The 128,597-nt window shown below is 41.6% G+C and overlaps 1 protein-coding gene across 5 annotated transcripts; it reads right to left on the bottom strand.

The window, feature by feature from the left end:
* Positions 1-21,228: 21,228 nt before the first annotated feature.
* TNC (tenascin C) lies at positions 21,229-90,480 on the bottom strand. Of its 5 annotated transcripts, XM_088527965.1 has the most exons (27): positions 89,932-90,480; positions 64,626-65,217; positions 61,903-63,309; positions 59,862-60,125; positions 58,901-59,016; positions 58,651-58,807; positions 57,818-58,087; positions 56,796-56,981; positions 55,981-56,070; positions 55,004-55,267; positions 45,609-45,881; positions 43,371-43,643; positions 41,848-42,120; positions 39,157-39,432; positions 37,018-37,290; positions 35,274-35,546; positions 31,025-31,147; positions 29,647-29,790; positions 28,500-28,619; positions 27,900-28,043; positions 26,942-27,072; positions 26,270-26,402; positions 24,763-24,914; positions 24,260-24,356; positions 23,401-23,562; positions 21,995-22,158; positions 21,229-21,376 (listed from the first exon to the last, which is right to left on the bottom strand). In XM_088527965.1, exons 2-27 carry the CDS (start codon positions 65,086-65,088, stop codon positions 21,266-21,268), a joined length of 6,339 nt encoding a protein of 2,112 aa, XP_088384091.1. In that variant the 5' UTR covers positions 65,089-65,217; positions 89,932-90,480; the 3' UTR covers positions 21,229-21,265. The 5 variants fall into 5 exon arrangements, with proteins under 5 accessions (XP_088384091.1, XP_010221737.2, XP_010221741.2 ...); XM_010223435.2 differs by lacking the exons at positions 37,018-37,290; positions 39,157-39,432; positions 41,848-42,120 and having other exon boundaries at positions 89,932-90,479; XM_010223439.2 differs by lacking the exons at positions 37,018-37,290; positions 39,157-39,432; positions 41,848-42,120 and having other exon boundaries at positions 63,082-63,309; positions 89,932-90,476.
* Between the last annotated feature and the right edge of the window lie 38,117 nt (positions 90,481-128,597).

Below are 128,597 nucleotides of genomic sequence, written 5' to 3'. Positions count from 1 at the left end.
ATGCTGTTGCTTGTTTTCCCTAACCAACAGAAAGTGTATTAAAAGCTTTTGGTTAAGGAGAGCTGAGTGATATGGAGGTCAGTTGCAAAATAATTACACCTTCATAGGGGCTGAATAATCTCTGGTTAAAATTCACTGGAAGAGCAGAATTATATCACAGTAGAATTTAGCTGACAGTGTAGTCTATCCAGATTAGAAAAAAAGACCACATGAAACATGAAAAATGGCATTCTATATTTGACTGTTAATAAATCACCCTATCTTATAAAAAAAGGGAAATATGCAAAATACGCTGAGCGTGGCATTTGGATATTAAATCCTATTGGGAAAAGTCAAAGTCACATTCACAGGAAGAAAAAGAATGCAGGATAAAAGTACACTTCTAATTCTGACAAGCTGAAAGTCTTCAATAACTTGCTATTCTCAAAATAATAAAGATCTATCATTCTTCTTAGGGAAGGCTGTGAAGTTGTTTGTTTTTCCCATCCTTGCCACCCAAGGAAGAAAAGAGCTTGCAAAATTTTCACGGTAGTGTTATGCTGGCTGCCTTAGGTACCAGAGCTAAAGGTCACCACAAAGTCATCTGAGATGACTTGTGGATCAGCACTGCTGTTTCCCCCATCTGCCTGTTCAGGACAAGAAATGAAGGGTGAAGAAGCCAGAAGAGCCTCCATGCAGCCTTCAGGGCTTCATCCCTGCTGTGCACTCCAGTCTCTGGACTGTTTTTGTGTGCAGGTGGATGCAAGGTTCTGCTTTGGCCCTTACCAGCTGGAAAGGGACTTGTTGGGGACATGTATGGTACCAGCTCATGTTCGTCCCTACATAGAGCAGCTCCGCAACTGATGCTCCCCAAAAAGGTCCCTAACGCCTCTACACAGTAGATGTGAGTTGAATCAGTAGTTCGAGCACATAGAGATGTTTCGACCAGTCTTGAATTGTGAAAGTCACCTGGCACTTTTTATTCACAGTAGTTAGCACAGGTCAGATCCAAGCCACTGGCAGCTATGAGCCTGGGCCACCTGACAAGTATGGCTCCGCTCCGGTCTTCCGTGGATATAGCTAAAAGTAAAAACAACAACAAAAAAATCACCATAAAAAAGTAACAAGTCACCTCCTTGGAGCAATACAGTGTTTAGTTGCAGTCAGCACCTCTAAATAGAGCTGAGCAGTCTCCAGCCCTATGTAAAACTGCAATTATTCAAATTTGCGACTGCTATTTCAGAGCTCTGGATGAGCATTTTTCTGCAGTGAATTTCCATTTGCTTTTTTTGGCAGCAGGTAAGCTTGGCTTTCTACAGTGCTGCTGTTGACAAGGGGTAGATTTTCCAGGATTGCTGGGGGTAAAGTGCATTAAAATGCATCTCAGCTCTGGGTACCGATTTTGAGGGCAGGTGTCAGTGTGAGGAGCACCATGCTCTCTCCCTAGATAGTGGGGAGAAATGGGACTGCTGGTAAGTGACTCATCCTAGCCTAACATAGTTATCTTTGGTGGAATGACTCACTCCGGTAGTGCTTAAGTGTTTCAGACACTATCATGGAGAATTTATAGAACTAGCCTAGAGAAGTTTTTTGGTCCGGATGCATCTCAGATAGTTAAAGTAAGGGGAAATGACTGAGCTCCTTTTGAATTAAGTCTTGTTAGTGCAGTTTGTGGAAAAATCATACCCACGGTGTGGGAGAGATGCCACCTTCCTGATTGGGCACCAATAAAGGTGCAAGGCTAAAGCTCTTGAGAATGCCAAGTTTGGGGATTAAAAGATGTCACCCACTGTCAGCCTGCATCAGTGACCCAGGGAATGAGTGCCACCTCGATCAGGTGCATCCGGAGAAGGGAATGGGGAAATCAAGGCATCATCATGTTGCATTACAGCCATGCCTGCCCAGGGCTGTCAGGGCATGACTGCTTCTGAAAAACTGGCCATTCAGTGACATAAGTAGGAGAAAATTTATGGGAGAGATTGAAAAAGCAAAACACTTAGCCTTGAGATACAGTCTTTTTTTGGCCCTGCAAAGGGAAATATCAGGCAAAATACTGCATCTGCTGAGAGCAGTTACCCTAGAAATATCCAAAGCTGTATTTCTTGTCCATGAGAAGGACATACCCAACACGCATCCTGTTCTGTATGCCCTCTATGAGATTAAATTTAGTGTTTCTGTCCTTGATTGAAGTCACAGTGCACAAAAGTTCTATGCACTTCCATTGATATTCCTATCATTTCTCTTTCAGTTTCTCTTGAATTAATGTAATCCAGGAAACTTAAAAATGTCAGGCTCAATTTTTGTAAGCTTAGGTTGAAAGATTTAATCCTCAGCATTCTTGGGTTGCTTTTTCCCCCAAAATTCCCCTCCCCACCTTTTGGGGGGGGGGGGTTTTGATGCTTTTATACAAATGTCTTCTAGTATTTCCTTCAGCATTCAGCACACCACAGGAGCACTTCTGATGGAAAAATCAAGTTTTTTTTACCCTTCTTAGAATGGCTGAACAAGGGCTGAGAGGTCCAAAAGGTGGTCAAAAGAACCATCACCATGAATTGCTGCATGACATAACCAGTGTTTTTCTAGCAGAGCTCCTTATCCTTTTTTCTTCTCCACTTTGGGAAAACTAGATATCCAGGTGAATATCTAGTTGACTAGAGAAAAGCAGAAGGAATTCTCCAGCGCTCACCTGTGCCTTCCAAGATGCCACTTTGACAACAGCAACGTCTCTGTATATGCGTATTCCCACAATAACATGGCAATCACAAGTAGCCAAGAGCCATGGGGTCCACTGAACAGCAACCATGGTTCAGTGAGTCAGCAGCAAACAACGCAGGGCAACTCAACCTGGTGCTAAGCTCAATTAGCAAACCTGAGCTGCGGTTTCATGCAAACCTTTTTTTCCTTCTTTTAGACTATATGGGTTCATGTCCCCTACATTTCTCTCTCAGTTTCAGGTATGAATGAATTTAAAATCTCTAAGTAAAATTCAGCCAGAAAAAAAGCTACCTAGTTTTGACTAGTTTCAGTGCAAACCCAAGCAAAACCACAGAATTGCTCATGGTTTCCAGACCAAGCCATATATATCACCTAGTTTTGGGAGGTTTCAATATGAAAACTTCATGGAGTCTGAGAGAACAAACACAAAGCTTAAGGTTCTTTAAAACAAAGCTTGAGGCATTTTAAATTGTTATCTATATAAACACTTATGCCATCTTAGAATAAAATGTTTGAAAACACATCTCTTTAGAATAGACCAATGTTGAGTCACCTGCCTGCAAAGAGATGGCTCTTTGCAATCTGTAAACACTCACCTTTTAAGTAAGAGTGGTCCATCTTGGCTCCTGAACACTGAACTCAATCTAAGTCCTCAGATTTGTCATGTTAGTGTAATTTCAACCTTGAACATGTGCCTGGAAGAGACAAATCAGTTATTCTCTTTGCCATTGTGGGAAAACAGTAGACGGTGCAGTCATGGCATAGGTAGCAATTCTATTGTAAAGAGCATCTTGGGGACTAGAGACTCAGAAAACATTAAAGCTTTAGTGGTGTTCTCTTTTATTGATTAACAGCTGCTTCTTTCTGCAGAAACAATAACTCAGACCATCTCTGTCAAGCCAGGAAACTCCTCAAGCACTCGGTAGCTCAAGATGGAGGAATAGAAATCTGTCATCATGCACAGATGTAAGTGTTGTCCTCCAAGTGTAGAGCATCCTTAAGATGCCTCCAGCCAAGAATTCATACTAGTCAAATATTTTTTGTGCGATGTGTAAACAAATGTCTGTTTTTCTTTTGCTGCATACAATTCCAAAGGCTTGTCTTCTGTATTGAGCTAAATCTGTCTTCCAGGATACATTAGTATGAATTCTCCTTCCGGCTTCCCTGGAAATCTTACTGAGCACAACTGAACCAGTAAACTCAACCTGACTAGAAGATATTCAACAAGACATCTAGCTCTAAGTGATGACTGACCTGCCACTTCTTTCAAAGAGCGGTGCCAGTGATTAATTAACCTCAGTTTCATGGATTTGTTTCTCTTTCCTACTGCATTGACAGAGAAGCAAACAGACAGATAGAAAGAAAAGATGTAAGCCATGGTTATTTTTCTCCTCCTCTGTCAATACTTCTTATTTTCACTGACTACCAGGTCAAACCTTTCCCTTTCCCTACTTAAATTTGCGTGAACAAGGATTGTCTCTTTGTTGCTCAGTTTGATTAAATAGTTGCTTGACTTTGTCTTGGTAAGGGCACTCTCAAGGCCCTGCATTATTTGCTCATTCATGCTACTCTAACTATTTAGCAGGGAAAATCTGTAACAGTATTTTTGTCTGAACATGCAGAGAGGAAACTGCAAACTGCAACTTCAAACAATGCTTCAAATGAACAAAAAACGGCATACCAAATAATTGAAAGTTTGAGGCACCCACTCAACTGCAGAAATATCTCATATCTCAGTGGCTATTGTTAATGTAATTAGGCAGTTTCGGGACATGTCTTGACATGGTATTTTGTTTTGTTTTGTTTTAGTTATTTTCTAGAGGTGATTGGCCCATGGGTGCAACTCAGACTGAAAAGAAATCCGGTTTCACATCTGAGTTCTGCCACAGCCTTCCTGTGTGGCCAGAGTCCTGTCACTCAAGTACTGCAGCCCACTTTCCCCAGCTGCACAGTAAGGAAAACAGCGTGTTTATTTACGCAGGTAACAGCTACGCAAACGAATGGCCTCACCAGCTGGCCGAATCCCTTGAAACAGAAGAGTAATTTTAGCAGAGATGTTATTGATGGATTTGCCTTACATTTCTTAGGACAAAAGCCTAAGTCTTCCCTTAGGATAGGAAGGGAGCGAATGAGCACTCCACAAGGGAAGACAGTGATGCCCACTCTAAATTTCTCTGTTTATTCTCTTTGGGAAAAGAGTTATTTGAAGCCAGTATTCAGCGCAAAGAGATGCCAATGCCTTTGGATTGCAGTAGATTTAACTCCAGCCTCTTCCACCCTGATCGTCAAATCCTTTTACAAGAAAGATCTGCTTGATTTGTCGTGTTTTACAACCAGGAAAACTGAGGCAGAAGACGGAGAAATGATTACTAGTGCAAAGGCAGCTTATGTTTTTCTGATGCCTTTGCAAAAGCCACTGGGCAGGTGACCTACATGGAGCTACAGGAAGTTTCCCCTAAGCCACGTGCACGGCCAGGTAACAGAGGAGGCACCATGGGCCAAGGCTGTGGAAGTCACACAGTCCCTGGGGACAGCAGGTAGCCCCTGACCTCTCTAGGTGAGCCCGGATCACTTCTTCACATGTATCCAGGCACCATAAGGAATGAGGGAAGGAACTTGGTGAAGATAATGAGAAGAGGAGGTGGTGGTGTAGGTTGTGAGAGCCGATGAAGCAGCTTTGAATGAGCAAGGGAAACTTCATGTTTGGAATTTCAAAAAATTGACTCAACATTTCTGTCACAACAGATAAACATCTATCTATTTTATTACTGGGAATCATCTTTTTTTCCTCATTATAAATAGAAACAGCATATTACTTCACGTTATTTCCTCTGGGGTTTTTTGGGGGTAGATATGTGTGGGTGGTAAACAACTTGCAAAAATCTCGTTGTTGTTATTATTATTAGTCAATATGAATAACAGGAGGGGAGCATGTGGGATTGTGAAGTACCAGGTACTATGTAGCCAGAAACCAAATATAGGTCATCCCTTCAAGCACATCTGGTGTGAGGAAAGATCGGCACAGCAGAACCGCTAATCTGTAGCTGCGAATATTGCTGCTTCGTGAAAATACCTGTATTGCCATAAGCATTTTTTGTTGTGTAAAAGACAATTCCGACACAGACCCAAAGAATCCAGAACTTATAAGCTAGAAAGATCTACCACCATCAATAAGCAGAGCTGTCGGTACACTTATTTCAGAAACCACCTTTGCAAAGTCTTCCCATGTCATGGTAAGAGTCGGCAATGGAAACACTCTGCATCAGCCGTGGTACGCATATATTGTAAGGCACAGTCCCTCATCAAAGCATTTGTAGTCTGAGCAGGTCATCAAGAGATGAAGTCTGATAGGAAATAAAAGAATTTAGCTCAGGTTTTCTGGCATTCAGTGCTCTGTCTTCCTGCCTGAAGGAGCTGAACTGCCGTTGCGTGACTGGGCAGCACACAGCAAAGCTGGGGACTCTGGTATCCAAATCATCCTGCAAGGAACCGTCCTGGCCTTGGGGACGAAGGGTAAGGAAGGGCCAGCTGCAGCAGGGACTCTGGAGATGGAACTGCTGAGCACCCACCTTCATTGCTGTACACCTGGGAGGGATCCAAGCGTGGCTGAGACTGCCAGCAAGGCCAGCAGGGAGGTGAGTGCCAGTAGAGTCACCAAGCTCAAGAAAGTCAGTGGTCCCATGTGTGAGTAAGACAGCTACTAACAGCTGTAATCGGGAACTCACTGCGAATGTATCTGTGCAATATGGGCTTTCCAGTGACCTACAAGACAAGCCTAAATATCAGCGTAGCTGCAGTCTGAAGGATGTGACCTGGTGGCAATCATGCTGCAGGTCTGTGTCACCTCTTAAACCTGGACTCTAGTGCTCTCACTCCCAGTCTGATAGGGAGTACAACTGGCTAGAAACTTTGCAATGGAAAATATATATATATATATACATATAAAAATAAAAATAAATATAAATATATTTACACATGTAAATATATTAATATATATATAAAAAATATATATAAAAATATATTTATACATGTATATACATATATAAATATATATAAATATATTTATATATAAATATATAAACATATATATATAAAAATATATTTATACATGTATATACATTTATTTATTTATTTTCCCACTGGGTGTTTTGTTTTGTAGCATTTTACATAATGCTGTTTTATTTATTCGGTGTATTTATTCAGTCTGAAATTAGAATTAGAGGAAATGGCCACAAATGGAAACACCAGAAGTTCCACAGGAATTTAAGGAAAAATTTCTTAACAGTGAGGGCGACAGAGCACTGGAACAGGCTGCCCAGAGAGGTTGTGGAGTCTCCTTCTCTGGAGATCTTCAAAACCCTCTTGGATGCAGTCCCGTCCCACGTGCTCTAGGTGACCCTGCGTGTGCAGGGGGGTTGGACTAGATGATCTCTAGAGGTCCCTTCCAACCTTAATGATTCTTGCATGATTCTATGATTTTGGGACAAAAATAACCCCTTTGAACTCTCCTTGCTACACTAATGGTGAAAGGGATTTTTACATTGTGACAGCTTTATAAATCTCTTTTCTTCCTTTTTTTCTATCTTTCTTCCCTTCCTTTTTTTTTTCTTCTCAGAATATGCTACTATTAAATTGCAGAATTATAACCTAAACGCAAAAGCAACCTCCCATTGAAGTATCTGAGCGACCAGCAGGTCTCCAGTGATAGCAAATGTTATCAGCATTTTTATTTAGTAACTCAGGAAGAATTCCCTTTTTGTCTTGCTGAATTTTTTTACAGTTCGAATATCGAACACTTTGCTTCCCAAAGAGACAACTCAGTTTAAGAACACCTGGATGACAGAACACACCTAGACACTGGAGGAGGGGTCAAGGACTACCAGACAGACAAGTGGAATGCAAGAGCTGCAAGAAACATTAGTAGCTGCAGAAATAAGTGAGGGACTGGGTGACTGAAGGATCAAGCCCATGGGCTCACTAGCCCACTAGCCCATGTGGTCTAGAGCACAAAATGACACCAGCAAAAGCACAGGTACAGGTTGGCCTTCCCTAGGTCTCTAGGTCAAGGGGTTCAGGCCAAGTTCTCATAGACTCCTGCCACAGGCCTTGGAGAGATGGAGGAAGGGAAAGCAAACAGCTCTTCCCACCAGCCAGCAGCAAAACAGCAGGCCATTCTGTAGTGATGGCCCAAGGTCTTGCCAGGGTAATACTGGTTTGGGAACGATTTTCTGAATACACTTAGGGCATCTTCTCCACGCAAGGGAGAAATATCTGTAAGTAAAGCAAGAGACTAATGATGTCAAACTGTAAATCTTTGGCATGACCCACAGCTCCAGGACGTGAAACCAACCAAGCTGAAAGCAGAGGGACAAACAGGGCACACACGGCCACAAGAATCGAAGTGCAAGCCGATCAGAGAGAGAACACAAAGTCTGACAAGTTTATCCCTGGTAAAGATTATACTGCAAATTTGATAGCTCCAATGAAAGACGGCAGGGGGGGAAATGCCAGAAGTATTCAACTTACCACAGAAGATAGTTCTAGATGGCTGTGCAGCCCACGAACCAGGCTTTCAAACACTCCTACTGTGGAATCGCCTCTGATAGTCATCATTGAGCAAACAGCTGGCTTCCATGAGATGCTGCAGCTCTAGAGCTGGGAGAAATTGGTTTAATGAGTCATTGAATCATTGCAAAATGCACTTCTAGTCTGGCTAAGCCTGTTCATGAATTTAGGTTGTATTTTGCTGAATGGTGGAGACAAAAACCACAAATGCTGAAAACCTTTGGAAATGCTGAGACACTGAAGTTAGGATTAAGCATTTTTAGGTAGTTCTGAAGTGAACTGCTTTGATACATCAAAAAGGTTTTGGTTTTCGAAGACAATGCAGAAAAATAAGTTAGGTTCACAGAGGTATTGTTGATAGAGACACTATTCTTCATTCAGTAGCTAGGTGAGTAGGATGCTAACACAGACTGTATTAAATACAACTTCCTTCTGTGACTGATTTAGAGCACATATTGTGCGATGTTTTCCCAATAAATTATTCTCATGATTTTTCTTTCAATAAATTAGTGTTTAAAGAGCAGGCACAAATCAGAATAGAATACCATAATTAGAACCAAAGAGTGAGACAATATCTGATAATTATTTCCTGAAAACTGCATGTTCAAATGCATTCTCTGGGACTCACTTTTGCTAAATAAGTATCTATTAGGTAACTTCAGACACTTCTTATGGCCTGGACCCTGCAGTAGATCAACAATCAATTCAATACTAATTGGCTAAGGAGAGAGCTGTAATTTTCATTTCATCCCCACAGCAGCAACAGGCAATAGAGGGATGTGACCCCTACGTATAATGAAACCATTCTGGAGGTAGGAGACACAGGCTTCCAGGAGGCATCTAACAGAACACAGACAAGTTCAGCAGCCTCTGTTTTTGGCCAATGCAGCGGGTCAGACCAGATGACTATGAAGGCCATTACGCCATCTTCAGCCATAATTATTAAGAAGAAGATACCTCAGAAAAAAAGTGTAAGAAACAGGCAGAATACAGTGACAATCCACCTGAGACATTTTTAGGAAAGATTTGTCTAACTTTTTTATGTATCTATCTGCTTCAGGATGAGATGATTTGTTCCCTGGAAGTGTCTGTTTCTCTCCACTGACTCAGATGCTGCCTACATTTCGTTAGAGGATGCCTCCCAGACACTAAAATGCCCAAGGGGGAAAAGGGGGTGGCAGCTGTGAATTCCATGTGGACCAAAAGGCGTAAAAGTGAGAGGCGTGAAAAAGACGTTGTCTCCGTGGGTGTCTGGAAGGAGGAGGCATCGCATCAGGAAGGGCTCCCTGCCTGTGCCGAGCGCGGCGTTGCTGCCTACCTGTGCGTGTCCTCTGCCCCACGAGAAGGTCTGATGGGAAACGTGGCTTTTTCCTACTACTGCCCAGCACAGGGAGCTAAGCTGGTCTCTCTTTCGTCTCAGATCTTCACTTTCAGGTTTATTCATGAGCAGGAATTCCCAAGGTATCTAAACTTATAGAGAAAAAACAAAATGCAATGATATTTACCTTTTTATATAAAAAAAAGCTGAACCAGGTTTTAACCTTTCTTTTCATTGAAGCTTCAGGCACAGCATCAGGTCAGTTTTTCTTTTGGTCTCTCTTAGTCTCCTCATCCCTACCGAAGCAGGCAGAGTGAGAAGCGTTTCAGAATAGCTGACAAATTTCTAGTGTGGTTTTGTATAGTTTCCTGAGAATCAGGGGACATTTGTTGTTTTGCAATTTTACAGAAAGCCACAAGTAAGCTTAAGTGCTATAAGGACTTAATAAACAGGTAGGTGTTATAAAAGATTAGAGAGGAGCAAAAAATCATAGCACTGCCACCGTCAACCAGTCTCCTGGTCTTAGCAAAGCTGCTTTGAGGTTATGTGTAGCTGTTCAGTACACACTGTAGCGAGCAAGTTCAACAAATCGACGAGGCAGGTGGTTAAGAAGCTGCAAGAAAAATGCGGTTAGCTTTTACAAGCACCTGTGGCAGATTCCTCTCAAAGGTCCTCCCACAAGGCAGCGTATGTATGTTGTATAAGACGTCTGAAAGAAAAGGAGGAGGGAGATTGCATCATATGTTCCCTGGGGCTGACTATTTTAGTTTTAAAAAGGCTTTACATTTCTTTTTCTTTTTCTTTTTCTTTTTCTTTTTCTTTTTCTTTTTCTTTTTCTTTTTCTTTTTCTTTTTCTTTTTCTTTTTCTTTTTCTTTTTTTCTATTCACAGAGGGGAGAATATGCAGTGGGAACTACTATCATGGCATCCTACGGCAGTGCCAGGCAGCCTCCACCCCAGTGCTGCGCTCATCCTCATCCCCGGCCCTTGAGCAGGCGGAGCAGAGATCAACGGGAGACGTTTGCGCGGCCAAATCGGTGGTGATAGCGGTCGAGAGAGAAAGGTGATGCTTGCAGCTCTGCTCTATGCCCTTGAACCAGATGTTTACTGTCTCTGTGCTTGCGTTTTGACCCAGATAAAGTGGAAATCCCCAGGGAGTTGGGAGGTTTGATATAGGGCTACTTGATGTGTTTTAGAGGTTCCTATAGCAAGTGTTTTCCATGCAAATACTGTATCAGAAGAAAAATCTAATATAAGAAGAAAGGAATGGTAGTAAGTAGCCTTTACCTCATAGTGACCCCCATGCCACATAAAATACAAGCTACCAGGCTGCCCCTCAACAATGCCAATATCTGCCTTTTTTTTTTTTTTAGGTATTCAAGCAAAAATACATGAAGTCTTCTTCCATAAATGATCCTCTAAGGAGAAAGCAAGAAGTTTGTGAATCAATAATGTTAGATTATTTATGAACCAAGCCATCTCTCTCCTCCCAATTTTCACTTTCTCCAATGGCCTTGAAAACATCATCACTTGAGGAGCAGACTTTTAATCTGAGATTTGTATACAGCAGTCTACAAAGGTAAGATGGGCTTCTTATAGAGGAAGGCACTTCCATGTAATTTTGGATATATATCTTTTTTTGATTCATGCCTAAGAAGCATTAAAAGACTATGACATCTTTTCTTAGAACATATGAAGCAGCTCTTGAAAGGAGAAAGACATGAAAAATAATTCTGTGGCTCTTACTGGGACTCTTTATCCTTCAACTCGATAAATTAGAAAGAGTACCAATGGCGTTTATTGCTGTATGCCCAGGTAGAACCAATATGAGCAGTAAAACAAGATCTGTCAGACATGAAAACTGGCCAGAATGATGAGATCTGGACAATATCTCTAGGTTTCTTGTTTTTCAAAGTCTGTCTTGATCAACTTTGCTCTTAGGTGCTGAATACCTCCAATGCTACTGGGACTACAAGGGCTTAAGCTGCAGCTATATGTCTCTAAAGGAAGGAAATCGCTGAACCTATCCCATTGGCCACCCAGGAATGGAGGCCCTAAGGGTGCAGGGAACTTCACACTGTGGTCACATTGTCAAACATACAAGGTTTTTCTTTTTTTTTTCTCTCTGTAGGCTAAAGTATGTCAACACTTTCACATCTAGCTGCAAACTCCAACAGGGAAATTAAAGAGGGCAATGCCAAGACTCTGCAGTCATGGATGTCTGCAAAAACACATAGTTCAAGGGATGTCTGTAGTGACTCCAGAAAAATATGTTGGAGAGTTTTGGTACCTTTCGGCCAGGAATTCTTCCCAGGATAGTCCACCTGGCATCTCACCCATGGGGAAGAAGAGAGAGTAATGACTCTGGGGCCACGATGCCAGAGACGTGGCACTTGTGTTAGAGCTGGGGGGAATTTACTTTGAAGAGTGTTTGCTTTCTGTGCTTTTTTTTTTTTCCAGGAAGAGATAGCTGAATCTCAGAACTGATGCGCTCCAAAATCTTAAATGCTGGCACTGCTTATTAGCTGCTTGCTCAGTGGAGAATATTCTTCCTTATATAGGCCTTTTCAAAAACTAGGTCAGAAGATTTATGTGAGTATGGGTTGCTAAAATCCTCTTTGACAGCCTGCCTGCCTTTATTATTTTCTCGCCTTGTCCATTACATAAGGCAAGGTACCAGCTCCTGTGCTGATTTGTCCTGGGCTGAGCTGGAGGACAAGAGCGGATACCTCCCTCTCCTCCTCCTGTGAACACCCTCAAGCCAGAGCTCATCCCTGTGGCCTGTTCAGCAGGTCTGACCCAAAAGAGCTGTTGCCTCCCCAGAAAGGAGACGCAGTTTTTCAAAGACACGTGGTAGTGCCACAACAACCTGGATGTTCAGCTGATTTATCATCGGACAAGCATCTAAATGCTAAAGGCTGGTGTACTCCGGATAAGGCCCTTGCAGCAAGTTCTGTGCTGAGAAGAGGGCTAATGCCCAGCCAGGACGTTACGTGCTTGTTCAGCGCATCCCCTTGAGTCCATCATCTGAGGGAACTCCTAGGACATAGTGCATGGCTAATAACAGCATTAATAACAGCAGAAGCCTGCTATGAAGTGTTTGCGCTGAAATATAAAACCAAACGAGAGTCTTGCTTTTAGACACTCCTGTGAACTCAGAATGCACTGAAGATCGTTAGTGCTGATGGGATATTTCTTGCTGTGTTGTTTGCGGGAGATGGTATCTTTCTGTGATAGATATGTCTATATATCTATAGCCAAATGCAGATCACCAATAAAAGTTAAGATTTAAGAACAATCATTATATGACCAGTTGTCTGAAATAAAAGTTTCCAAGCAGTAATCACACAGACTATTATAGAACATACCCTTTATAAACATGCTTAATCTCATTCCTCATCTGTTTGAACATACATATTACCCTCAGGACTAAAACTGACATTAAATGAAACTCTCAATGAAAATTTTTAAATCTCTAGATGGTCACTTAACAAAGTGCTTTTGTTTCCAGAAATTTTAAGTGTTCAGCAGATGCCCAGATTGTGTTGTGCCTCCAGCACTTGGGAAATCTCATGGTTGAGGTGGGTGTGGAAGTCCTCACTACAGGTTCGGACTTCCTTGGTGAGCATATGGCTGCCATGGACAGTTTCTTCGGACAACAGGGCATGGTTGAGGAAAGCCTAAATCCCACCAGTTTGGTCCTCAGTAAGAATCAAAGTTGCTTGCCAGCTGTGCTTAACCTTTCTGTTTTTCTCTAACTCCACAGTGTAATAAAGTGTACAGGGAAGTAAAATCAAATTATTCATTTTGAATTTGGGCACTAACTGGTCAGCAGAGAACAGCAGGGAGTTGAACATACCCACATTTTGATTTCTTGCTACATGCTCATGCTGGACAGGCCATTTACTGGATCAGCCTTTGACTTTGTTGCCTTTGAGCTGCAGCTGCTGGGAGGTCCTTGCTTTTAAATCCTCTCACCAAAACGAAAACGTCTCTTTCCTCAGATACACCAAGCGTCTCAATGCTTCCAATACTATAAAAATCCCTGGGTGTCCATCTATGGAACATTAGCAGGTCATGTTTATTCAGCGGTTCACCAGCATGGAAAAGAAAAAGAGTCTTCTCTAGAACTGAATGTGTTGCAAAGCTCCCAAATAAGTGCTTCATGGAAAGGCTCATAAGAATTGCCAAATAATAGCAAGGAGACATCTCTAAAGGCATGGGCTGTGATATCCTTTCCTGGGAGAAGCAAAACTTTCCAGCTAGGAATATTAAAGTACAGTAAGTACATGATTGGTTCTTTTCTTTGATTCATGTTTCTCATGTGCTCAGATATGAGGCATTGAAAGCAAGCTCTGGTTTCAGACAAATCCATCAGAGACAGAGATACCTGTTTAGTTTCCACCTTCTTTTCCTCTTATGTACTTTAAACCATATACATTAGTATGAGTGAACTAATTGCTAGAGAAGCCATGCTCATAAATGCAATATAGCAAGAGTAAAAGCTATGACATGATAACCATGTGCTCTTACCTAGCTCTAACAGAGGAGCACAAGGGAGGATCTGTCAAAAAACAACTGTTTGAAAACCCTGGGAATTTCTTCTTGCAGTTGTGAGGGCTGAGACTCGACCGGCACAAGCAGCCGCCAGCAGCTCGCTAGGACTGGTGCTGAGCTGCAGTATCAGGGCATCGGAGCTCAGTGGTTTCTGCAAGACAAATATTCTGAGATTTTTTGCTAAGATGGCAACACTCTGTGGTCTTTCTACCAGTGATGCTCAGCTAAATGCCTCCCAGCACTGCAATGCTGCCAAACACACAGAGTCATGTGCACACCTGCTTGTAGAACAAGTAGTTCCTGGTATAGATCCTGGTATAGATTTTGGACAAATGCAAACACAGTCATGGATAATTTCTGCATACACTCAGTCTGGCAGGACATTCCCCGGCCTGGGAAGTGAGCAAGGGGCAACTGTCCCCAGGCAAGGCACTGCCCATGGACCTGATAACAGTCCACACGAGTGAGTGAGTATCAGACAGGAAAGAAAACGAGGTTAAGGTGCCCACACCACCAGCACGGGGACTCTGCAGTGACCAGAGATATGTCACCTAAGGTGACTGTTGCAATCTCCAGCACTGGGGGTTTTACCACGGGAGTTTCCCATCCTCCTTGCTGCAGCAGTGTGACGGTGTGATGGTAGTTATAAGACTAACAGGAGTGAGTGTGCACACACACCCAAGGTTCACTCATACACGTGCGTGTTGCAGTCTCTGCATGCAGCAACCCCAACACCTCTCTCCGTCAGACTCTCCTTAGTCTGGATGCAGGGCCACATTAAAAAGTCACTGCTCAGCTGCACAGCCATAGGGATCTTTTTGGAAAGATGTAGAGCTTAGAAATAAGATTTTGTTCGGAGGCACCCGCAATCTGGGACCCGTTTCAGTGAGATGAGGCCGCAGCACTGGTTGGTGCTGTGACCTCTTGGAAAGCCTTTGGAAAGCAAAAGGTTCAAGTTGCCCAGGTGCAACCATAAATGTGAAATCAGGGTACTCCTTCAGTAAAACCTTACTTTATATGTATACTTATACATATGTATATATTTTTATATATATATACACACATTGCATACATATATATATATACACATACACACATATACATGCATAAATACAAATATATTTAAAACTTTTTATATGCATGTGTGTATATATGTGCATATATATATATATCTTTATACACAAACCCCGTCACACACATATATATCTAGCATGTCCAATGCAATATTCACACACAAGGGCCAGACTACTGGCTTCTGGGCTGCCTGGAGCCTCCCCTCGCCCAGACCTTTCTCTTTTGTCATTTGTTCTGATCAACTTTCTGTTAAAAAAAGAAAAGGAAAAGCCTCAGCAACTCAGTCTGATGTTGCTGTGCCAACACTGCAGGTGGGTGCCTGGTTCTTAGCTAGTCTGGTTTTTGTGAGGCAGAACAGGTCATGCTTGAAGCATATCTTAAAACTGAGTGCTCGAGAATCTGAGTTCATATTTTAAAATTATTTCCTTGGGAAAACTCAAGTGGATTATTTCTCCCCCACCCGGGTTTATTTTAGTCAGTTACTCTTCTTGGCTCTATTGGACTAGAAATAGCTCAGATCAGGGGAAATAACTTTTTTTTTAGCTAAGTACCTTTCTTAATTATTTTTTTGGAGGTAGCAAAAATAATTAATATATTTTTTTAAAAAAGAAATCTCAGCTCCACCCTGCAAGACACGGCCAGGCTGATCTCTTCACCTTGGGCAAGAACCAGCCCTTTTCACCTCATTCCCCTCTCCTTGCTGGGTGCAGAAGCAGAGGGCAAAGCAGTAGGTAAAGATAAAGGAAAGTGGCAGGGGAAGGGTGGGGAGGAAACCAGCACTTTCAGTCTTGAAAGTAGTTTCATTTTAAGCAGCAGCCAGAGCTGCCGCTTGGCTGCTGTTTTTTTAACCCCTTCTTAACAGCTGGAAAGGAAGGTGATGCCTTGGGCAAGCAGAGTCACACAGGTGCCGTGGAAGGGAAGCATCGGCTGCACCAAAACCATCCTCGTGCATTTGCTTTCCCTGATCTATCTGTCAGTTTTGCTCGCTTTCTTATTTTCCTCTTTGCAGCATATAATTTACAGTAAAAACACAGGAAGCTGAACGATTTAATTCAAGGAAAGTACCTCATGGAGAGGTGAGCCAGTGGTATTGGTAAGTTCAGCAGTCTGGCTGACTTCATTCCTCCTCCTATATCTGCCCAATGTCAGGCCAAGACACGATGTCATGGAGCCCTTGGTGGTGACAAAACAGCAAGCGGCAGGGACACGAGGTGACACTTTTCCCTGCACTGCTCCAAGCTGCAGCTGTAGCTTCTGTTTTGACCCAGACCCCTCAACTGCCCTCCTAGAAGCTGAATGAGGGGACCCAAACCTCGTCCGTAAACAACGTGGCCTGAGCGGCCTAAGTTACAAGGCCACTTTGAAACCCTCCGCCCCAAGCACTGCAATTTTGGAAGTGCTGAAGAGGGACTTTTACCCTAAAGAAAAACAACTTTATCCAAAGTGCCACCTAATAGGGCACAAGTGACTAACTCTTCAGATAGCATCTCAGCTATCATGAGTTTCCCACAATTTGATAGTGACTAAAACTGAGGTGGGTTTTTGAGTGCACATGTATCTAAATGTAGGAGTGGAAGGGATAAAAGATAAAGAAAAACAGAGATTGCAGACTTCGGTAGAATATCAGCTTCTTTGCTTAACTAAGTGTGATAACCTCTCCTTTCTGGCTTTCTTCTCCAACTCCCACTGCCTCCACAAAGCCATACTTTTGCTAGACCTGTTACAATGCTTTCAAGTGATTAGGTCTTCCTACTCCAGCCTCCACCACGGATGACATTTTCATTGCAAAGTAGAATAGGTCTGATTCCTGTTGCCAAAGGAACATGAGCTGATACAACTCCAGCTGGAGAACCCCCCCTCAACTGCAGGGACGTTCCCTCTAGGGCTAAGCAAGGGAAAAACCTCTGCACCTTGCAACTATCAGGGCTGCTGCTCTTGGCTTGCTCAAGGAGCAGGGCAGGCTGCAAGCACTGACAACAAGCCAGAATGCCAAAGCTCTCCTAATGTTAAATCTTGTTTTGTTTTTCTGAAAACTTGCCTTACCTCTCACCTAAATCAGCTGCTGCTGCTTTACCGCAGAGAGGTCATGTTGTTCTCTAGATGGATGTTCTGATTGTGATTTTGTTTTACAGTGAGGCTAACAACCTTCCAAGAACAACACTTACATGCACACTTCTAGCTGATACTTCCTTGCAGCCACCCACCTTATCAGGCCAAACATATGTTGTGCCCACACAAAACTGCTGCTACGGTGCCTGAGCCTGAGACGCCTTTACCTGATGAGGCTGATAGGGAAATACCCAAGAACAAGGCACACAAAGTCAAGAGTTAGGAGGTTTTCTGAGCAGACTTTTTTCAAAGAAAATACTAAGGAAGTCCTGAACAGGGGATATCCCTACCTGAAGATGTAAAGCTGCTGAAGGGTACTTTTTTCCCCCCCACTTCCCATAAAATACCTTTTATGATTTTTCTTCACTTAATTCAGTGGTATTGTGATAGTGCATGGGTAGTGCATTATATGATTGTTTTCCAAATCTGCTCTTGGCTTCCAGTCCATCTGTAGCTGCTGACCAACTGAAGGGAATCAGGAACAAACAGCCACCATCTGTCTGGGCCTTCCTGCCTCTGCTCTGGGGCTCATGTCACCTTGTCCTGGCCCCTTGGAAGCAGAGTTTTGTATAGATCAGTATAGAAGACAGCTGCATCCAGAGGCGGGGTAGCCTAAGAGGGTGTTCATCTGGAGTCAGGCAGATGGAGGAATTAAAAGCATCTTTCACATCCACGGGAGCATTCTAGCCACTAGGTTATTACAGCTGCACACTCATGCTTAGATACACAAAAAGCAGAATTTAGAAGCCCAAGTCCCACTAAAACCCTAAAAGTTTAATATATTAACAGTTGCCATGAATGGGAGTGTCAGTCCCAACACTGACCTTTCCAGATGTCTTTTGCATGGTTTGAGGGCCCCATGCGAATGAAAAAAACCTCGTTTGAGATCTTACTAGGGCTGAAGTGCAATGAAGGGCACAGGTGTCTGGCAGGCACATTGGCTCTATCAAGAAGGATAGGTGCAGCTGCGCTGGAATAGATTGGCGATTTACATGTCTCAGAAATACTCCATTCCCATACGGATGCAGTCCCACCACACAGATCCCAATCACTTCCCATGATATTCCTTTCAATGCGTTCGAGAGCCTGGGCTTTTCTGCCTATGTGTTTTTCAAACCCTTCCACTTCTGGAGGCTCCTAAACTGCTTAATGTCATGATTTGAAAGTATTAACTGCAACACTAAGGTGGTTTATGCTTTCTGAGTTTGCAAACCAGCCAGACAGCAACTCAGCACAACCTGGGCAGCTTTGGGATGAATTTCAAGCCTGAGTGTGTGTTTAAGCTATTTTCACACGTTACAATCAGGGAAAAGAGGTGAGAGAAAAAATACCACTTAAAATAGTCTATGGTGTTGATGCTTGGTACCAAGTCAAGCTCGTATCAGGTCTGACGGGTACTTCTGGCATGTATTACTATAACAATTTGCCACTTTTGTTCTCAGTAGTAAGAGAGGCAGGGCAGCTGCCTGTGGGTCATTGCAGGAAGCAATCTCTTTCTTCTGTGCTGCCTGATAGCATCATTTCGAGGGTAGGTCTGAGCTCATCTCCAGCACCTGTGTTTGGATCTGTCAGATATCACAGCCAGACGCAGGCACCTTTGTGATGTTACTAGCAATGAGGAAATTGTTTTATAAATGTCACTGCTTTCTCTGAATACTTGCAAACAAACAGCAAGGGCGTTCAGGCCTCCTGTTATACAGAACTATTTAGTCTTATTTCCTAATACCTTGAAAAATATCTTAAGAAGGTGTCATGATTCTTCACTGCTGCATTTGCTCTGATGACCACCAAAGGAGGACTGTTAATTACAGAGCATGAGTTTAATTGTAGTGCTGCAGCTCAGACCTCTGCCAGGGTCTGAGGGGTAAAAGACACTTGTGTTCACTTGTGTTCTCTGGGCAAAACAAACAATATTCACTAATCTAACTTCCATTTGGATTAAAAGAATGAAGAAATTAAAAGTCTGTGAAATAGCATTCACAGAGAAAGTAAACAGGACTTCCTCTTTGTCGAGCATTTTTTGCTGTGACGTAGCTTCCGCTTCTGCAAGCCAGGAGTCTTTTATCACGATGAGAAAAAGCCTTTTACCACATTGGGCAAAACTGCTATCTGTGACCACAGGGCTTTACTTTACGCAATGAGCTCTCCTAAGGAAGGCCACGCTGCAGAGACAGCAGGGACAGCCACAAAGCTCTGAGCGCCACCGAACGGGGAGACGTCAGGGAATGACAGCAGTGACTGGACTGATGCCCCGTACTTGTATGGTACCCAGGAGCTGCCAAGCAGAGCCTGGCTGCTGTCCTGGGCAGACTCCATGTGCCATCTGCTGGCCATGGAGCCACAGACGTGTCTTTGAATCGCAGAAGACAAAATTCAGAGAGACACGTTACAGGCACCTGCACTAGAATCCCACTTCAGGTAATCATAGAATCATTATGGTTGGAAAAGACCTTTAAGATCATCCAGTCCATCTGTAAACCCATGACCACCATGCTGAGCGTTTCTGAACGGACTTACCAAGACTGACTTTATTGCCAGTCTGTTGCTGAGACTGACTTTTTTTGGTGCCTTACAGCCACTCACTGTAAATCAACAATATCCAACCTTACCTAACAGCTACCACTTACGTCTTATTCACAGAGCTGGTCGCATCCTCCCTAAAGCCTCTCCTTGTCAAACCAGAATGCAGTGATGGTCAAGGAGGGAGCAGAAACATTTGCTCTGTTTGCAAAGTGCAACCTTGAAGTAGGGTAGAGAGACTCAGATTAAAACAAAAAAAAACTTTTATTTATCTTCAGTTGAAATATAATACAGAGGAACTACACATAGATTTCATTTATATAAAAAAAAGAGAGCCCTTTATTTACACACATATTCAGAGCCAATATGTTGGTTGATACCCAATGTCGGATTGCATATTCCTTGTTTGCTGTGTTAGTTATTTCCACCTAGATGGAGCAAGTGTTGATCAGTAACACTTAAAAATTACATGTAAGAAGCTTTTGGGCAGAAAGTAAAAGAAATATGTTCTAAAGGAAATCAAATCCTATGGGCCTTTCATTGTTAAACCCTCCAGAATACTCACAACTGACCTCTGATAAAAGGAACTGTTTTCTGTATGTGTTTAGCAGCCTGATCATTCTCAACCTTTCATTAACTTCCCTTGTACGTGAATATACCCTGGACATGCACAAACTCAACATGAATAAAAAGGTAGAAATTTATTTAAAAGTAATTGTGCTTTTATTTAAAAAAACCTTACAATCAGACACTGTCCTGCTGTGTTTTGGAAAGCATGGTTCTCTTAAAAATGACAAAAACTTAGCTTATTATTATTATCATTATTATTATTACTTTGTCATTATATTAATAATATTAATTTTATGCTTAAGTTTAAAAACATACTGCTTTCCCCTTCCCTCCCCATCCTTCTCTGTGGTACTTGATATATATATATAAAAGGCTTTCCAATGACCAAAGGATTTCAATTATAACTAATAATAATAATAATGATAATTAATCATACACATTTCTGTGTATAAAGTATGGCTGGTTCTAAAACAAACTACCAATGTACAAGCTGTTCTCCCTCCCCTACCCCGGGCCACCCAAGAGATAGTCAGACTGTGCAAGAACTTCATCCCAGAGGCATTCTGAGAAAATAAAAATTAATAAAACAACATACAACCCTTGAGATCATTGTCTTTGGTGTAAAGGATGTTAGCCGTGGGCAGGCGGAGCTGCTCTGCCGAAAACGCGGTGGCTGCTTAAGGCTCGTTGATGGGACTGCAGAAGCCTCTGTCGGGCCAAGTCAAGGGTCGTCGATGCTTTGGTAAGGTCACCAGCTCCTCACACCCCACCACCCTGTGATACCAGAGGATTCCCCCTCACCCCTGCTCTCTCCCTCCCCCCCATGCCCTGCCTGTAGCCCTTCTGTCACTCCGCGCCTTTACGCTCGCTTTCGTCTTCCTTCCAGATTTCGGAAGCTGGAGGGTCTCAGCTTCATCTCTGCAAACTGGATGGAGTACTCATGGCCCTTCCAGTGGAACCAGTTAACGCCCTGCAAAGGCAAAGATGAAGCATGAGAGGTTGTCTATTCCCCTGCCCAGACTCCCAGAATGGTTAAGGTTGGAAGGGACCTCTAGAGATCATCTAGTCCAACCCCCCGCCCTCAGTTTTCAGCCTTTACTGCTCTCATTTCAGGTTGCAGGTTCAGTTTTCTACCACAGGGAACAGAAGCACAGCAAAGTAAAGGGCCTTTGGGAAGCACAGCTCACACAGCACAGGTCTAGGTCACACAGCCTATATGGGACAGATCAATGCTGTCCCCCAGAGCTGCAACACTTTGTCTGGCCTACATGGCAGAAAGAGCGTTTTGTTTCACATGTGGGAACATATGGCTGGATGGTTGATAGTTCTTCCCTGCGCACTTGGGGTATTGCCATGCTAAAACATATGGAAAAAGTCATCAATATTTGCTCAGCTGACATGAAATTATCATTTAGTGAGAAACTGCCCATGATTTTCCATATTATCCTTTGGCCTAATACAGTGAGTTTTATTGGTGCTCTGATGTCTGATTACCTGAACCACCTGAATGAATGAATGAACAATAGATTCATTATTGCAGTTCACACTCTTCTATTGTATTATGGAAGACTTTAAACACCAAGCTCACCTGACTATGGCTGTTGTCACCATATCTGCCCATTAGATTGACTCGGTGACAATTCTTGTACCAGAATGCACCCTTGTATGACAAAGCACAGTTGGTGATGGCGGAATCATTGTCTTTGTCGAAGGTGGAGAAGGACCTTCCATTATGGTAGGTCATGGAGTCACCTGTTTGGGGGGACAAAAGAAAGGGCAAGGTCATGGTTTGCATGGTTTAGATTATATGGAGGGAACCATTCTGCACAAAATATTTGGACTGTGGCATGCACCAACAGTGAAGTCTGGTTGTGCACCTAAGATTTTAAAAAAATTGACTTGTTTTACTTTAGAAGGAAGTGCACAGTCTTTGTCATTGGAAGACACTCAAAACATTCTTCCAGGTCGTCTGTAATCCCAAAGTTATTAAAAGGTCACTCATGCAGCTCTATTTCTGCAGTTTTTATTGAAAACTGGACTTTGGCCTTCCATACAGAAGGTAGTGTATACATGGCAGCATCAAAGGGACCTCCACGAAGAGCGAGTTGAGGCCACAGGAATCTCCACACTTAGTTGGTCCATGCAGTTAAGCTACTTGTCTTCATTAGCCACTAACACAGAGTACAGATGTCTTCCTACTGTTGACTTCCCAAGCCCAATGACTGGGTGCCCATTTATAGTTTGAGTAATGGGGAAGCTTGTGCTGAGCTCATATTTGATAGCTTAGCATCTCCTTTTACTTAGCCCTGAGCACCTACGAAGTAGTCAGGTGAGATCTTACTAGCAGTAGCAGTCCCCAGGTTAAATCCTATAACAGATATACATCCTAGAACTTTCTAGAAAAAAACTGTCTGCACCCCTATTAGCTGTACAGAAAGTTTGTGTGATGGTGAGAGGGGACACTCCAGAAATGCCTCTTTCTGGGCTCTCTTTCATACACCTTGCAGTATGAAAGTATTTCCCTTTAAGATGTCCTCTGGAGCTGGATTTATGTCCTACTCCTCGGAAGCACCAAAGAGGACTCAATAAGAGCTGCAGGGTCTGCCCCAGGATAATTACAATAGGCAGATGATTTATTCAGCAAAATCACAAATCTTGTTATAGTAGGGATATAGCATATCCCACGGACAGAGATGAGGGTGCACTAGGCTATTATTAGCTGCATAAATGACAGTCAAGCCTTGCCCAAATGTGATATGTCTCTGTTTAATACACTGCTTTATATTCTGTCATAAGCATGCCATAAAAAGTGGCACCTAAACGAATGGAGGATTTAGAATGGGATCATAAAAGATACTGATATGTTCATATTTTCAAATGCCTGACACAAAAGAGGTACCTGCTGTGGGTAGCTCTGCCCCATTTACACATTGTGACTCTGAGACAAATGGGAGGAAACTGTAAATCAGAAGAAAAAAAAGAATATCAGCTCACCTGCTGTGCCGCTGTATCCATCTACTCTTAGGCGGTAGCGGCTCTTAGCATCTCCAACGCTGAACCTGTCATAGACAGCGTAGGCTGTCTCACCTCTGTCCCGCAGATCCACACGCAGCTCATACTGGCCCTGAGCGGTGATTCTGTGGAGGTTCTCCAGACCTGTAGAAATATATGAATGATCCATTTATCTCCCCAGGTTTATCTTCTATTATGTTATGCCATGAAAGGGCTATAACCAGCCTGCATAGATACAACACGGCATAAGCCTTGCTGAGGTAAATGAGCTTTTTGAGCTGTAGGGTAATGTAAATACAAAAATGGGCTGGCAGAGACTTTAAAAGATTCACATAGACATTCTCAACCTTTCTAATCACAGCATCATCTAAGCTTTTGGGAAAAATAATCAAAGGTGCAATGCATGATCATGAAAGAAATGTTGAGCAAGGTTTGAAAATTTGCTTTTTGCAGGTTTTCCTCACTTCATTTTCTGGGGCCATTTGCTTATGTTTTTGGGGGTGTCCTAGGAGTACACTAGTAAGGTTTGCATTTGATTCTTAAGTAATCCTGTGTTTTCTTACTGAATACCAGCGAACACTGACTTGGTACATTCACTGACCCAAGAAGAGATAATATTTATGAGCTACAACTAGAGGGGACTGGATTGGATCCAATAATCAATATATTCCTCATAGCATGCTTTTCCTAGTCTTCTTAGTCCAATCTTCTTGCCACAAGAAGTTTTAAAAATTACTTTTGCCAACTAAGTCTAAATAAAGGCTGCTAAATGGCTCCTAGTATTTTGGGGGTTTTATTTTTGGTTGTTCTTAAAAAAAAAAAAAAAAATCTTGCCGCTCACCTATCCAGAATTCATCCTTAAGATCTCCAAAACCAGCCACATAATTCCTCCAGTTCTTGTAGAAATCTTCCTTTCCATTTTGGCGCCTCAGGAACACCTACAAGCAGAGTATGTTCAGATCACCTCCATTTCACTTTACTTGCTAGTTTAGAAGCTGTGTATCTAATCTAAGATGATTTCAGGTCCCTCTATAGCCAATAGAGAGAGATCCATGCTATTTGGTAGCAAATTGTGTTTTCCTAAGTGCTGAGAGCATTGACATGATCCATGCTCTGGAGATACCTTCCCTTCCTCTGACTACCAAAAGAGCTGGCAACCTAGCTTCTAGGCACAGAAGCGTCCTACAAAAGACAAAATTTCCCAAATTTATAGACAAAGCAGCCCTACGCTGGTGGAGTATTATGAAAGATGCTGTAGGAGACCAAGACCTGTTCTGTGACCACTTTTCACAGTACAGCCGGTTGACAGCAAGGCTTGATTCAGGCGCTCTACCCATTACTCACAATCCATCCGCCCCCATCCTCGCCCATGTCGCAGAAGACTTGCAGAGGCTGTGCCTTGTCCCCGTTCAGGTAGATTGTGTAGAGCCCAGAGGCAGTTTCTCCATTCAGAAGAGCCTGGGAGCAATCTTTAGGATAAGGATAGAGAAGACCACCTGCAACAAAAGAAAACAAGGAGCAGTTCTTAAGAAATCAGCAATTGCAAAGAACATGTGGAAATTAGGTGAGTCACATAAAAATCTATATTGGGTCAATGACACAGCCAGGTACAGAGCCTAGAAGCTCAAGTCACAGTTGTGACCTTTCATACAAAGTACTTGGACGTATAATACTAAATATGTTATAAAACTAGTTTTTTTTTAAAAAAAATTGTAAATGACAGTTGAAACTACATGGAAATGTTGCTTTGTATTTCTTTCTGATAAGCAGGTAATAGCATCATCATAGTTAGTACAATTTCTAACCATAAAAAAGGCTTAAGCATTTGTCTGAATCAGAGATTGAAACTGTGTTTGCATGGGCAAAGTTATCAAGTTCAGTTCCTGCTTATGTCCAATTTAGTGAATGTTTCTTTAATATACCCAGATTCAACTTTTATTGCTGGTTGACGCTCATCTCCTGTTGCTGAAGTTCACTCTGTATTATACAACAAAAACTAACTGTGAGCAGACCTAGGGTTTTCTGACTTTGATTAGCATTTCTGAGAATCCTAGAGCTGAAGTTAGTGCAAGTGCTTGGAGGAAGTATGCATGAATTTGAAGGCCTTGCTGGGTCTGAAAGACTGGAAACAGTCAAAAGGGAGACAAACGACAGGCAACATTTCACAGTTAATATTAAGCAACATTTTATTTTCCTTTCCTTCATTTCAAAAATGTGTCAGTGAGATCAGTGACTGCCAGCTATGTCAACTGTAAGGTGACCTTCAGTGAACCCAAATTATTATTGCATTCAGCTTGCTGGAAAGTCTTTCCTGCTAGAGCTGGAATGAACATGCCAGCGTGGCAGTGTGAAAACTGATCTCAAAGAGGAGAAAAAAAAAGTAGAAATTCTTCAATTCTGCTCTGAGGACTGTTGAACTGATTTTTTTTTTTTTTTTTGTACACGTGGTTTGCTTCCTTTCAAGTTAAAATATTGATTTGTTTTAACAGCTTGCTATGCATCAACACATAAACAAATTGAAATGTCTGTCTGAATTTTAAAAAGTAGTGTTCCTTCAACATTTTGCATGGGAAAGGCATAATGTTTCAGCAGGAGGATGACTATGGTGGTGAACACAGATGGATAGGAAGAAACAAATTTCATTCTGTCAGTCTGGGAGAAGCAGATGGAACTACAGCTCAGAGAGCTCGAAGACTTCTGCACTGACACTACCAGTGAATGAAGTGCTTACTGACAATTATTTTAAAAAATTTCTGTGAAATCTCCATCTGCTTATTGCAGAGCTCAGAGACATCCTGAGGGAAGTAACTTAAACATTATTTCAGCTGCTCACACACTTTAAGGTCCTTACTTGTAGTGAAAATAGTGTGGATCACTTTGCTCTTCAAGGATCTGTTCAGCGCCTGAAGTTTCACCGTGTATTGAGTAGATGGGCTCAGCTCTGTCAGACTGTAGGAAGTTGTCTCAGGGCCTAGGATGACTTCCTATAGGGGGAATAAATAACACAGAGAAATCTCAGCGGTGAAATCATAAAAACTGGAACTGCTACATATTTTTACATTTGCAGATTAATTTTCTGTATATCATTTATGGTATTTTACCATTTAAATTATTAACAAAACACTTTTATTCCCTGAAGATTTTTATAATGTTCAGTTTCATAAGAACTATGAGAAAAGCTATCTGGGAATGAATATTTAATGTAATAACACTTACGATATGTCGCTTAAAGACAACTTAGCATAAGTGTTCACATGCCTTGAACATACAGGTTTTCTGTATCGAGGGAGAGGACTCTCAAAGTTCAGGCTGCAACTAGGCTTCTATTTCAGAATATGATTTGGGAAAGCATAAAGCAGGTTTGAAATTCATTCATGTTCAAGGCAGCACCTAGACAGGTGCTTTGTATTTTACCACGTTCAGTTTCAGGAGTGTGTTTATGTCCCATGGCCAGAGGGTACTAAGCAACCCTACTGCTCGGTTTTGAGGCACAGCCTCTCCGGTTTGGATACAAGCTCCATACCTTAACTTTGCCATCAACGGACTCATAGATGAGGAGATAGTCAGTGACAGGAGCACGCGGAGGCCTCCAGGTTATCACAGCTGTTTCTGACTGAACCTCAGTGGCACTTAAATCTCTTGGAGCATCCAGTCCTGAAGGAGAAAAAAAAAAAAACAGTTACAATCACTTCAACATGAAGTACAGAGACTATTAAAATAACAAAACAAGCCAGGAAAGCAAACTTTTGCTCTACAGAGATTTGAGACTAAAACCAAAATCACTAATTTATTCATTATATTCATTTTGTGTTTTAAAAATAATCTTATTACTGGAGATTTTAAACTGCATGTATTTATGTAACTTAAAATATCAGCCTGTTTTAGGCACTTCAATTTATAAGCAGTTGCTTTGAAATGTCTTTTGAAACAAAGCTGTGCCTTTTACTATTTCACACAAGAAGACATATCATATTTTTAGGAAACTGATATTTTTTGTTTCCAAAGAATCCTCTTATGAACAGGAAAAAATTTCATATAATATACTTTTTCTGGCTACAGTGTCTATTCACTATCACAACTATAGCAATGAATTTGCCTGGTTCTGTTCTTAACTCTTTGGTAAATGTTCCTGAATGAGGCAAGGACAGTCCATAAATGAGCAGTGTATGCTCAGAAAAATGAGAATAGTGCATCATTTCACTGATATTTAGAAGAAGCTGTCAGGATGGAACAGCTACCAAACAAATGCTCCTGCTCTTGCTTCATGTGAGAAATGCTGTAGAACTGTTGACAAAATACTGCTTTCTGGGCCAGACAGATGGCCTTCTATCAGGGGAAAATATGGTGCAAAGATTAGCAAAACTCAAATTTGGGCTAAAAATGTGCAATGTGCTGGATAGCTTGATGGTATTGGAAAAACGTAAACCCGGTGGGACTACAAAAGATGACACCTTGCCACCGAGTGAGGTGTGAAACAGCACCTGTAGTGAACTTGGTAGAAAGGGTTTCACTCCTCTGTGTGTCCTTCAGTGCATGGACCTTCAGTGTATACTCAGTTGCAGGTCGAAGCCCGTTCAGATCATACTCCACAGTGTTTCCTGACACCATCTGATTAACTTCTGGCTCTAAGAAGCAAACACACAAGAAAAGGACAAATCCCGGCTGCTGTTCAGGAGGACAGACATGTCACTGTGCTCAGCTCCATTCTCAGTGATCATTTCTATACCAGGTGGGAGCAAGCATGAAATAGCAGTGAAAGCACAGACCTAATTTCTTTGTTTACACCTACACTGAATGTGAATTAACAGCAGTCTTCTATCTAAAAGTATTAGCACTCTCTAGTGTTCATATGAATTATAACACTGTCCTTTCTTTTCCCGAATATCAGGTATGAATTATGAACTTGTAAAGAAAACAATGATATTTCAAAATACTTCCAACAAAAAATCTCCTTCAAATAACAGCTGTCCCCTCACTCCCACCTCATCCTCCTGGAATCACCCTGCTAAACTCATTCCTGAGGATCCCTCTTAAAAGCTGCAATGTTGACAGCTCCCTGACCCATCACTAACTCTCCTTACCATCCTCAGAAACATAGGAGACAACGTAATTATCCACGGCGGCAATTGCTGGCTGCCAGGTCGCCAATGCCTCAGAGTCTGTGATGTTCATCACTACAAGGCCTGATGGACTGTCCAGAGCTGGAAAAAAAAAAAAAAGAGAGAATACCAGATTGAAGGAGTTAGACAAACAGTTTCTGCTGCTTTACTTTAATGATATGATACAAAATGTGCAAACATTTTTGCTTAATGCAGCTTTTATGATCCCCCTTTGGAACAGTGGAGTTCTCCAGAAAAGACGTCAGAGCCCATAAAACATCAGCTGTCTCAGCTGAAAAGGGGGGTCAGTGCGTGAAAAGATTAAATGCTGAGAACAGATATAGCTAGTTCTGTCCTCAGATCTGCTCTTGATATCTTCACTCTTAAGGGCTCTGCCAGAGCTGACATATTTCCCTCAACTCTCTCAAGTCAGGACTGCTCTTTGAAGTGAACTCAGGAGACAGAGCTTGAGAAAAAGAACTTATTTGATGGCAACCAATAGCCACTCTGACCTACAGCTTGCCTAGAAAGTTTTAAAATAAACCAACTGAGCATCCAGGTAACCATCCAAAATCCCCACATGCTCTGCCTTTCTTTCTTGTGGCAGTCTATGTTGCACTTCGTTTTATGCTTTCCCTAAATTGGGATATATGTCTGCCTCCAGTACAGCTAGAATGGGCTATAAAATTCACCTTATTATCCAATACTCGTCTTCTTCCTTGCATCTCCAAACACTTGCTGGTCCCCAAGAAAGAACAGTTAAATTAGAGGGTAAGATTAACAGCTGTAGAGTGGAACCCATTTCCTTTTGGGATATTGAAAGCTATATTGAAGAAAGTATGAGAGAGAGGATGTTTTTGTGCTTGAGGATACTGGTCTGGGACCTGAGAGATCTGGGGTTTGAGTCCACTCCAGAAAGTGGAACGAACTAAACTGAGCCGGTCCTCAAAATGGGACAGAAAGGGATAGGAGGGACAAACACAGAAAGGGAAAGTGGGCAAAAAAGAATCTTACAGTTTGTAGTGATAGCCAAAGTGATATCTCACTGGGTCTTCATCTCCAGTTCCTGAGTCATTTATATGGCACAAACAGTGCATTTGAAAATCACTGTTTCTACTGTATGTATTACCTGTTTTCAGTGTTCCAGAGATGGGTTCGCTTTCTTCAAAGCCTTTCACAGAGATGATACTAACAGTGTAGTCTACACCCGGGATTAATTTCACCAGCTTGGTCCTTGTCTTGCTTCCATCAACTGTAACAATGCTGGGAGTACCTAAGATGAAGCCGAATGCCAAGGGATTAATAACATAATGTTCCAGTAAATGCTTTAAGGATGTGTTTCATCTGAAACCTATTGTGACCACCATGGATGAACTTGTGCAAAAGTGGCTGGATTTTTCCTAATTACAATCACTAATGTTGAGGGACAACCTCAGGAAAACATACTGCTGCCATGAAGCCTAAATCCAAGATATCGATTTGCATTTTTTTCCTGGTGGTATCAATGTCCAAAGTAAGAAATAAATGAACATTTGTGTTCACAAAAATACTGGAAGTTCACAAATGAGACAGTTGAAAACACAGGTCTCTCCATAAGAAAATTCACACACCTAAAAGGACAAGCTACTTTAAATCTGCCTTGTTTCTTACAGAGGCTGGAGAAAGATAAGCTAAGTATGAGGAGTTTCTCTCTTATCCATCTCATCTTAAGTGTAGATAAGAGTATTCCAAGAGGTCCTTAATGTGTGGATGAGGACATATATTTATTTTGAATTCTGAGTTTATTCTGGAATGCATTTAAGCAAATTCCTTTCTTTAGAATTTTGTGACTACTAATGTGCTTAAAGTTGCTTGTGTGCTTACATTCTGTGTTGTGTAGAGGCCCTTATCTTGACCAGTCTTATTAAAAAACACTTCTGTGCTCCTGATGTTTTCAGTACTTGTTGTTTATGTGATTTTAGGTGTTTGCATTCAGATATGTCCATAAATTATGTCAAAAACTTGCTATAGGAAGATTTTTTAAGTTGAACACTAAAGCAGAGATACAATGCATGGAATGAAACACTGGGGAGCACAAAGGAAAACCACTGCCTTGGAAAACTTTCATAACCATAGATCATGATTACTATTTCCACGGGCCATCTTCTCAAATACGCTTAGCTCATAAAGTTCCTATAAAAGAATGAGGCATTTTGGAAATGTACCCTTACTGAGGAGACTCAGTGGGAACTGAGTTTTTTGTAAACGTGGCCACGATTAAGCATACAGCGATAGAAGCATTTAGCTCTAAGCAATCTTGCAAATGTTTTCCGTGGGATATGGGACATTACATTTACACAGAGGTTGGCCATGGGGACCATGTATGCTCACCAGTATTCCTGGCTAACAGTTGGAACACATGAGAGATGATCTACAGAAGACTGCTATGCACTGACATGAGCAGGGCTTATCTTTTCTGCTGGTCCCCTCCACCCATCTTCATCCTCTCCTTTGCTGTGCTTACTCACCTCCTGACACAGGGACGTAGGAAATCCGGAAATTATCCACACGGGAACGTGGTGGTGTCCAACTGATTGTAGCTGAGTTTTCTGTGATGTCCGTGAAAGAAATTCCCTTGGGAGATCCAACAACTGCCAGTGAAGAAAAGAGGACAAAGACAACACATAGAAAGAAAAAGGTAAATAATTTATCAATTCTTCTTGCTGAAAGAGTGATTTGTCTTAGTCTTCTGTGCCAAGAGCTGGTGCTGTCAATATTCTGTCCAATGCAATGATGCAGGGAAAAATGCACAGTTATGATCCTGTTGTTTTGCCTTGCTGTCTAAGTCCAGTTTAGCTGGATTTCCTGCTGATTTCAGAGCAACATGATGCTGCTAGAACGGGCAGAGAATGCAGTCCTTTCTACACTACTGGTGTGATTTATGATGACTTACAAAGGAGCTTAGGATACTGGATTTAAAAAAAAACACATAGGCACACATACTGCCCCAAACACCTCAACTCTTCCAACACAGGTAGGGTGCTGCAGCTGCACTGATTAGAACCAGATATATCTCCCCTTCAACAACTGCCTTGGACACCTGCATAGAAAAGAGAGGCCTGCTTGTCAAAACAACCTAAACTGAAGACACAAACCAACATCTACTACAGTCTGAATAACTTTTCAGTCAAAGACCTAATTAAGCAACATAAAAATGAGCATGGAAAGGGCTTCTGGAAGGACATGGTAAGGAGACCTGCTACTTGGAAGTTTATATTTAGCATCTCACTTCCAATCTGCCTTTTTGACTGTAAGCAAAACAACCCTGACATGTTAAAAACAAAATAAACAGCCCACAGAGAGAAGGCCATTAGCACAATGGTGACAGATATTAAACATTAGCCACATTAAAAGAGGTGGAACAGGCAGTGGGCAGGAGAAGGGGGGCAAGAGGAGAAAATAAATGACTGTGCTTGAAATAGCTTGGAAAGAACGTGTCTGTGAGGAAGGAGCTTAAGAGGGCTGTTTGTTCCATGTGCCCCCCAAAGCTCCAGCAGCAATGCACTAAAATGGCTGGAAGGCAAGGAAAGAAAAATAACCAAGCTCTCAAGAGAAACATAAATTACTTCTCTGGAGCTTGCTAGATATGCTGGCTCTGTGGGATTTGCTTATAGGGAAAAGCCAAAGAAAGAAAGAAAAAAAAAATTAAAGAGAAGGAAGAAAACAAGGTGAGATTAGTAAAACTACACAGCCCTCAAGAGCTGCTACTGAGTCAGCAAAGGTCTGGGGGAAACAGGAGAGAATACAGAATACCAGGCAAGAAAGAGGAATGAAAAGTGCACTGATTTCCTATTACAACATAGGTGTCCTTAGCAAAAAAGGCTGTGGGTAGCTCACTCAGGGCTTTCCTGGACACGACCCTTTCTGCCTTGCACAGAAACCAAAGTTCCCAGTCCCCCTGCTTGGATTCTGTGATGGCCAGGTCTGCGGGCACACGCTTTGGGCTTGTGTTCTGCTGCAGGAGCACTGCTGAGAAGCAGACTATGGTCACGGGAGCCTCGAGGTGAGCTGGCAAACAGAGCCAGGTAAGAGCAAGTCCCACAGCCCCAGCTATCCCAACCGTGGCTGCATTTCAGAGAGCAAACAGCACAAGGACACACAAGGAAAAGTGATGGAGATGTAACAGAGCTGTTCCCTTGAGCACAGGAAAACAAAAAAGGAGCAACTGCAACAATCTTCTTCAGCTACCTGAAAGCCAAGATTCAGCAGGCATAAAAAACAGGCAAAGTTTTTCCATCTTGTCATTCATTAAAAATAAAAAAAAATAAAAAAAGGAAAAGAAATTACATGCAGCTGGTGGGCAGATAAAGATGATTTGCATTATTCTCCAGCATTATGCCCAATAAGCTGTTTGAGCAATGGAAGATCTCCCTAAGCTGTGAGTTTGTTAAAACATCCATGGTACCTGGGGAGCTGCTATTACTCTTTTGGGCTCAAACATTGTTTTTCATCACTAACAAACTGCAAGACTTGCACTGGCTCTTTTCCCCTGAGCAAAGAGAAACAACAGGCTCCATTTATCGTATACGAATAGCATGTGAAGTGTTTTGGGATTCTCTCAGACGAAAAATACCAGCAGAGCACAGCAAAACACATTTAGAAGAAAACAGTAGCAGCATCTTTCTTCCCTAGGATATAAAGCAGCACACAGCCAAGCTGTGGTCTTCTGCTCAGGGCTGAACTGCATCTTGGCAAACATTACAGAAACAAATTTCCAGGAGGTGTCAAATGTTCCCCCGAGAGCAGCAGGTTCCTTGCTGGAGCACTGCAGCTCTGCACAGGGCTACCTCTAACCACCGTGATTTTATGGATCATGTTTTCTCTCGCAGCAGATTTTTTGGGGCCAAAAGGACAAACTGCAGAGAGCAGGGAGTCACCCACTTCAGTTGATGTTTCTTTGCAATCAAACTGGAGGTGCCAGACATATATGTATATAAATGCATATATTTGTCTAATATCTACTGAATCAGGGTCTAGTTAGATGTCTTGGTGGCCCCAGCTATATGTAGCAATCTGTGGTCTTAGTGAAATAGCTGTGTTTTGTGAATCCAGCTCTCCTATTCATAGCTTGCTTACAGCTGACAAACATCCTTTAGGCTACAGCCTTCAGCATCTGACATGCTCCTGAATCTCTCTGAAAGAGCTAAACAAAAATGTAGTCATGAGGAAAACGTTTACGATAAATAATCTGGGAGTAGATAAACTGGGTACACACTGCTAACAAGTGCAGCTGACTTCAAACATCCCTTTCCATCATGAGTCGACCCTCACGAGCGTGGAGAAAGGTGGCTTGTGACAGATACATGTTCTGGTTCATGTAAAAGTCTTGGTGAGAGTATATATTTCCTCCCTGTTTATTCAGGGGAGGTAATGGCAGTCAGAGATGTGTCTCTTCATGCTTACAACTGGCACCATAAACCCTGAGGAGACCCGAGGCCCTCATACACTGAACTTGGGCTTCTTCTGCTCTTCTCCCTCCTCCCTAACTTAGGTTGACTTCAAATTGTTAGGCTTTATATCAACAGCAAGCTCAAAATTTAGAGACAGTGGGTCAAAGCACATAGGTTCATTTGCTTTATATGTTTTTTTTTTTCCACAGATGCTTTAAAAATAATCGCTTTAAAGGATTTAAATAAGTTTCAAAATGCAACTATGAAAAAAATGGAAAAGATTCATTCAAAAATGCCAAACTGAAATGCTTCAAATTGTGAATCATTTTCTTTTTTTCTTTTGATTAATCTGAGGAATTCAACTTGGGACTCAAGAATTTTTTTACTTGATAAGTTCATAGGAAAATAATATAAGAAAGAACATACATCCAGCTACAACCAGCAAACCAATTTCTCCTTCTCACTGAGACTATGAAAATGAGGCTTTGTCGTGGTGGAGACTTTTCAGAAACACATGAAATTTTAGGCTAAGTTCAAACCCCAGACCTTTGCATTTCCATTTAGAAGTTTTCTTTGTCAGTGTGAGACAAAAGGCAAGAGCTCCAGCTTGTGGAATCAGTATACTGTAACTGAGGATCAAGGCTTCGGTATCTTTAAAAAAACAGCAGTAACTGCTACTTGTATCTGCTTCTTCTCTTCTAGAGATTTTATCTGGATAATTCACTAAGCTAATTCACTTCAGGATACTTGACATAAATGAACAGATAAATATAGTGACTTCTGGAGGTTTTCAAAGCACTTTGGCACCAAATATTTAATTTTGCAAGAGATTCAAGTTCACTTGAATTATTGAGCAGCTGTTACTCCTAGTAAAATCAATCTGAGTTAATGATGCTCAGTCCTACGGCTCATCAAACCTGCCAATACCTCTTGTAAATTCATTTCATTATCCCTCTTTTCCAGGGAAGTAAATTGATGTGAAGTGGGGATATGTAATTAGCCCCAGGAAACCACTGATAAAATCTAATACAGACACAAGATATTTCTTGGCTCCTAAATTCAATGCTTTAGTTTCTAGATTGTGCTGCCTACTTGCAGATCATGGGAGTAAATAAATAAGCCATATTAAATAGGTAATGATGAAGGTAAGAAATCAGAGATGGTTGATTATAAATCTGGACACTGCACAGAACAGAAACTTGGATGAAGGCCATGGAGAAAACAGTCTGAACACGACAGTAACAGCTCAAACCATCTAGAAAAAAACAAAAATGTTAAAAGAAACAGGGATGAACATGTTCTGCTTTTGTTACTGTGAAGACAATACCTGTGGTTGCAATTGCATTTATGGGTTGGGAACGTCGTCCACTGCTAACTCCATGGAGCTCTATTTCATACTCAGTACCCTCTTTCAGCCCCGATATATCATGGGTGCGCTCATGGCCTGGTACTATTACTTCCAGTGGATCAGATCTCCTTTTGGTATCCCTGATTTTTAGAACAAAACTGTCGAAAACCCCATCATCAGCAGTCCACGACAGACGGAAGCTCTCTGGGGTAGCATCTGAAACCAGAAGGTTGTCGACTTCCGGTTCTGCTTCTAAAAAAGAAGATAGCAGGAGGAAAAAAAAAAAAAAGATGACTTTTTTAACCAGTTCATTATTGACTGTCCTGAGGTCTGGATAGATCACACTGCAAGAATCCAACCACAGTTCAAATAAAGGGAAAGAATCTGCCTGCTATTAAAAAAAAAAAAAAGTATATTAGCATTACACTCATTATGAAGAAGAAATATGAGAGTGTGTGTGGGCCCGCTCAAAATTCATTATTTCATAGCAAATCCAGTATATAGACATACACCATTTGCCTCTGCCATGCAAAATTAAACATGCTCATAGTAAGTTTGATGTGCATTTGTCCCTTGCTTTCACTGAGCTACCCAGCATGTGTGAAACCTTCACATATAATAAGAACGAGCTCTTGTTACAGATCTGCAGCCATGCCTATAATTTTGTCAGATTTCCCTCTGTTAGGAGTATAACACAGAAGCCACTGGAAAGAGTCCTTTCCTTCATGCAAAACCCCTTTTCCATGCAGTTCTTGCCTCTGTAATGTTTCTGATCAGACAAATCCTTCACTTCTATAATAAATAAATACTGAAGCAACAACAAGGTGTAATGAAAATCCATATCCCTTAAACTGCACACTTAAATACAAAGTGAAAGAAGCCACTTGAGGATCCCAGGAGTTCTAACATACTAAGGAACTCTGAAATATCTTTAACTCAGTATGGTCAAGCATCATACCTACAGATGTGTTACTGGAGTGTTTTTTTTTTTTTTTTGTATCTTCAGTGCACTTTTTTCTTCTACGGGAAGACATTCCCATTTACTTTCTCACCAATCTCCAACCAGGTAAGCCTTAGCTTTACCAGTGCATAGACAGCAACATGCAGATGAGCCTGGATGTGTATGGGCTATGGAATCCGTCTGCAATGATTTTCCAAGAAAGCTCAAATGCAGCTGGAAAACAACAGCTATGATGAGTTTGAGAACGTGAGCTGAGGTTTTACGGAGAGAGATGCCAACCTTATGGGCGACAATGATCACAACTGATAGTCTGGAGGTGGAATCCACACAGAGAATGAAAGAGAGGAGGAAAGCCAGTGTGACTTTCCTCTTGAATGATTCAGATGCTTGGCAAGTTGGAGATTACTGAGGTGCTCAACAACTTCTAACAAGATAAGCTCCTGCTTGCAGCCATTTTTTGGTTAAAGACTCCAGTTAGAATTATCTGCATGACCAGAGCAAAAACTTTCACCACTCAGTCCACCTGACATGCTTCCCTACCAGCTCCTTCTTAGAGCCAAAAGTGAAATGCCAAGTAAAAAGGAATGGAATTTCATTGGTGAATCTATCAGTCACTAGGAGTTATGTGTAGCCACGATGCAAAAAAGGATGCAAAAGCCAACGTTTGTTTTGCAAATGGGTTGCATGAAACATCTTCCAAGAAGTGAGAGGAAAAGCAAGAGAAAAAGGGTGGAGGAGAACAATTTGTTTGCATTAAAATACCTGTAAGAGCGATAGTGCTTAGGGGCTTTGTTTGGTGCCCCTTGGCAAAACCATAAAGCATAACCTCATAGCCAATGCCAGTAATAAGGCCTTTAAGCTTCAGTTGCCGCTGGGCTCCTGTGAGGAGGAACTCCTGTGGGTCCAGCAGCTTGCCAGAATCCACCACGACTACTAGAAAGTTGTCAAAGGCATTCTCCGATGCCATCCACGACACTGTGAACCCGTAAGGGTTAATATCAGAGACAGTTAGGTTTTCCAGTGGGGGCATGGCCTCTAAAGGAAGGGAAGGTGCAAAAATACACAAAAAAAGATGTGAAAAACATTGCAAATTAGAAAGTATCACAGATTCCAACAAACATCAATCACATTTTTTCCCCAAAAATACAGATTTTATGCAAATGCTTAGCCAGGTCTAGAAGACAAGGGTTTTCAATGGAGCCTCCAGAAGTTAGCTGCTTAATTCTTCGTATTCATCAAGGCTGTCTCAGCACCTCATCTCACAGGCTCCTTTGAAACTCCTTGAAACCTCACCATATAAGCACATTTCTTCTGTTACACATGCACTATAAATAAGCTATATATATATATATGCATATATATGTATATGCACATAAGTTGTAATAGAAGTTGTAATAGAAGCCCTTTTAGAGATGTAATGCATGAAGCAGTAATTTCCTTCCACTTGTCTCCGCCATTGGTGCTTAAGGGACAAGCCTCAACTTTGGCATTCACAATTCTTGTATTTTGCATTCTTTATCTCTCTACTTCACATGAGTATCTCCAGCATTTCCTTCCAGTGGTGGAGGGTCATTGATGCCAGTAGGAGAGCCAGAAGCAGGGTATTAATCATGCAGGGTCATAACCAGTGCAAGTGCTAAATATTTTCAACATTGATTTAAGGAGATTGGAGAGAAGCAAGAGTTTGCACCAGCTAACGACAGGGGCTAATGATTGAAGGAGAGCGGAATCATCTGCCCCAAAAGCTTCATAGACAGCTGCTGATGTGACATGTTGACAACTTAAAGAAATTCCAGGGAAGTATTTTTTTTCACATAAATCTGATATGTGTCAAAGTTTAGAGGCTGAGGAGTAGCCTCACAAAACTTTCTCACCATAGCCCTGAAAACGAGGCCCAATTTCAGAAGATATTTTTCTCAGCGTTTATGTTCTTTCAAAATCTGATAGGACAAATATGGAAATCAACAGGCTCTCCTAAGCCTTGGGCCCCAGCCACTGCCAGTATTTCTCTAATCTTTTGACAAGTCTGGCCTTCTAGTCCCACATCTGGCAATTACTCAAATTCCACTCACTTAAGAAAGTACCAGTTGGTTAAATCGAGTACTTCAGCTGGGAAAAGGTTTTGAGTTTGGTTTTGATGTTTCATAGTTGCTCAAATTAATGTTTTGCTACAATTTGGTGTAAAAATATCTGTCCTGAAGTTTTACAAGTCTTTACATTTTGTGGTATACACATTGAGGATGTTTTTAGAATTTTATTAATTTGGATCTATTTATGCAACTTGCTTACTTGCTTCTAATGAAGCATTTCCAAACATCCATGTTTCAGTCTGGTATCTGTGTGGATGGCTAAACAAATAATGAGTCCCAAATACTGAAACTACTTTATAAGATAGGTGTTGAGTGACACCAACACTCTAAACCCAGAGAGTTTATAGGAACTACTGCAGATCTTATTGCTGTGCCACATGTTTCCCTAACAGTGAGAAGCTTTCTTTTAAAACACCAATTTCCATGTTGCAGTTTTCAAAAGGAAGCACCAACGCTCTGATGGAGCAAAAGAACGGGAGTTCAAAGAAAACACTATGTCACTTCTAACTACAAGTCATCAGAGAAGCAAGTGCAAAATGCAATCATTTCTTTAAGGTAAATAGGAGTTAAAAAAAGATTATTACATGTGGGAAAAAGACTCAGGAGGTCTCTTAAGTTATTTGAAATTAGTGCTCATCCTGGACAGTTCTTTAAGGGTCAACATGACTATCTGATCCATCCTCAGAGGAAGGTGGTAAATGAAAACACTATTGCTGGAAAAGATATTCAGTGTTATAGAAAGACTCTCATCCATGCTGGAATATATATTTTTGTAAACCAATAAACAGAATGCAAACCTGTAAGCAGGTACCTGTCATGACAAAAGCAGTGAGGGGCTCTGTGTGAACACCTGCATCGGTGGTGCCCTTAATGTTAATGTCATAGCCAGTGTAATCTAGCAGGCCTGAGATGTGAGCGCTGCGAGCACCTCCCGACACTGTAAGCTCCTGGGGTTCGTGTGCTGCATAGGAATCTCTAACATGTATAACAAACTTGGCAAAAGGCCCATCTCTTGTGGTCCACGAGAGGTTGAAGCTGTCGGGAGTAACGTTTGTGAGTGTGAGCGTGCCCAGCTGTGGCTCAGCCTCTGAAGGAGAGAGGAACACAGGTGAAAAGACAGCATTACTCAGGGGCTGCAGGGTGAATGAGCAGTGAGGAATTAGAGCTGCTTAAGCTATGTTTGTATACGCATTTTAGCCTTGCTTTGCAGGGAAAGAATGGAACATTGCAACCGCTATTTGCAAGGTTTTAGAAAGAAGCTAGCGAAATCAGTGCTGACTTTTGATTTATTTTTCTCATTCAATTTTCCTAGGTAAACTCACTTTTCCTAACAAAATGTAGACCTGATTTACAGAAGCACTAACAGCATACAGCCCCAGGGTAAAATAATGGAAACTGTAGTTACTCAGCATTGAAAAGCTGACAGGGATACTCACATCCACAGCAAGTAAGATAAAGCATGATTCAGGCAAGATATCAAAAATGTACACCCTTAAAATCTGTTGCTTATAGCTGTGGATACTCATATTTTTGGATCCTGCAGTTTATTCGAGGTTTCAGCCCTAGCACTGATTACATCAGCACCAATGTTGGGCCAAAACCTCCCTGGGCTCTGTGAATAAGCTATTCCTCATAGAATCATGGAATTGTTAAGGTTGGAAGGGACCTCTAGAGATCATCTAGTCCAACCCCCCTGCGCACGCAGGTCCTCTGATTAGGCACCAATAGACAATATCTAGAGGACAGAGCAAAAAACTCAACACAGTAGTTTTCCTTTCTGAGCAAAAGGAGATGGCTGCTGGTCTCCTTCTCTCTGGCAATTCAATGGTCAGGACTCTCCTTCAGGAAGCAAAGGCTTTCCTATTCTTCTAGAGGAAATATAAAACCACATCTCTCCACTGTCAGGAGGAAAGCCTGACTTTCCAGCTGTAGCAGGTGGAGAGCTCTTCATCCTTCCTGGTTGAAAGTCATTTCATTTAGTATAAAATTGTTAGAGATTCACTAGAGCAGAGAGACAGCAGGAGCGTGACCCTGTCATCAGGTGGTCACAGAGCCCTGTGTCTGCCCCCAGGGTTGATTCTCTATTTTTTCTCTTGCCAACTGGATATAAACCAGAACATCTGTGGAAATGCAGCCAGCAAAATACAGGAAAGTAATTACATATGTGATTCATGCTGGAAGAAAAGTAAGCAAGATATATCTCATTGATGAAGAGAGCAATGAAAGAATGAAAACCTCTTCATAACTGCTGCAAAATGTTCCAACTTTTGCTCCCCATCCCTCATCGCAAGACTTTTAAGAAATATTTCACCTTTTTCTCCATAAAAATCGAGGAACAAGCGCTTCCAAGTGGCCCCAGTTAAGGACACATGCAAGATCTGCTGTCCTGCTGTCAACTGGTGACCAGCAAAGCCACCATGGCAGACAGGGAAGATAACATCATTTAGGAACGATACTTCTGAAGACAGGGTAGGAGGTCAGAAAATACTCACAATGCAAACAAGCATGGGGGAAGAACCCAGTGAAACTGAGCATGGATCCATCAGCCCGGCATGCAGGTCAAAGAGAACAAATGGATATTTTCCAATCTAACCCAGATGGCCACATCAGCAATGGCCACATTCCTTTACATGCCGCTTGCATCCAGTCAAGCAGGTTCACATCATGATATCTGCATTCCAGAGAATCCCACATGCAACAGAAGTTGAAATCATCTCTTCAGGCAAGTCACAGTGAGCTCCTATTATCCCAGAACACTATCAACATGGGAAAAGCTCTGGCATCCAGTAAAACCACCATTATCCTTTAGTACTCAAAAGTCTCAATGCAAGTGACAGAGCAGTGGGCTAGACATGAAGAAAGGGTGGACTTCTTTTTTGAGCCCAGCTCTTTGATGGAAATGCAAAAAAAAAAAAAAAAAAGCCAGGCAGAGAAGGATGTTGGAACAACACAAGGTGGCTGGACCACTCCATGCAGTTTTGGTTGGACATGTAACATGCTGCCTGAAACTCCAATAAGGGAGTCAAATGTTTTGGAAGACATTTTACCTTTCCAAACAAAGAAACAAAATGACATGCAGATGCCAGTCTGATCTGACAAAGACATGAAAGCTCTCCCACCAGGAAAAGAGCAAGTGAGGATGGGATGAACAAGAAGATTATTCTAGATCAAATGCAAAGGTAATCTGTAAAAAACAACCAACTGGAGCAAGCCGATTATATATACACAGAACTTGCAGATAAGTGCATATATAAAGGAAACCAATCATGGTTTACCACTGGCTGCCTTAATGCTGGGGTCACTTTTTCAGCCTTTTCCATTGTCTCACATCTCTCTTTTTCCGCTTCTTCTAAGACTCAGCTTATTTCAGTCTTCCCTCACAGCAACCTTCCGATTATTTACCAAAGGAATGATGAGTTGGAGACACGTTTTAGAGCAGTTCGGTGGACAGAAAGGAAATAAGAGAAAAAAAATCAAACCTTGAAGGTGAAAAGCGAAATACCTGTGGTTGCCAATGCTGTCAAGGTCTGACCACCTTGCCCATCAATTAAACCATGGAGTTGAACAGTGTAATTAGTGGCACCTCTGAGGTTGGTGATTACATAGCTTCGGGAGGCCCCCGGCACTGTGTGAACCAGGGAGTCCAAAGGGAAGTCAGAGTTTCTGACTTCTAGAATAAAATGATCAAAGGCATTGTCCTGTGCTTCCCACGTGAGCGACATGCTGTCTGAGGTAGCATTTGATACAGTGAGTTTGCTAAGAAGAGGTTCCTCTACTATGGGAAGAAAAACAAATGGAAATGTGCTGCGATTATTAAAGCCCAAAGCAATAAAATAAAAGTTTGAATTTTACATGAAGCACAGGTCATAAAGAATATCTAGCCTTGTATTTCTCAATGTTTTTCATGTCAGGATCCCTATAGTCACCCTGCCCGTGTTACCTGTAATTCAGTGAGGATATTCACAACCTACTGACACAAGAAAAGTAACCCTGTATTACTGAACTGATCACTGATATATGATATTATGCTTAATATCTCTGATGTTAGAAAGTTCAAGAGCAATTGTGGGTCATAGTTCTTCCTTTTTTAAGCTTACTTTAGTAAAACTAGATATATTCCTTGTAATCCTTAAAAAGTTAGAATTCGTATTAACTGTACAATCTATTGTCAGGCTAATCTATTACTAAGATAAATTGCTATGGCAGCTTTTCCTAAGATCTTGTCAATAGGCAAAATTCGGTAGAGATATTAAATTATCATGACACGAGCTAGTGTCTGCCTGCTTTGAAAATGTGGTTCTGCTTCTGTAAACTAGTCCTCTCCTTCCACTTACCCTATAATAAGCCAGCACACATCTGACATTTGACTTCCCTTTCTTCAAGAGCCTGCCCTGGAAAAAAACTGCCAGTCATAAAACCTTGGGATGTGCAACGTGCCAACAGTTACATACCTACTTATTTCACTTACCCTCATCAAGTTAAATGCACTCTTTCAATCTCTCATCCAATTTAAACTGAACTCTGCAGTCAAATTAAAGCAATGCATTGGCCTTGTAGGCATCTACTGTTACAGACTAAAATGTGCCTGAAACCTATAAAGCAGGCTTAAAATGGTATCTAGAGATCTGCTTATTGAAGACAAACAGGGCTTCCTTTATGCAGAGTAACAGATGCTGCAAGCCTAATGTAATACATCATCTCCTGCTTCATTTTTGGGATATTTACTATGTTTCTCATTTGTGTGACAGGTTACTCCTATCCTGATGTTTTGAGTAAAGAGAAAATGCATTGCTATGTGAATGAAGTTGCATCATATTGTGATTGACTGACTGCTGGATGGGATGGTAGATTAACATTCACAGGTCCAAATGTCTCCAGCAGGTCTTCCTTGGGAGTTGTCAAGGAATGAGGTAGAGGATTTGGCAATGGGTAGATCGATGGGGTAGCAGAGGGCAGAGAAAGGGGTACAACCTGTAAGGAAGAGTTAGAAGAAAGGAGAGTTAGCATTGAGGTAGGTTTATATACCTGTGGTAGCTGCAGTACTTATCGCCTGAGTGCGGAAATCATGAGTGATCCCATAGAGGTAGACAATGAAATCAGTGCTGGGAGAAAGCCCTGAGATATGAGCAGTTCTTGAGTTGCCTGAGATGTTGAATTCCATGGGCTCCAGCAACCTGTTAGAATCAATAATTTCAATAGTAAAGACGTCGAAGTCCCCACTGGTGGTTGTCCAAGAAAGGTTGAAGCTTTCAGGAGTAATGTCGGAAACGGTTAGCTCACCAACTTCTGGGTGCTCTCCTGAAGAGGAAAATAACATTGGTCAGAATGCGATGGCCTCGTACTTCCTTCTGCTCAGAAAAGCTGAGCTTTACTCATGACGACAGCTCTCTATAAGCTGCCCTTGGAGAAAACAGTCTGAGTAAAAGTTCACTACAGCCACAGAGGCACTAAGGGAAAGAAATCAAAAGAAGATGCTTCAGAATTATGTATAAAGGGGGAAACAAAAGAAGGAAAAGAAAAAAAAAGTTCTAAAGTTATGGCTTTTCAGAATGGCCATGCATCTTTGAGGTCTGAGCGTGACAGCAGACGCAAAGGACATTTCCAAATCCAATGGCTTGGAAAGTCAACTTTTGCTTTGAGTGGAAGCTAAACTAGAAGCCATTATTCTATCCAGAGGGAAAGGTTGTGATTTGTTTTAGCTCTTCTGCTTTCCCTTTCATCTCAAGACTATGGAAACTGGCATCTGCTTTAGGAGCTGGAGCCAAAACGCACAACAGCGACAGATGCCTTAGCTCTGTAGACATCCCTGACACTCTACAGGAAGACTCAGAAAATTCTGACAATTGGAAGTTCTCATAAGAAAAAATTTTTAAAAGGCGGGTGCTGTGTGTGATCCAGAAATGGAAAGGAAAACCTCAGCAGGGCATCTTCTTCTGTTTTTGTTAAGTTAATAAAAAGAGAACACATTGTGAATTTAGGCAGGACACCCATGAAGTTGGTTTTCCTCTTTGTGCCCCCACAGTCTACTTTGTCTAGTTGCATTTGTCTATTTTCAATGGACAATCTGCTACCAGCTCTCATTCAGGACTCTCAAAGTGCAGGACTGCCAGCCTGCAGAAGGATATAGACAAAGGCAAGCGCCTTGTGTTACACACATTTCTGCCTAAGCCAAGCTGCTTAAAGTGTTATTGCAACAAACCAGCTGAATTGTGTCCACTTGTTAAACTCTGTTTAGTTCTCATGTCTACTTTTATCCCCTTCCATGCTGGGAAACATGTACTCAGGGAAAGCATGCTCCAGCCCCTCCACAATTGCAGTAGGTTGCAAAGGGCTAAAAGGAAGCCTGGAGCTGGCAGATCTACAAGAAATCATCTCAAGGATGAACCCCTGTATTGCCAATCTATTCATATCCTGTTCATAACCAGTGATCATAGTACCTGGAAGGGGCAGCGAATCATATGGAAAAGACATAAGTGTATTTATTTTCTACGTCTCACAGAAGGAGTCACGAAAGGTCTCACTTATCTAAACTGCAGTTTTTCACAAGGTCAGTCAGAAAAATATTTTCATGACTCTTGGTTAGTGTCATGCAACCTTCTGATGAGTTAAGGCTTAACTTTCTTTTTTCAGGTCAGTTTTAAACAAATGCAATTCTGAGGATTTGGATCTTCTTGCATTATATCTTTTCAGGGCAATCAGACTGTTTAACAACTTTGTATAGCTCAGAGTGGTAGATATCCACTGCTTTCCCATGGAAGAGCATATGCAAGGTGGTTGTTGTTGACCTTTAGTCAGCTACATATGTCACACTCCTGAGACTGTACTTATTCAGAAGGTGCTGAATTGATTCAGATATAACTTCTGAAGGATAAAACCCAGAACATTCCTGGCTTTGATTATGTGGGCTATAAAGAAGAGGTATTCATAATTTTAACAAGACAGTCTGGGATTTCCTGACCATGTAGTGTCAGCCAGCAGAGAAGTGAATAAAAGGGAAGAAAACAAACAATTCCGAGAGGAAAAAAAAAGAGCATTCCTAAAAGCAAATGGCTCCATGAGGGCACTGAGACTCTTATTGGAAAGTCTGATCATGAGACATTTCCATGCCAAAGATGTTCAGCCAAGCTTTAATGAGTTCAGGGCACCCCATCCAAAACAGCCCAAGCGAGCAAGCTTTCACCAGCAGCTGAAATACGTCTGGCTCATATCCCCATCTGCAAAATAAGGGAGGAGTAAGGCTGGGTGAATGACTAGTAAAGATACCTGTCGTGGTTTCAACAGAAAGGGGTTTGGTCCTGTAGCCTTGAATTACACCTTGAAGTGTGATGTTATAAGGTGTGTTGGCCTTGAGGCCTGTAACATTCATAAAACGCAGTCCACCTGGGACTGTGATAGTCCTGGGTTCTTCTGGTTTGCCAGACTCCTGCACTTGAATGATAAAGTTTTCATAGGTCCTGTCAGTTGCTGTCCAGGTGATTTGGAGACCATCCCAATTAACTTCTGACACTGATAACTTCCCAAGCTCAGGTTCCTCCTCTGAATAAGGACAGAGAGTCAATCAGTTATTCAGATTACAGACCACTGGAGATGAGGTATTACCTAACGACTTTTCACATTAATGAATTTCATTTGCAATCGGTGGCATGGAGATGTACACCCCTGCACATTTCCATTCTCGGCTGCCCCAGAAAACTCATAAAGTTTCTTCAGAGACTTGGTAATACAAAACAGTAAGAAAAGAAGCATAACAATAATCATATTAATGCTAAAGCATAGCTCATAGAAGACAGTTTATAGACTGTCTTACAGCTGCAAGTGTTTTGCCAACACTAATTACAACTCCCTATGAGACAAGTAAGTATTACTATAAGCACTTTACTGCAGCTATTAACAACTCAGTGTTTGTCATTATGAAGTGACTGTGAATACTATAAAAGTATCTTTTTTAAGAGTAGGAAGGTACTGTGAGCTTGTAGTACCATCTTGCCTAGATGTTTATGCTTTTAACTGTGTCCACATGAAAGATATTACTTTTTAGCAATATCTACTCCAAGACGATAAAATAAGAAAATTTTCCTCTCTGTCTGCATGATCTCAGTTCAATAGATTTGTCTCCATTATGCTAAATGATTCCGTTCCCAAATCTTCCTGGAGGAAGATTGTGTGACTGTTGTGTGGCACAATATAAATAGGTGGGGGCTGGCACTCATGGATCACAGTCAATTTTCTTTGGTGTGATCTGCACATATGCAGGCACTGCATCTACACACTGTAGTTTGCTACCACTCAGGTACATGGAAGTCTTGATCAGCTCTTGTCACCCTGTTAGAAAGGAAAAAATTGTTTACAGAATAACATTGTGATGTTTAATGAAGAAAATGCATGAATCCAGAGCTGTGTTGTTTCATCAGGAGCAGGAATGAGACACTCCTTGAGGCAACATATAACTCCTGTCAAAATAACACCATTTACCTGCAAAGGAAAAGGCAGGACAGAAAAGGAACAGTCTGTATCAGAAATCAATGCTCTTTCAGTGGCAACAGAAACACAGACATTTCCTTTAAATGAAAATTCAACTAAACCAAAACTAAACCAATCTTCCAAAAGCATTTTTTTTTCAAGTAAAAGCACGGTTATATGCTTTTAATGCGTACAATGCAGGAATCATCACATTTTAAAAGAAAGTTAGTTTTCTCTTAAGAGTGCTCAATTTCATTCTCCTTCAAGATGCAGAGTCCCTTTTCCTTACATTTATGTCATGCATGTCTGAAATGAAAGTACACACAGCCTCATCATGCTCTGCAGAGACCAAGAGCTTCTCATACAAAAACATGCACCAACTTGGCATCTGTAGAGCTCAAAAAGCCTCATCCATGAAGTATCCAGCATAAATGCCAAAACAATGACAATATATAGCAAACAACACAATGATGTTTCTTAACTAAAAAAAGAGAGAACAAATCATTGAGAGAGAAGACTGCTTTAACCATGTACTAAGTGTGAAATAATCTGTATGTTTCTACATAAATACTTTATCTCACTTTATCTCACACACACAATTTAGTTTTGAGTGATGGACTGCTATGGTCACTCATCTCAGGCTAGGTTCTCCAGTCATGAACTTAAACATTAGTACTTTGGTCATTATTGAACTGAGTTCTGTGGCTATAAGCCTGTTTTCTTGTGAAAATCATATATTTGGTGGAAGTTTTAAGAAGAGCATACTCTCAATGTGTTACAGTCTTTTTTTTTTTTTCTTGGACATCACCACTTCCATGCCAATGCTGCCAGCTAAACCTCACTGCAATCTCTACTGTGCTTTAACTACAATCGAGATCTGTACATCTTGCTATTTTCATGTGCCTTGGAAATAGCAAATGCATCACTGCCTCTCTTTGCATGCAGTTTGAAAAGAGAGAATTGATGCTACAATTCCTTAAAAGATGCATGGGGCACTGTCCATGCTGTACAACTCAAGGCCCTCATTCCACAGCAGTCAATGATTTATTCCGTGCATTCCATGCACTAAAAAAAATATATCATGAGAAAGGCACCACTCCCAAATCCTAGCATTTCCGCAGTGGCACAGTAGTATGAAAACGAAGCTCTGCATTTCAAAGCAGGAAAACAATATATGGCTAATGAATCCAGAGGAAATACCTGTAGCAGCTAGGGCTTCCAGGGACCAAGAGAGCTGACCTTGAATGCTTCCATGGAGGTTAATCTGGTACTGTGTGCCAGCTGTGAGATTGGTAATTTCTGTTTCTCGACGGTTTTCCGGCAAAAAGATTTCCCATGTTCTGTTTAAACTGGACAGTTCTTTCAGAGTGATAAAGAACTGATCAAATACCTCATCTTGTGCTGCCCAAGACAGCGTGAAACTAGTGAAAGTCTTGTGTGTGACATTAAGGTCATGAAGAGCATCAGTGGCTTCTGAGATGGGAAGGTCAGTGGGCACCGAAAGCAGAGCACGAGAATCAGGGCTGGGGTTTGTTAAATAACTTAGCTCAGTAGGTGCAGGACCAGTAGGATTAAATGATGTTTCATTGTTTGATTCTCCAGGTGTTGTGACTAGGTGTGCTAGACAGAGGTAAATCACAAGTTAAAATTTCCTAATCATGAATTCCAAAAGATACCAAGTGATGTCTATCATCTGCTATAAAACAGTTCCTGTGCTTTGCATTAAAGATCTCTAAGAACAAATAAAACATACAGGTAATTCTTATTTTGGAGACTGAATCCAAGTCATAAGCAAAGGCAGCATCACCAACACCAAGCATGTGGTTCTCACAGAACCAACTAACCAGCAGATCCAGAGCAACAACCATTCTTGCAGGCCACTGACACTGGCTTTCAGCAGAGATATGGGCACATCCTCAGTTGATGTAAATCAGTACACTTCTGCTAGCTCCAAGGAACTTACTTATTTACATCGGCTAGGATTGGAACCCTAAGTCTCTTAAACATGCTTTTTAACTTCACCACAGTAGGTCAGTTATTGCTACTGATAGCAATCAGAAGTGGAATGCATGCCAAATATTGCAAATATAGCCAAATTCAAACTGAGAAGTCAGCCACAGAAGAAACATGCTAAATCTTTTCCTGTCCAAGAAAAGAAGCTTGCAGCAGTTGTCCATCTGGATACATGCAGCATTAAAAAAAGAAAAAAAAAAAAGAGAAAAGGGGAAAAAAAAAAAAGAGAGAGAGAGAGAGAGAGAGAAAGAGATCCATAACTAAAAGCCAACAATAATTTGAGGGGTCTTTCTTTAATGACGTACAAAAGGATGGAAGGGAAAAAGATCAGCCTTTAACATGCTGAACAAGACTATGAACATGCCCTGTAGCACATTCAGGTTGCTGAAAATCTGAGAGCTGTGGAGATGACAGAGAATGTCTATTTTATCACTGCTGCAAGGCAATTTTTCCGAGGCTTCAATTAGCCATGCAGAGTTATCCCCTCATTAGTGGAATAACCACACTGTTTCACACCCCAATGATTGCCTTATTTTCATGCCCCACTGACATTCAATTAAGAGATAGCAAGCCATCTACTTTCATCAGTCAGAACAGCACAAATCTGTTCCCAGGATTCAGCATCTGTCTCCAAACTGACACACATAACAGGAAAATATTGCCAGAGGACAAAGATCAATTTAAAATGTTTAAATGCAGAAACATTATCTTCAAAATACACTCTCAGGATAAATATATGTGCAAAAGCATTCTTTTCAGTTCACCTCCAAGAAGGAAAGAATATTTATATATCGGCTATATATTTATATATATAAATATTTATATATTTATATAGTCGATATTTATATATCGACCATACCCTTGAAATATGTAAGGGGCCTCCTGAATTACACCTCAGCATGTGATTCAAACCAGACCCCACACATGACACAATCTGAAGACAGCAATATTGTCATCACACTAGCGAATGAGCATATAGTTGCTAGGTTAATTCCCTGTTTTTTTAGCCAGTACACTGTTACAAATATTACCTAACTACTTCGGGCTCCCTGAGTTAATGCATTGGCCCCACGAACACAGCAGAAAGTCATGCAGCAACTAATCATTAGCCTTCGCGACTCCATCAGCCTCAAATGCACAAACAAAGCCAAACAGCTCTTTCCTATTCCGAGAACAGGCAAAAACTACAGCATCAAACAATTAGCTGGTAGCTAGTTAGCCTGAATGCTGCCTACTTAACATGCCTGCTAGTAGCTGGGCTTCACCATGGGGTAATTCTGCAAGAGACAGGCATGAACACAGTGTTCAGAGCAGTGGAGAGGAAAGGGTTGAGGTATGTCACACAGATACAACTCCATGCTCCAGATATTGCTGCCAGGGAACTGCCATGCACTCCCTGTGTTGGAAATCCACAAAGAAATGTCAAAAAGAGCAAGGGAAAAAGAAAAGCCTTAAGCTTCTGCTTGATCCCTGAGAAAATCCGGAGAAGCCAGTTTTGACTAACATTTCCTATTTTACCTGAAACATCCCTTTCTCATTTTACTTGAACATCCCTAGTGACATTTACCCCGGGTATTTGGGAGCTACTGTATGAGCACTTTGATTTCTCTAATCTGAATGGGAAACAGAGCAACAGATCAATGTCATCACTCAGAAATGAAGGACCAAACCTCTAACTGGCATTTTTAATCCAGTGTTTTACCATTACTAGTGGGTTAAACATACTGTGCCAACTTGGATGATTTAATGGGGGATTGCCTTGTACAAACTGTGCCATGAAGTATGTGAACTTCCACGTAGATACATCATCTCTGATTGTGTTTTTTTTTTTTTTTTCCTCTTTTAGATCTAACTGTGAATACTTCTTTGGAATTTAATACTAACTCAACAAATGAATTTGTGGATGTAAAAGAGTGCTCTAGCTATCCACATCACACACACACACACACACAGAGGTAAATACACATGCATTAAGTGAATATGTAATAGAGGAATATGTGGTTTTGTGTACAAACACACAGTGGATAGAAAAAAGGAAAATGATATGGGTATATGGAAAATGCCCTGACACCATAGGCAGCATGCATCATTGTTTAATGTTTATCAAGCAGAATATAGGCTAGAGAATTGATAAGTGAAAATTTGGAGAGAAATCAATAAACTGTTAGATAAGACCAAACACTTGAGCAAGCAGCTAGGGGGACAGATGGGAAGAAGAGAAAGTCAGAGCTCTAGGAACTCTGGGTGGGTGAACGAGAGCAAGACAGGATGATTCACAGTAGTGAGATAAATAAATAGCAGATGCCAAAGAGCTGAAAGCTATGTAGATGGGAACTGGATTGACATCAAACACACACTCTTTTTCAATGGCAATATTTCTTTGTATCATTATTTTAGCAAAATTTTCAGTCTGAATATGGCCTAACTATGTCTCTGTTGTTGGCCTTTAGAGAAATTCCTTTTTAATGCTTGACTGGCATTTTTTACTGAGAAGAATGTTAATGTCATGCCAGGACATCTCCCTGGTACTTGGGATGGAGCAAAGAGCATTCTGTATTATTTCTTACTTCCGTCTCTTGGATTTTGCATTATTTTCCAAGAGAGGCTACCAGCCAGTTTCCCTGTGGAGTGTCTCATCAGCTGAAATAAACTGTAGGGTATGACTGCAGCTCCAGGAAATAAGGTTATAGAGTCTAACATGATACTTGCACTCTTTTCAGATTCCTTCACCTAAATAGTTTCGCCCTCTCTTGACCAGCTCATTGAACTGGGCTTATAGTGCCTTTGCAACTCTGAGCTCCATAGAGGAAAATACTGGCCTATATCCCAAACCAGAAATACTACAGAACCTATCGCTAAAAGTCCTCTAAGTAATACCTGAGATTCCAGCTACACTTAGCAGAAGAGTTAGCTGAAGAAGCTGGTAAAATCATTTTTGCTGTGGTAAGCTCTGTAGTTTCCCATTGAGCTGGCTCACCTAATCACTCTTCCTAATGTTCCTTTGAACTTGTATAAGAAAGAGTGGCATTATCTAAGACCAGCAGAAGCCAGGAGAGGAAGAGAGACAGACACACAACACAGACAAGAGTTTTTGGTAAACAGCATAAATCTTAACAACATTCAATGGAGTGGAAAGCTTGCTTCTCCAAGCCATGCTTCTGCTCAGTTCTTTATGCACAACTCATTTACAGAGGCAAGGCAGCATCATATCCATGATTCATCAGCAGTTGCTGCACAATCTGGGTCCTGCAGCAGAAGAATGCTGGGCTGGCACTTGGTTACCCTAAGGTCCACTCATTTATCTCCACAGGCTTCTCATGCCTGATGTATTACCATCCCTCCTCCTTGAGGAGTCACATTGTGCTTTGCAGGCAGTGCTCCAGGACCAGAGCAAGGAGGAACAAAGATGTAGTTTGACTGCTCGCCCTCTTCAGAGCTGGGTTACGTGTTCGCCCTACAGATTGTAAATCTCATGTAACACTCTCCAGACATGTTGCCAGAAAGGTCCTACTAGCCAACAAAATTATTTGTTTTCTTTGCATTCTGAAGTTGACCTAAATCAAAAATGCAACATGACCCTGGGTGGGACCTCTAACAGGTAATGGTACCTGGTTCATGATACCTGAGTTAATAACAGAAAAGAGGTACCTGTTGTAGCCACAGTTTCCAGAGGAGAGGAGCGCTGTTCTCCAGCCAATCCATACACCTTGATTTTATAGGAAGTATTAGCTTGGAGGCCTTCAATCACAGCACCTAAGGATTCTCTGGGCAGGAAGATTTCTGTAGGCGGCACAGCTGCCAGTGACACCTCCTGGTACTCCACCACAAAACTACTGTAGGCTCCTCCGTTCGCATACCATGAGACACTAAAGCCGTGGTCTGTTACTCTGGAGACCACAAGGTCCCTCAGTGCATCCTCCCGCAGCCCTGAGGCCTTCGGAGCAGCAAAACTCCCAGAGCCAGAAGGCTCCTCTGGGTCAGGAGTCATTGCCTGCATTAGGGTTAGGCTATGTGGAGCTACAAAGAAATAAACAAGCAAACAGCAGTGTGAAATATTCAATCTTTCCTTTTCAGCAACACAAAACAATATTCAGCAACTGAGCACTTTACAGTTGTTACCATCCCTTGAATTCATGGACACCAGAACAAAAAAAGCTTTGTCATCTGAGCTACACTTCCTCCTGAAGCAGTAGAAGGCTGCCATCCTGCAGAATGGAAGATATCAGCACATGTTCTTTGCTAGAGATTGATGAGCTCTGAAATTTTTGACTATTTGCGAGTGGAAAGTTGATGCAGAGAAGAAGATAACAGGAGGTGATGTGAGGAGATGAGAAGGCACCAACAGAACATCTTCAGTTCTGGGCCTGGAAGAAACTATTCTCAGTGAGAGAAAATTAACTATACAGACAAATAAAAACAATAACATGTGAGAAGCAAAAGTGCTGACTCTCCTGGATATCTGCAGGCAGAGAAGCCTGCCTGAACAATCAGGACGCTAAGAAGAACACAAGACCAAATACTGGGAGTGTGGAGAAGCAAAAGAAGCTGGGAGACGAAGTACTCTCAGCCCTCCTGGAATACTTGGCAAGGCAGGACTAAAGTGGCAAACCTATCTCCTCCCTGCACTCACCAAGAGCTAGGGCAGACCTAGCTATGCTAAGACTCTCCCCAGCAGTGAATTGGACCTGAGATCCCCTAAAGTTCTGCAAGAGGGTAAAACAACAAGTTTGTTTGGCTTAGCCTGAGCACTTGAGGACCTCCCAAGTACTGATAACATGAATGAGATGGACTGAGGAAAAGGTAAACCGAAGCAACCTCTTGTCTTATACTCCACGGGTTTATGGGCTGCTCCTGCCTCCTGATGCTCCTGTGTTTGGATATGCCTATTCCTGCAGAGGAGGAAGGTCACTGAGAAAGGTTATGTCAACTCCTGCTGTTGACTCTAAGGAACCTCCAGAGCAAATTTTTTGTTTACTGGTTGCTCTGAGCAAAGCCTTAAAACAAATACACTGGCCAGATGAATGTATTTTTAAAAAGAGAAGGCACCTTGTGGGACTTTGGAAGCTGGCCATAGAAAGACCATACAGTGAAATTCCACAGCATGCTGCTTATGCTGTTTCATCCTTTACACGTACTTCTTGGGAGACTACTTAAGTCTTAAAACTGGGGGAAAGGATAACCTTGGAATAATGAAAGCCTGCTCACTCCCACTACCATATGGTTTACACCATACTGTATAACTCTCATCTGAACTAAATTACCCGACTCTATAAAACACATTCTCAGGCACTGATGCCATGAACCCTATTACAGCGTATGAAACTGGCTTTGATCAGCTGTATATAAATATTAATTTGTAAAATCCACAACTTCTGGCATGTGTTTACCTCATAGGTGGTCTTGGAGGGAAAAGGCTATAGAAAGTATATATTATACAATGCAATAAATCATAATTTCTAACCCCATTGATTCTGATTTCTCTGGCTGTGCTCAGTGACAGCAGCTGTAGCTTTGCCTCACAGTATTTAGCCTAAAGGCACCTGAAGATTCAGGACTCACTTATGCTCTATATGAAGATGTTAACTATGTGCAATTACATTTCAGTAAACAACAGTTTGTGCAAATAGAGATGGCTAATACAGAAACGTAACAGTCATGGAATCCAATGGAAACAATGACTGTGACCAGATTTGTGATGCTAGCTTTTGTCTGCTTTTGAATGAAAAAATGAAAAAAGAAAAAGAAAAAAACAGAGCCCTCTGTACTCTGCTGAAGCTGATGGATGGAAGCATACTGCAAAGAGAAGTCATAAGGCAGGAATAAACCATTTTGAATATGTTCCGTTTGTTCTTCCTCTTTGTTTTTGGCTGTAGAAAATAAAATAAGTTATAATGCACAAAAAACAGTCCCTTTTGAAACAAAGGATGAGAGCTTCATTTCCTGCAGGACAAACAGCTGTGTCATTTACAAGTCTTCTCAAATGTCAGCAAGAAATCCCTAACAACATGGAGTTAAATACAGTAGTCAGAGAAATACACAGTTTCCCCTCAATAAGCCTATCACGGTGCCTGGCAGCTGATGTCTTGGAGCTGTTCCCCAGACTTACAGAATCAGGTGAAGTTGTGTTTGAGCCAGTCATTTCCCAAAGGCCTAGTGCACGGCACCTACCAAAAGCCATTACTCACCAGTCGAACCCTTGACAGACGTGGGTTTGCTTTTGTGTCTGCCTTTCTCCGCCACCAGACTGATGTTGTATTCTGTCCCTGCCTCCAACCCTCGCAGGATAAAAGAGGTACTGTCCACAGGGACCTCCACTTCATTCCTCCTTCCCGAAGGGCTAACATAAATGAGGCGGTAACGATCAAATTTAGCCACTGGTCTTCTCCAGCGAAGGGATAAAGTTGTTTCAGTGGGGTCACTGACTTCCAAATCCTTGGGTTTGTCAAGATCTACAGATTAAAAAGGTGAAGTTGAGATGTTAAGCAGAGTCTCTGACCTGCTCTGCAACCTGCAGACTGAGCAGTATTTATACCATGTGTCTAGGGACAGCTCAGAGACTCATCTGGCTTTCTGTGCCTCTGAAGCCCTATTGCATGACCTAAGCAGAAGTAGCAGTTCCCTTCATCAGAAAAACCACACTGGATCCAAATTTTCCCCATTACATTCACTTTAACAAGTATTGCATGGAGGAGACATAGAATTTAATTCTTCAGAGCATTGACCTGGAAAAGGGGGATGTTGGTAGAGAACTCCTGGATTTGATGGGCAGTGAAGCAGCCCTGAAGCTGAAGCTGAGCAACACTGAAGCTGAGATCTTTGTCAGATTAAACTTCATGCCTTAGTCATCTTCCTGCTCCCAATCCTCAAAACTAGAGAACAGCCAGAGTAACCACTGGAAGTGTAAACAATGCAAAAGAGCTCACCTGGAGGTGAATCTCACAGTGCATTAAGAGATGTTGGTACCAGAAAAGGTACAAGGTCTTCAGCAGCTAGCAGGTTTGGGAAATGTTTTCTCTTTCCCTTCAGGGAAAATGTTCTATTTGCATCAAGATGAAATGAAAAACCTCCTAAAATACTTCTTACAGCATTACTTAAAGAGGAAAGAAACACCGGAGTGGTTCAGGCTGACTTGCTGCTTCTTCCAGAGCACAAAACTACTCACCAGTCCCAGCATTAATGGTAGCAGGAGCACTTTCCCTGTCCTGTCTCACTGCTGTCACTCCAATGCCATATTCGGTTCCAGGCCTCAAGCCTAAGGGATAAGGAGAAGAGGTATGAGCCTCTGTCTATGGAAGAAGCTGAATGGCATTTATTTAAACAAGGAAGCCTGAAAGTATGTGAAATTATATATATTATTTCCCATGTAAGTGGAGAATCAAGGATTCATTTGCCCTCCAGCTGATCTGAAGTGAATGCATCTTTTTCCATGGACATAGAACGCAACAATAAAGATTATGGCTGACCAAGACTGCATCAGAGATGGATTCCCCTTGCAAGAGCTTGTGGAATAGGTACTTTAACTCAGGAAAAGGGTACCAACATCCATGTTAAATGGACAAATTCCAAATTTCTCACCTAGCAGGCAGGTAAGGCAACTTCCATGTACAAATTTACTGCAATTTTATCAGTAAGTACAATTATTAGCCCATGCAGAAGTGTCTTGAACTCAGAGATATAAAACCATCCCCACAAAGAGATATAGTACCTAAAAACTCAGGGAAGCGACCACTGGGACTCAGTCACACATGAAAGCGAAATGGTTAGACACCTTCTGCTGTCTAGTCATCCAACTGCAGGGGTGCAAATAAATATTACCTCTATTTTTAACTGTTTATATTCAAAATGTGTAACCTCTGCTTGTAAACTCTTGGATATGATGACCAAAGGGACATTTTTTTTTCACTATAGCTCTGTGCACTAGGGATAGGACAGAAGTAATCAGGAGTTATGATATTAATAACCTCTCAATCCTCCTACCTGTGAGGGTAGCTCTGGTTGTTGCCTGGTTGCCCTTTGGCACTGTGATCTCAGCATGGTCTCCACCAGAGATGGGAGCAAACTTAATTCTGTAGTTATCGATGTTTGCATGACTGTTCTTCCACTCCAAAGTAATGCTGTTGTCTGTCTGTGACACCCACTTCAGGTTCTTTGGAGCATCCAAGTCTGCAAAAGGAAACAAGAATCATCCCCTCATGATGATAGTTTCTAGAAGGTGAGAATGATCCAAAAATCTAAAATTAAGTTTTGTCAATATATAATACCTCTGTGTTCAAGTCTTTAACTAGATCAAGCAAATTTCTTTTGGCATAAAAGTGAGGAAAAATTAAGTGAAAATAGTTCCTGAAAAAAATAGCGTTTTTAACTTCGGTACTTTTTTTCTTACAAAATATCAAATGCTCATGGAAAAATGTATTTGGATGAAATTCTGTTTTTTTTTCCTTTATAAATATCTCATTTCTCCAATGCAAAGAAGAAGAAAAAAAAACTCTCAAAGAAAAAAGACTTGATCAACTCTGGGATCTGTGTTCAGTAAACACCTTGCAGTCTTGGCTGAGAGATCTCTAAATTTCAAATAAAAGGAGAATATTACATAGAAATCCCATGGGATTTTACTATTCATTCCTATAGCAGTCTTAAATTCTGCTCTGAAGGAACAACTACATTTTGGGGTGAAAAGAGAGGCAATTCTCCATGTTCCATTTACTCAGCTCCATTAATGCATCCAAGCTTTGGCAACATGCTAAAGGGCCCACCTCCTTTATAAAACTCTCCCAGGACCATCAGGTGGAAAAAACCCCTAAATTTAGAAAAAAAAGACACCAAACAAGAGGTGTTCCTCCAAACACCTCTTTTGTTGCACCCAACAGAGGAACTTCCCTTTAATAGAGGTGGTTTTATGTCAATGCTGTAGCTTAGGTCACCTGCTGCAAACAGCCAAGGAACACTAGTGGCAACAGCATTACTCTCCCAGAAGTCTGGCTAGTATTCAAGCCTCTTACCTGTGACAAAGACTGCTTTCATGGGATCACTTTCCATGTCCCCTCGCCGAGAGATGAGCATCACTTCATACTCTGTGTGTGGCTTCAGGTTTCCAAGGGAATATTGGTTTTCATCCTCAAAGAGGTCAATGGTTGTCCTGTCCCCTGGACTGTCCTTGGGGCCATAGGTGAGTTCTATCTCTTCGATTTCAGCCAAGGGTTTGGACCACGTGATCAGAGCTGTGGTATCCGTGACATCTTTTGCCTCAATCTGGCTAGGGGCATCAAGCTCTGTTACAAAGAGAGAAAAATGTAGGGTTTTTTTTAGAGCAAAAGTGAGTGGTTCCTACCAGCTGAAGCTTACCTTCATTTACTTTCTTCCTTAACTTCCTACAGCTACATATGAAAAAGTGCCAAATGGAGCCAATTCATCAGAAGCTAATTCATCAGAATTAACACCAGAGTTGCCAAAGCAAAGATGAGTGGAAACCCTAAGAGATTCTCCACCTGTGCAACCAAACCTCTTTCTCCTAATTTTTTTTTTATGCAATTACTGCCAGGATCACTGGAATTCTCATTCCTATTGATATACCTTTAAAACAAGAACCAAGTGCATACTGCTATCTATCTTCTAGATTAAAAAACAAATTTCCTTTCCTTTTCAGTCAAATAATTTGGAAATTAATTCATTTCTCCTAACACCTTTTTATTAGCAGTTTCAGTGCTTCTTTTTTTTTGCCTCAGGAGATACAGTATATATCTTGGCTTTTTTTCCTGTTTAAAAATTTCATAGACTACACCAAATAGCAGTGATTTCATTGGCTGTGCCACATCAAATATCAGGCTGTGCTTACTTGTCGTTATCACCCTTGACAGTCCTGGTCCTCTGGTATTATTTTTCACTATATGAAGGGATACATTGTACTGTTGCCCTGGGGCCAAACCTGGCTGCATATATGATGTTTCTGGCCTTTTCAAGCTGCTGGTTATATCTCCATTATCCTCTTTTTTCTGTAACATAGAACATTTGGTTAACATAAATGCAAGAAACACAGGATCCTTCATTTGTATATGGCCTTTTTGCAAGAAACACGGCTTCCTTACCATATTACGGAAGATCAGCTCCCATCCATCAAATGAAATGTTCAGAGGATCCCACTCCACCTGGACGGATGTTTCTCTAACTGATTTGAATTTCAGACCTTCTGGAGCAGGCAGGTCTGTGAGGGAGAAAACAAGGACATAACTGCATGAGCAATGATTTCTGACAAATGAGGGCACTGGCATTGGGAAATCTTTCCACAGTTATAAATATCCACAATGTGGTGACCTGTATCTGGGATGTTCAGATTCTCTTCACAGCCAATTACTCTGCCTTTGAAGTGACATTCTTCTGACCTATTTTGGATGCCACCTTGGAGTAAAATTAATTGTGCCCTAGAAATGTCTATTTTTTCCCCTCTGTCTGTAAAGAAGCCTTGTATGGACATGTTGAGTTAGATTAAATGAATCCTCCCCTGGGTATCCAAAATTGACTGCAATGACAGCCATCAATTTATATCTTTTTCAGGATGAGATATTTAGATATCACTATGATGTGCACAATTTAAAAAGAAGAAGAGCAAGCAGATAGCCCAGGAAAAGTAAGATGTGATAAGACACAGTGAAGCAAAACACAAATATAAGTGTTTAGTTAAAATATTTTGAATCTTAAAGTTTCTATCTTGCTTTCATCACATGCTGCTATATTTTTATATTATTTTTGGAAACATCACTAAAGTTTAAAAATATACCTTATTATGAAAAAAATTTGAAAGTCTTATTTTACAAGGACTCTATAATATTCATTGGAAGTCACTGCACTGAAGAGCTAGACAACTGTAGTTTGAAGTGGTCTTTGGTATTAGAATAGTATAGAAAAAGAAAATGAAGGTGACTATCTTGGTTCTGAAGAGAAGATGATGGGAAAATAAAAAGTACAATAGAAAGAAAACCCCAAGAAAAGGATACAAACAAACACACACTACAAAGACAAATGGGTGAATACAGGGAACATTAAACTTACATGTTGCTACCCTGGCACTGACTGGAATACTCTTCTTGTTTTTAAGGACTGCAAAGACACGGATGAAGTATTCCACACCCGGCTCCAGTTCATGAATAGTGGCAGATGTCTGGTTTCCTGGCACAGTGAACTGCAGATCTAGGCCACCACTGCTGGTAGGGACGTAGGTGACAAGATACTCATTGACTAGATTCTCATGCTTCCACTCCAGATTTACGGTCTTATCTGTTACATTTGTCACAGTCAGCTCAGTTGGAGGAGACACTGGGAAGGGGAAAACAAAACAAACTTTAAGAGCTTTTCAAGGCTCAGAAAGGAATGACTTGCCCAATTTCACATTTTGCCAGGAGAACTTTATAAGAATCAGCTAACGAATAGGGAATGGAGAAGCCATGTCACACAAATTAGCCTATTGAAGAAAGCAACTGAAGAAAGCAATGAAGACTACAGACATTTCCAAAAGCCAGCAGCCAATTTCTGCTCTCACGCTCACACACAACCTACAGCTCATTGTGTTCTAGCTCCTCCTCTGGTGGCTGACACACAGGACTGATGCAGATGACTACTCTAGCAGGCTCCTTAGGGATTCGGTTGTTTAAGTCAACTGCCAGCAACACATGATTTCATAGCTGAAAGTCCTGGGCTTTGCATATACAGAATTGCATGGATTTTCCAAAGTGAAATAAAACGTGATTATTTTTCTAAATACTTCCAGTGAATTACTCCATGTTCGCACACTCAGAACACAAAATGTGGCTTGGGAGTCTTCCAGGAGGAGGAGATAAAATATGGGAATTTCTTTTCAAGGGTATTCATTATCTTTTATAACGTTCCCACCCTCAATGCACTCTCCTTGATTACTCTACAAAGACTTCAGTTCCCAATTGCTCCTCAGGGATCTCCTAGAGAAAACTACCTCCTTTATTGTGTAATGTCTGTCATTATCTATCTGCCAAAATTTTCTATCAAATTCTATAGAGTTAGCAGTCCTGGGAAACTAAGCATGTGACTTTATAGCTAGATTTCCACTCCAGCTGATTCCATAATTTTACTCCAAACTTTGTCCAAGCCAATAGTATGAGTAAGAAAACATTTTAAAAATACATAAGCAAATTTTGCTTTACTTAGAAAAATCCATCTGAGCAGCTGAGAGATAGCCAAGGCCCCAGTAACCCTGAAAGCTTACACTATAATGCTTGAAACATCTGGCTATCCTATTGTACAGCTGCCTTGTACCCATAAGTCAGATAAGACAAGGGTATTTTAAGAGATTGCCTCGCCTCCCTTACACATCCTGACTCTCTGGCTCAGAGAGATCTATCTTAAAGGCCCACTGAGCCCTTGCAGCCTGTTAATGTATGTAATGTCAGTGACATATGTTTCATTTTCTGTTGCTAGAATAGTGATGGTACCTCAAATGCAAATCCATTTTGTACCAGTCCAGCATCCGAGTGGAAACTAGAATTTGGCTGTCAGAAATGTTTGCTACCCAGTCTGTTTATTTCCCATAGCTCATTTTTCACATTACTTCATTCCTGTGGAACCTTATTTTTCAATATAAATTATCTCTGTATTCTTTTGACTAATACTGCTAAGAACCTAGTAAGAAGACTGTATTCATCTCCTCCTTCTCCATAGTTGAAGTTTTTTTGAGGGGGATGAATCTTCTTAGCATAAGGAGGTATCAGGAGAAAATGAAAGGTAGCAGCGACAAATCCCCAGCCAGCACTAGCTACTGCTCCTGTTACATTCTGGTGGGAGCAAGTTTGGGATAACAACCTGATTACACTACCATTATCACTTTGCTAGCCACCAAAGTACACCAGCAAGGTCTACGCTATATAGCCCTGACAAGGAAGGGAGGCTAAGGCCAAGGCCAAAACCTTTCTTTTGGTGCTGTAACTACACTGATTCAGTTATTTGGACTATGATAAAGTAGAAACAAGGCCCAGCTACATAGAAATGTTCATAGAACCTCCTATGCTGTGGGATGAACACAGAAACTACCCAAGGGAAGTGGGTTTAAACAAACATAACCTACCATCAGAACAGTCGTTCCCTATGTAACCATCCTCACAGATACACTGTCCCTCGACACAGCGTCCCACGCTGTTGCAGTTGTTGGGGCAGGAGCGTTCACGGCAGTCATCCCCGACAAAGCCTTCCTCACACACGCACCGTCCATCAACGCAGAGGCCCCGGCCATGGCAGTCATTGGGGCAGCGCCGTTGACCACAGTCTTCTCCTGTGAACCCTTCCTCACATACACATTGCCCGTTGACGCAGCGCCCACGGTTGTTGCAGTTGTTGGGGCAGGCCAGCTCCCCACAGTCGTCCCCAGTGAAGCCGTTGTCACACACACACTGCCCTTCTACACACTGGCCTCTGTTGTGGCAATCTTCAGGGCATCGCAGCTCCCCACAGTCTTCTCCTGTGTATCCCTCGTCACACACACACTGCCCGTTGACACAGCGCCCATGGTTGTTACAATCGTTGGGGCACCGCAGCTCACCACAGTCTTCCCCGGTGAATCCCTCGTCACACACACATTGCCCGCTGATGCAACGCCCACGGTTGTGGCAGTCACTGGGGCACTGGAGCTCTCCGCAGTCTTCCCCGATGAATCCCTCGTTGCACACACACTGCCCGTTGACGCAGAGCCCACGGTTGTGGCAGTCATTGGGGCACCGGAGCTCTCCGCAATCTTCTCCCAGGTAGCCCTCATCGCACACACAGCGCCCGTTGACACAGCGCCCACGGTTGTTGCAGTCTTTTGGGCACCTCTTTTCACTGCAGTCGTCCCCCACGAAGCCTTCATGACACACACACAGCCCATTCTCGCAGCGCCCGTTGTTGTTGCAATCGTTGGGGCAGGTCAGCTCTCCGCAATCCTCCCCGGTGTAGCCCTCCTCACAGTAGCAGGTCCCATTGATGCAGCGCCCACGGTCAAAGCAATCGTTGGGACAGACGAGCTCACCGCAGTCTTCACCAGTGTAGCCCTCGTCGCAGACACACTCGTTGTCCACACAGCGCCCGCGGTTGTTGCAGTTGTTGGGGCAGAGAGGCTCACTGCAGTCCTCGCCAATGAAGCCCTCGTTGCACACGCACCGCCCGCTCACACACTTACCATGCACGCTGCACCCCTCGGGGCAGAGCTCCTCGCTGCAGTCTGCGCCCGTGTACCCCTCAAAGCACACACAAACCCCATCGACGCACTTGCCTTGGTCGTTACAATCCGACGGGCACGTGGCCTGGGCACAGTCCTCACCAGTGAAGCCTTCGTCACAGACGCACTTGCCATGGACGCAGCGGCCCCTGTTGAAGCAGTTGTGTGGGCAGTTGGGTTCGGAGCAGTTGGGGCCTTTCCAGCCAGGCTCACAGACGCATCCGCAGATCTCTGTGCTGTAGTTCCCATGTCCACCGCAATAGGGTGTTGTGTCCAGACGACCTGTACCAATGAACCAGAGTTACATGGATTAATGCCTTTGTGTTGAACATCAAGGACATCACAGGTCATGGTGTCTGATGTTGCATCTTCCTTCTGAAAAATAGAAATGATCATGGTGGCAGAAATGTACCCATGACAACTGGATACAATGTCTGTTTCAGTCCAGGGGGCTTGGACGTGTATCCAGGAAGTTTTACAAAGATTTACAAATCCGTTGCTACGCGCTGTACCACCCGTGCTCAGAAAATACCTTCTTGCTCTTCATCTCCCTGCTCCCACTGCCAGAACCAAACAAGTCCAACAATAGTTTGAGAGAAACTATACAGTGAGAAACTATAACAAACAGGATAACATCTCTAAAGCGATTGGGAGATATTCAGCCTCTGGGTCCCTTACTGGAGTTACCTAAAAGGGGTCTGATTTTCCCAGGTCCCTGCAGGACACGTCTCTTTAGAGATTTGCCAAACCTTTTGAACTAAAATACCTCCTCCTTTTTCTTATGAGATTTAATTTGCCAGGAACACTTTAATTCACCCTACTGACAGAGAAGGGCCCCTGCCAACTACTTGGCAAATTAGCATGTTGGATTTGTCTGCCTTTCTCAAAACCCTTTTCCACTGACAAAGCAGCTTTGCTGACAGCTTCATGAGAGCATGCACCATGAAGCATTATTCACCAATTCATTCCAAAAAATAAAAAAGCCAGGCAGTATGTTGGATCATTGGCACTGAGATCGGTTCTGTGCTCAGGGGAACAGATTACTGCTGAGAAGATTCTTTTTTCTCTCTTGCATGACCAGTCTCTTACCTCAGTTTAAAAAACAGTAGGAAGGATACTATATTTTTCTCTCTCAAATCATTTGTTCTCACTAGTAATCATGTATAGTCTATGTCTTGCTGTATTTTTATAGGTCTCTACGAGAGAAAACTTGGAAACCAAAATAGTTACACTGGCAGCCTATTCAAGAGGACAAATGCAGAGCCAAGAGGTACTGCACTTGGACTGTATGAGTTCAATCTTAGCACGGATGCTGACTGTCACCTTGCCGAGCACCATACTTGCTCAGAGCTGCAGGAAAAGTGTGGTCGACTGGTGCTCCAGCAGAGCTCTGACCCACAGACAAATCAAACTTCAAAACTGTGAATGAACACATCTTGCAAGCTGGCCAAACACATTCCCCATTCTGATTATGTTTCAAATTTAACAGGTTGACTTTTGCTCATTCAGATTCAGAAACAGATTCTAGCATATATTCTAAGCAAGGGCTGCAGCCAACATGAGAGTTTCTCAGAGAGCAGCTCTCCCAGCTGCCTTACCTTCTGCTGTTTGGGCACTGGGACAGCATCCAGCACCGCTGGCACACTGCTCTCGTAGGGAGGATACCAGCCCCTCCAGCTCCTCCAGTCTGCTCAGCAGATCCTTAATGTCTGGAGCAGCGGCGCAGCCACAAGCCCGGCGGGGAATGTTGATCCGGTGCGTGAAGACAATCTGGTTCTCCTCATTCACCGTGTGCTCCTCATAGTGCTTGACTGGCTCAATTTCCGCCTTCAAATCTGCATCACCGCTAGCTGAACTGAGGTCCACAGAGCAAAGGGAGCCAACAGGTAATTTAATGTTGTAGACGTGGTTGAAAACCACGGGTTGATTATCTTCTGGCAAGGTCACATTTAGCCCAGTCTCCCGCTTATGACGGATAATTCTCTTGATGAGTCCACCACTGGCATGCTGGTGTAACAAAGCTAAGATTACACAGGCCAGCACCTGGGTGGAGAGCCCCATTGCGGCGTTGAGTTCTTTCTGAAGCTGATGGAGTCTTATTTCTGTTTGGTCTTTGTAGTCTGGAGCCGAAATTGGAGAGCCAGTTCAAACCAAATTGAATTTCCTTTCCTTTCCTGGTACAGTTGTTCCCTAAAATAGCAAGGCAACATGTAAGAGCTGAACGGCAGTGGTATCACCCAACAAAACATCCACAATATTGCATGTGTCCATGCCATGAAAGGACTTAGCTGAGGTACTACTCAACATACAAAGCCATTTGATTCAAACTTGTTGAATTTGCACATCGGCAACAGCAGTGTAGTACCTTATCTTCCAGGAGATTAGCATGCATGTGAACAAAAGCTCAGAAGACACCAATCTTGAAAGAAATTACTATTATTTTAAATTTAGAGCAAATATAATGGAGTAAGAAATGTTTAAATGTCTCAGAAGACTAGGGTGGGGCATACAACAAAAATACATAAAAACAAAATATGTGTATTTTTATGATATTGATATTGTTAGAAGTCTGCATTCCCTTCCCCCATTACTCCACTGCTTGCAGACTAATAAAAGTTAGATCATTTGAGAAATCTGAGGCACTATCAAAAGGCATATCAGCACCACAAAACCCACTGCAGCCCTTTTCCAAATGCTTTAATTTAATTTGCTTGGAAACCTCAGCTACAAAGCTTATAACTAGTAATGGGTTCACAGTAAAGATATTTTGTCCACAGCAGGAAGATAAATGGAGCTTTCTGCAGAACACTGCAGGCTCAGTGTTCTGGAGTCAGCGCCCACATGTGATCTAGCAATACTTTACCAAAAAAGTAATAAGACACAGGAGATTACCTCCGATGAGGCTCCAACAAGGAAGAAATATCAGTTCAAATAAAGGAAATAGTTCAACTATAGTATGCTACAGCAAACTTAAAGGGTAAGCGAGCAGGCAGGTGGGCAGGAAGGCAAATATTACCAGAATTAATTACAATAATAATAATAATAATAATAAAGAGGAGAGAGAGGAAAGGAAAATAAATCCTTTGATTGCTTAAGTCCTTCAAGAGGAAGAGAAAGCTTTACATTGATACAGATGTGAAAAAGACTTTTTAGCAACCAACTAGCCCTTTCCTTTGGCAACAACTACCAGTCTGAGATACTTCATCAGCTATAACACAATACCCCTCTTATGGTCACAAGCACCTGGCTGGGCTGTAATAGTTCCTCCTGAAAGTTGTTCTTGTTAATCAGCTTCAACACTTCCTCCTCAGTCCATACCCCTTCATTTCATATGATATGAGACAGGGGAGCACAGAATAAGGCTGAAGACATCTATTGACTTCCACACAGAATCAGCCCTTCAGAATACAGAATGAGAACCAAAGGCAGCTAATGGACAGACTAAACAAGGGCTCTTAATTAATATCATCTTAACGTTTGTTTTTCTTTCTACTCCCAGAAAGGCTTGGTTAAACAGTTAGGTCAGTGACTCCACTTTCACTGGTTACAAGATTTCTTTTTGTTGTTGTTGTTCCAGTAATGAGAAAACAACATTTTTTTTTCCTTTAAACACCACACTCTTGATGATAACCCATTGTCAGATAGTAAACTAGCTTTCTCTATCCTCCTGCTCCTCAAAAATAGCAAGGATTATTTTTTCCCATGCTTTCCCAGCTGCTTTTGTAAAAGAGTGACAGCAGTACAGGCACTTTACTGAAGTTAATTTTCTGTGTAGACAATATAGAGATCACAAAGATGAACTTCACCTCCTTTTTATAGGGGAATAAATCAGAAGTAAACAAGCAGCAATAGATGCTTTTTTCCTTGTCATGGAAAAACATTCAGCTCTTAGTCATTTCTAACACCTATTCTGTTTTTTCAAATACATCTGCAATCCTTGTCTGCACCAAAAGAGATCACAGGGAAGCTGATAAAGAATAACAGAAAAGGACATGCTCCTGGTCTTGTCTGTGGCTCAGTTCAATCTCTCAGTACCGCTGTAATTCATGAAATGCACTCAAGACAGTTTTTGCAGTGAGATTTAACTTTCAAGCACCCCCCATTTAGGGTTTGCAAATTGCTTTCCATGCAATGAGATTTCCACACATCTTTTGTCCTGAGACAAGGTTATATAGCAAAACTATTCCTTAACGAGTTATTTAAGGGATAGACTCCTTGACAGATGCATCATCACTTTCCTCATGGTTTTTGTAAACCCCAGTCTAAAAGAATATGGGCCTGGTCCAAACCAAGAAAGTTCACTGGTAGTTTTTCCACTGACTGCTGTGAGTTTACATATCATTATAGGACAGTACAAATTGCAATTCTGGACTATGCCCGGAAAATTAAAAGTCTGCTCCTGACAAAAGCCACTGTCACTGTTACCTTCACTACTGATGAAAACCACATGAACACCATTAGTTTTACCGGATATTTATCATGTTAGCCAAAATTCTCAACCTACAGATGATACTAGAAGACTTAATGGATCATGGCTAACATCCTTTTGAAGTGTATGAAAAATGGTCTGGAAGGAGCATTCCCCGGTGTCTAGTTCATGACCTATGTGTTTTGACACAGAGCGTAATGTCTGGGCTAATTCAGACCAGGTGTTTCTTATGAGACCTGCCTAGGACTATGCTTGATAAGCTGAGCTCCAGCACTAGAACTGAGATCTACAGAACAGGACACCTTCATACAATTATTTATACATTAGCTATATTTTTGGCTGAACTACAAAGATGACATCTTCTCTCCAGCTCCCATCCCTCAGACACATCTACACAACAGCTCAGGACATGAAGGACCACCCAGGAGCAGACCTTTGTAGAGGGAGACAGTGAGATAGTTTGACAGCAATTGTCAAACTTTGTTGTTTCTTCACTTTTCCCCATATTCTTCCCTTCAGAATACTCTCCATTAGATTGCAATCAAAAGCAGCCGACATACTGCTTATTGGAGACATGCTCTCTGTATTTTCTTTGCAGACATCAGCTGCTGGATTGTTTTTAATTACAGGCACCTAAAAGCCTGCAGCAAGTCTTTGCAAAAGAAGATGACCTTTCTCATCATGAGCTTGGCCTTGCTGTGATGTACACAAAAGGAGCTGGGTAATGGTTGGGGCATGTCTATTAGTCATGCCGACAGGTTTGCGTGCCCAGGAATGTGTCCATTTTTAACAAGCAATTTGTCTAATAAGAAGTGTTATCCCTCCTGGCAAATCTTGCCTCTCATATCTTCCTACCATCCTTGCTGCAATCTGCTTCAAAAAACTTGTCATTGGTTATGTGCTTGTCTGCAAAACCTTCTGCTTAGAACAGAACAGAACAAAAAAAGTCTGGCTGTTTCTGTTCTCCCTTCTGATCATTAGCACCTTCCTATTCTCATTACCCTCTTGGATCACTGGACAAGGATTATCTTTTAAACTTTCCTCTGCACAACATCTCACACCAGGGAGCTTATGCCTTTTCTGCTATGCGCAAGCACAATACAAATAATAACAAAAGATGTTGTGTTCTCTCACACTTATCTTAACTTTCCTGGGTCAGGAGCACTGAGCTTTCTGTCAGACTGCATTTTGCAGTCCTGTCATTCACTGAGCTGTGTACTAGTGCTGGATACAAAACAAACTCTTGTGGGCGTCTGCCAGAGTCATGCGAGACCCACTGTGCACACCTTTACTTCCAAGAACCATTTGGTAGTTTTACCCAGCTGAGTACAGCTTGTGAAGGTACAGGTTGTGCAAAGAAGCCCTTACTGCTACTAGACACACCAGCTATCATCATAAGAGCTTTATTTTTTTTTTAATTGTATAAGCTCTCCTTTGAAGCACATAAACTCAAGAAGTGGTATATCTGAAAATCTTGCTGTAGATGTCTGGGTTCAAGATGTCAATCTCTCTGAGAAAAGTGCTGTTGTACCTAAAGGAGTTAAGAAGAGGGTGTTTGGCAGTAGCTCAGTCACTGGAGCAGTAGCGGTGTAGAAAGCTCTGAATCTCTGCAAGCAGAATGGATTTTTAGTGAAGGCATAAGACACAGGCTCATCTAGAGATTTGCACAGTCTGTGCTACTGTCTCAGCACCACATGGTTATAACATTAGACAAATGCTTGAGGAATAACATAAATTACACTCAGGAATATTTTCTATAGAGCAGAAAATAGGACTTAGGTGTTTTTTAATACGACTCATGTCAGCTGTGAGGCTGCAACACTCTGCAGACCCAGGATTTTGCCTTGGTGGAGGCTGCAGAAATGCCCATCAACTCCAGTCACAAGAGTATAAAGATAATGGACATTTTTTTCATCCCAGCTATGGCCTAAGGTTGCTGTCTCCACTGCACTCCTATATCTTGGTTGGCTCTGAACATGTTAATATTGACTTTAGAGTTTCTTTGGCATGTTTAAAAAAATTAAGAGGCTAATCATGGCATCTGCACAGTACTGCCTGGCCCAGCAAGATTTTTAGGAGAAAATAATGTCCTTATCTTATATAAACAATAGTTGTAAATGTTATGTTATCCAGAGAGAAAAAGAGGAGACCACTCTTAGAGAAATAGTCCTTAAAACCTGATCATTAGCAAGTGACACTCAGAAATAAATACATGGCGGAAGTAAGATGGATTTTCAATAGCACAAAGAACAAGAACAGTTTTCATTTCCACTGTAACTCCTTTCATCTGACAGTCTGAAGGCACATCACATCCTTCCTTCAAAACTTGAGAAAATCCTAGAGTTATTTGTTTACACTTTTTTTCTTCTTTGTTTTCTCAAATGACATCGAAACTGTTTCAGCATCTTTCTATTTAATTAGAATTTTTTTTCCTCTTAATAGTAAATTTTCAATCAACCTTGAAAACAGCTCCGGAGTCTTGATTACTAGGGAATGCTATGCAAAGAAAATCTATGAATACTTGCTTCCTGAAAGATATATTTGTTGAAAATCATAATGAGAAAGAATTAAAATTCATGTTTGTTCTGGTGTACCACTCTGATCCCGGTTGTAAATGCCGGAGCAGCAGAGCCGTGAGATGACTTGTGGGCATGAGGAGCGATAAATATGGAAAAGAGAACCTTGTGAGATTTCAATGAAAACAGATTGCACGAGCGAAGAAATGGAGGTGTTAAAGATATCCCTTGCTCTCCTTCTTAGAGGAAGCAGAAGGCTGATTAGATCTGCTCAGATACCTTCTACATGTCTGGACTTGGAAATTAGCCCTAAAGAAAGCATGAGTAAAAAGAGTGGAAAAAAAATGAAAAGATTCCGATGCAAATAGAAACTTCCAACATCCCAGGAGGATTGGATCAAATATTTTTAGCATATATGGGATTTCAAACAGATCTTGTTAAAATCTGGAGAAGCAATGGGCTAGATTCTAACAGTGAGGAAGACTCAGCTGGCACAGAGCCAGGGCCCTCTACTGAAAATATGAAATGGAGCTTTTTTAGTTTGTTAATTGCTAACCCCAAACAACTTTCTGTGATCTGTTAATGTAAAAACTGTGTTGTACATTTTCTACAAGCAATACAAGCAGTGCCTTTACATGGAATTAATAAATGGAAGCTGGCTGCCAGCGTGGATTTTTACAGGGAAGGGCTTCAAATATGTAACCTTTTAAAGAAAAAAAGTGCTAATAATAAAGCTTTGCCAAGACCATGCAACTCCTGAGCCTCTAGACTTCTTCTCAAGCAGATGGGCTAAGTCTGAAGTATATTGAACTACTTTCAAAGAAAGAGACTGAGAAGACTGAAGGTTTTGACACAGCAGCCCAAAATATGAACAGTTGTGACCTCATCATCTTTCATTGCTGTTTCCATACATTCATAGCTATAGAAAATCATTTTCTTTCCATTTCCCAATCCAACAGAGGAAGCAGCAGGGAAATTCAACGTAGGTCAAACTGCATTAAATCACAGTGGAGTGCTAAAATTCATAATAGCCCTGAATTGTCCACACTGAATCTTTCCAGCAACTTGAAGAAAAGATCAAAACCAAGTCAGAGCATCTTTTCCTTTATTTACATTGCAGTCATTCTAAGGGGGATGGTTTTTAAGGACATCATTTCAAAATAATTCAGAAAATCCATGTTTTGTTCTGCCACTTACAGATTCAAGAGTAGGAAGAAGGTGTGTGAAAAGAAATTTTGCAATTGGTTTAACACCCATTACACTATACAAATATGAATATAACCTTGGAACATGAATGTCCAGGGGAAAAAAAAATCTCAAAATTCAGGAGTTTTTCTTCAAAGTCTTAAATTAGCTGCATGAAGAAGAGAAAGCAGGATCCTAACTATGGAGGAATAAAGGAAGACGGCAGTTCCCTGAATCACACCAAACACAGCGCAATAACCTATAATCCATCCAGTTTCTGAGTTACGCAGCGAGGACTTACTTCTAATTCTTATCTAAACAATATCACTTCTATCCCCACAGTCAGCTCATGCAGTAAACGGTCCTGCAGGGATTCTAGGGAACTCTAAAACGTCCCTCTGATTCTCTAGGGAGGGACTTATGCATTTTTTTCAAAATTGAAAAGAAACCCCACATCTGGAAAACTCCAAAGCAAATTATGGATGCAGAACCAGTGACTGACTCTAACAAATGCCAAATGCAACAGCCCAGATTTGAATGCCTTTTCCACCTACATCCAGACCTGCACATTAAACTAATTCCTGGAAGTTAAAAAGATAGAAAAGCATTTGCTGAAAGAACATTGCTATCTGTGGATGTCCAACAACAGTGAGAAAGAGAGGGAAAACACTCCCAGGAACAATTGTAAGGAGAAGGAGGCAGAAGGCAAACAGCTGGGAAGGAAGCTTTGAAAAGGGCTCATTTAACTAGAGAAACAAAGATCTAAAGCTAAAAGGTATAGGTAACAACATCCACTTTCAATTACAGAAACGATTAAGAGCTATTTGCAACTACAGAAGGAGGGCCTCAGCACTCCTATGCACTGTCACAGCAAACAAGTTAGGCCATATTCCTCTATATTTCATACAAAAAAAGTGAGGCCCAGACAGGCCTATGCTCCTTAAAGCCTCTGGATTTGGGCCAAGTATTTTACCTAGTGCAAGACTGAAGAAGCTGGAAGTAGGATCAAGGTTGCTGGAGTCCCATCAGTTGTTCAACCACACACCCATGCTTCTCTTTGTCAGCACCTCCCAGCACCAAGCCCCAATATCATCCTTTCCTTTTCTTAATTGTGCCTTTACAACTTAAAACTGTTACTTAAGGGCAAACCGTCCATTTGTGTGTGATGTGGGTAAGTTTCCACAACTAAGAGCTCTGGATACATTCTGAAACCATCTGTGTCTCATCTAGTTCTGGCACTGCATATTCACAAGGAGTCCCCTTCACGGGACTGAGAGCACTTATGAATATGGCCATTTTGCATATAGAGATGGAAGCCAATCTGCACAGCTAATTCATGATTGAATTCTGAGTGGAATCACTTATTAGATTTTAATGTGTGTAATGCATGCATCATCCATTTTGATTGTGTAGCTCGAGAACCACTTTCAAAATGGCAATTTCAGGGCCTCGTCCATGCCGCAGCACTTACTAGTAAAAACAGAACAAATTGTAGAGTAGGATAAAAGAACCCTGCAGTTGGATCTATCATCATCTGAATTGCATTCAGATTTATACTTCAGACTGTAACAAAGATGCAGATTTTTTTTTTTTGGCCCCATCCAACCTCTGAGGTCCTGCACTAAACATCATTCAGCTAATCTTGAACTGATCACTCCAGTTAATTTTTCATCTTTGGCTGCAGTTCTTAATGACAGTTCTACTTTGGGGAAGCTGTACTCTTTCTGCTTCACAGATTCTACTGAACGTCATCCTTAAATGAAACCATTTGGATTCATTTTATTCTCCTCCCATTCTACCTTGGCTGAAAAGCAGCATATAGTCAGCACTTTGCCAAGGCTGTTTTGGAAGGAATTTTAATTAATCACTTTGTGTACAATTTAGAGTTTTGCAAAGGCTCATATTTCAAAGGTATCAGCATGACAGTACCACAAAGGGGGAGAAAAACAACCCACTGAAGCCAACATCCATAAAAAAATGTGAAAGACCCATGGTAAATTCTGAATGATAAACAGAAAGGGATCTCCATGAGAGACTGTATCTTCTGTTGTACAGTGACTATTTTGAGTTAAATTAGCATGATTATTCCATTATAAATTACTTTGCTTGAGGAATTTCATATTCTTAGCCATAGGAACTCTCTCTAGGCCCAATACTTGTTCAATATCTCAGAGAGAGAATATATGTTTCCAAATCAAACAACTGGCCTGGCTGTTTTTCAAAGCAGAGTAAAAGTTCAGAGGTGGTCTCCTTCCAGCACCAATAACACCTTTGATCAATAACATTATTAGATAAAACAAGCAATAGCCATAAGAAATGAAAAAATGAAGTCAACTGGCAGAGATACAGTTGATAGAAATATGACTGATGAAAACCTGCAATAACTAAACAGAAGTGAAAAAGAGATTATGTGAGGAGATGCCTGCAATAACAGGATACCGAACTCAACGACCAAGAGATGCCTTTCATTTTCAGAGTCCTAAAGACTTTTTTGATTTAGGTTTCTTAGAATTCCATGGCCGATGGTAAGGAACATAAAGAAATCCTGTCTGAACATACTGTTGCTGCAATTGAGGAGCAGCAGTTCAGAGGAAAGCCAGGACTGTGAAAACGGCACTGCACTGGCACTTGAGAGACCTGAAATTGCTCCTAATTTCTGGAACAAGCTAGTGAAGTCAATTAAGATCTTAATTCCTTAGAAGTCTATGGGAAATCTGCGTCCTATACAAGCTATAAATAACTGAAATTGCTTTGAAATTTCCAGCCATACCTCTAGACAGAGGTCCTCAGTTCGCTCACTGTGTAAAAGACTCTCCCTCCTCCCCCACACTCTCTGCTTAAATTTTAAGGTCTTTGTGCCAGAGGTTGTCTTTTTATGCACATACCAGCTCAAACACTGAAGCTGTGGCTTCCTCCAATACAAACAGGAACAGCCAAGTGGCTACGGTTTTTACCATGGAGATTAATCATAGCCACCTTCTAAACAGGCTACAAACAGACAGTGGACAAGATTGGTGGTGAAAAGGGCAAGTGCAATGCTTTTGGAAATTGTATATTCCGGTGATAACAGAGCTGCTCTGAAACAACTGCCATGCTGTTCAAGGCTGCTGGGTATAAGATGCACTTGTTAACGCCATGCCTATGTAATTATTTATAGAGTAAACTCAATGCTTCCTTTGGAGCCATTCCAGAGGCCAGCCACCGATGCAGGAAATTGAATAACCAACCCGCGTTTAACATTATTAAAAGAAGCTTAGCCTCATGGCAACACTCTGCTACTATAAGAAGGCTTCTATTCTACACCTTACCACATCCCAAAAATGAGACTTCAGACGAGTAAGTTCCCTCCACTGCTGAAGACATCCTTCCTTAGCATCATCAGCTCCACTGGAAGTGCTTCAGAGCCAGCCTACCAGCAGCCTGGCTGATAGGACTGGGCTTCTGAAGAGTGAGGTAGGCCACACAGTGGCCCATATTTACTGCAGCTGGTCACAAATGGGAGAAGAGCTCAGGCCATTTCATGGCAGGATGAGCTGCTGCACTGCCTACTTGGTTTTCTCCTTTCAGGACCTTGTTTGGGATAAGTCAAACCCCACCTACTGAAACTCGTGCACAAGGGGGAGAGAGCTGCAAAGCACAGTCCGATCTGGAGGCTCTTTCTGCAGGCAGCGGGATGCGGTGGAGAGCGTGCAGCGATGGCCCGAGTCTGCACGTGCACAGCCAGCAGCATGGTGCCATGGATGCTGGGGATGCTGCACGTTTGCCACTCTGCTCATTGCCCAAGCATAGCCCTGCAGGATGCACACTGGGTCATTACTACTCAGCATTGTCCCCTGCAGATGACTTTGAAGTCTTACATTCATTCTGGCATGCTGAGAAGCCTGCTGTCCCTTATAAATATGCAAAGACACAGCTTGGATTATGACCAACTGCATTCATAACGGCTTGGGTCCACACTTAGTCAAAATGTTCACAAATATCGGAAAACCTCAAGAATAAGGATCTGTAACAGCGATATGATGAGTGGCATGCAGAACCATCAAAGAAACCCATGTACTGGATCAGGCCCTAAAGGAGGGACTTCTGCAGAATCCAAGCTTCTCTTGAACTGTCTGAGCCTTCTAACTGTTTAAACACAGTTGTTTTATATCCAGTATTTATACAAGACACATCCAACGTGGCATTACGTAATAGTTATACATAGCCAACCAGACTCATACTAAATACAGGAATCGGAAAACTTCTAGTAATTCATTTTTGATGCCACTGGAATTAAGACAATTACCTGCATTTAAAACGAATAAAGATAATTGCTGAGTGATTCAGATCCGTAAGGCAGAATTATCCATTTCATGCTCATAACTGGGTGTTAAGTCTCTCAGGTAACATACTGCTACTTGTGCACAATTTGAAACAAATAAATGACACAACTCGGAGCTGCAGCTGTGCTGCTTCCAGCAAACTCCTGGACTCCTGGCTATGTATAGTGCGGCTTATACGAAATATGCCTCTAGCATGTGACTTGGCAGGATGCTGCCATTTCAGTTAATTTCCCTTCAGCATCTGCAGAAGCCTTTCTTGCCTTTGCTCAGGAACTATTAGATCTCTGCTGCTCTACCCTCAGCCAGCACAATCACGCAAGGGTGGGAGGCAGCACCATCCTCCGTGTCCTCTTCGTCAGTTATAGGGAAAGTGCAAAGTATAGCTTGGCACCCAGGAGGACAGTGCAAAGCACCTCTTAGAAAACAGGCACAGGCCTTCTGGAAAGCGCCTACAAAAAGCTGAGGATATCAGTGCTGGCAGACAGCAGTGCTGGGAACTCTGAGAGCATCAGCGGAACATGATGGTGCTGCTTCTTGCACGCTTGAGGTAGGTACGTGCTGTCCTCTGCCAAAGAGTTAGTCTTGGGACCGCTGCGTGTGACCCCTCAGGCATCTGCAGAGCAGTTCCTGGCTGCTGAGGCTCTGAGCACCCGACGAAATCAGGACACGCACTGGGAGCTTGAGAGGAAACCAGACTTGCTCTGCGTCTGCAAAGCCCAGCTTGAGCTCACAGGTTCCTAGAGGACAGCGGCCCAAAGGCACAGTCTAGCCAAAAGCTTTCGAGGGCATGGCAGGTTATTTGTGACCAGGAAAATCTGTCTCTTGTGTTGAATTTCCATACATGTTTAATCCCAGGGACCGAGGAGGACATTGGCAAGGCATATGCCCTGCCAAAGGGAGGCACATAAAGCACCTCGCTGCAGACAGAGACTAACATTTATTTTGGGTGTGCAATGGAGTCTGAATTCATGTGATGATAGAGTAATCCGGTCAATGAGGTAATGTGTCCCATGCGTCCCTCTGAAGGGTTTCTTTGTATCCCAGGTTAGTTAGCAACGCTTTTCTGTTATCAAACATCTGATTAAGCTCACAAAAGCAGGGTCTTTAAAAAACAATCCTAGGCAGAAAAGTAAATAACTATGTTTTTTCTTTTTTTCTTTTTCCTTTTCATTTTATCCAACAGGAAAAGCGGAGAGGTATAAGTTGGGAAAGGGGCACAAGAAAGGAACATGTTCTTCTCAGATGATATAACAGTGACTTTCACCTAATTTTAAGCTTTCTACAGTACTCAGCCCTATTTCAGATTATAGTGCCTTGCACATACATTGCATCGCAAAGAACCGCGGCGTGCTACTCAAATTGTACAAGCCTTGCTGAAGCCAGCCCACATCACTCACTGCTGGAGTGACACACAGTCTGCCTGCTGTAGAAGTGAATTCCCTATGGAAACATTGGGCTTCTGCTGCAGTTCTGGGGAAGGTAAATTAAAATTTGCCTCTATTACAATTTGACTTGAAGAAAGATTCAGCTCTTGGATGAAGCTATTATTGGTCCATGGCTCAGACAACTTGTGTAGTCCCCCTTTTCTGTGTTAGGAACACCAGCTTGGTTCCAATAAATAGGAGTGAATTACAACTAAATCATCATCAGCTCTTCTTGCAGTCCCTCAGTTTCCCTTGCAGAGCTCACATCTAGATCTGCTTAGCTCATGAAGTCTAAGAACAGCTGAGCTTGAGTTGTTTTGCAGTGATTTACTTGTAAGCACCCAAGACACCAGGAAACTGCAAGATACCTGCTGTTAAATATCCATGCTTAACATATGTGAAGTATGACATCCCATGTCAGTTATTTGACGGCATCATTGGTCCACTCCATTAGAAGACCATAAATCACTTCCCCACATGATGGATTATTTCATTCAGTGTCTCCCTGTCCTTTCTGTTGGATGTCTGAGCATTCAAGCACACAAATAAAGGCTGGCCAGGTGCAAACAGCTCTCAAAAACAGCTGAGTCTGAGATATGATGAAAGGTACAACTGCTTGAAAAGATTTTCAAACACTTTGTCATTGAAAGCTGCAATTTTTCATTTGATTCTAAAAGTCAGCAAAAAGAAAATTAAACCATAGTCGGCAGCACTTTAGGGCTTCTCCTTCTCAACAAGAAATTCCATCCTATTTCTGAAAATCTTCCTGAGGAAACCTGGCTTGAAACCAGTAATTTTTGCACTTTGGTTTGCTTTCACAAAGCTGCATTTTTTGAAGAATGACTGCCTCAATCATTTTTTTCAACTCTTTTTTTAATTTTTTTTTTCTAACAAAATATAGAGCAGACTGGATTTCAATTAGTATATAAAAAACCCTAACAAAGCAAAACTACTCTGTTCATTCTCTCCTTTACCCCAAGACAGGAGACAGAATAAACCTTACGTTCATCTAAACCTCTAAAAATACAAATATGTGCCCCAAAAGAAGATACATCAGTGCACTTCAAAATACTATTACACTCTAAGCTGAATTTTCAAGTCCCAAATACTTAAAAATAGTAGTAAATGAGCCACATAGTTTCCTAATCATATCTACCTCATTGCCGGCTTACCTTCCTGTTTCTCATCATCTTTGGAGGACCAATTCTTATGTTTGCAAGGAAAGTTCTGCTTTTTTTTACCATAAACTGTCATAACTGTTGAAAAATAACACTCACTCCCACCACCAACACTCTGCATGTTTGGCAAGAAACCATCTTTGTTGAAGATATGAAGCAAAAAGCTTGAAAGATGGGTAAAAGGAAGAGAAAGGAATGAGAAGGGTGAACTAGAAGGTACTCAGTTTTCTCAATTTCATAATTTGATTTTATCCTCCTGGTGTATCACTTGACAGCACTTTCCCAACAAAGCAAGTAAGACCAGCTGGTGAGCATGACCCGTGGTACTCCACTGATTCACAGCAACTAAAAATACATCTCTGCATTAGTTTTTCTTTAAATATAGTGTTTTATAAGGGATTTTGGGGGGAGGTAAAACTAGGAAAAGTTTCCTAGATCATGTAAAAATGATGCTGCAGACTGAATTCAGTGGAATAATGTGAACTGTACTGGGCTGACTGAAGTAATGTCTCACATGGTTTATATTGTTTCCTTTCTGGCTTAGTTGCAAAGCCCAGGAAATTAAAGTGCTGCTTCTATAAAATGCACACTTTTTTTCCTTTCTTTTTCACAAATTAGGGGCTATCCCCTGAATGATGTAGAGAATTGAAACTCTGTTTGAACTTCGAGTTGAAAATACTCCTGTGGAGTAAACTGCGTTTATATATATATATATCTTGCTGACATTTACAGCAGCGGTTTGTATGTTAGTGTGATTTGGTTGCTGCTACATAGGCAATGTAGGAAAAGCAGCAAGTATCTTCCTGGATTTGACCTGCTGGAACACGTGAGAGTGCACAGGAGGAAAGGGAGGGTGCTGCTCACCTCTGCTCTATGGCAGAGCCCTGGTCAGGATGCTCTGATTACAACCTCTTCCCTGTACTCTCAGTTATGGATTTGGAGAACGAAGAGTATCAGCTGGACGTATGATGGAGCCTGCTGTCCACCGCTGTGAAAATTAAAATGCAAATGAAACTTGAGATGAACAAATGAAGAGGACAGCTGAAGAAAATGTTCATTGGAGAATTATAGTTCAATGGCAAGGCCCTGCCTTGCAGTGTCACTGTGAAGTGACAAATCCACGGGGCTCCCGTTGAACGGATTCCCCAGGCCCGGACAAGCTACATTCATTTCAACAGTAGCTGAGATGAGAGCTTTCCACCCAAGGGCCTGCAATCCAGGAGTCTACTCAACCGGATCAAGAGAAACGAAGCTAAATACAGTTGGATCATTAGGGTTGGATGTTTGGAGCCTCACACTTCCTGCACTGAAATTATTTCAGAAATCATTTGGTGCGTCTCAAACTATCCATTTGTAAAGAGAATGTATGTACACCAAAGACCTCACAGGAAAGGTGCTCTTAAATGCTCATTTCCATAGGTAGAAACTTTTCTGAAGAACGTTTAAAAAAAAAAATGGCAGAACATACATAAGAAATATGTATGCTCCCCTAAAATAAGTAGGGGAGAAAAAGAGTCACAGATAGAAAAATGTCTTTTGCACCAGAGAAGAAAGTCTGACCAGAAACATGCAGAGAATATGCAGATAACTACATGACTGCTAAAATTCTAGGGTAACAACAGCAAATTGAAGACCTAATCTGAAGCCAGAACATTGTATTTGCCAAACCAATTACCAGAATAAGATGACAAATCCATGGAAATAAATGGTGAGGTTAACAAAACCCACACAGAAACACAGGTGAAATTGAGGGGAAAAAAACTTATAATCAAAACAAAATGCACGGGTCCCACTCATGATCTTCCACTTCCAGAATGGCGTTGCTTCCATAACAACCTCCAGACGCTTTTTGAACTCAGCACAGGAATCATTCAGACACACACGTACACCCAGTCTTCCCCCGTGACGAAGGAAGCAGATCCGATTTTGTGTAGCAACATCTTGTGCTGCTACACAACTGCAGTGATTCATGCTTCCAGACAGGAAGCAAAGAAGAATACTACATCCAGCTGAAACCACAGAAGGAATTTTATACAAGCCACAAGACACAAGCCAGTTACTTTATGGGTAGTTTATCCAAATGTGTTATATATAGACTGAGATAAAACTCAAAATTGAGAGGCAACTATGGGACAACTAACACCACTTGTCTGCCATTTACTTCCCACTGACTAAAAAGAGACACAAGTTAACAGGAAATTCAGGCTGTGCTTGGGGATTGTTGTTTTGTTAAGACCTCGGACACTTGAGCATCAGTTTCTGGAAATGGGAACTCACAGAAGAGAAGCAAAACAAGCAGGTCAGCATGGAGCTTTAGAGCTGCTCTCAGCCTCCTGGCGGGGTGCACAGCAACCAGCCTAGCAGAGCGATTTGCTACAAACTTGAGAGTAAAAGAAATAAAAAATAAAGAAGATGACAATGCATGCATCTACTAAATACCTTTTTCTTTCTCCCTCCTATTTGCAAAGCAATCTCTGCTCTTATGATAGGTTTCAGAGCTGTAAGAAAAGAGGCACTCGCAGATACAGCCTGGACAAAAACTATGGATTAGAAACAGCAGGACACATTAGGAATGTGAACAGCAACAAAGGCAATGAATTCAGAAAAACTGTCTCTGTTCTAAAAACAGAAGCAGAATGATAGAAATAGGTCATCTCAGAATGGCTCCATGGAAAGCAGAAGGGATGTGTTCGCACCTTCCTTTAGCTTTGTTTCCCACTGAAACCCACCCCCCACATTTATAGCACAGAATTCAGCTTTATCTGACGGTCTCTGAAGATGCGTGTGGTGTTCTGGATTGTTAAATGTGGAATCGAATCAGATCCACAGCAGAGCTGTCACAGAAATGGAAGCTTAAATTACTACCTTTTCAAATATAAAAAGCCCTTCACAGTCAAAGCAACTTCTGTGCATAATCATGAGGCAGAAATCACTGTTGACTCCTAAGCATGTACTGTACCTTTTAATAAAGCCTTTCCTAATTGGAAAAGCATTTGCTTGCTCTCTTGGCTTTTCCCTACTCATAGCAAAGACGTATGCAGAGCTGGAAAAGATCTACAGTTTTCTAAACTTGTCTTTGGAAAGTTTCTTTGCCAAGTTACACTTTGTCAGGAGCTCGTTATTTTCTGGGTAGACACCAGAGACTTCACTTTGAATTATTTTGAGGGCTTTGCTGATGCAGTCTAAAACTATGAGGTTGTATGCTTTTTTGCATGAATCACAGCAAGCTACGTTCATTCCACAGCGAAAGCTCTGTTTCATTTCCAGACCCTTCTTCATGGTATCTCTTCCAAAGTCACCCAGGGGTTTTCCAGCACCCATTTCACAGAATTCTAGAAGGTTTTGTGACATGACAGGAATGGGAGCAACTTAGGACTTCTGAATTTTCTTCCTATTCATTCACTCACAGGCTATGTGATGTTAGTCCACTCTCAGTTCCTCTGCACCAATACCTGAGTTGACTCTAGAATAAGTTTGCACAATTCTGTCCTCATTTACACTTCAGAGCAGCTGCCCTGGATCAACACCAACATTAGCAAGACCACGTTTGCACCAGCAAGCTGGACCATACAAGACTGATCCTCTCCCCATAGACAGAAAAGAGAGACCTGAATCTTGCCAAACTAAGCTTAGCAATGCCTCACTTTCAGGCCTCCTGGCCTCCACAGTGAAATCTATAGAGGTGAAGTAAAAAATCAGTGTTCTCTATAGAGTCCAAAATAAAACTGAGCAGGGTCCCAGAATGATACTGAGCAAAGTTTAAGAGCAAGCCAACAGTCAAAGCTGAGGCTAGGAGCCTGTAGAGACTCATTTGTCACCAAAATTCACAACAACAGAGATACATATCAATTTTTCTACAAATAAAGATAGGCAGTAGAAAGACATCTTTATGAGTATCAGGAATCATTGACATATTAAACAAATACACGCATAATATACAAGAGAATAGGCTAAGCACAGGGAGACAACATTACATGGTGGAATAATTCTACTCAAGATGTTTTCAAATTGCTCCTGAAGGTCAGACAGAAGAGGTTAGCCAGCTACCCACTCCAGCATTGCACTTTTACACATTTCAAGTTGGTTTAGCTGAAAGAACATCGTGTACTGAGGAAAGTGAGGGGTATTCCTAGCTTTTAATGACTACACCGTAATGAGGAACACAAATAATTTACGTGTGCATTGGCCTGGAATAACACAAAGTCTTTAAGAAGCATGAGTTGCTAAGATGATATTGGTCACCAAGCAGCAGGAGACTTTCAGAATTCATTGTGGTTATTTGCATGCAGCTTGCAATTTTACTTTAATTTAACCACATACTTATTCAAGCACTGCAAATGACATCTCTGAACTGTCACAGAAGGTAGTTATAAGCCTGCACTATTCTTGGGGATTAGAAATGTTATTGCTCCTCTCTTGTTATCAGCAGTCTTTGGCTTTCTTAAAAGAACATGGGGGAGCACATAGGCAACCCTCCCCAAAACAAATCTTTGCTTTTCAACAAATTCCTAGTTTACTTTTCCTCCCAGCCAGAGGTCCTCTGTCCTTGGTACTAACATTTTAAATGTGCAGGAAAACGTGCACATTTTTCTAACTTGCAAGAGCACTGGAGGAATTCCTTGAAATCTGACTTCCAGTAATATGCTCCAGGCTAGATATCTGCCTGACCTAGTTCTGTCAGATGTCATGATATCACCAATTTGCCTCTTCAGTAGCTTAGCATTGGGTAACAAACTCTCAGCAGAATGAATCCTGTAATAGAGATTTGAAACCAACCAAGGGAGCCAATACAAAACAAAATACAAATCAGATTCACAAAAAATGAAGCAAAGTGAGTGTGAGTCACTTGGAAAAAGAGAGGAGACTGTTTCTAAACAGTCCAGTCTGAGGATATTTCTCAGTGCTCCGATGTAAAGCAGAAGCACTTATTATGTAATGTAATGGAAAATACAGCCATAGACAACATTCTGAGCAAATGATTAGTTTAAATGGTGACTCAACTCAGACAAAAATGTGCTCCACTGCTTCAAATATCAACACATTGAGCAATATTACACTAATGAAAAGGTTGAGAGACCTCCACTGGCAATGCTCTTGACCTCCGTGCACAGTTACTTGAGACCTGTCTGTGCAAGAGTCTCAGCTGACAGCAATTTGAGCCATGGAACAAAAGAAGGGATGTGGAGCTCAATTATCCAACAAAAGATCTCCAATGAAATCAGTGCAGTTGTGCCACACGAGAAGCTGGATATCAATCTCCTAAGCCCACACAAGAGAAACTATCCCCTCAAAAGTGCATGCTGAAATGAAGTACACAAGGAATAGTGCAGACAGTGAAATACATTTATATGCCAGAAAAATGCTCAGTGGACTCCATTTTCCTTTCTCACACAGTGGTCTTCCCCCCACGTACCTTAATGGACAGTACTTGTGTGAGCACAGATCAGACCAGCCCAAGGTATGCCCTGCCAAAAGAAAATTTTGCACTATATAATGAAGAAAGTGTTCATATTTAACACCTCATTCCAAAGTGAAATAGTAACATTTGCTCATGCTAGCAGAACAAGTTCTCTCTGCATGAAGCAGCTTAAGTTAGAAGCCTTACACTTCCAATGGGATTTACACTAATGCTCCCTTTTTTGTATGGTAGAGCACATGGAGCTGTTTCATATTTTCTACTTCAAGTGCAAATTACAATTGTTCATATTTATCTACATGCAAACACAGTTTTAGGGCTCCTGCATATATTAGGAACAATGAAAATCAGTTTTAGTATAAAAAAGAATCAGACCATAAACTTGAAAGGACTGTATTAAGTTTGAGTCAGTTCCCTCTTTACAGATCATCCTTTACCTGTTTGAACAGTGCAGTAATCCCAACCCAATCAAAGCAAACAGACTTTGTCCAAGCTGACCTTTCTCAGTGTTGTCACTGCATCATATCCCAGAAGCACAGGGCTTTTGCAGATGCAGGTTGTGCAGTTCCACTGAGTTTTGTAAGTCACAAGAGCATGGGCACCAGTTCCTATGACAGGAAAATCATGGAAAAAACTGATAGTTGGCTGGTAGAAAATTGTATTTTCTTGCTTATGTCAAGGACTCTGTCAAATCCCAGTGCACTGTTACTAAGGCAGATGGACAGCATATGTAATAAAGGTCCAAGAGTGACAAGTGCAGGGAATGTCTACCGTCTTTGGGAATGGTGCTTTCTAGGTCTTGCATTCTTTCCATCAAACCTGGAACTGCGGTACTTCTTTCTGGTCCTAGGTCATGGAGATTGACTTGGTAACCTTTAAAGTGTATGAGCCTACATCCTAACTGATGCTTGGTAGAGGAAATATAAATTCCCTGGGTTGTAGATGGTATATCCTCTTACAAACACCTCACTTGGCCACAAATCTGGAAAAATAGATAGGACATTCATAAGGAGTGCTTGGCATAGGAAATGCCAGCATTTTTTTTTTCCTGGAAGCTATTTACATTGCCAAAACACCTCAATAAGAAGAATGATCTGAGACCTTTCCCTTAATATGCATCCTGTTCTCATGTAGAGCAGGCTTCTGGTCTACAGTGTGCTGTATTCATTCTGAGTCAAACTTGAATTACTGCAATCCAAGCAATGCAGGAGGGAAGTACATGCCACAAGCAAAGGAAAAAATATGCATTACACTGTTTCACCAAGAGGAAGGGGTTGCCTACACATCACAGGCTACCTTTATATCTTTCTTGGCATAGACTTTTGTTACAGAATACAGAGAAACTATTTAGGAGGACTCAGCAAAGGGGACCATTTTCCAAAAGAACCAGGAAAAACCAAGAACCAGTGCAAAGTGGAGAGACACTGAGCTCCTTTTGAAAGCAAACTAACTTCTGCCAAAATGAGATCATGCTAGCCCAAGAAGGAAGAAAACCACTAAGGTCTTGTACTACAGCATACAACACCATGAACTGAAACCAAAGTGCCAATCCCATCCAGATCAAGACTTTTCATCATAAAGAAGCTCAACACCATAGTCACAATAGTGTTCATGTTGCAGTCACCCTGCTTTTAGGGGATTATTAGTGCCATTAATATCCTAACCCCATGAGAAAATTAGCATTTGTAATTTTAGGTTCATGATCTTCTGATGATCTAGTGCACCTTGGGACAGAGCAAATAGTCAAGGACTTTGTTGAATTAAAACCACTAAAGTGGAATTTCCCCAGGCACCAAATTTCAGACTCCTTTGAGTATCTTGGCTGATATCTATACATGTACAGTCAATGCTACAGCCTGGCAGAGACAGACTACTACAATAGTACTTTCTCATGCCCTTAATTCAAGCATTTGTTTTTAAAAGCTATATTAAAAAGATTTCTGTCCACAACCCTGTTACTTTCTACTTAATTACTAAAAAGAATATGTTCTCTAGGCATGAAACAATATCATTTTTTGTCAAGGATGTGGAAAAAGAGCACACATATGAATTGAAGAAAGCTTCCTTTCTCTTCCCTGCGCAGTTCTGGTTACAGGGGAAAAGCTTTCTGTGTGAGTAATCTTACTAAGTAGGAAGCAGAGCTCCCCTATTGCTCGGGAAGAATGGACCTCCAGTAGGCTAATATGTGATGGATGACTGAATGCAAACTTGGCAACGTTAGTCTCCGTTTTCCAAAGAATACAAAATGCCACAGGCTATTCATACACAGGGGCTTGCTAGCTGAAAGTTCTGAAAACTTGGCAACAACTTACATTAGTTTAATTGAAACTACAGTGGCAAGGCAATTAAGGATGCGAATTTCTTGCAAACAAATCACCTCAGGAGGAATTTATCTTTGGAGATCAACCTAGGCATAAGTCAAGCAAGTATAAAATGGAAGAATATTTTCATTGATTCTACAGCCAGAACAGCAAAATCTTGCACTTATGATGGGCTATAACTTCAACCCTCATATATTTACTAAGTATTCTTTTAAGTCACTTTAAGTGCCAGATAGATAACAGAAACTACAGCGCCTTTTATGTTTCATCAGCAACATGATATGAAATATGTAGGAGAAGGGGGATTCCTAAAGAAACACAGTAAAGTAATACATTAAGTCCACGCCTAGTTGCAATAACATACAGATCATTACATTACAGGTACGTACATTGTAATGAGTTTTCCTCTACTAATGAATATCAAAAAGGGACCCCAAGTAAATCCCAACATTGTCTGTTCAGCAGAGGAATCTATATCATATTCCTTCTTTCAATGCCCAAACATTCTCTGATGGACCAAGAAACCCTTCTTGTTGGGAGGATCACTTTCAGAGCCCCCTCCCCTGCCTGCCCTCTCTACACAGTGTAGTTACATCATACATTGAGAGACTTCACTAGCTGGAAGAATGCCCGGTTTTTAACTTTTCCCACATGCGGAAGGCATTTAACTTCAGCTCAGATGGGACAGAGGTTCAAACGCATGAGTGGACAGCGAGCACTCAGAACTAGGGGAAGTTCCACTTGTGCAAACCTCAAGAGCTCCGTGGAAATTGAGACAGCTCGATGTCATCTATCAAGGTTGCTCATTTTCCTTCTTTCCGGCACTTTCATTCCTCAAAGAACTGCCTTCTTCCTTCTTCTTTTGTCTTCACCACACAAAGAACTTTTCTGAACTGCTAATAATAGCAATTTTAAGCTCTTTGTGGAGAAGAGCATCACTTATTATGTCAATTCACTTTTTATAACAGAATGAGTCCTTAAAATGCTGTAGAAGTAGTAACATCATCATCAACTTCTAATGAAGTCCTACGCAAAACCTGCATAAGGCGAGGATATCAATAGATATCAATTTAACCAACTAAATTACATCCTAAAAACTCAAAATTGATGAACTTATTTTTCAGTTCTGGAGCTCAAATTTTTATTTTTTCTGTCCAGAACTAAAAGTTATCAATCCTACAGTTACTTGTACTGGCTCTTCATATTTCTGAGACTACCTAATGATAAAATATGAGCCTGTTGAATTGTCACTCCCTTACCTAACTTCCTATCTCGTTACTTTGTAATGATGCTTTCTTTCTGTCAGCTGGTTCCTTAAAGCTGCTTTAAAACACCGTTGTAGGTATTACCTTTTGCAGTAGTTCACAGTCCGTTTTCTGTCATTTATAAACACTGGTTTGATGACAACCATCAGTCTGTGAGAAAGGTGTGCTAAAAATCACACCAGAAATTAAATCTGAGAAAAGTGCAAGTTGGTAACCCAGCACAGTTTTAAAGCTCGATAGCTCAACCTGCCACAGGTTAAAACAAAAGCTGTTTTATTATTGGAAAGCTGAGATTTCTAACTTTCTTAGCAATATAAATCATGCATTTCTAAGCCTAGAGCTTTATGAAATACTGGGCTTTAAAACCGTCAGTGGCCCTTCAGCTTAGCAGCACTGTGATGGCATGTGTCCAAGGTTGAATATATCAAATCGCAGATTTCAAACTGCAGATTAATTTTTAACCATTCTTAATTTTTCATATTTTCCAGTATACCATGCCAGTAAGACAGATAAAGGTGCAGCTGACAATGAGGCAGACACCTCACTCCTCATTTACTTGTATTTCTACACGTAACATTCAACCTAGAGAGATATCAGAGAGTACTTATGAAAACAGCACACTGAATGATCACTACTTAGCTCTTACAAATCTGCCAGTGAAGGTCATCCATTTTCACCACACAACACCATTATACAATTTGGTACTCTACATTGCCATTTAGGACTTTTGAACACACCCTACAAGGTTACATGAACAGATACATGGTTGTTTGTACCAGAAAAATGGCAGAAGAACACAAGAAGCAAGTCTATTATTCCACATGGTGGTATGAGAAAGGATGCAAGAGTTGAAGGTCCGGCTCCAAAGCAACATCACTATTTCAAATGCCTGCTCTTTGGTCTTGTTTGCTTTGAGGAAGGAAAGGATGAAAAATGAAGAATTAGTCCTCAGAAGTACACAACCTGCTACCTAGTCTGGTCTTCTGGAGACTATATGTTTTTTTGCAGATTCAATGTCTTTTCTACAGCTTTGGAAGCAGTTATGAAGTAATTCTAGAGTTAGAGGATTAAGGACTGGAACTTGGAAAGAATTTTCTCTGGCATGAAAGGAGCCTGAAGACAAAATTAAAGAAAAAAAAATATGGCAAAGGAGAGGTCATTTGCTGAGTAAGGGGAATGTGAGTGCCTGTGACAGCGGGTGAAAGGGGTCCCCCTTATAGCATCGCTCTTCAGCCTGCCCTTTTTCAGCTGCTAACCTCCTTGCTCAGTTCAGATGTGATTCCTTCCAGAGCAGATGGCACACAGGTGTAACAGCTCAAAGGGGACTTTCTATCAACTCCCTGATAACACCCGAAGTACTTCCAAAATTCAGCTGCAGACAGACTGATTTGCCTCTTTTGGCTAAGCACATTCAACTGCTACCATTTTTGCTTCTGAGTTCAGTAAGAAGAAAATAAAAGCTCAGTGCCCACTTCCACAAGCCTTCCTGCAATTCAAAACACTGTGGACAGTCCCCACCGGTTGCCTCAGTCACAAACTACAGCACCCTGCAGATTTCAGAGCTCTAAAAGACAACGCAGCATGCCAGCACAATAAAACACAAATACACAAACGTTAATCAGGAAGTATATAAAATCAATTCCCGTTATTTAATGTGATTTAATGAACTCAAAATACAAGCAAATTAAAATAACAGCTGGACAATAGGGCTTCTGCCCAGTCCATGCAATTAACATGCCACTCATTCACTTCTGTGTATTTTTTTTTATGAGAGAAGTTGATAAATATTTTTACTTTGCTTCTTACTTTGATGATGCCTCCACCATGCAAGAGAACACATCATGGTCCTGTCAATATGAATATAACAGCATGGTATGATAAAGACTTCTGAAAAGTTTAGAACAGCTGCCAAAAAAAAAAACGTATTTCCTGGGGCCAGAGGGTAAACCAGGCAGGGAAAACCCTGCAAGATGATGTAATGTGAAGTTTTGAGTAGAAAAGTTTAATTCCTAAATGAAGCCAGGTGCTATCACCTTCTCTCAGTCAATCTCTCCATTTCAGGCAAGTCTGAGCCTTAGTGGTAAGTGCAGACAGAGTCATGCTGAAAACCTCAGTGCACAAGGAAGCAAGTAGTTAAGAATAAGACGGACACACACACTGTAAAGCTTGTTTTTTCCATGATGATGGCAGAATTTCACCCTCCCCCTGCTCACAGCCCACCCATTTAAGCCCTTAGTAATCAGATACCAGTTGAATCTTCCTTTGTCTTGAGCTCCAGAGTTGGATGTTACTGTACTCTGAATGAAACAGCAGCCTGGGGGGTAGCGAGGGAGGTGACAAAGCCTCCAGTGCAAACAAGCAGGCAGGCAGCAAATTAAAAAGAAAAAGTTTCTAACTTTCAAATCGCACACAATAGCACTGGAAGGTTACCTGGAAGGTTTTAGGAGTCCATTTCATCTGGTAAGTGGGGAGAAAAAGGGAGTAATATTTGCATTACTTGACTAGTCAAGAGGGAATCCCACACACTACTGATTTTCCAGCCATCCTGTCAGTTAGGTTTTTACCTAGTTTTCTGTAGATGTCCAGGATCCAAGTAACCCATCTTCCATTCATACATTAATTCAAATTAATAGCAGTGAAACATTTCCTACATTGTTCTTGCACAGGATAATAAAGACAAAGTAAAGACAGGCATGCTCCTATTTAAAAAGATTCCCTAGAAAAACCCCTGCCTAGTCAGGCTGAGTAAAGTTGTAGCTGTGAAGGTTACAACAGAACACTGTGTTATTGAGAACTTGAGGGGTGCAAGAGCTCCTGATTTTTTAATTCAGGAAGGAAGCAGACTTACCTTACAGACTCTGACAGAGATTAGATCCTGCTGTGAGCAGCCTCCATGAAATAAATATGATGCTCAAGTCAGCTATCAGGCTTCCGACTTTGTTGCTGTCCTGTCAAAAGTCAGAAAAGTTGCGTTGCCTGATGCTGTGTGTGTGCGTATGTGTGTGAAGCACAGAAATGTTTGACAGTAAGGCAAACTGGTCAGATCAGCCAGATTCTGCTGGGTTTATATAGCTGAGCTGCAAATCCTGATCCTTGGCTCATTCCACTGTAATAGGATGCCTGAAGGCATTTTTTTTCAGTTTTGCTTTAAAGGAACAGCCTCTCTCTCTGGCTTCGCTTCTGAAAGACACACACACACACTCACACACAGGCACACACACAAAAAAAGAATTTGCATGCAATTTATGGCTAAAGAAGGAAACCCCTGGACCATTAAAAAAGTCAGCTCAGGGCAAATGACTCAGAAAGCAGAATATTTTCCTTACAGCATCAGCGAAATACATTATCGGAAGCTTTAATCCCCTCATCCCCATTATTTTAGCATTACAAAAGGGTAACAAAATTAAATAAAATCAGCAGACGCGCAAGTAGGATTTCAATCCCAGGAACTCCTAGAGGACATAGCGTGTCAGATGGCCAACTAACGTAAATCGACCACACTCCATGGAAGCTGACAGAGAAACCCTGATTTACACAAGCTGAGGGTCTGGCAAACTCAGGTAACTGCACGTTCGTGATCCCGGCGCACAGCTCCTGCTCACACAGGAGCTCCCGGGAAGAGAAGAGAAAGCAGGGAAAAACTCAGTGAGCAGAGTCCCACGCTGACTGTAACGGAGAGGGGAGAGCCCAAAGCAAGGCACACACGAAGGGTTCCCTTTTTCACAGATCTGATAAAAAGGGATTATGTGGCCGGGGTGTGCCCACATGTGCATGTGTGTGTGAAAAAAGATAATCCATCTCCTTTTGTGAAGCTTATGTTTTTTTAGGCTTTTCATTCTCCCCATTTCCCAGAGCTACCAAGAACACACATACTACTCATTGGGGACCATTTCATGGGCAATAGTTATTTCCAAAGTACCTTTGAACCTCAGGCTTAAGGCTCAGTTAAGATTACAGTTAATGAGAACCCTTCAACACTGATTTCCCTCCTATCTGACACTAAAAATCTGTTCCTTAAACCTGTTCCTTAAACCAGTTACAGAATTGGTTAAAAATCACTGAGATCAAAGTTTTCAGTAAAAAACAGACATGTACCCCTCTCAGACTTTAATAATTACCCATTTCCAACTTTTACTCTGATTTTTGAACAAACTATTTCAAAGCCGTGATAGCTTCTAATAGAACTTGGATATGGTATTGGTGATTCTGACAAAAATCTGTAAAAATTCTTGGTTAATCCCAAAGTATCAGGTTCTCTCTGATTGCTAATTTCTCCACAGTCTTGTTCTGGACATCTCTACCAATCCCAAAGGCAATAGGGACAATATATATAGTTTCCAGTAATTCTCCAATTTTTGTGTAACACTGTGAAACTGTGAGATGTTACACAATTTGTCAAATAAAACCTGATGGGGACTCATATAAAGGGCAGTTCCCCACATAAGGGGCCGTTTGTTACTTCTGGAGTTAACTGGCAAATGTTTGAAAAGCAGGCACTATTTCATCACTCACATCCACAAGGCTAAGCAAAATGGTTAAAACTTGTGTGTAAACTGTGGAAAACTATTTGCAGGATTTGTGGGTGGTTGTCTTTTTCTAGTACTTGTTAATAGCAGATTTTCTGCCACTAGCTGTTTAATCAAAACTTAAATCTTCTTTTTCCTTAGTCTTTTCTCTACCCACTCATCTTCCGACTTCAAAGAACAGGTCCTATGAGATAAGGTTCAGGTAAGAGTTCAGACCTGTTCTTGTTCTATATTTTCTGGCTCACCCATCCTTAATCATACTCTGCTGCAATCACTTAACAATACCCTGACTCAGAAGCAAAAGATAACACGAAAGAACAGGAAAATCTATTTTAATCAGAAAGATACCTCTAAGTTGTGATCGCTAATAAGCAAGACTTAAGCTGATTTGTCTGCCCTGTGGTATTCTCTGTCATTAGATAAATGTGGAGAGCAATTGATTTTTTTGTTTTAATGAAGGGAGGAGGGAGTAGGCAAAGGAACAGCCAACCACCAGCAGTTACAACACTGTACTAGAGATTCAAGAACAGAGGGAAGGCTGCAGTGGATGGACAAATCTAAGAATATACTGATATTCATGAAAAGATGAGCAACATCTCAATTAATTATTCTGTAAAATACCTGAGAACTGCTCAAAGTATGCTCATTTTTATCTCAGGACAAAATTGTTGCAACTCATGTAATCTGACTTAGTTCTAATTTAATAGCTATATTGGTTCAACAAGGCCACAAAATAATCTCATTTGTAGCAGAGTGTTTGACAGTGTGAAAACTGCCCTGGAAGTGAAGAAGTGTGAAACCAGTGGGAATTACCGTATCACTGCTGCAGCCGGAGGGATCTTTGGCCAGGCACACAGTGCAGCACACTTCAGTAGCACGCAAATGGAAACACAGCGAATCCCTGGAACATAATTCATGGAATATAAAGGCCAGATGACTGCTTTTGTGCAGGGAATGTGAAAGTGCAAGTTTGCAATCATTTCTCAGAACCACCGTAGTGAGAATTTCAACAGAATCAACTGGAAATACAAAGATAGTAACGTTGAGGCCTAATCATGTTAGCCACTAAAATTACAAAAGATATTCTAAAATGCTGGGATTTTTCAAAGACGATCTCCAGAGAGGAAAAGTAAATTTCCCCCTTTTTTGTTGTATTTATTATCATTATTCTCAAGATATTTCCCAAGGGTTACGTTTATCCCCTAAATGAAGAAACACAAAGCTGCTTGAAAGCAGACCCGTGGTGCTTGTGCACTACTTGTACACAGGACGTTAATTGTGACTGATGTTCTTTTAGCTTTTTCTTAACTATTCTTTTAAGAATGTATGTCTTGGCAGCATTTATATGGCTTGAAAAGATTGCAGATTGAATCTGAAAGAGGACATAATTGAGCAAATATGGATGCTTAATAAAGTTATTTAAATTCTCTTCCCATAGCAGGGAAAAGAAGCTATGTGTTTGCTAAGAGATACATGAGAATAGAGACAGTGACATATGTGCTAATGCAGTGTCTGCCATATTCTGAACCATCACCTTAATCGTGTTCATTCCTCTCGTTCCCTGTTCTATAAAACAAAACTAAATGCATAGCAACACACAATAGTATAAACTAGACGAGAATTTGCTGTTAGTGCTATCTGAAATGTTTAGAAAGAGTATGGATAGCACGATGCAAAATTCACTGAGGAAAATCAAAGCTTCACTGCAAAAAATAATGTGTGAACCAAGAATAACAACTGTGTCAAGGCATAAATATTTTCCATCAAAACTGCTGCTGCCAGACTCTGTGACACAGAATAGCCTCTGATCTACTTATCTTCGGCACTTACCGTCTTTGCAATAGGCTTTATTAGAACCTTAGGAAATAAAACGTGGTCTCCACTGTGTGTGAAAATACCAAAAGAGAGATGAGGAAGAGTATGCCAAGTTGTTGAGGAATGAGGGCAAAAATGAAGTTTATTACGCGGGATGGAATAAAGCTTTTATCAGCACATTAGTATTACTTATGAGTATTTGGGCCATAGATGACACAGGCAAATTTCACAACTGATTGCCAGGAAAGGTTTTATACCCTACCATAAGAATTTGTATCCTCTAATGCTCGAGTTCATGGAAATACTTAAGCACATATTTCTATTATCCCTAAATATTTAAGTACACTCTCCTATAATCATGCGTTTTGATGCCAGTATTACAGCCAATCGTGTTAAACACACACTTAAGATTCTTGCTGAACAGGAAGCCTCCCCAGTGAAGCTATAAGTAAGAAAAATAGTAAAGTCAAGTCCACGGTGTATATCTTTTTTTATCTAAAATATGTTCAAGTATGATAGTAATTATCAGTATGTGTCCTAAAACAAGGTAGGGAAGGATTCCTAATTCTGACAGAGTGAAAGGAGGACAGCCATATAGCCCATGTGTATGTGCCAACATTTCTGTATCCTTTGTTGGCAATTGTGATGCACTTTCAGTCAACTATTCTCATAAGAGGTTTGCCTTAAGATGCAGATAGTTTATATTAGTCATAGGATTGGTGACAGGGATGACGAACACCCCCTTAGGTAGAGATGAGGAGATGTATACATGTAGGCTTGAAAAGGTAGCTTTTTGCAGAGTGTGATAGTAATGTTCCATTGATCTTTACTTCAGTATATCAATTATGGTTAATTTAGTGAGAATATATTTTTATTCTGAGTAGGAATTTGACGGTGCTTGCCTGAAGTGCCCGTGTTATGCTATTCTATACCACCACCAGCAAAAGAGCCTTAAGATACTCCATAATCTTTGATCTTCTCCTGGGCTAAATGATGGCCCTGGAGGGTTCTGCAGTGAACTACCTGAAAGAAGGACTTCCTTACGTACAGAAATGCTGCACATCATAGAAAATGCCTTCAGGCACTAAGATAGATGTCAGCAGGTTACCACAGATGGACCAGTCACCTTCTGTGAGCATAGGACAACATTTCTGCAGAAATATACACCTGTGCTAAGGACATCTCTTCATTCGATGTTATTAAATACAGAAAGTATCTTTTCTGGAAGAAAGAGAATGAAGATTTAACAAGAAGTCCTTGTGGTAGTTAAACATGTCCTTAAGTGATTCTCATTAGTGTAAGCCATGCTGTGAAGTCAAAGACAACAGAGAAATGGTTTCATAAGTGCAAAGGAAGAGAAACATTCAGTTTCAACTACACTTTTCAACAGAGCGCTTGCACAGAAAAAGAATGAGATGGGACCTTTTAAAATTAAAATAGTCTTTCCCTAGGGCAGACCAAGCTACATTGGAATGAATATAGACTAGTAAAATGAGCTCCGCAAAACAGAATAGTACCTTTTGTAGGGAAAACTGCCCCAAAATTAACCACGATAGCAGCACCAGAATGAGAAATAAAGGATTGTGACATGGCTTTCTGACATCCAGACAGAGGTGACAAATTTGATGCTTTCTGGCTATCCATACTGAAATACACAGAGGTTCTCTTATCATTCTCTTATCTAATATAAAGGCCTCATTTTTGAAGAAAATAGGATTCCCTTTCCTAGTAAGGGAAAAAAATTACAACTCAGTTTCGTCACTCGTGCTTCAGGGAATGCTCTCATTTAATATTAAAGCTGTACTTGGCTTGGTTAACCAATTGCTTTTTAACATAAAATCCATAGGAAGTGTACACGTGCAGAAACATGAAACAGAAGAAAACTTGTAAGCATTTTTATCCATAGGATTAAAGTTGGTGAGTAAGCCAGTCACTCTGCAGCACCCATTTTTTGCTAAGAGATAATACATACCGGCTGTGAAGGTAACCGTGCTCAGCCTTGAAAGCAGAAAGCTCAACATCAATGCTGGCTTAAAGCTGAAATGAATCTTGATACAGGAAAGTGCAAAGAAATGCGATTAAAGGATCGTGAATCATGACCCCCCTGGAAATTATTTAGTCATCACACCACCCATCCAGACACTGTGGCACTCCTGTGACTGAACGCGAGCAAGGACGTGGACAAACTGCTGGTTAAGATAGGTTCTTTAATCCGTAGTCAATCAATAGCATTTGTAGAAGACCCACATGAAAACAAGCTCCCCTTGTATGTGCTGGTAGGCAGACACACAAGGTCTGTTTCAAAAAGTCCTTTTTTCCATGAGGAAAACCCTAATCCACAGATAAAATTTAAAGGAACAAAAATCAAATAGAAATACCTCAATAAGAAAGCAATATACCTGTTTGTCTGTCCTGTGAGTTGAAAGCAAAGAAAGAACGGCTCTGTCTGAACACTAGAAGTCTCAAGCTGTGCTTAAGAGAGATAAGAAAAAAAAACATTAAGGGGTCTAAGAAACTTAAGGAGTCTTGCAGAGTTCAAAACATATCCCCAGAAATATTTCACTACTTTAACACATGTGCATATATTTTCACATTATTTGATAATTTTGGCCTTATGCTTTAAACTAACTTCTACATTAAAAGATAGTTGAACATGTATGAACATGTACGTTCTAGAAGAGAAAGTATGTGATATAAAGAAATGAAAACACCGTGCAGTAACTCTAGTAATGAATAAAAATAATCATTTTTTCCCATTCTTCATCTGTTGTCAACAGTTTTAGAAATGCAGCTACTATCTCAATAATGTAGTTACTATCTCAATAATGTAATCAAAAAGAAATAATAAAATCATAGTACCTTTTGGTTTGCTCCAAATTCTTAACTTAGGCTCAGTTCATAGAATCCTAACGGTTGGAGAAGAAAAAAGCAAGGATTTGAAAAAGTTGTGAAAATTTCTAGTCTGAAGGAGACTAAAATTCCTTTTATAATTCTGGTCCTAGACACTTGTATCTCTAGTATTCAAAGCACGTCCTAAAATGTGTTTTAAAATAATAAATCAGCCGCATAAATTAGCAAAATGTTTAGCCTATTTGCCCAGTTTTTGTGGATGAGTGGCAGATGAAATCATTATAGATTGTCAAGAGTCTGACTGATGGATAACTTGCAGTTTTCACTGTAATTCTTAACTTCTACAATCAGTCGAGCAGGTGAAAGGATCACAGAAACAGTCGAGAAACACGCCAGAGAGTGGGACTATTTGACGTGCACAGCCTTTTTACAGAGCAGCCAAGTGGTTTAGTGTGAGAATTGGTACTAATATATCCACGTTTAGAGAAGAAGCAAATTCAGATGTTGAACCTCAGGTTCAAGATTAATATCCTGGGAGCAGAGGGGAAGGGGTCCCGTGGGTACAAGTATCCTTGAACTATATCACTTTCTAGCAGAAAAGAGAGATGTTTTTACAGCTTTGCTTGCTGCACTGGTTATTGATAATGTAACAAGAAATAGGGTCAAGAAAAAGCACAGATGACAAAATACGCACTTGAGTTCCCAGAGCCTGTCTGTCTTGCTGTTTTTTTAGCAAAAAGTGCTAATTAGCGAATCCTTCCCCCTGTTGTTTTCTTCTCCGTGTTGCCACCTGCCCAGCTGGAATGTCACATCCAGGCTGTCAAAGGCTGGCGAGGAACCTCATGCCGTGCGGCTGAGCCCATGTGGCTCACGAGGGCTCGGAGCGCCGCTCGTCTCCGTGAGCACCCAGCCGCACGCGGAGGGACCGCGATTCCAGCTGCAGGAGACGGAGGAGGAGCAGCACCAGCACCTGGGCATCGCTCTCCTCGCCCGTCCCACCGTGCCCGTGGGAAGACAAGCTCCTTCTGCTCCCCTCGTGGGCAACCCGCGCTGCACTGTGTCACTGCACTGCTTGCAGTGAGGTCACAACAGAAAAGCAGACGGAAAGAGCACGGGGAGGCATTTTTCCTTGCCTTTCTCCCAGCATTTCCGGTTAAAGCCCATACACCTCTCCTCATATCCTGCGATTGGCTTCTTCTGGGACCAAAGGGAAACCTCAAAGCAGATGGGATTTAACTTACTTACATTCTCTATAGCTAACTCAGGTTTCATTAAAGACAGCTGCAATCCCAGACTTCTTTGAATAGGTTAGCTCAGTTCTTTATTTGTTTTTATAACTCTAGAGATCCAGGCTCAGGAATAATTTTGAATGGGAGGAATGGGAGAGTAAGACTAAACCTTTTTCCCTAGCTCAGAATGTTTTTTCTTACCTCTTAGAATTACCTCCCTTTGAGGGTTAGTAAGGAGGCAAACCTTCTACAACAGAACAAGCCAAATCTCTCTCCATACTTCTGGGGTGCAAGTTATATGACAGTGTTGTGCAAACATTACTCCAAAGTTCATTTACAGAATTGAAATTAATTGAATGTACAAATTCAATTCACAAAAGAACTAAAAAATTTCCTCTTCTGGACTTACAGCATCTATTTAAAACATTAATAATGCTGTGTTTTCAAAACAACCAAGACGGAGCGGAAAATTCTCATCGCTTGTTGCAGGATAAATTCAGTTTGTCAGTTATTCCAGACAAATGGCAGTCATTGCTTATACTGAGGAATGCACAAAAGCAAATAATTAAGACAAGGATCTAACCAAGAGGATAGAAGAGTGCCTGCCATTGGTCTCTGTTCTCTCCAAAACAGCCTAGACTTTATTAGAGAGCAAGTAATTTTGTCACATGTAAAGTGATTTCTACGTCAAGTGTCTGTAATATGAAATGTTACAGTTATTTCCACCGTTACTTGATTAAATCACATGTTTTTTGGCAAAGTCAGTGCCTCTCATAGGCTGACTTCTAAAAACTGATGCCCAGAGAACAGAGAGGGGATGCAGAAGCAATGCAGGTATCCAATTCCAAGTCTTTTATTACCTCTTTAAAAGCTTTTAAGGACACCATTATGCAATGAGGATTAGAAGTACTCGTGTAACAGCCAGTGCTTTAGCATTCCAAAACGACCATGTCCAAGATTGTTCACTACACTTAGGAAGTGATTCCATTTGCTAATGCCAACAAGATACACCACGTCATGAATTCCAGTCAATTATGGCTGAATTCAACCCACATCCTCCTGCTGTAGTTTTCCACCACCTCAACAGGGTAACAGCCACACAGAAACATTTTCTGCCTCATTACCCATCATTAAACGAAATAAAATTAAAAATGAAGTGTGGTGAGAAACTTGGAATCAAGCATCTTGGGTTCCAACTTGGCCTTCGGCCAAAGCACAGCAGCACTTACGGATATTATACATATTTCTTTGATAGCATCATGACTCTTTTTCCTTTTTTTTTTTTCCCCTGTCACATTGGTAGTCTCTCTTCCCAATTTGCTGTGTAATGAAGTGACACAGGGTTTAGGAACGTCGCCTGGAACAAACTACCGCCTACTGCAGCGGGAGACTCATGCCTCTGACTTCATGGTACCCGGGGCTAAAGCTCAGAGCTACTGCTGCAGCCCTGGCAAGAATTAAAAACAGCAACCAACTCCATACGTCCGCTCCAGAGCCGAGGGGGGAAGTGAGTGAGGACAGATTTTCCATTCTATAGCCAGAGGCCCATCTTACGGGAAATTTCAGTCAGTAAAAGCAAAACGTTACTGGAACGCTGCCTTCCCTGAGCTTGCATGGAACTTTTTATTATTATTAAATTTGGAGAAACAGGTGTGAAAAATTCATCTCTTTCCCCATGAGGCTTGTTCAGACACTGTGGATTGCGTGGACTATGAGTCGCCAAAGGGCTTCTGTCTGGCAGTGTTACCTGCAGACGATACTTGGTTCTAATTAACTGCAGTGACCCTCCTCTCTCCCTCTCCGCCCACTCCAACGAAAGGAATTAGCAGGTCAGGAGGAAAACATTTGGCAATAACAGTGGTATTGTCTGCTGAAACAAGCTGCCAAACAACTTCCTTTGCACTCAAAATATCCCATGAAGTAGCTGGAGAAGTTAAGCTGGGACATCTTAGTGCTTTGTGAATTCCCCTCTGTAGGTCAAAGTCCCTCTGAGAGACCACCAGGAAATGACACAGAGCCCCTAATAAAACTGCAAACTGCCCTTATTATTTAAGGTGAGGTGGCACCAACCAACTCTGTGGAGCCAGAAAGTGTCTTTGTTGTTTGTGCCACCTCCCCAGCTATGCTCTCAGGTCCTCAAGGCAGGACCTCTGAGTGGATTTGAATCCTTACTGCACAGAAGAGCTAAGACCCTGTGCTAAATGTGAATGCACAGAATCACAGAATGGTTGAGGTTGGAAGGGACCTCTAGAGATCATCTAGTCCAACCCCCCTGCTCCAGCAGGGACACCCAGAGCAGGGGCACAGGGCGGCATCCAGGTGGGTTTGAAGATCTCCAGAGAAGGAGCCTCCACAGCCTCTCTGGGCAGCCTGTTCCAGGGCTCTATCACCCTCACAGGAAGGAAGTTCTTCCTCATATGGAGATGGAACTTCCTGTGTTTCAACTTATATCCGTTACCGCTTGTCTTGTCACCAGCCACCATGGAGAAGAGCCTGGTCCCATCCTCCCTACAAACACCTCTCAGGTACTTGAACATGTTGATCAAATCTCCCCTCAGCCTTCTCTTCTCCAGGCTAAACAGGCCCAGCTCACTTAGTCTTTTCTCATATGATAGATGCTCCAGTCCCTTAATCATCTTCAGGGCTCTACGCTGGGCCCTCTCTAGAAGCTCAATGTCCTTCTTGTACTGGGGAGCCCAGAACTGCACCCAATACTCCAGGTGCGGTGGCACCAGAGCTGAGCAGAGGGGCAGGTATTCCCTCCCTGGCCCTGCTGGCAACGCTCCTCCTGATGCAGCCAGGAGCCCATTGGCCTTCTTGGCCACGAGGGCACATTGCTGCCTCATGGTTAACTTGTGTCAACCAGGACTCCCAAATCCCTCTCCGCTGAGCTGCTTTCCAGCAGCTCAACCCTCATCTTTCCTGGTGCCTGGGGTTGCTCCTACCCAGGTGCAGGACCCTGTACTTGTTCTTGTTAAACCTCATGAGGTTCCTCTCTGCCCAACTCTCCATCCTGTCTAGGTCCCTCTGAATGGCAGCACAGCCCTCAGGAGTGCTGGCCATTCCTCCCAGTTTGGTATCATCTGCAAACTTGTTGAGGGTGCACTCTGTGTCCTCATCCAAGTCATGAACAAGTTGAAGAGCACCGGGCCCACTACTGTCCCTGCGGGACACCACTGGCCACAGGCCTCCAACTAGACTCGGCCCCATTTATCACCACCCTCTGGACTCTGCCATGTAGCCAGTCCTCAATCCACTTGCTGTCCACTCGTCCAGTCCATACTTCCTGAGCTTCCCTATGAGGATGTTATGGGAGACTGTGTCAAAAGCCTTGCTGAAATCAAGGCAGACAACATCCACAACTCTCCCATCGTCCATCCAGCCGGTCACCTCATCACAGAAGGCTATCAGGTTCGTCAAACATGACTTTCCCTTGGTGAATCCATGCTGACTGCTCCTGATCACCTTCTTTTCCTTGACATACCTAGAGATGGTTTCTAGGATAAGCTGCTCATTTAGACATTTCTAACCAGGCAAGAGTGTGAGCTACTGTAAAAGATGCTGTGTCCTGTTTAAAACAAGTGTCACTAGTGTAGAGTATTTCATATTGTTATCTTTAATACTGCTCTCTAGACCTTGTCTGCAAATTCTCATTTTCCTACAGAATCTGATGGAGTTGCTCACACATCACATACATCTTTTATTGTTTTCCCCTTTTACCATGAACTTAAATTTCTTACCTCATTAAAGAAAAATCTGATGAAAAGAAAACTATTTCAGGGGGAGAAGATACAGTTACTGCAATGGCATAGGACTGCCTAACCTCCAGACTGTTGTAGATCTAAGCAGAACGTGGGAGCTGACAAAAAAGTCAGGATGTTTTAACCAGGCAGGAAGCGACTGAGGGAAAGAAGAACACTCAGAAGCACATTCTAATCTTAAAGTGGTGTAAATCCATAAATGTTTCCCTGAGGCCAATGACGTTGCTCTGGAGTTTGGTTTGTGTTATGGAGTTTGGAACCTGGCCTCCTAAGTGACAGGTGAAGAGTTTGATGTTCTAGACCAGAGGAGGTGAAGCAGTTAATATTTCACCGCACTGTAAAAAACCAACTGTGTCAATAAACTATATTTCTCCTAGAGGAAGAAAGTTTCTAAATGTGGTTGGATTTGACATGAGAAATACATAGGTGTGGCCTCCTAGCACAGTATCAGAAAACCCAAGGTGAGACATAATACGTCAATGGAGTATTATTTTTTCCCTGAGAATATGAATAACGTGATCATTGAAAGTGTGGCTGAGAAAGCTGCGCGACTCAGGGTGGTGCAAATCCCAAATTCCTTCACAGGTTAATAGCTCTATTTGGAGAAAATGTCAACAAACTGGACAGCTTTGTCCAAATGCCTCCAGGACAATTCAGTTGGAAATGGGGCTGAGCACAGCATGAGACCCAGCCGTACTCAGAGAAATTCAGGGCTTGCTCGGTCTAATTGAACTGTTTTTCTTTGTGTAGTTAAATGTAAGTAGCACAGGAGGGCTTGAGGACTTAAAAGTTAATATGACTACAAATAACATATTTAATATCCCAAAATGATAATCAGTGAAAATTCCTCATCACAGATCTACCAATACGAATCAAACAGAATGACTGGGCAAAGACCTCAATTTCTATCTGCCAGACGAGGGGGTCAAAGGATATAAAATGATACACCATCTGTGTCTTTCATGCATACACCACATTAGAAAGGCACCTCTTGTCTCCCACACCTCAAGAAAGTCAGTCACACCTTCACGTAACTAGCTGTCCTGCTGATGAGATCATGACAGGCATTTGCCAGAAGGATAAATGCGATAACCATCTTTGCAGGGAGCAAAGACCTGCTTTCAAATTAAGGAGAGAGGGAGGTCTTGGAGATAACAGGAATAAGGTTTCACTCCTACTCAGGGCACGTGGCAAACTTGGCAACCCCTGCAATCATGCACCCAGAATGACCCTGCCCAGCATGCGCAATTCACACCAGAACGCTACCAAAGCCTCTTCCTCACTGAGGAACATCCCACCTAGGTGATTTCACACTGCAGAGCTAAAATTCTTTCATTCTTCATGTCTTCAGTGGAAATGACTAAACAAAGAAACAGGTTCTGTGCCTTTTCCACTAACCAGGCGCTGTCAGAATTCAGAGTGAACTCCCTCATTCACTCTGAATTCAAATTCCAGATTATGGCTCAGAAATAGCTTGTAAAGAGGTTTCTTCCTGCTTTATAATCTATCCCTTCACCACATACAGCTCCTGCAAACAGCTGCAGCCTCTTGAGTCTGTTTCCCTGAAAAAAACCATGCAACCACTTATCTCACGCATACTTCCAGGGCAGATAAACTCTGTTTAGGAGTGCAAAGGAGCTTTTCTTTTTTCCTTTTTAGCTGAATACTTTCAGAACTAATGTCCTGGCTCTAAGAGGTAGGCTTGAAGGCCCATTGAACTTTTGAATGAAGTTTTCACACCCTTTTATGTCTATAATGATCCCAGTATACTTACTGCATCCAACACATAATTCCCATCCTCCTCTTCAGAAACCTCATCTCCGTTTTCTCATCTTCACCTTGTGCTTGGAGTTCCCTAAACCTTACCTTTTTCTATAAACAAACCTCTTATGAAGACTTATTTCTGATGTTAGTATCACAGCTGAGCTATACCCCAGGTCATTCATACATTCTTTGAAGGAAGTAGGACTCACGTGGGATCCCTCCTGTCTCCAGTTATTTTCTCCCTGAACTAAGTATTCATAGCAAAGTATGTCAAGTAAGGACATGCTATATTCTTCTACAGATGGAAGCATGAGACAGAAAATGTGCAGTTGACCCAAGAATCAAAGACAGCTTTACTGTATCTCAGTCCCAAAACTTTCCAATAGAAAGAGAAAATAAAACAAGATTATTGTAAAATACCAAAAACTCCTAGAAAATGAACCATTTCCGGGAATAACTCTGAGCCTGCGATTTCCCTGTCTGCCAGGGATTTGGGCTGCACTTGAGCTTGATATTACAGTGCCATGTAGGTCCCTGCAGAGAGCAAGGAGAACAGTTCTGCACTGCTTGCACAGACATGCCTGAACTTCCTCAGCAAGATGAGCAGGAATTTTCCATTTCCCGTGATCATTCCTGACTGTTTGCAGTGATTTCCTACAATTATCAAAGACTTTCAAGTACAGGACAACTGATTTGGGCCTCCTTATATAGATATATATGTATGTATTTTTAAGCTAGTCACCGATTTGCAAAACCCACCCCACTCCACATGAGATAAGAAAAGACTTAAATAACAGAGTAATCCAAATCTGCAAAGAAATTTTGCATTCTTTTTCTATAGCTTTCTACAGCAACGTTTAGGAAATTCTTTGCTTTAGCTACCATCAAGCTTTTTCTTAAACACCACTTTCTTCACAAATGCTTTAAGGTTAGCCCCAGGGAAAAAAGAAAAGTTGTTCAGTGTTCAACATTCACAAACTTTAAGTTTGCATGAAGTCATACCACATAATAATGGTATAATGGAGATATCACAATAATTTTGAAGTGGTGAATGCTCTCTCTGCAATGACCTCTCCAAATTAACAAAATTCATGTGTACTTAAACATTGCTTTGGCTCCCATCTACACTGTCTGGCCAATATTTACTATAAGCAAGTCTTCTGTAGACTTTTTTGAATCATCATTAATTCAAGGGTCCCTTGCAACAGAAAAGGGGGATGTAAGAACCCTTTTAACAGTTCTCTTCCTTGTGAGCTACAAAGTAGGAAAAATCCCATAGGTCTATTGCTCAATGCCACTGAGATCAACAGCAGCAAGAAACAGTGATGTCATCGAAAGCACCAACTCTGTTTCATGGAGATATTTGGATGAAAAGAAAATGTGGGGGACTGATCTCATTTTGTAAGAATCCCAGCTACAAACAGATTAGCAATTTATTGTGACAGACAGTAAGCCATTCGTGAGAATGTTTACCACTGAATTCCAAAGGCCAGGATCTGTCCAACTCCATCATCTTAAAATATTACCAATGAGTAGAGACTTCCAGGAACCACACACGGCTCAGGAAGGTGCCGACAAGGCAGGCTGGAAGCTAGAAGATGACTGGAGAAGAGAGGGTGAGGGGTCACTCTTTCCCAACTCTTGCTTCAGTGCTGAGTTTTAAAAGCCAGAGGATAGAAAGCCAAATTGCTGAGCACATCTGGTTGCACGGAGGTGTTAGCCAGACAAGTCTGACAAATGGATCTGTGCCTACAAAACAGCTCCCTGAGGTGTCAGGCTAGTACTGTGAGTGAAAGATGATGTTTGGTTTGAGTTTTATCTATATCAGGACGTTGTGGCACTTTCTCACTATAGTAAAATATTTAAGGTATTAGAGTAGGGGAGTCTCACAAGCATTGGAGGGATACACTTTTACAGATATTCTCACACAGGAAAAAGAATAAAAATTTCTACAATGCATGTCACATTCATACTGGTACAGAAATACTAGAAAGGATTGTGTTTAGGTTAAGATATGTCTAAGATAGAAACTTGAACTTGAAGAACAATGAATTATGCTTTACAGCATCTTCTACCCAAAATCCACACAGCATTTTGTATAATTACAGATAGAAAATAAAGAAAAGCCTGGTAACATAGATAAGATTAAATGAAACATCTTCAGTAGAGCCAGAAGCCAGACCAAAACCTGCATCACTTTGCAAGCCAGCAATGAGATATGCTATTTCTGAGCAAGGCAAGAGTAGAAAGAAACCCTTTCCCCAACTTCTCTCAAGTCAACTAATCATTTTTCCTAAAGACCGCACAAGAAGAGTGAGATCCCAAACTTGCAGATACTTACAAATACAGCTGACTACAATCCTCTGGGCAGCTCCACTACAAAATCCGGTTCTTTGGTGTCATATTGATTCACTGGAATCCCATGAACAAGGGAGAAGAAAGCTGAGTTATTAGAGTCAGCAGGGAACAAACACATCACTGAATCCAGATTTCTGCCTTCAGTAAGCCAAGTATATCATGTGTATATATATATCCTTTTATAAAATGTATTTATATCCTTTGGTTTAATATATTAATATCAACACAGGAATAATTCCTAGGTTGAAATAGACATCCTCTATACAGCTATTTATCTACCTGTCTAGAGTTTCAGAAAGATGTGTAAGAGCCAGAGAGGATCAGATCCTTATATAAGTTTCCCTGGCTCCTGCTCTGGCGTGAGCTCATGAGCTACACGTTTGCCTTGTTAACACAGGGTACTGGTGCATTACCTACCAAGGATGGACATGTTCATAAATATTTACAGTGACTGACTGAATGAAATCCTATTTTGTTCCATCCACACCTAAGCATGCCAGGGAGCCTGATCCATTACACTGTCAAAAACAATGATCTTCATGAAACATAAGGCAGTATCATTCAACTTTGCTGTAATAGCGTTCACCCAATTCTGAGCTGTAGGTCTAGTTTTGTGTAAAATTTACTTTTAGGACCCAATTATAACATTTGCTTCCTTGGCATATTAGATATTTAGACAACCATTTTCATCTGTCTTGCTTGTTAGGGTTTCTGTTATGACCTTTACCAACTGTTAGTTGAGAAGCTTGTCTGGAACTTTAAAGGCTACACAACTTGACACTGCTGCCCAAGAGACCTTAACCGTCCAAACTTTCAGGGTCTTATTAATGATGAACACCAGTATAGACTGTCTGACCTCAAACACTGCAATGGGGAAGAGCTTCTGCTCCGTTCTTTTCTGGTCACAATGAACTTGTGATGTTCTCCTCTGGTTACAACCCTGGGTGAGCTTCTGCCATCTGACAGTCCTTTGCCTGTTATGTTTGTGAGAACTGAGGAGATGATAGATAAATGCTTTCTCCAAACAGACAGGTCAAGTACAGAACACCCCAAGTTTTGACTGTGGCTTTTCAGTGCAGGTCCTTTTTTTGCTGTTTTCCATCATTCATTTACAAAGTGAAGGAATCCCTGGGATGGAGAGAGGAATGTCCTAAATCGACTGCAATTTCATCTCAAAAAATCAACCACCTTCCTTACAGCTAAATGCTGATTCTGCTCCAATAGCAGCAGGTCAGACTCTGCTCCCCTACAGTATCTCTTTAGAGATAAAGTAGCTTTCCCTTCTCAGTTTTGTCCTGTATTTCTAATTACTGGTAAGACTAGATTGTCTCTTTGAATACAGCTATTAAATGAAAAGACTAATTTCAACAGCTCTACAGTGCATTCATTATTTCTAATTGCTGCTTCTTTGCATCCCTACACACTGGACACTTTAATTGCCTTTTAATGAAAGTTTTGGCTTCTGCATTTAACCTAATTGATCCTGTGTGCAAATAAAGTCCTGTTAGTTGGATTCTAGTTTGGGATGTGGCACATTTCAATTTTTTATTTCCCAATACTCAGGAAAAAAATAAAAGTAAACAAGAAAGAGCCTCAGGCATATTATATCTTATTCAGGATCCTAAAGATTGTACACCTTTGGGGTTTGCTTTTAGCTTGTTTGTTTTTCCTTATTAAGTCAAAAAGAAAAACATTAAGTTTAAGGACATGCAAATACAACTGAAGTTCAGAAGGATGAGGAAGGACAGTCTCGAGTTAATTATCTTGATTTCCCTCCAGCTGTGGCAGAATCATTTACTGTATTCTTATAAGAAAAATCGCAATGCCCACACATCCTTTAATTTTTCCAATTTTTCAGGGCAGGAACTATCCGTTCTACAATACCTTGGCCCCCCTGTCACTTATTATATATAAAGGCTGAGATCAGGATTAGGCCAGGAACAGGAAGGAATCATTAACCGTGTAAAATCAAGTTTTCCACAAATCAAGTCCCGTGGGATTTAGTCAAATATTCACATATGATACTAAAGACACTATTGCCTGCATTTGCAAGCCCTGTACAACATGCCTGCAAGTGGTATTTCTGAAAAGCTCCTCAAAGCCCAGCTCCTGTGAAACGTTTTTATAAAGCATGCTGGGGTGAGTTTAAAAGGGAAAGAAAGAGGAGGCAGCAAACTCAATGGCCTATTGCAGCATCTCCATCACTTTCCTATCCCTATTTGGAGGAAACAGGAGCTTTCCAAATACCTCCATGCAGGAGAGGCTCCGCAGGCCCTACGTCAGCGGTCTGTGCTCTCATCCGCTGCCCGCCAGACACACGCGTCGCCTGGCGGGATCCAAGCTGTCGTCAGACCTGCTGAGTTTGTTATTTGCACGGCGGTGTTTAAAACTGCTGCAAGGAAACCCAGGGGATATTAAGCAGAGCTGTTCCCTCACTGTGAGAATGTGTAAACACAAGCAAATCTGGGGTCTGTATGGAGAACATCAAAGTCAGGTAGCGCTCAGCTTAGTGTGACACCCCATCACAGCGAGGGGACTGAAGTGTAAAAGAAGACTTCTTGTACAGGGCTGCTCTGAAACGCCACATGCCTGGGATTACATCAAGTGCTGGCCGCACTTCCAGACCCTAAACCTAAAATCCTCCTTCTACTGGCTGCGTGGAACCAGCTCATTTCAACCTTTTGCTTGTTTTAAGGTGTCCTTCTCTCCTGCTTTTCTTGAAACAACATGTGCCCTACCTGCCGAATGCTGCTAACCTAACACTGTTGACAATGCCTATTACTAGCCTCAGAACAGCAGCATCACTTCTTTAACACCACGGCTTGGCAGTGCACACAGAACACACAAAGTGGACACCCCGTTATGTCAAACTGTGTAGGTGTCTGTACAGAAACATGTGAAGCTTAAGCGAAAAATAGGACACCCTCCAAATACATCAGTAATATATCTTGTCATGTTTTAATGTAATTTTCATGGTGGGATACAAAATGGTGAGGCAGATCCTAATCTTTATTTCTAAGAATAATCAGATTGACAACTCATGAATTAATAGACTGTGTATATGAGTAAGGGCTACAAGCTGCTTGGATTTTACACTTTATAAGGACAGGGCATCCTGTAGTCCAAGAATTCTGCAGACATAATTGCATTCTGAGCCAGATCTCTACTCTGATACAGTGAAGTCATGCTGAGTAACAAGCTGGCCTTCTCTTTTTCGATCATCATTTTGATTTGGCCTCGCTACTTTTTACAAGCCCTGCCTGGGATTTTCCATACCAGATATCATCTCAGGCTGCCCTTTCCCTGGGGATGACACAGTAATTTCTGGTCACAACATTTTCTCAAGGGCTTGCAAGAACATTATGGGCCCTCCTTGGGTAGCCTTCCCCTCACCCAGCTCAGGTTCAGAACAATTGGCTTCATGAATCAGTTGTAAAAAGTGTTAGCAGAGCATACGGTTTTGTTATAACAACAGAAAAGCTGGATGTATACACATCTTTCCTCCAGATGGAGAGTTTCTCCACACAGTTCTCTTTGAAGTGTTCATTAGCAGTTACTTTCTAAGAGAAAGGAGGAACCACTTTATTCCTCTCCAAAATCAAGTCATATCTCTTGCACAGTGGTGCTTAAATATTGCATCAAACAGGTATATCTGAAAAACAGTAATATTCTTAATTCTCTGCACAAGCCCAGACTTCTTCCAGGAGATTCAAGCTCACTGGAAATCCCAGGATGAACAAGGCAATCACTTTATTTGCAACTTCCTCACAAGGACTAGCTCTCCCCCCACTTCATCCCAGGAACATTAATAAAATAAGAAGGTGCTTCTGTTTCTGCTGACTGTTCCACAAGTGACAAAAGGCCTTCATCTCTTTGTCCTGATGAAAGCATCCTCACATCTTATGTGAGGATGAGCTTTCACTGGGGAAGGTAGGCCAGCAAAATAACCTCACAGAATCATAGAATGGTTAAGGTTGGAAGGGGCCTCTAGAGGTCATCTAGTCCAACCCCCCTGCACACGAAGGGTCACCTAAAGCACGTGGCACAGGACTGTGTCCAAGCGGGTTTTGAAGATCTCCAGAGAAGGAGACTCCACAACCTCTCTGGGCAGCCTGTTCCAGGGCTCTGTCACCTTCACTGTTAAGAAATTTTTCCTTAAGTTCCTGTGGAACTTTTGGTGCTTCAGTTTGTGGCCATTACCTCTAGTTCTGTCGGTGGCCACCAGGGAAAAGAGACCAGCACCATCCTCTGCACTCCCTCCCTTGAGGTACTTCTAGACACTGCTCAGGTCCCCTCTCAGCCTTCTCTTCTCCAGCTGAACAGGCCCAGCTCCCTCAGCCTCTCCTCATAGGGCAGATGTTCCAGGCCCCTGATCATCCTTGTGGCCCTGCACTGGACTCTCTCCAGCAGCTCCACATCCCTCTTGTACTGTGGGACCCAGAACTGGAGACAATACTCCAGATTATAATACTTCCAGTATTATACCTTATCTTCCCAAATCTATATACCCAAATCACAATTACACTGTTTACAAAACAAGTTGTTCCAAAAGCAATGGAACAGACTGAATTCCTCTGTGTTTGTGTCCTTTGCCCCCAAATTCACCCTCTCCTCTTCCCTACCCCACTATTTGGACCAAGCAAAAGACATCATGTTCTGTTCCTAGGGCCCAACCGACAACTCAGGACATACCCAGGACATACATGTGACTGGCAAGCTGACCGATACAAGGATGAGTGTGTAATAGGTGAATTCTTCCTTCCTTTCCATTAGTTGGAATATAAATTTGGCTTCTCTTCTCTGCATAGCTGCTGAGTCCATGAAGCCAAACAGATTTACAAACATGAAGATTTGACTTCTCTAAAACATCTGATTAGAATGTCATGTTCAACGTAAAGACATGCAGAACAGAGGAGAAATGCTAGGCAGACTGGACAGATTGATAGATTGACAGACATTTAACTTGTATAAACTTAATTTCTCTAGGAAACCACACTAAAAATAGAGTAAATAAAAAAGAGAGTAGGAAGTTTGGAATGCTTTATCTTACAGCACAGCTGATATGTTTCAAAGTTAAACCAAGCAACGCTATTTTTAGCCTTTCCCTAATAAAGGGATTTTAAGTTTTGCATGAAATAAAGAATTCCCAAGAAGCCCCCTGGGTAAGATTGTGCATAACCTTCCTGTTTGTGACACTAGTAACAAATACCTCTACTCCCCAAAACAGCACCTAATACTTCAAATAAATCCATTGACAAGAGTTGCTTAGTTAGATCTATATCACCTACACCTAACTCGAAGAAGGACCATATTTATGTGAACCCATACATCAAGAAAAGACCTATCAATTATTGCACTTTGTGATTAGGTACTACAACACAACAGAATGGGCGTGAGAAGGGTTTTGACAGAGTTTGGAAGTTACTACCCGTATAGAGCATAGGAAGAAATGGGGCCTTAGGCCATCAGGAGGAAAAAGTCTGCAGAAGCTACTGTAAGTTCCTTAAAATACTCTTATTCTTGCATGGTAAATGCTTGCTCTGCACTGAGGGTATAGGGGAAAGTGCAAGCAATTCACATCCACTCCATCTGCAATCTGTGTTGGCTGGTCCCAGCACCAAATCCAAACTGATATAACCCTCTCAGGATGATCAACAATATTCACGTCATTTTAACACATATATTTCCTCAACTGCAGTTGGTGCACATCTGGCTATCCTGGAGCTCACACTGTGCAAGTGCATGGTTGTCTGCTCCTGCTGGTCTAGGCTTACCTTGACCCAGTTTGGAAGCAGATGAGCTAAAACTACACGAAGGTACTCCAAAGAATATCCATGGGAGGCATCTGCTGCAAAGAACCAAGAGAATGAAATTATATGGCTGTAAGTATCCTTTGCAGACAAAACTTGAGACAGCTTCCTCTCTGCTCTGTCCCAGCAGCAATAAAATAACAGATTTCCCCTAATCCCGTGCTGGCTCTGCCGCTGTACTCTAGGTCACACTGCAAGACTACTTTTGTTAAATCCTTATGAGAACATCAAACCCTAGCTACGCCAGACTTTTCTATATTTTTGCTCTACACAGCAAATTCCCCAACCCAAATCCATGACCTAATTCAGTCTCAAAGCAGAGTAGAAGCACACAAAGATAAAACCCAATGTACAATCTGGAATTATGGCACTACCTCACATACGGGACTTAAGTCGTTTCATCCTTGCTATATTATTGTTACTCTTTGACAGCTCCCCGCATGTGATTTGTGGTACACGTCAATGACACAGGGCATAATTGCTACAAATGTTGTAGCAACAACTTACAGTTCTGTTAAAAGAGATCAAGGCAACATGACATTTTCAGAGAGGAGGATTAAGTTGCTTTTGTGTGATGCTCCAGAAGGCTTAGGAACTCTTGACAATTGTTTGGAAGAGAGGTTTTTTTTTTTTCTTTTTTTTTCCTCATGAACAGATTCTTAAGAAAGCAAGTGTTTTATCTCCTTATACAAAAGACAGTCATGCAAAAATGTCAGTGACATAGAATTCACCATGAAGGAGACAGCAAAGAGAAGAAGAAAGAAATATCTTACAGTTCAGGAGGCCAATTCAAACCAAAGGACATGGGAACATCCAGAAACAAAAGTAAAAAAAAAAAAAAAAAAATCATTAACTTCAATTTTTCTCTGCTAGTGGAACCCCTGAAGTCTCCAGTGGTATCTGAAGATGGTTTCAGCAATGTCTGGACTAGTCTGGCCAGATTTTGTGGCATGATTAGGCTTCATACTGGGAAACCACTTGAATTACTGCAGCCCCTTAAGAAAAATATATCCAATGGGCAACATCAAGACAGGAAACTACAGTCTAGGTATCAAAAATGCAATAAAAGAGGGTCTTTATCAGGATTTGGGCACCTCAAACAGTCTGTAATTACTGACAGTTGTGCCAGTAAAATTCTTTGTACAGCCTTACAACATTTACCCGCTTCTAAAGAATATAGATACATATTTAAAACAGGTCTCTCCAATGCTATGAAACATCTTATGAGAGAGCCCAGAAAAGGTCTCTCTCTGAGGAACTTATTTTTTTGCCTTGCAAAGCAAGGAGCCTTGTGAGAAAGCACGTCCAAGAGAGCTCTGTGCCAGACCACCTACCGACCTGTTCAGCACATGCCAGGAGCTGCAGGATGCCAAGTGGGCCAGTGGGTTTCTCTGCCCAGATGAACTGCTGGTGTCCCAGCAAGGGCAACAAGTTCAACCTCAAGACAAAGGAGCATTTCTTTTCTCCTGCTTTCCTGTTCCACTTTTGTGTCTGCCTGTGAGTCTTTGCTGTCCGAAGTAAATGATTAATTGGGCACTGGGGAGCTGCCAGTGTTATTATTTTTTAACCAATGGACTTTGCAGCTCAGATGCTAAGCACTTTAAGATATTCCTGTTTTTCTTCAAGTTTTATGTTATTAAAATGCATGCATTCATTTAAAAGCTCTTTACCAAGTAATTTGTATGCCGTGAAGCGGACAAGGAGATATTGAGCCCTTGCAATGTGTTAATAAGGAGGCTAGAGCCAAGTCCTACTCCCTAACACCAGTATGATCTAAAATAATTCCTCTTTTTTTACTGTGGAGCAGTGGCAGGACTGGGTACCCCCAGCACAAACTAGAGAAGTGTCAGTGCTGCTCCACTCTATGCTGGGCAGCTCACACCACTACAAGGCAGATTTAGCACCCCAGAGTTGGGGGCTTCTTTCAGTGCTCTGATATAGCCTCTCATCAGGGGATGGGCAGGGTCGAGCCTTGGCTTGCTGAGGCTCAGTTTGCTGTAAGACCCCATGTCCCACACATTTTTGTGTGCTGTTACAAACTGCTCGGCAGGTAGGTGTGCCACGTTGAGCATCACCCTCCCAGAGCAGCATACGGAGGCTTCAGACAGGCTAAAGCTCTGCATATGTACTGCTGTGGGTAAACCTGCCCCACATTCTTCTCAAAAGCTGCCTTCCTTCACAAGCGACCAGCTCTTCAGGACAGAAACAGCTGCTTCTCATACACAGGGCTGTGTTTGGAAGCACCACTAGAATTCATCACCACTCCGGGTAACAGAGCCCTTTCAAATGTCGCTTAGACCCGAAGCCAGGAACAGTAAAGTACAACAAAAAGCAAAGGAGGGGAATTCTCTGCCTACACAAGTCAATGAGAATTTTTGTCCTTGACTTCAGTGAAGCCAGGCTTTCATCCAGCGTATTTGTACTTTAGGTTTCCCATGGTGAATAAATAAAACTGAAAAGCTGAAGCCCTGGCACCAGTATTATGAGTCAGACAATCAAGTATGCGCAGTATGCATTTCTTCAGAAGAATCAGGCCTTTAGGACATCAGCGCCTAGATATATAACCATGTGAAAATGTAAAGCTAGACACTGTGACTTCTTCAGCAAGGGCAACAACCTCCCACATGTTTGCTTTTACAGAGGGGAAGGCAGCAGGGTTATCGGTCTCCAAGCAGTTTTGCCAATGGAGAGTTGCTGCTGGAAGCAAACAGGCTTGCTCAGTATGCTGGGGCAGGAGAGGGCAGGGAAAGAAAACTGTCAATGCTGGGACAGCCCTTGTCACTAGCTGTGATGTAAAAAAACAGTGCATGAAATGGAACTTGGTCATTTTATAACCCAAACCCAAAGTATTTGGTCCCCGAGTATCTTTCCCATAACCTAGCTGAAAAATTGTCCTTCATAGGTATAGTTACCCCACTATACTGAAAAATAATACTTTCATATCAGTTTTTGCAACTGTTAATCTTAATTCTTTGAAAATATGTGTTCATCTTATCAAAATTACTGTCTGCAATCATTAACTCCGAGTTGTTTGATCCTATGTTACACTTCATTAGGAACACCTGACTGAAGAAATCAAGGACTAAGGGAAACTGTAATATTAAAAGGTATCTTCTTTTAAAATTCTTTTACAGTGTTCCTTCTGCTGAGGGGCTGTACTTTGTGTATTAACATACTGGAGAAATTACAGCGTTCCCATTGTGTACAGACACATCTGATTTTGTTTATAAAGACAGCAGTAGTATCCCTTCTGCCTACATATACCTGCATATATGTACCAGCCATTCCAGCAAGTGTGTTTTATCTGGGAGAAGCCAGAACACTCATCTTTTGAAACTCTGATTTCTTCCAGTTAGAAGCTTTAAGCATTGAAACCAAGGGGTCATCCTGGGAAAAAAAAAACAACAATAACAAAAAAACACCTTGGAGTAAGTGAAAAAATCATAAACACATAGAGCATCTGTGACACCAGGAACATTCTTTTACTAATCGTCTTTCAGAGCCTAAATCTTCTCACATGCAAAATAACACATCTGCTTTGCAAGACGGATGAAGGAGACATCATTACGAAAGAGATCATATTTATATGCAATAGTTCCAGCAGAGCACATCTTTAATCACACACTAAAGGCCTGTTCTTTGCAAAATTATGCTTCTGTGGCATAAAATTCATTCCTACGTATCTTTGGAGTTCATCAGTGTCCAAGAGCCTCTTCCTTATTCAGTGTCTTTCTACTGGCTGCAGCTCCAAAGCTCTTAGAGCTCTGCATGCACATGTGTCACCCTGAGCACAGCTGGCAAACCCCGGGGTGAAAGCTAGAGGAGCAGGAAGAGCCCTGATCCCATTACACAAGTACCACCAGGAGATCCCGTGCGCTCCGTATGAAGCAACATGGTGTGTAAGCTCCAAGAGTCCTTGGCAAAGATGAGTCAGAAACCCCAGAGCTTTCTTGCTTTGGTCATCTACCCCCTCCAGTACCTTTTTTCTCCCTTCTCTTCAAGCAAGCTGGGTCTGTGGCGCATAGACTTTCCATGTCTGCAGTTGCTCATATCCCCCTTGTTGTGGTTTCTTTGGAGCATTCCTGAACCGTGAACTCGTTGATTGTTCCGGATTAGAGCAGGGAAGCCGGTCCAAGTGCCTAGTATTCCCCCCTCGATGGCGAGACAGAGTTCAGCTGCTCTGTGCTGGAGCCTGAACTCCAGAGAAGGGCTGCAGCTATCACAGCAGGATGCTCGCTGCACACTGTCATGTCGAGACCTCATTGCTTTCCAACAACGACTCCAACAGCTGTTTTCCTGGCTTGAAGATACCTCTGAGCGATATATACGAGTGCCTGTACCCATTTCTTTCCCTCAGGCTAAGTTTAATATCCATTTAGTACAGTTTACGGCTTTCCTCTTTTATGGAATCACAGAAATGATGATTTCATGCAGCTCATTCAGCTGCAAACGTTTTTTTTTTTCCCTGAGAGGCATATATATATTTACACATATACACCTGTGTGTGTGTGTGTGTGGGTATATATATGTGTATGTATATACACACTTAGGAAGATACTCTGGTCCAGCCTACAGGCTGAATATCCACTTAACAGCACAGACACCTGAAAACTTGGAAACAGAAGATCCACTGACAGGCCATAAGGTTCTGCTCTTCATTCAATTTGGATATGTCTACACAGTATATATACAGAGAGGAGTTTGTTCTACATGTGTTTAAATATAGATAGCCACAAGTCACTTTTAAACCTAGCATGACATAGCTGTTCCTAGTACAGTCTTTTGCCCAGGTTAAGGAGCTCTACATAAGTGTGGCATGTGCCAAGTCAGGTACAGAGTCCTACAGTCATGCAGATTTCAGTCACCACACGCTTGAGCTTGTGGTAAACTTTAAATATCCTCCAAGGTCCTCATTTCCCTTAGACACCCTTGATAACATTAACACTGCTGTTTGTTTTCCAATTGCTACGGTAATTACCTAGCAGGTATCTGACTCAGACGATTCCCCTTTAAAAGATTAGCCCAAGGCAACGTCAGTGACAAATTCACCTCTATAATTTGAAAATATTAATAAATTGTGTTACCAGGTTTCCAGGTATGTGGTAACTCCTGCATTCCTGAAGAGCCCTTGCTTCTCGCTGTCCTCCTGGGCTTCCAGAGCAGAGCCCCCAGATCCCTCCTGTCAAGGTAAAAGCCAGTGTTTGCTATTCTGATGGAGCTGATGCTTCCACATCATTTTCCATTGTTTTCCAATTGCTAATGTTTTCCATTGCTAATGGAAAACAGGTTACCCTAAATGGATCCATCCAGCTATGAAAGATCTGGTATTTACACTAAAATAGGATGATCCAGAGTGCCATACAACATTTAACTTGACTACAGATTTGATGTACAATCCTAATTTAGCCTTTCACCTTATTCAGTAAAACACATAAGCACATACATTTGGATTTCAGTAAGTTTTAGACATATGCTTACAGATGAGCACAAAATGATATTCAATAATGATGTTTAAAACATGCTTAAATATTTTACTAATTCAAGGCACACACCAGTATCAGGTGTTGTAAAACTCCCATTCCCAATCTGCCTGGTTCACAAGACAGATGTTTAAATCACTGATGTTCTTTCCTTGCATTTTTATAAATTCTGTTCAAAATGGAGGGTATTTTATTATTTTATGTATTTACAGCAAGTTACTACCCCATATAAACAACAAATATTTATTAATGGAAAAATCCCATTAAGCTTTACAATTAAAATGGCACAACAACATCCACACTGTAGATCCTACGCAAACAGAACATTCAGAGCCTGATCTTCCAGATTTTAGTCTATTTTTTTTCCCTAAAGGTTACAGCCACTGTCCAGAAACACAGACTCCCTGCTCTGATGCAGGACAACATTAGGACATGTAGCTTCCTGCAAGGGACTACCAATACCTTGCGACATCCCCCTAAGCTGTGATGAGCAATGCAGCATTCATCTTCCACCCTGAGCAAGCTGTGGCAATGCCAGCGCTCACCCGAGCAGCCAGTGAGTCAGCAAATGTCCCCAGCTGCAGTACAGGCAGCACATGCGAGTACAAGCTAGACTACTATTTAAGGTCATTCTGGGCTTCTGCATGGCCCGAGGCCAAATCATATTTGCAGGGCTGCAGCCAATTCCTTCGCCTCTGTGAAACTACCCTGTCAGTCACTTCCTCCGCACGTCCCCGGGGCTCTTCAGGCTGGGATGGCTTCCTCCGCCACCGCCACCACCTACACGCAGCGCTCCCGACACAACTCGGGACACCTTTCTCCCAGAAAGGCAGCTGGAGCTTAGTTTTCTGAGCAGTGAAGTCAGAAATTGCTCACGAATGCAGCTGGAGCTACAGTCGGGCCATAAATGGGGAGCTTTGAGCCTTGTTATGAATTTTTATTTGGCATTTAAACAATTGTTTTCATGTGACTCTGCATCCGGCTAAGAAGTCTGAAGCACGTGGTTTTCTGAAGAGCACATTCTCTTGGGCCTCCATAAATCTCCCAAGCTTTATGACTAGCTCCGCTTTGCTCAATATACTAGCTCTGATCTGAGGATATTGCCAGGATGCAGAGGATCCAGGTTTTCCCTCAAGGGCAAAACTTGACCACTTCACTGAAACAGAGCACATCTGAAACAAAAGGAGGAACTTTTCCCATCTTTCTTTTACAAAAGTAAAAGTAGATGTAAGTTCCATTATCATCCTCAGCAATCAGCCTCAGTCTTTCTTGTTGAACATGCAATATTATAATCCAAAAGAAGCCTTGAAATACTTAAGAGAACAAAACAGTAGAAAAAGGAAACAATTTTAGCTGACAAACATAAAAAAATGTAGGATTTGCTTTCCTTTAGCCTTCACTTATTGCTCTTTCCCCAAAGATCAGTGGTGACCTTACTCCTGAAATGCAGGTTAGAGATTAAGGTACTAGCTAAAATTTTCCTCCCAGCAGATATTTCGTGATCTCAGATGATGCTCAATCCCTTTGTGCCTCTTTCTCACCTGTAACAAGACAATCTCAATCCTACTTTACAGAGGTGCATCACAAACTAAAATGCTCTCAAGAGCAACAGAAACAGCTTTAAGATTATAAGAGAGTCTTCTACTTTGATTTTAGAGTAAGAAACTCAAGTGAACACTTCTGCACAAACTCAAAGACAACACATTAAATTCCACTCCTGTATCTCATTGATACTTTTTAAATTCCATTTATGTCAACAGCCCATTGATCTCTGATCTATTTATGCCTCTAGCTGCACTTGAGGTGAGAACATTCACATTTTGAGTAAAAGTCTTCAAAGAACAAGTTAAATAAGGACAGGTTCTTGACTCTAGGCCCAGTCCATTCGGAATTAGTGAGAAATTCAAACACTTCATTAATTATCAGAGACAAAGGAGGTTCTTCATTTAAAGTATTGCAGGAAAAGCCGGAATGTAGAAGAGGAGATGACTAAATTAGCTACTAAAAAAGCTAGGAGAGAGAAGAAGCCTGTGGAAAATTAAGTGAAAAATAAGTGAAAAATCAGCTCTGTGCTAGGGGGAAATGCTTGCCTCCATGAAGTTCTGGACTCTCTCATAGGAAGGCACCTGCACAGGTGGATTTCTTCCTTCACACAAAATCTAGAAGAGCCCAGGTAGCACTATCCTCTTTAGACCAAAGCCAACAGCCAAAGCAACTTAAAGGGAAAGACTTAGGGCCAAATTCCAGCTTTGCCAGATGTGGATCAAGAACAGGAACCCTGGAGTCAAAGCTCCCTGAGCAGTTATAATTACCGGCTGGCAATGTCTCAGCTTCTCCTTCAGTACTTGCTCTGCTTTGTGTCACTGGCTCAACATGCCTTCGAGCAAGGACAGGAAGCTGTTCCCACAGCTGTATCATATTCCATATCAAGTGGAGCACTTGGAACCAGAGGAGCTCACTCCAGATCAGCTGCTAGAGAAGCCTTTATTTGACTCTCTGAACTAGGCCAAAGGGGCATTTACTACTGGGCAAAACAAGAAAACTTTTGCCTATTTTTCTTTTCTGGGAGGATATAACACACTCCAAGCTACCTGCTGAATACACACAAGTTAGAGAAGTGAACATCCAAGCTGTGAAAATTGCTAGAGTTTAACTGTGAAAGAGCTGCCAGCTTCCTTAGCATTATCAGGGGACAAGCATACATTAGCATAAATTCAGTCGCTGTTGAATTTAGCAGAAGAAATTAAAGTTTACAGAGATGAGCCAGGGCAAGCTGTTAGCTGGGGAGAGCAACTCCAGTGTTCATACAGTAGTTATATGCTTAGAGGGATAGCAAGGTACCCCAGTCTATTAAGCTACTCTCTTCCTCCAACCTTGTGCCTAGAAATGTAAGTCCAAGTTCTCTTAGATATATGAAGTCATTTTCTTCAGGACCATGCACCTTACCCTGCACTCCCAGAACTGGACACAGTGCTCCAGGTGTCAGCTCGCCAGGGCTGAGGGGAAGATCACCTCCTTTGACCTGTGGCAATGCTCTTCCTAATGCAGCCCAGGAGACCCTTGGCATTCTTGGCCAAGGATAATGGATTTCCTAAAATTTTATTTAGTCTGGAAGGCCTTCTCAGAAGCAAAGGCAACAGTAAGTGTTGGTGTATCCACATGCTAGCTGTGTTTATGACGTTTATTTCAGAATAAAACATAGGCTCATTTGTAAATTAAAAAACATTTGCTGTGCAAGACCTCTCTACATGACACGATTATTAAATTCAGCAAGTTAAAGAATGGTGGCTTGTTCACCAAGACAAAGAAAGTCTCTTAATTTAGAAGAAAATTGTTAAACTGGGTTGAGAGGGTTTTTTTTTTCTGCCCCAGCATACAGCAAATATGCCTAGAATAAGCAAACAAAGCATTCTTGCATACTTCAAAAAAGCCAAAATCTGCTTTGAATTTAGGACAATTATCCTTAGATAAGGTGATAATAATAATAACAGGTGATTCTTACTTTCTTTGAATTAGTAAGGCTACCCCAAACCAGTTCTATATTCATGAACTCCTATTCAAAATTGCATGGATTATGTTCCCTTTCACAGTTAGAGGAAAGGGAGCCCAATGTAGTTCCTGCTCATTTCACAGATATTAGCCACCAATCATTAGCTTATTGGGAAAAACAAAAAAAAAATTGGTTTCAAGGAGCAATATTGAGTTATTGAGAACCTGCTACTGTTTTTCATCCAGCAGTGCTGGCTCTGCTGTTAGAAGAACATGCATAGCTGCAAGACTGAGTTGTGACAAAACTAGAAAACTGCCCAAAAATGCAAGCAAGATATATCAAGAAAGTACGTATTGAGCCATAAGCGGGTGCCTTGGGCAGTGAGATGCACTATACCAAAAACAAATTGAGGTAAAATGCTCAAGAACCTGCAAATTGCAGAACAGCTCAACACCACTTCTTAAGGATTAGCAAAAAATGAGTTTCTTGTAAACTTGTATTACAATTGGTTTGAAAGGCCGACAAAGAAAGAAATGAGCGGATCTTGGAAAAAACACACGGCAAGTGGAAAGCAAGCCTGGTGGCAGACTTAGTGACAGGAGAGAGGCAGCTTCTGGGTGGGAAAATGGCCATCATGGCACTTTGCAGCACTTGCCACCTTCTCATGCGCTGACACTTAGTGTAATTAGGCAGAACAAACTACTGGAGGGAATGGAGCAAAGACTTCCAGGGGACCTGCATTTCTGGAAAGAGAAACACAAAGTGACCCACATAAATTAAACAGAGCCTAAGTGGCACAGCACTGAGCACATTAAGCCAGATCTCTGTTCTCACAAAGAAGGGGCTGAGGGAAGACTTCAGGCCTAATTTTACTTTAACAGGGCTAACTTTGAGCATCACTTTGAGCAAAGGCTGCCTCTGCTATGATTTTCAGGGTGACTTCCTGAGCACCTCTGGTCCTACTGGAGCCAAGGCAATAGTTTCACTCAAACTCAAAAAAGCAGAACTCATCTTTTTCCTCTTCATTGCTGGCAGTTCAAGAATGCACAGTTCATTTACAGTCATTATAACTGTAGGCAACAAGCTTGTTTTGATGAGAGGAACAATCCCCAAATCCACGTTATCAGAATGGAGGGGTTGGCCTTACTTATCCCTTCTCCCCTGTGATTGCTGTTTTGTTCTCCATATTTTGGTTTTACACCAGAAGTAAAGTACAGAGATGCTCCGGCATGCTTATAAACCACACTCATCTCCTAAATGGGACATTCTTTGTTTTTAAAACGTTCCCCTACAACAAAGAAGCTGGCATCAATCATTCAGCCTCACTTCCATGGTTAGTTAGCTCAGTATGTGCGACATTCCTGTGTGGAAAAGCACACTCGGTCTCCATTCTAATTGAATCCATGTTCTAGTAAGTCCAAAATTAAACCATTTTTCTCCTCAAACCATGCCTCAGGGCTGACGTTGCTCCAGCTTTCAGAAGTAGCCTGTTCCTCCTGAACATTCTTCTCCTTACAGCTTGCTTTTTAGCTGTTGGCTTGCTGTTTTTGAATTTATAATCCAGGAGTAAAATTCTGAGCAAAAGATTTCTGACCTCTTTTCTGTAAGCTGTGGAATACGTGAGAATTTTTACTATTTCATAAGAATTACACTAAATCCAAAAATTTTGTTGCAACATTAAAAAATGTATTCTGCTAAATACCTCAAAGCTTGCAAGTATTTACAGCAAATCAGTCCATTATTACTTTCTGTAATGTTCTGGTCAAGTCTAGCAATGACAAGCATGGCCTTGGCCCATTCTTCCATGAGACATATAAAAACAATTTGCAGTGGCAAAATACGTCACGGCAAATTTCTTAGACACAGTCCTCCTCAGTTCTCAAGTCAGGCCAAGACAAAGATTCTTAACACATTAGAGCAGCAGGCTTACCAGTCAATGCTGCATCCGCATAAGGGCAGGCTTCTTTTTGCTGTTTGGACATGCATCTCTCTGCCACTTAAACTTTTCCGGGAGTGTAATAGGATATTAGAATAAGAGTAACTGATGTCTAACCATCCACTTTTAAATTCTTAATATGCAATAGAACCATAGAACACTTAAGGTTGGAAGGGACCTTTAGAGATCATCTAGTCCAACCCCCTGCACGCACAGGGTCACCAAGAGCATGTGGCACAGGACTGCGTGGCCAGATGACTGGATGGCCAGCCCAAACCTATAATAGAGAAGTGAAATATGAGATACAACTAAATCACAGTAACTAAATCACAGATTAACATGATGAGGATCACCACCGCAGTCTATGCACTGAACATCACAGGGGAGCTGTGGAGCATAGTGGAGCTTATAGCAATAACAGGTGATTTCATAACAGCAGTTGTCTAGAAAAGGATTTTTTTCCTGATTTTCTCTCAAAAAGGTTTCAAGGGGATATATATTTTTTCTCCATATCTCATCAAGGTGAAATCAAACCATTTTATTCAAAAAAAGGAATAAAAAAACCCAAGAGTTGAAAGCCCCAGTATGCTCCCATTAATTGTGCTAAAGTAGTTTCAAGGCCCTGCTCAAAGCACCACTTCTGAGGTAAACTTTGGAACCAGCAAGACAGTAAGAGTTTGGCCAAGTTCTTCCCATCAACAGTGTATCACTTCTTTTATAGAAGTAAATCCAGGTTTCGATGACCTGATCACCCTCCTAAATGGAACATTGTGGTTTACTAATATGCTCCTCTACAAAAAGAGGGAGGATGACTAGAAACCTACTTCCCCAACCATCTGCAGCTGGCCAGCATAAGATGCTTCCCTTCCTCTGACTTTTACGAGATTCCAGCTAGGGAGGGAGAGCTCTTCCAGATAACAGTTTAATCAAAACTGCTCCACTTTCAAGATGAGCTTTGGAAACCTACAGGCATCAACATTTTCAAAAATTTGCAATCATCTGCTCAGCCTTTTTTTTTTCTTTCTTTTTTCTTTTTTTTTTCTTTTTATTAAAATAACTCTCTGCATCAGACTGAGCACATAGCTTTGAGTGCTGAGTGTCTGCAGCCCAACTCAGAGCCTGAGCACAAATGCTTGCCCAACTTCTCTCTCCTGTTTTTTCAGCCTGAAAATGGAGCAGGCAGCAAATTCTCCAAGCCTGTTCCCAGGCCATTTGATAAAACTCCATTTCTCATTCTATCAGAGCTGGCAATGTTGGTCTACCAAGCAGTTAAGCTTTGTGCTTAACATATTTAAAAATTAAGGTATACTGAAACACTTTTGCAAGCTCAATTCTTTGTCCACAGCAATACTGCACTTGCTTCCCTCAGGTGCCCAGTCACCATGACACACACTCCCAAATTCTTCATATTCTCTCCCTCCCTCCAGTGCCCATTGCCTACTCCTCTAGCAGGAGAATCGACAGTTTGAGCTATGCTTAACCTGAAACCATCTCTCTCGGCCATCTGGCGGTCCAGGAGCTACACGTGGTTGGAAAAATGAGCTAGCTACTGTTGAGCAGTAGCTGGTGTGCCAAGGAGGCTTTGGGGCTGCAGGCAGGACTGTAAAATCCTGATCAGGTTTTGCTGAAGCCTCTCAATTGGCACAGAAGTTGCTGGAGATGGCAGAACGTAAACTGGCGCATACCCACAGTGGTTGCATAAGGCTTATTTTGTTAGGAGTCCAAGACAAAAAGCAGTTACAAGTGACACGCAGGGCCCAGCTCTCAGTCAGGGTGTCAGAGTCTCAGCTCCCATGTAGGTATTTATGAAGCCAGACTTTGAGACACACTCAGCTTTAGCATCAATTACACCAAAATACATATCTCACACATAAAAAGACAAAATATACAATCTATCTGGGATTTACATATGACAGCTTCCAATAACCACGTAGTAGAGCTAAACCACAGCAACCCTGTTTATTTTCAAAACTAGACCTACTTAGTTTGCCTCCCATTGCCAGCTAACCTTCTCACGTGCATTCTTCCCACCTCCTGTTTTAAGCATCCAGAGAAGATGCACTATTTAGAGCTCTTCTTACCGCAAAGGTCTCTTGGGTGCGTGCACAAGGAGGGCAACCGTCACCCTGATGCTTCAGGTCAGACTGTCAGGCAAAACTCAGCTCTTTGAAAAATTAGTTTCAAGAGTTCAAAAAGCAGTTGCTGCCAATTTTATATTGGAAGACTACGAAAAGCTCCATTTTATGATTTCATTTTTTTTTATTTTAGCAACTTAGCATGAACTAAATCTTATTTTTCAAGTAGTATCACATAAAATGGATTGCCATCTTTGCAAAAGGCAGCGTACTACCCCAAAATGAAGACCACAACAAGAAACAAACAAACAAAAATAGTAGAGCGTCTTGCCCTGGCACTCTAGCACTCTTAATCACCATTTTATATTGATCATTTCTCTTGACTGGCAGAGAAGTAAATGCCTGGTAAGAGCCTCATCTGTTCATCCAGCCACAAGGTCTAACATAGGACATGATTGGATTTTTTTCATTTTCTTACTTTTTCCTGAACCAAAGTGACTTGGAACCACACTATTTTTCACTTGCTGGACGTAGAGAGCCTCCCTAGGAAAGCTTCACATCCAAACACAGTCTGATTTATGCACACAAGGTCAAACTACATTTGCCTGCACTACATTTGCTTGCACTACAGCAGAAGAAATGAATGCTTGAACATACAGTCATGTGTTGTAAAACAAACTGCTAAAAATACAAACAGATCCATACTCACCCTCTGGGCTTCACCAGATGAACAGTTAGAACAGGCAAACACAGTAAAGCTAAGCTATCATGAACACCCATGTCAGCAAACATTTGTAGGCAGAGGCTTTATATGAGAAGGTTTATGCAGCTTTGGTACATATCAGAAGAACTGCTAAGCCCTACGCCTACATGCCTGCAGCACACCAGAAATGTATCTAGAAAATTCGCTGCTTTAGCACACCAAGTTGCAAAATCCCCCGGCAGGTTTGCAGTGCATTTACTCTTCCCACATCTCACTAATGTCTAACACTGCTGTTTCTTCTTCAAATCTTCAGGGACAATCAAAAGCACAACTCTACTTGGCCAACTGTGCTCACTCTCCCAGGGCCTCCGCTGCAAAGCTACATGGGGACACTTGCTGCCCTTCTAAGGGCTTAGCCACCCTTTCGCAAAGGGCGACGACAGCTATTTTTTGGTGCAAGGGGAGGACAGGGGAATGCAGTCCATACAGAAATTACAAGGAAAAAAAAATGTTTCTTTGGCACCATTCTCATCTCAGCTGCTCAATTACAATCACAAAACAGCAACCAAGCCAAGCATGGAGGGGCAGCCTTTGAAGATGGATGGCTCTTGGCTGCAACCCTCTTGTCTCTGATTAGAGAGGCAAGAAAACGCAATTTTCATGCTAAAACCAAAAGTCTGTACATTGCTTAAGAGCAGATTTGAGAAAACTCTGGGGGCAGTCAACCACGTGAGGTCTTCTACTCCCAAGTAAGTGATGGTCAAGTTGCTCAGCTGGCTGGTTTCCAGTTTGCTCCTGTGTTTGGTGCCATCGTCAGGTAGCCACTCTCCACTTGCTGGATTCAACCCAAGCAGGGCAGGCAGGATGAGCTCACTAGAGTGCGGACAGGCCGTTCCTGCCCAGCTGCAAAAAGCTTCTGGGTGGCAGAGCAAAGATGGGAGCACAGCACCCAGCTTCCCTCCAAGAGGGACCCGCACCCCGAGCACCCCTCAGGGCGAGGAATGTGTGCCAAGAAACCCAGAAGGGCCCGGCTGCATTCGGGCAGCCCAGCTCGCTGCCAAAATACGCTCAGCTAGGAATAATGCTGGAAGGTGGGATCTCCCTGTCATCACATGTGTTTGTGAGCCTTTTGTTAATCAATGTCAGACAGGAAATTTGAACTTCCTCCATTTAAAGAGTTACTTTGTTTCAATTTATTACTGTATGTCCTAATAAAACCTAGCTTTTAAGGCTTTTAAATGCTTACTTTAAAGGGAAGCATGATGACTCCTCCTCAATACTACGGCTGACCTAGAACCCTGTGACATTTTTTGATGATTAAAGAAGAAATGTGCATGTAGTGAGATACTGGCTGACTTTTTGCCCTTTTAGATGAGAATCCAGCCTCCAGTGGTAGCTAGCACCAAATGTTTCTCAGAAGGTACAAAAATCCCAGCAACAGGATATTATAGAAACACCTGGCAAACAAGACAATGTTCTTTCCATTGCGAGGATCCTCGTGCCCTGAAGACGTTTCACAGAACACTGGAAAACCTACATGGGAAAAATAAGCTGGAAACACAGCTTCTTGCTGTATGTAAAGAGAAGGGCAATTTTTCACTTTTTGAGATGGTAATCTAGCATGTCGTAAGTCAAAAGAAGATGACGCAAAGCAATAACAGAAAGTTTCTATCAAGAATCATGCATTTACATTTAGATCAAGTTTTATAATGCCCATTGAATAGTCTTAATACAAATACAGACCAGCACAAAAGTATAGCCAGCACTGAATTTGTTTCTTGAATAGAGACTGTTAATATAAAACAAAAAAAGTAAAGGAGTCAAGGAGAGCCCTGAGCAAACATACTAACTTAAATATATATATATTTAATTCTTAAACTAATGATTTTTTTAAGCAAGAATAAAGAAATCCTCATAAAAGAGTTTCCCAAAAACACGTAGATAGTGCTAACGTTTTGATAGTAAATATAAACATATTAAGAATTCAGATTTTGTCCTGCTAAGGAGACAATGTAGTTTTAGAAGGTAAAACAAATGATGATTTATTTTTCTTCACACTGTCTCATAAGAGCTAATAAATTTGGTCAGAGACATCAGGAATACAGCATCATCTGTTTTCCAGGGCAATGGACCGTGACTCAGGAACTGGAGGCCCTCTCTTTAGTTTTGCCATGCTGGGGATTTGCCACAATGACATTCACAGCAAGTGCATCTCGGTTGTCCTACCCTTGACACATCTGGGACATTAAGGAATCTCCTTTCCTCGGGAAAATTATACAGGAGTCTCTGGAAGTGCTCAGCATTGCTGCACCCATAATTAATCCTGACACAAAGCACAGCTTTAAGCATGAAGTTGCTTTTCCAAGGAAATGTGAGGTGTTTGCTTTAACAACACCAGCTCCTGCAAAAGCTATCAACTATCTGCAATGATCCTGCTCCCTCCTGAAACGTTCCTCTGTTAAAGACATTACCATCTTACAGGAATTCATTGCCTTCCATGCTTACTCTGTCCGCCCCATACTTTTCAGTCACATTGGTGTCAGAAGGGAAATTCGAGGTTTTGCCTAAGCTAAGATGGTCGTTACCTACTTGCATGGGCAAGGCCCACTGCTCAGGACTGACCACACAGAGAGGAACCCCCTTCAATGCAAGCTGGTAAAAGCAGACAGGCTCAAACTGCCTTATTTCTTTTAAAAATAACCTTGAATAAAAAGCACCTTCATTTCAGGCAAGTATCCAGGAAATGGGAGCTTTCTGTGGACCATTCCTGTGGATTACCTGCTAACATCTCCATTTCATTTCTTCTGCTGCCTTGGTTTTGTGTAGTAGGGAATGAAATTTATTCCTACCTAGGAAGAAAAGAAAGATTATGATGTTCAAAAATTAACTAAAATAAGCCACAATGGAAGCACACAAGCACACAGCATGGAGCAATGCACAGCATCACAGCAGCCTATTTCATTTCCATTCCCTGTGGAGCTAGTCATTCCCGACACAGATTAGTTTCCCTGCAGTCCTTACCTACACAGCTTTTTGGCAAGGAAACAACAGGATAATTTTTTTGGAACAAGGTACAGTTCCAAATCAATAATAGTATCATAGTCTACAACTGAGTCAATTATGCCTCCTGCACAGAACAAGATAGGGGAGATTCATAGAAGTCAGCAGATCGATCCAAAAATCTTTCTACAAATTTTCAAGTAGATTTGTAAACATAACTCATCTCCCTGTCCCTTCCTGCCCAATTTTCAGATTGAAAATAAAACTTACTCATCATAAAATAACATGTGCGTGTGGGATTCCTGAAGGCCAGTGGTCATGCTGTGAGCAAGCCAGATAAGGGCAGAAGGGCGCCAGACCTAGATGAAAGGGCAGAAGGGCGCCAGGCCTAGCTGAAAGGGTGGAAGGACTGCTGACTAAGAGATAAGGAGATCTTGCAGAGAGTCAGATAAGGAGGCAAAGAGTTGAGACAAACAAGTAGAGGGGGACGGTCGTTAAATGTGAGGACACGTGGGCACTGTTAGTTAGCCTCTGTTAGTTAGCCTATCACACTGTATAGTTAGACGCATGGACGCGGGGTCTTGACCAATCATTGTAAAGAAGCGCTCGCGTGTACGGGGAAATCTTGCATAGAATTTCGTTGACGCAAATAAGAGCTAACCTATCCTGAGCTCAAGCTTTGCAATATGCATGAACCTAATTAAGTTGTGTATAAGA

This window comes from Tinamus guttatus, unplaced genomic scaffold (assembly GCF_059628265.1).
Source record: "Tinamus guttatus ecotype Peru unplaced genomic scaffold, ASM5962826v1 Tinamus_guttatus_pri_ptg000297l, whole genome shotgun sequence".
NCBI lineage: Eukaryota > Metazoa > Chordata > Aves > Tinamiformes > Tinamidae > Tinamus > Tinamus guttatus.
Note: the sequence above shows the minus strand (reverse complement) of the source record. Positions and strands in the feature narration are given on the sequence as shown.

Bases quoted from the DNA above. Each gene is read 5' to 3' on its own strand.
- TNC (XM_088527965.1), bottom strand. From the start codon at position 65,088: ATGGGGCTCTCCACCCAGGTGCTGGCCTGTGTAATCTTAGCTTTGTTA. The intron at 35,547-37,017 runs GTATTTTAATGC...CTTCTTTTTTAG, and splicing joins AAGCACTATCGCTCTTACAG to AAGCAGAACCGGAAGTCGAC. The intron at 24,915-26,269 runs GTAAGGACCTTA...CTTTTGTTGCAG, and splicing joins CCACACTATTTTCACTACAA to GTGGTCTTCTCTATCCTTAT.